This window comes from Ostrea edulis, chromosome 1 (genome assembly GCF_947568905.1).
Source record: "Ostrea edulis chromosome 1, xbOstEdul1.1, whole genome shotgun sequence".
NCBI classification, from domain to species: Eukaryota; Metazoa; Mollusca; class Bivalvia; order Ostreida; family Ostreidae; genus Ostrea; species Ostrea edulis.
This window is the reverse complement of record NC_079164.1, coordinates 101,183,411-101,327,589: the sequence shown is the minus strand read 5'-3', so window position 1 is coordinate 101,327,589 and position 144,179 is coordinate 101,183,411. Positions and strand designations below refer to the sequence as shown.

At 34.8% G+C, this 144,179-nt stretch overlaps 5 protein-coding genes, 1 long non-coding RNA gene and 3 other non-coding genes across 13 annotated transcripts; 2 read left to right on the top strand and 7 right to left on the bottom strand.

Annotated features, from left to right (window-relative positions):
• Positions 1-38: 38 nt before the first annotated feature.
• On the bottom strand, positions 39-111 carry Trnar-ucg (transfer RNA arginine (anticodon UCG)). Its single transcript has one exon. It is a non-coding gene; the product is annotated as a tRNA-Arg (tRNA).
• A 12,543-nt stretch (positions 112-12,654) lies between these two features.
• Trnar-ucg (transfer RNA arginine (anticodon UCG)) lies at positions 12,655-12,727 on the bottom strand. Its single transcript has one exon. It is a non-coding gene; the product is annotated as a tRNA-Arg (tRNA).
• An 11,556-nt stretch (positions 12,728-24,283) lies between these two features.
• On the top strand, positions 24,284-24,355 carry Trnaq-cug (transfer RNA glutamine (anticodon CUG)). The gene has a single exon. It is a non-coding gene; the product is annotated as a tRNA-Gln (tRNA).
• An 8,558-nt stretch (positions 24,356-32,913) lies between these two features.
• Positions 32,914-53,944, bottom strand: LOC125669695 (aromatic-L-amino-acid decarboxylase-like). Its single transcript, XM_048904415.2, has 14 exons — positions 53,744-53,944; positions 50,465-50,578; positions 50,330-50,381; positions 43,041-43,105; positions 41,676-41,810; positions 40,621-40,731; positions 39,608-39,640; positions 39,291-39,452; positions 39,083-39,150; positions 37,699-37,769; positions 36,328-36,347; positions 35,370-35,468; positions 33,853-33,954; positions 32,914-33,716 (listed from the first exon to the last, which is right to left on the bottom strand). The coding sequence occupies exons 1-14, from the start codon at positions 53,942-53,944 to the stop codon at positions 33,261-33,263; spliced, it is 1,689 nt and encodes a 562-aa protein (XP_048760372.1). The 3' UTR covers positions 32,914-33,260.
• Positions 53,945-89,690: 35,746 nt separating this feature from the next.
• On the bottom strand, positions 89,691-95,955 carry LOC125669727 (dopamine beta-hydroxylase-like). 4 transcript variants are annotated; one of them, XM_048904449.2, is made up of 8 exons: positions 95,879-95,955; positions 92,355-92,536; positions 91,590-91,700; positions 91,232-91,415; positions 90,911-91,108; positions 90,690-90,815; positions 90,406-90,494; positions 89,691-89,869 (listed from the first exon to the last, which is right to left on the bottom strand). In XM_048904449.2, the coding sequence occupies exons 2-8, from the start codon at positions 92,517-92,519 to the stop codon at positions 89,777-89,779; spliced, it is 966 nt and encodes a 321-aa protein (XP_048760406.2). In that variant the 5' UTR covers positions 92,520-92,536; positions 95,879-95,955; the 3' UTR covers positions 89,691-89,776. The 4 variants fall into 4 exon arrangements, with proteins under 4 accessions (XP_048760406.2, XP_055997213.1, XP_048760419.2 ...); XM_056141238.1 differs by lacking the exon at positions 95,879-95,955 and having other exon boundaries at positions 92,355-94,008; XM_048904462.2 differs by lacking the exon at positions 95,879-95,955 and having other exon boundaries at positions 91,590-91,802; positions 92,355-92,491.
• A 4,780-nt stretch (positions 95,956-100,735) lies between these two features.
• LOC125669719 (uncharacterized) lies at positions 100,736-105,610 on the bottom strand. The gene is made up of 3 exons (XM_048904443.2): positions 105,438-105,610; positions 104,001-104,219; positions 100,736-102,691 (listed from the first exon to the last, which is right to left on the bottom strand). The coding sequence occupies exons 1-3, from the start codon at positions 105,480-105,482 to the stop codon at positions 101,945-101,947; spliced, it is 1,011 nt and encodes a 336-aa protein (XP_048760400.2). The 5' UTR covers positions 105,483-105,610; the 3' UTR covers positions 100,736-101,944.
• Positions 105,611-117,943: 12,333 nt separating this feature from the next.
• LOC125669742 (60S ribosomal protein L22-like) lies at positions 117,944-122,296 on the bottom strand. The gene is made up of 4 exons (XM_048904474.2): positions 122,235-122,296; positions 119,282-119,404; positions 118,896-119,017; positions 117,944-118,134 (listed from the first exon to the last, which is right to left on the bottom strand). The coding sequence occupies exons 1-4, from the start codon at positions 122,241-122,243 to the stop codon at positions 117,990-117,992; spliced, it is 399 nt and encodes a 132-aa protein (XP_048760431.1). The 5' UTR covers positions 122,244-122,296; the 3' UTR covers positions 117,944-117,989.
• A 155-nt stretch (positions 122,297-122,451) lies between these two features.
• On the top strand, positions 122,452-134,274 carry LOC125669703 (AP-2 complex subunit mu). Of its 2 annotated transcripts, XM_048904433.2 has the most exons (12): positions 122,507-122,548; positions 124,557-124,624; positions 124,744-124,833; positions 125,953-126,218; positions 126,553-126,635; positions 126,761-126,896; positions 128,243-128,390; positions 128,495-128,623; positions 129,056-129,191; positions 131,348-131,445; positions 132,472-132,583; positions 133,459-134,274. In XM_048904433.2, the coding sequence occupies exons 3-12, from the start codon at positions 124,760-124,762 to the stop codon at positions 133,591-133,593; spliced, it is 1,317 nt and encodes a 438-aa protein (XP_048760390.1). In that variant the 5' UTR covers positions 122,507-122,548; positions 124,557-124,624; positions 124,744-124,759; the 3' UTR covers positions 133,594-134,274. The 2 variants fall into 2 exon arrangements, with proteins under 2 accessions (XP_048760384.1, XP_048760390.1); XM_048904427.2 differs by lacking the exon at positions 124,557-124,624 and having other exon boundaries at positions 122,452-122,548; positions 124,740-124,833.
• On the bottom strand, positions 122,502-129,187 carry LOC130047097 (uncharacterized). Its single transcript, XR_008796141.1, has 2 exons — positions 129,032-129,187; positions 122,502-123,715 (listed from the first exon to the last, which is right to left on the bottom strand). It is a non-coding gene; the product is annotated as an uncharacterized LOC130047097 (long non-coding RNA).
• Positions 134,275-144,179: the final 9,905 nt, after the last annotated feature.

The following is a 144,179-nucleotide window of genomic DNA, read 5'->3' as shown; positions in this document are numbered from 1 at the left end:
ATAAAGATCGTTATTTGAGTCTACATAAAAAGTTTGAGCGACCACGACGAGACTCGAACTCGCAATCTTCCGATCCGAAGTCGGACGCCTTATCCATTTGGCCACGCGGTCATCTACATGAGCAATTTCGCTGGTTTATTCAGTCATTCAATCTATACTTCTCGTGTGAGGATTATGGAATAATATTCACATGTTCATGAAGTGCATACAGTTATGAATAATAATATATTTAATTATCAAAGGGGTATTAGCTGTGAAAGTGATGGCAACCATCCCCCCCCCCCCTCAAAATCTCTCAATATCATAGGAATATATATTAATGACTTCTAAAAACATTTCTTTTGTACAAAAAATTAAAAAAAAAAAAAAAACAACGAGAGAAATCTAATAAAACTACTGAAGCAAAGTCGTAATCGAGATCAAAATATCCCTTCGTTCCCTGTAGTGACGTTGTGATAACTTCCGGTTTTACACTCGTCATTCCCTTAGGTTCTCGAGGTCACGTGATACCTTGGTACTATATAAGCTGAGACAATCGGGATGATGATCATTCTGTGTCTGACGGCCGGGGTGAAAGATAGCCAGGAAAGAATAAGGTTTTGTAAGTATAAACTGAATAAAGTCTTACGTGCCTGAAGTAGGCTTTCGAGACTTTGAGTATATAAATATATACTGTTTAGCTGGCTTGTATACTGATGTGAAGCTAGAGCGCTTTAGTCCCCGATAGGCGCGTGCGCTTTAGTCCTTGAAAAGCGCGTACGCTTAAGGCCCTGATAAGTGCGTGCGCTACAGAGAAACGAAGTGATTATTATGTAAATACTTGTAATTTAAATCTGTGATTGTGAAATATGCTTTGCTGATTTATTCAGGTAGAATAGCTGAATCCTAAAATGAACCCAGAAACGTTACACTACGTATTAACGTTATATACCATTTTTAGTATAGAAAACTATGTGAGGAAGAATTATTGTCGTGCAAGACAATGATTATTTAACCATCAAAATCACATATTCGTGTGCCTGTTTAGAGGTTTAAAAGTGTCTGAAATAATTAAACATCGGTGTTATTATTGAAATATATAATATAGTAAGAGCAATTTTCATTGAATTCAATTTTTAGTGACAAAATGACAGATAATGCCCCTTTAAAGTATACAAAACAGAGTACTATTGAATCATGGCATACCAATGACACAAAGTGAAGAAAAAGAAGGAAGGAATATGAGAAAAGGGATTTTTTTTACTTAATGAAGTTAGATGGAATTTACACTTTTTATGCCCCCGAGATCGAAGATCGGGGGGCATATTGTTTTTATCCTGTCTGTCATTCTGTAATTCCGTCATTCTGGCTGAAACTTTAACTTTGCTAATAACCTTTGAACAGTAAGTGCTAGAGCTTTGATATTTCACATGAGTATTCCTTGTGACAAGACCTTTCCATGGGTACCAACATGTTTGACCCTGCGACCTTGACCTTGAAGTTTGCCCTACTTTTTTGAAATTTTTAACCTTGCTAATAACTTTTGAACAGTAAATGATAGGTCTTTGATATTTCCCATGAGTATTCCTTGTGACAAGGCCTTTCCGTTGGTACTAAACCTTTTGACCTTGACATTTGACCTACTTTTAAAAAAAAATGACATTAGTCCTAACTTCTAAATGGTAAAAATTAGAGATTTCATATTGCACATGAGCATTTCTTGCGACAAGATCTTTCGATTGGTACCAAGGTATTTGTCCTTGTGACCTTGGCCATCTTCAGAATTGGCCATTATCGGGGGCATTTGTGTTTCACAAGCACAACTTGTTTTATATCATTGACACTCCCATGAGGATCTGGGTTTGAATAGGTCTTCAGTACCTCTTGCTTGTCGTAAGAGGCGACTATAAATGGGGCAGTCCTTTGGATGAGAACACAAAAAATCGAGGCCCCGTATCACAGCAGGTGTGACACGATTAAAGATCCCTCCTCGCTCAAAGGCCGTAAGCGCCGAGCTTAGGCCTAAATTTTGTAGCCTTTTACCGGTAATCGTGACGTTTCCGTAGGAGTGAAAAATTCTCAAGCCACATATACTTTTATATATTTATTAAGTATTGTTATCATTTTTTCTTCTACAATTATATTAAAAATGCAAGCACTTACCAACAAAAGTATGAGTGTGAGTGTGAAAGTGGTTAGAAAAAATGACAAATGTTCTTTGTCTTATGTCAATATTTGTGGAAAAAATAATAAATTATGAGAAAAAAATTTAAAACAAAATTCTCAAGTGGGACATTAATCAATATACATACGACCTTTTATAAGTCAGTCAATCTAATTAAAATCAGATCTTCTCTAACCGTTACTCTGGTTCTATAGTTACGTCAGTCATACTATACCCACAGCTCTCTATGGTTGTGAGTTGTGAACTTTCTAATTATTTCCCAACTAGGAATTCCTGTGCAGAAAGGAAAATACTCTCTAGAAAGTGTACGTTTCCATTTTGACTCAAGATCTCCGAAAAGTAATAATACGTTTATAATTGCATTGCACATCCTCTGTCGTCATAATGAGGCACTACAGCTCAAAGAACGAATGATGGATTGACGTGTTACTTGCGGCACTTTTCGAATTGTGTTCAGAATGCTTAGAAACAAGGAAGATTCCATTTCAAAGATTGATAGAACAAATGATGGATTAATCTATGCCTAAAAAAGTACTTATGAAAGAAAATTTACACACTGACAAATTGAAAGTTTCGAATACATTTCTATATTTACATTGAACATTTCTACATTTACATTGAACATTTCTACATTTATATTAAACATTTCTACATTTATATTAAACATTTCTACATTTACATTAACCATTTCTATATTTACACTAAACATTTCTACATTTACATTAAACATTTCTACATTTACACTAAACATTTCTATATTTACATTAAACATTTCTACATTTACATTAAACATTTCTATATTTACATTAAATATTTCCACATTTATATTGAACATCTCTACATTTACACTGAACATTTTTACATTTACAGTGAACATTTATACATTTACATTGAACATTTCTACATTTACATTGAACATGTTTACATTAAACATTTCTACATTTACACTAAACATTTCTACATTTGCACTAAACATGTCTACATTTACATTAAACATTTCTATATTTACATTAAACATTTCTACATTTACATTAAACATTTCTATATTTACATTAAAGATTTCCACATTTATATTGAACATCTCTACATTTACACTGAACATTTCTACATTTACATTAAACATTTCCACATTTACATTAAACAATTCTATATTTACATTAAACATTTCAGCATTTACATTAAACATTTCCACATTTACACTAAATATTTCTATATTTACATTGAACATTTCTACATTTACATTAAACATTTCTACATTTACATTAAACATTTCTACATTTACATTGAACATTTCTACATTCACATTAAACATTTCTACATTTGCATTGAAGATTTCTAAATTTACATTGAACATTTCTTTATTTACATAAAACATTTCTACATTTACATTGAAGATTTCTACATTTACATTGAAGATTTCTACATTGATATTAAACATTTCTACATTTACATTAAACATTTCTGCATTGACATTAAACATTTCTACATTGACATTAAAGATTTATACATTTACATTGAAAATTTTTACATTTATATTTAGCATTTCTACAATTACATTAAACATATCTACATTTACATTGAACATTTCTACATTGGTATTGAAAATTTCTACATTTACATTAAACATTTCTACATTTACACTAAACATTTCTGCATTTACATTAAAGATTTCCACATTTACATAAAATATTTCTACATTCACATTAAACATTTCTACATTTACACTAAATATTTCTACATTTATATTAAACATTTCTACATTTACATTGAACATTTCTAATATTCACATTGAACATTTTTACATTTACATTGAACATTTCTACAGTATCATTAGATATTTCTAGATTTACATTGAACATTTCTACATTTACATTAAATATTTCTATATTTACATTGAACATATCTATATTTACATTGAAGTTTCTATATTTACACTGAACATTTCTGTATTTACATTAAAGATTTCTACATTTACACTAAATATTTCTACATTCACAGTAAACATTTCTAGGTTTACATTGAATATTTCTATATTTACATTAAACATTTCTACATTTACATTGAATATTTCTATATTTACATTAAACATTTCTACATTTACATTAAACATTTCTACATTTACATTGAATATTTCTACATTTATATTAAACATTTCTACATTTACATTAAAGATTTCTACATTTATATTCAACATTTCTACATTTACATTGAATATTTCTACATTTGCATTAAACATTTTTACATTTACATTACACATTTCTAACATTCACATTGAACATTTTTACATTTACATTGAACATTTTTACAGTTACATTAGATATTTCTAGATTTACATTGAACATTTCTACATTTACATTAAATGTTTCTACATTTACATTAAATATTTCTACATTTTCATTGAACATATCTATATTTACACTGAAGTTTCTATATTTACATTGAACATTTCTGTATTTACATTAAACATTTCTACATTTACACTAAACATTTCTACATATACATTGAAGATTTCTACATTTACATTGAATATTTGTACATATATATTAAACATTTCTTCATTTACATTAAAGATTTCTACATTTATATTAAACATTTCTACATTTACATTGAATATTTCTACATTTGCATTAAACATTTCTACATATACATTAAACATTTCTAGATTTACATTGAACATTTCTAACATTCACATTGAAGATTTTTACATTTACATTGAACATTTCTACAGTTACATTAAATGTTTTTACATTTACATTAAATATTTCTACATTTACATTGAACATATCTATATTTACATTGAAGTTTCTATATTTACATTGAACATTTCTGTATTTACATTAAACATTTCTACATTGACACTAAATATTTCTACATTTACATTAAACATTTCTAGATTTACATTGAATATTTCTACATTTACATTGAACATTTCTACATTTACATTAAACATTTCTACATTTACATTGAAGATTTCTACATTTGCATTAAACATTTCTATATTTACATTAAACATTTCTTCATTTACCTTAAACACTTTTACGTTTAAATTGAACATTTCTATATTGGTATTAAAAAATTCTACATTTACATTAAACATTTCTATATTTACACTAAACATTTCTGCATTTACATTAAAGATTTCCACATTTGAATTGAACATTCCTACATTTACATTGGAAGTTTGTATATTTACATTAAACATTTCTGCATTTACATTAAAGATTTCCACATATGAATTGAACATTTTTACATTTACACTAAACATTTCTACATTTACATTCAAGATTTCCAATTTACACTGAACATTTTTACATTTATATTAAATATTTCTACATTTACATTGAACAGTTCTACATTTACATTAAACATTTCTACATTTACATTAAACATTTCCACATTTAAATTAAATATTTCTATATTTACATTAAGCATTTCTAGATTTACATTAAACATTTTTACATTTACATTAAACATTTCTAGATTTACATTGAATATTTCTACATTTACATTGAACATTTCTATATTTACATTAAACATTTCTACATTTACATTGAATATTTCTATATTTACATTAAACAATTCTACATTTACATTAAACATTTCTACATTTACATTGAAGATTTCTACATTTGCATTAAACATTTCTATATTTACATTAAACATTTCTTCATTTACCTTAAACACTTTTACATTTAAATTGAACATTTCTATATTGGTATTAAAAAATTCTACATTTACATTAAACATTTCTATATTTACACTAAACATTTCTGCATTTACATTAAAGATTTCCACATTTGAATTGAACATTCCTACATTTACATTGGAAGTTTGTATATTTACATTAAACATTTCTGCATTTACATTAAAGATTTCCACATATGAATTGAACATTTTTACATTTACACTAAACATTTCTACATTTACATTCAAGATTTCCAATTTACACTGAACATTTTTACATTTATATTAAATATTTCTACATTTACATTGAACAGTTCTACATTTACATTAAACATTTCTACATTTACATTAAACATTTCCACATTTAAATTAAATATTTCTATATTTACATTAAGCATTTCTATATTTACATTAAACATTTTTACATTTACATTAAACATTTCTATATTTACATTAAACATCTCTACATTTAAATTGAACATTTTCACATTTATATTGAATATTTCAGCATTTACATTGAACATTTCTCCATTCATATTAAACATTTCTACATTTACATTGAACATTTCCACATTTACATTAAACGTATTGACATTTATTTTGATGTACTAAATTTAATTTCGCTCCGATTCACTGGAGCAAACCAATTATGTATAATTAGGGCTTCTGATCCCTGGTCCCTGACATTGTTATCGGGGGATTTAAAAAGAACATTTCTACATCTTTATACATTTTCATTAAAGATTTCTACATTCACAATGAACATTTATATATTTACAAACTTTGCAGTGCTTAGATATAGACCATCTTATACGTAATCCACCAACATGTTCTTGTTCTTCGTCTTCTTTCAACTATAGTCCAGCTGAACATGTCATTACTGGTGATGTTGATATAGTTGAAAATGAGGACCTCAAATCACTTATTCTTAAAGGTCCTAAATACAGAGAACCTCGGTCTTTTAATTGGCGACAGAACTTCATCTCTATTATGAGTTCTGTCGAAGATTATGCCAGACGATGGGCTAAATATGAAAAAGAAGAACTTGATACATTGTCAGAATGGGTTAAAAGCATAAGAGGGATATTGAAATCCTGCATTTAGTAAACCAGAAGTGATAAAAGAATTAGATAGGTTACATGAGGAATATGTTTTGGTTCCAGCTGACAAAGCTAGTAAAAACATTGTCCTTGTCTGTAAGGCTCATTATTACAACTGTATTTTAAACGAACTTGGCATTAATTCCACTTTTGGTAATCATACTTATACTCCAACTGCCCTTTCAAAAGACGAAATTCTTCAAAACCATGCTTCAGTTTTAGACACATTTAATATTCCAGTCAATGGGTCGAATGAATATGAGTTACCGTACCTATACTGGATTCCTAAACTACATAAAAACCCTTACAAACAAAGATACATTGCTGGATCCAGTAAGTGCTCTACCAAGCCCCTATCTTTGCTCCTCACGAAAATGTTAACAGCTGTGAAGGAGAAACTTCAAACTTACTGTGCGACTACATATGCCAGAAGTGGTGTTAATCAAATGTGGATTCTTAAAAATTCTAAAGAACTTTTAGTAAACTTGAAATCCCAGAATTTTTCCCAAATCAATAGCATTAAAACCTATGACTTTTCAACACTATACACGACCATTCCTCACGATAAATTAAAGACTAGACTTTTTGACATCATAGACAGTTGCTTCAACAAAAACGGAAAACGGAAATATTCATATCTAGTGATCAGTCATTCAAAAACTTACTTTGTTAAACACCACTCTGATTCCACGAACAAGTACTCGGAAGTTGAAATTAAAAATATGCTAGAGTTCCTCATTGACAATATCTTCGTGGTCTTTGGTGATCAGATCTTCCAACAGTCTGTTGGAATTCCCATGGGCACGAATTGTGCTCCTTTGTTAGCTGACCTGTTTTTATATTCATATGAAGCAGAATTTATTCAAAAACTTCTACGTGAGAAGAAAAAATCTCTCGCTGTGACCTTCAATTCGACTTTTAGATATATCGATGACGTTTTGTCTATTAACAACGATAGCTTTCATTCATATGTCGATTTGATATATCCCTGTGAGCTCGAAATAAAGGACACCACAGAGTCGTCCACTTCTGCTTCATACTTAGATATTTTATTGAAAGTAGACATTAACGGCAAACTAACAACTCAACTGTATGACAAACGGGATGATTTCAGCTTCTCCATCGTCAACTTCCCACATTTATGTAGCAATATTCCATTATCACCTGCATATGGTGTTTATATATCTCAACTGATTCGATATGCAAGAGCTTGTTCTGGGTATAGTCAGTTTTTAAATCGAGGTAAGCTACTGACAAACAAGTTGATGGTACAAGGATTTCAACAGTCTCGATTGAAGTCAGCATTTCGCAAATTCTATGGTCGTTATAACGATCTAGTTCGTCAATACAACCTCGCATTGGGTCAAATGCTGTCTGACGTGTTTCATACCGATTGTTAAGCCGTTCTTGGCACACTGATTTTGACTGCGGATAACTCCGTTTACCTGATCAGGATATGGGGCTCACGGCGGGTGTGACCGGTCAACAGGGAATGCTTACTCCTCCTAGGCACCTGATCCCACCTCTGGTGTGTCCAGGGGTCCGTGTTTGCCAAACTATCTATTTTGTATTGCTTGTAGGAGTTATGAGATTGATCACTGTTCGTTATCTTCACCTTGCATTGAACATTTCTACATTCCCAATGAACATTTCTACATTTACATTGAACATTTCTACATTTACATTAAACATTTTGACATTTACATTGAACATTTACATTTAACATCTTTATACATTTAAATTAAACACATCTACATTCACAATGAACATTTCTACATTTACATTGAAGATTTCTACATTTACATTGAAGATTTCTACATTTATATTAAACATCTCTACATTTACATTAAACATCTCTACATTGACATTAAACATTTCTACATTGACATTAAAGATTTATACATTTACATTGAAAATTTTTACATTTATATTAAACATTTCCACAATTACATTAAACATCTCTACATTTACATTAAACATTTTTATGTTTACATTGAACATTTCTACATTGGTATTGAAAATTTCTACATTTACATTAAACATTTCTACATTTACACTAAACATTTCTGCATTTACATTAAAGATTTCCACATTTACATAAAATATTTCTACATTTACATTAAAAATTTCTACATTTACACTAAATATTTCTACCTTTACATTAAACATTTCTACATTTACATTGAACATTTCAAACATTCACATTGAACATTTTTACATTTACATTGAACATTTCTACAGTTACATTAGATATTTCTAGATTTGCAATGAACATTTCTACATTTACATTAAATGTTTCTACATTTACATTAAATATTTCTACATTTACATTGAACATATCTATATTTACACTGAAGTTTCTATATTTACATTGAACATTTCTGTATTTACATTAAACTTTTCTACATTTACATTGAAAATTTCTACATTTACATTGAATATTTCTACATTTATATTAAACATTTCTACATTTACATTAAAGATTTCTACATTTATATTAAACATTTCTACATTTACATTGAATATTTCTACATTTGCATTGAACATTTCTACATTTACATTAAACATTTCTACATTTACATTGAACATTTCTAACATTCACATTGAACATTATTACATTTACATTGAACATTTCTACAGTTACATTAAATATTTCTAGATTTACATTGAACATTTCTACATTTACATTAAATGTTTTTACATTTACATTAAATATTTCTACATTTACATTGAACATATCTATATTTACATTGAAGTTTCTATATTTACATTGAACATTTCTGTATTTACATTGAACATTTCTACATTGACACTAAATATTTCTACATTTACATTAAACATTTCTAGATTTACATTGAATATTTCTACATTTACATTGAACATTTCTATATTTACATTAAACATTTTTACATTTACATTGAATATTTCTATATTTACATTAAACATTTCTACATTTACATTGAATATTTCTATATTTACATTAAACAATTCTACATTTACATTAAACATTTCTACATTTACATTGATGATTTCTACATTTGCATTAAACATTTCTACATTTACATTAAATATTTCTTCATTTACATTAAACATTTTTACGTTTGAATTGAACATTTCTACATTGGTATTAAAAAAATCTACATTTACATTAAACATTTCTATATTTACACTAAACATTTCTGCATTTACATTGGAAGTTTGTATATTAACATTAAACATTTCTGCATTTACATTAACGATTTCCACATTTGAATTGAACATTTTTACATTTACACTAAAGATTTCTACATTTACATTCAACATTTCCACATTTACACTGAACATTTTTACATTTATATTAAATATTTCTACATTTACATTGAACAGTTCTACATTTACATTAAACATTTCTACATTTACATTAAACATTTCCACATTTAAATTAAATATTTCTATATTTACATTAAGCATTTCTATATTTACATTAAACATTTTTACATTTACATTAAACATTTCTATATTTACATTAAACATCTCTACATTTAAATTGAACATTTTCACATATATATTGAATATTTCAGCATTTACATTGAACACTTCTCCATTCATATTAAACATTTCTACATTTACATTGAACATTTCCACATTTACATTAAACGTACTGACATTTATTTTGATGTACTAAATTTAATTTCGCTCCGATTCACTGGAGCAAACCAATTATGTATAGTTAGGGCTTCTGATCCCTGGTCCCTGACATTGCTATCGGGGGATTTAAAAAGAACATCTCTACATCTTTATACATTTTCATTAAAGATTTCTACATTCACAATGAACATTTATATATTTACATTGAACATTTCTACATTCCCAATGAACATTTCTACATTTACATTGAACATTTCTACATTTACATTAAACATTTTGACATTTACATTGAACATTTACATTTAACATCTTTATACAACATTTAAATTAAACATTTCTACATTCACAATGAACATTTCTACATTTACATTGAACATTTCAACATTTACATTGAACATTTCTACATTTACACTGAACATTTCTATATTTACATTGCTACATTTAAATTGAACTTTTCTACATTTACATTGAACGAATGTCGCAATGCGTACTTACAGGGATATAATTTTGACCCGATTGGCTTTCTAAATGTTTTATTATACCGATAGAAAGCCAATCTCTAAAGCTTACAAAAACCGTGAAATAATTACATAAATCGAAAGAGGGATGACGTAGACAGGGAATTCACACATTTCAGAGAAATTATTGCCACAAAAATAATTATCATAAAAAGGGGGGGGGGGGTAGTAATATCCATACTTCAGGTGCCTGTGATAATTATGTAACTTTTAATTTCGTTATATAGTTTCTCCAGGCACGTGCAATAAGTATTCGTTCACACAATAGCGGCGTGTTTACGTTTGAAAACGAAAGCAAAATTAAAGTGACCTTGTATGGAAGCATATTAGGGCCGCAGCAGTATCACTAAATTGATATTTCAAATTACTAATTTGTTATAACAAATTATTAATTACTAACTTATTATAACAAATTATCAATCTGTTATAACAATTAAGAATGAATGATTTGTTAAAACAAATTAGTAAAATATTGATGCGTAGGAATGACATCTAACATTACATGAAGAACGACAGTAAATACAAATGGCATACAATTAACACAATAGTGTTTAGATCTCCTCATTAGGACGACTCACTCTGTGTAACAATCAGACGGAATTACAAAATGGAGCACAGTCACTCACGTATAATTCAACCAATTGCCAGGTATACATTATTGAAAAAAGAGCTTAAGAGTTAGGACAAAACAACATTATAGCTTCCTTCTTCAATTATCAATAAAACAGAAAATAATGAAATAATCACCAGATGTTCATCATGCAAATTCAAAATCACCTTTGGTAACTTCTCCGTAATGGAGGTTACGACATCAAACACACGGTCATGAAAAATGTAGCAACTATTTGTATAATATAATATTCATCCCCAAAGAAACTTTGCCTAACACATACTATCAAACAACGTTAATTGTTAATAATTCCAAATTTTGAATAGAAATGATATTGATGCAATATTGATTAAAAGAATTTTGTATGTTTTCGTTGCCTGATATATTCGCCAGTTCTGTATTCATTTTTAAAATCTTTCACACTAAATCGGCAAGGAAACATAATATCATAAATGAAATGTGAAAATAACTGTAGGTATAACGTTATGCAATATTTTGTCAACTTTGATAATTAAGGACTAAGTGTTGTTAATTCGTAACGGAGGTTACTAACAGCATAAATTTTTGTCTTGTGCCATCTCCTGAAACAAAAAAAGAAGGTTATTTTCGTGTTTGTCCTGCTTTAAAAGCTTATTATATATCTTACATATTCGTGAGTTGCTTTTTTGATTTATAACCTCCGCCACCAAGAGTCTTCATGGTTACACAGTATTAATTCAATCAAATGAAATCCTCTATCCAATTTCAGCTATTGAAATGTTAATGTAAAGATTTTTTGAGTGTAATTCAAATTTCATATTTGGATCAATTGTCTAACTTCAAATTATTAAGTGCCATACAATGTCATTTTTATGTATTTATGAAATTGATGTGATATATGTAAGCAATAAAAAAATATATAAATGAAGATAAAATTTGTTGTATTATTTGATTCTACGTAAAAATAAATTTCGACCACGACGAGACTCGAACTCGCAATCTTCCGATTCGAAGTCGGACGCCTTATCCATTAGGCCACGCGGTCTTATTAAAATATGGTGTTATATATATATTTAAATGAAAGATTAATATCGGTGTAATTTATTGGTCATTCACAGCCCATTGAAGCAGGTCGGTCATTTACATGGGGAAAAAATGAAAATATAACATATTTATTTCCAATCAAGGGCCCCCGCGGAGCGACATGAAAATACATACCGACTGTATATTAGCAATATATATTGTGCATGACACTGTAGGCCTAAGTGTATGTCTGTATACAGGCCTAATCTTAGTCTGTTTATAAGCCCTTAAAAGACACAGACGCCTGAAATGTGTATAGATATTTTATGTACACTCCCCCCCCCCCCCCTCCCGTCTAAAATGAAATTATTTTTATACAGAACCAAAAATTTATCCAAAATATGTTATTTCCCCACCGATCACCCCCGTAAGTCGTTTTGAATGGTCAGATTCCACCTTCTGTAAGCTTTTGAGATGGCCACTTGTGAGTTACTAATATTTGTATATTATCTCACAAGTGGTCGTCTCAAAAACTTCCAGAAGGTACAAACTGACTATTCAGTGGTGAGTTTGGGGGGTGGTATGTACATAAGATACAAACTATCCATACTTCAGGCGCCTGTGAGAGGAACATGACAGTTCAGGGAAGTCTGATATGGATGGAACGTGCAGGATATATACATAATGTATGAATATATTCACCAATCAAGGGCCCTCGGGGGTGGGGGTGGGGGACATGTACAAGTTAACAAGCAATTGATTATAACAGTGAAAATAAATAACAATCATTCAGAAGTACTAATACTGTCAGAGTTATTAACAAGCAATTAATTATAACAATGAAAATAAACAACAATCATTCAGAAGTACTGATACTGTCAGAGTCCACACTTCTGCACGGCACACATCTATAATTATATATGAAATACTGATTGCAGACAAGATTTAAATTATACAATAATAAATAACCCAACTGCCTCACACGTCTAAGGACAGTGCCAGTTTCAGAGATAGCGGATAATGTATGAATATATGCCTGCTGGCATGGTAAATATCAAATTCATAAAAAAGCCAGGAAAACGTCAGATATTTCACACAAGCACCTGAAGTATGGGTATTACACGTGTATTTTATTATAACGGTAGAAGGCCAATATCTAAAGCTTACAAAAAGCGTGAAACGATTACATGAATCAAAAGAGGGATGAGATGGGAATTCATACATTTCAAAGAAATTATTGCCACCAAAAAAAATTATGAAAAGGGAGGGGGGGGGGGGGTAGTAATATCCATACTTCAGGTGTCTGTGATATTTCGTACTACATGTACAAATAATGTTTTGAACTTGAAAAGTTTGAAAGGATCAATTCAAGGTATCAAAAGTCAAACGAAAAAAGGAGAGAGTATTTTAGTCTTTACATATTTAGCTACTCCATTAGATAATCGTTGTAGATTGTCCCATAAGGCCGAGTAAATGTAAAATGGTTGTTTTTCAACGCCTGTGGACATAGACGTAAACCTTTAATAGGCCTTTTACAACGATGTACTATCATAATGCATGTTTTGTTTACGCGCATTTTGATATGATAGCCTATTTCATATTTTTTTTAACAGGTATTTAAATCCGGTCTTGATTACAATCGGGCTAACTCATTTATTTTACAAGAGATTTATTTCTGACAACAATAAAACATGTCACTGATGCATGAATCATGCATTTGAATTATAAGAATGGAAATCCAAAGAAATACATGCAGGTATATAGTACTACATGTAGGTCTTTAAAACAGATACATGTACCACCTGTTCCAGCGCCTGGCGGTTTACGTAAGTATGGTAATAGCGTGTAAAAGTTTGATATTCGATAATCTTGTGATGTATGTTCAATATTTTGTGATGCATGTTCAATATCTAGTGATATATGTTCCATATCTTGTGATGTATGTTCAATATCTTCTGATGTATATTCAATATATATGTGATGTATGTTCAATATCTATAGTGATGTATGTTCAATATCTAGTAATGTATGTTCAATATTATAGGGTTATTGAACTTATATTGGTGAATATTGGCACGAGTTGGCTGTGAAAATGCACGAGCTTGCGAGTGCATTTTGACAGCCAACGAGTGCCAATATTTATAGGTTATAGACTTTGTATGGGAAAATATGACGACCGAGTTTTTTGGCGCGTAGACGGACCGAGCTTGCGAGGTCCGTTCGCGACAAAAAACGAGGTCGTCATATTTCCCATACAAAGTCTATAACCTTTTTATTATATACTTTCAATTTCATTTAGAAACTAACAATAATTTTATTTTTAACAATAACCTTATCGGTTTAACTGAGTAAAAGATGAAAAACACGAAAAATTTGAAAATTAACGGCGTAGAAATTTGATTGTGACGTAATGTTTGCGGGCCGGAATGTTTCCGGGCATATATCGTGTGATATATGCCCGCAAACTTTTAAAGAAAAAAGAAGAGATGAAATTGAAAGTATATAATAATCACCAATATAAGTTCAATAACCCTTTTATTATATAGCTAAAGTATTTAGTTGTTAAATTATATCCCTTTTCACTCAAACTACTCCAAAATAGACGAGAATTCATCAATATTGGCAATATGTACAGTAAATATCAAATACCGGCTCTGTAAGATTCGGAGGACCGTCGTCTGCCATTTTGGCTTGTTTACGTCGTTACGGTAACGTCAATATTGAACGCTCATACTCGGAATGTTTCGGTTATGATTTCGGGCGCATACAATTTACGCAATGCAAAGTTAGCGTTCAATAAATTCTCAGGATATTGAACGCTAACATTATCTAGATTTTACGCAGATTTTATATAGGACTATTTATTAGCTATATAATAAATTGTGATATATGTTCAATATCTAGTGATGTTCAATATCTAGTAATGTGTGTTCAAGATCTTGTGATGCATGTTCAATATATTGTGATGTATGTTCAAGATCTTGTGATGTATGTTCAATATATTGTGGTGTATATTCGATAATCTTGTGATGCATATTCTCAGGAATTTTTTTTAGGGTCTGATGGGGGCCGTAGTAATTAAGGCCCCATTCCCAATGCTGAAAAGCAGGCATTTCCCCCCAATGTTTGCTTTGAAATTCCCAAATGATATAAGCAAAGCAAAGCATGCTAGCTTTATTGTTCATAAATCATCAGAGACCCACAGATTACAATTTTTGCATCAAAATTGTTAAGTAAACCTATATTTTAGGCCTCTGTTTATTTATATGAGGTAATCTTTGACCAAAATGTAAGTCAGAAAGAGTCCAATTATTCCTTAATGCACTGGTTTGGTTTTCTCCCTACTTCTTTTATCCATGGAACATTTTTCCCAATTTCTTGCAAATTTCGTTATTTTTCCCAATTGGAAAGGCCCAGGCCCATGAAACCAAGACCTTAAAAAAAACCTGTATTCCATATCTTGTGATGTATGTTCGATAATCTTGTGATGTACATATATATGTGGAATATGAGTAACATGACACAACAGCGTTCTATAAAGTGAGGGCAATTTTCAGTCGTTAGAAATAACGAAAAGGACCCGGTGAAGCTAGAGAAACGTCTTTGATATAAATTAAATATCAATGGAGCAGGAGATCCAAACTCAAAATTGTAAATTTCATGATCGCAGGGTAGGGCTTTTGAACGACAAATTAAAACCCTTTGTCACATTTTCATGTTCGCTTTCTTTAATCTTACTGATGCTATATATAGGACAACAAAATGGAATGTGTCAAAATTGTGAATTTTGAACTTCAGAGTTCTGACTCTATGACGGGTCCTAAATAGTTATACGGTGTTATAGAGTAATAGAACATACTAGATCTAGTATATTATATTTTGCATCATCGGATACTTTACATTATTGAACATACATCACAAGATTATTGCACATACATCACAAGATTATCGAATATACATCACAAGATATAGAATATTATCTGTTGATAGATTGACTCGAGAAAATGGAGTCAATATTGGCATTAATCCGCGTTCCTATCAGAGAACATGTTAATATAATACATATCTGTAAATCAGTCGTAAATACTCGGACATTTCCGCAAGTGGCGATTAGTTACGGTTTATTTGTGAATGATTTGTTTATACCAACCCTCTCGAGAATTTTTCATTCATATGGAGACATCATCATTACCGGTGAAGGGCTGTAAAACTTACGCCTATGCTCAGCGCGTAAGGCCTTTGAGCAGGGAGGGATCTTTATCGTGTCACACCTGCTGTTACAAGGAGCCTTAGTACATGCATTTACGGTCTTATCCGAAGGACCGCCCCATTAGTCGCCTCTTACGACAAGTAAGGGGTAATGAGGACCTATTCTAACCCGGATCCCAGTGGGACGATTTGTGAATGAGATCAACAGTAGCTATAATCCAACTGGTTAACCCAATAATGACCGGAACTTTGCTTACATATCTTGTTAATTTCTTTCCTGATAGTTTTGTCTTTGACATTTTCAACTTGAAGTCAACTAAATTTCTAAGAAACATAATAACATAATCCTTTTTAAATTTTATGTACAGATTAAATTTTACAGGAGTTTCAACAATCTTGTTTAAATTCATAAATTTGGTAAATTCTATTGTTGTTAAAACGATCTCATTTACCAATGCAACCGGTTATTAGGTCGAATGTTGTCTGACGTGTTAAATACCGATTGTTAGACCGTTCTTCACACACTGATTTTGACTACGATTACTCCATTTACTTGATCAATATATATGTATAGGGCTCACGGGCGGGTGTCACCTGTCAACAGGGGGTATTTACGCCTCCCAGTCACCTGCTCCCACCTCTGGCGTGTCCAGGATCCGTGTTTGCCCTACTCTTAATTTTGTATTCTTTATATGATTTATGAGATTGATTACTGTTCGCAAAAACTGAGACAGAAGTGCATCTAAAACCGAAGCCCTTTGTCACAGCAGCTGTGACACGATAAAGATCCCTCCCCGCTCAAAGACTGTAAGCACCGAGCATGGGCCTAAATTTTGCAGGTCTTTACCGGCAATTGTGACATATCCCGGTAGCGGATTTAAAGAGGGCGCAGCCGGGGCCCCCCTTAATTTTTTTTTCAAATTTAAGATAAATCGTGATCTCTTGTTTAGAAAAATGTAAGCGATAAAAGAAGCCATAAATTCTTCCACTCTCGGAGAAATAAATGACAAAATCTTTAGATTTATTGAATTACTTTTAATGGGAGAACTCCCCCCCCCCAACCCTTATTTTATTAGTTTCACCTTAATTCGTTATTTTGTAGTAAACATCGGTTATAATGTTACCTTCTTATTTCGTTACCATAACGTCAAGGAATGATTATTTCTATCCGATTTCATTGAAAATTTTATTGTAGGGCTCAATCTTTTTAAAACATTGCTATTCAATTAAATTCTTTATTGTCCTTGAGTTATACAACTCATTGGAATAGATCTAGTATATGTACATGCACACATGTATATACACAATATATCTAATTGTATAAGATAAACAACAGCTGAGTGGACAGGAGAAGATAGGAGAAGAAATTACAAATATAAAATAATATACAAATTACGTACAATCACATTATGAGATGTACATGTTATTAGAGAAATACTATAATTACATTATTGACTTACAATGCCAAACTTCGTAATTTCACAGCTTGTACTAAGAAATTTTCCAAGTTATTGAGTACTTTGGTATTGTCTACACTAAGGAGCTTAACTAATTTAAAGACACTTGGTTTTGTGTAAGAAAAAACCTTAATATAATTATCTTTCAAATCGTTGTAAAATAGATATTTCAAGATAAAATGAAACTCATCTATATCATTATAATCATATAATTTACAAAGCCACGCAGTCCTTAAAACATTGTTATGCCTGCCTTTTTCAATATTCAAAGAATTGTGAAGACGTTCTGAATTTAATGATTTATTTTTTTTTGGTTTTTTCGTTCAGTTGAAGAAATTTTCCTTTAGTCGACCGATCTCATTACTGATATCCCTCACTATCAGACTCTCAGGTAAATCTACAAATAAAATTTCATGAGTAATGTTTTAGGTACTATTTATACCCTCACACAGTTCTGTGCGAAAAAATGTCAGACAGTACCAGAGGCGCATATATCCAAAAGAAAAGAAATATGAGAGCACGGCAAAGACTGGTGGTGGGATCAGACAAACACGGACCCATGGACACACCAGTGGTGGGATCAGGTGCCTAGGGTGATTAAAGTATTCCCTGTTGATCAGTGACACGTGAGTCCTTTATCATGACCAGGTAAATGGAGTAATAAGTATAGTCAAAATCAATTTGTAAAGAACAGCTTAACAATGGCCTACATTTTTCATAACGCTATGCGAGTTATTTCCCCCTGATTACAGAGGGCGCGCAGCATATTGTGGTCCTCAGTTGACGGTGTCATATAAGGAATAAATAGAGAATTTACAATCTTTGATTGCAATCAATTGTCAGTTAAGGATTTTTTCTAAGAATTAAGTGTAATGACTTAAGATTAGTATAACTGAACAAAATATTTTAGTCACTAATTACATTCACTAATATATGTGTCCCTTGTATGGTTTTTCCGCAGGCAATGTATGGTCATGATGTAATAAAACATATTAAGTAGATATTTTAAAACTTAATAAACTAGTCCTCGATTTCTTTAGATCAGAATCATGATGTCCTTAGTATCTCAGCAATTCTTCATTATTAATTTTTTATCAATATTTTCGACAACCAAAACACCAAAAAATCATGCAATACAATATGCCCAAAAACACATGTACAACCAACGCATACATGTACATGTATATTATCAATTTATCGTTTCACACTGAACAAAACTACTTAAAGCTAAATGTACACTAGGTGCCAATGAATAAAGCGTGTTAATTATCTCGAATTGGTATCTCTAATGTAATATTTTTGTTAAAATAATTTCTTCGCGTGTGATTCAATCTTTTGAAAGTTAGATTTTGTGTACATCAACTCACACCTCTTCTTGCATTTTAATTACTCAAATGAGCACAAAAACAATTATCAGGCTCGTAGGAACAATGGGTCTACCTCCTCTTATTATTACATACAAACTTGGTTATTTTTACGTGCAGAGATAGATCTATAGTCGGATATAAAGGCCCTTAAAAATACAGCATTGTCGTGAATGGTAGTGGAAATGTAAAATTGACAGATGAATGGAACTGAAAGATCAACCCTTGCCGCCTTCGTTCTCGAGCTTTGGGTTCTTCTTGTATATATATTTTTTAATTTACCTGTCAAGAAGTTTTAGGCAATAATATGAAGTCAACTCCCTCCCTACTTATAAACGATACTACGTGCCTGATTGTATCACATGCTTTCATTGTGCTTTTAATTCTAGATGTCAGTTGTTTTTAAAACATATTACTATTAAAATCCTCGGTATTAATGACATAATTTGGACAGGGATAAACCTCAAAAACACCTATAACACCCCCTCCCCTTCCCCAACTCTACAATTTGACGAAGTGCATACTTTAAAAAGTTTTCTCCTTAAAATAGAAGAAATTAAACCATGGTTTTTTTTGTTTGTTTTTTTGTCATCAACATCAAGATATATTACAACCTGTTAAAACTTAGTATACTAAAGAATTTGGTAACGTAAGCTTTACACTATTTGTTGATGCTATTTATGTGAAGCTTGGAACCGCACTCGTAAGTGCCCCCCCCAATTTCCGGTGTAAGGGGAGTAACTGCAAAAATGTGGGCTATTGGTATGAAACACGTCACACAGTATTCGATTGAATTGATGACAGGTTGTAGTTTCAAATTAGATCGTTCAAATAGCGACCATAGAATTTACGAAATGTTGACTTTAAATGAAATTTTTGAAACCCCTGCAACATCAACAATTTTGTCAGTACCTTGCCTCGATTTAAAAATTGATCCTACACAGAACATACTCTCGCGTATCAAATCAGTTGAGAGATATAAACACCATATACAGGTGATAATGGGGTATTGCTATAGATACGGGAAGCTGACGGTGGAGAAACTGAATTCATCCTGTCTGTCAGAAAGTGGAGTTGTTGGTTTAACATTAAGTGTCGTTAAGGAACGGTCTCGTATTGGGTGTCCACTGTCTCGGATATCGAAATGGACAGCTAGAGGCGTTTGTCCTTCTTAAATCAATGCCTGGTTGTTGATATAATGGACATTCTTAGGTAACCATCTACAAGGTCATTCGACGAAAGTCTCTGATATTGTGATCAATTGTTAAGGAGGAGTAACATGTAGCTGGGTAGCTCAGTAGGTTAAAGTGTCCACCGGTGATCTGTAGTCGAGCGTTCGGATCTAGCAGGGGTTTTAATTTTCTTTCAGATTATTTTCTTGTAAAACTACAATTCTTAACTAAAAATTGTTATTTTGAAAGTTTTTGATTTCAAAATATTATTGTACATACTGTATCTTCCACTTTCCATCCATATCAGATTTATCTGTAGTGTTATTTCTCCTTAAAAGACAGTTCTAGGTAACTGTATTCAATTCTCAAGTGGAGGTTAGAACGAATCCTTCATTTAGCGAACCTTCAGAAGCGGACGCATTTTGTAACCACTGTGGGGAAAATATAAGGTGAGAAATTAACCACAAAAATGGATTGATTGTGAAACGTTTAATGGTTTAAAAATATTTCATAACACCTCTTTCTTCTCGTATTATCGGGCTATGTACATGTAATATTCTTATATTCTTCATATCAGATTCTAATTTTATCATACTGATTCTTGCATAAAATCCGGAGAACTGTGTTCCATTAAGGACAGTTACATAGTTATGCTTTACCAGGCCATGTGGAGGTATCACTTCGGCCCCCACTGTCTCGGTACACGCCCCCTCCGTCTCCTTATAAACATATTCTGTCTCATTATACTACATTTCCAAAGAGGAAGTATTTAAAGACTTTCTGAAATATTAAAAGTACACCATTCCTTTATTTTGACCATTAATTCTGGTAAGAGAAATTTATGTGTTTATACAACCACGTTGGATGCTTTGAAATTGCTTCCAAAACTGGATTTTTGCTTCTGAGTAATGTTCTTTAATCATGGAATATGGATGTGAACAGCGTTGTTGACGGAAGTCTCATATACCAATGGTTTCGTCTGGGTCTTAATTTCATACTTCTAAATTGTATTCACTAATTGATTGATTGTTTGCGATTTAATGCCATTTGGCAATATTTCAACCATTTTACGGCGGTTACCTAAATGAGATATGATCGGTTTTAAATGTTTTTTTTAGTTTCCATGACGGCCACCAGTAAGCTACTTTTTTTTCGAAAACCTGGGAAACGATCTTTTGAATTCAGTTTATTCTCTCAAACCATTAATGGTACATGAGGAACAGTAACAATATATGTACATAATAAATAACACTGGTCAGAGGTACATTATATAAAGAAGAATAAAAATAAATACACATCTGGTAATCAAGGAGGACAGACGGTATCAAAATTTTTTCAAAAGAAACATACAGAAGGTTTTTAAAACATTTTTTCTTTTTGGGTTGACATAAGATCTTTGAATTTGGTAACATTGGGTCTATGTGAATAATATTTCCCAAGGTAAAATTTCCTAACATCAGACATTTTTTTACATTCTAAAATATAATGAAACTCATCTGCAATTTGGTTATTATTACATAGTGAACTTAGTCTATCACAGAGTGGTATTCCATGCCATCTCCCAACCTATGATTTGTTGTACAAAACTTTAGAAATATATTTCTGAATTTCGGAGATAGCTTATTAATTGAACTTTCAAAACCAAATGTTTGTTTACAGATTCTGTACAATTGCCTTTATCAAGAATTAATTAGTACAAGAGGGTTGTTATTCTTGATACGGGACTAAATTGAATTATTTATATGATTACCGAGTTTTACCCGTATCTGTCTATTTCGTTCAATGCCATTCCCTTTCTAACTTTTAATTAATCGTCAAATGTCTTCGAATATATTGGACAGTTTTACGCAACATTGGACAGATTTGAAACTTATTGGGCAGTCGCGTTTTTTTTTTTTCCCTATCCAACATGACAGAGAATGAATGGAGAGAAAATAAGGGCGTCACAACAATGGCTGGATTTCAAATAAACATCTACTACTAGTTCTGACGGGTTAACAAGAAGACACTCATAACTCTCGTGCTGGAACCAGTGCTGGCCTAGATCACTACTAATTAAAACCGGGAGAAATAATATTTTCAGTGTATGCTCGCTGTCGTGTCTGCTGCCAAAATTGTATATATTTCTTGTATGTCTAGTGCAATGATCATACACAGGCCGGGGGCGGATCCAGAGAATTGCAAGGGTGTGGTATTGTAATTCAGGATGGTATGTATCTTTCCTTCCATAAAAAAAGGGGGATTGTAGACCACTAAATGACCATTTTTAATGAATTTTATACTTTTGGTATTGTTACACTAATTTTGGGGTGGGTTTTTTTGGAGTGGGTGTGTGGTTTTCTTGTTGTTGTTTTTCTATTTTTTTCTTTTATAATTATTTTTTTTAGCCATAAAGGTATTCTCTTTAGAGAAGTGGGGAGGCATAGCCTTCATCGACGATGAAGGCTATGCCTCTCGACTTCTCTAAAGAGAATATAATCTAGTCATAAAGGGTGAACTAATATGAAAAAAGGTGAATGTCTAACTCCGCCGTTGATTTTAGAATTGATTCGTGACTTTCATTTAATTTTCTAATATTTTCCTAATCCGAAATTCCTCTGACTCTTATCCCCGCTTTTATATTGTGACACCCCCGCACATGTCACAATAGAAAAGCCGGGGGGGGGGGGTGTAAGAGTCAGAGGAATCTCGGATTAATATTTTCCCTGATATTGCAGATAGCAGGGAGATCGATTATAACTTTTATAAATGAATGTACAAACAGATGCGTATATGTATGTAAAAGTTTATTTACAGTTGTCAAACGAGAGACGCATGTATACATTTATTACTTTACATGTCCGTATACTTTGTACCTTAAGGAGGAGGTTCATGTGGACATTAATGTCTACTGTTTAGTGAATCCTATCATGTGCATTGTCAAAATCCGTTTAAAATTTTAAAAACGAAAAGAAAAAATGAGCGACAAATGTTTTTAATGCATGTATCCTATGCATGTATTTTAAAAGTACACATATTAGAATACGTCTACAAATTTTTTTTAAATCACAAGAGCGACAAATGTTTCCTATGCATGCATCAAGTTTAGAATAAAATAGATAAATAAAAAGAGCAACGAATGTTTACTATGCATAAATTGATAAGTACATCTTGAAATACATTTAGAATTAAAAAAAAAAAAAAAAAAAAACTTTAAAAAGAAAACGAATGTTTCCTCTTCATGGAACAATGAAAAGTAAGTAATCCTCTACGACACATTATATTCATATACTTAATATTAATGAATACATTAACACTAATCCTGTTAGATGCCCCGAGAGAGTGGATTAACAGTTTAAAAGGAAATCTCACAATATCCGATCGACATATATCTGAAGGTTCCATGGTGTAATGGTTAGCACTCTGGACTCTGAATCCAGCGATCCGAGTTCAAATCTCGGTGGAACCTACTCATTATTTTATTCATTATTCAAAAGACTTTTCTCGAAATATTTCAAAATATATCATAAATCACGTCGACGTTATTATCAATTTTTTTTTCTCATTTAAATAACTTTAACAACTCATAAACTAACTAAAAAACCCATATTAGACATACATCTGCGGGTTTATTTTTATACTATGTGCTACAGAGCACATATACCCCCAAATGCAAAAGCCAAATTTTAACACAAGGATGCATGGTCTCATGTTTTATTAAAAATATGCACCAAAGCAAAGCATATTGAGCTATAATATATAAAAACCAATAACTATTCATTTACTGAGAGAATTTTTAAAGATATTCAATTGAAAACATACACAATTGCTGTTTAATCTGCTCACATCCTTCAGAAAAAAATCACAGAATATCGCAATTTTGAAAAAATTTCAAACTCTAAATTGTTTACATGCCAGTTTTTCTTTAAAAATATTTAGAATTACATTGTATATCTAAGGTTAACAAAAAATTCATATTTTACCATAGTTGACCAGATCTAATTTGCAAAATGGTCTCTTGAATACGTAAACCCTCATTTTTAAATTTAAGTTTTACAATTATTCTTTGCACACTTTGAAAATAGTAAATTGTAACAGCAAATACAGTATTAAAATCAAGATTAACAGAATATAACAATATATATTTATGTAAAACATACTGAAAATTCTGTCCCACTAGACAATTAGAACACAAGGAGTGGAGGGGGGGGAACCCCACCCCCACCCCTTCCTTTTTCACACAATTTTTTTGGTGTGTGTTTGTCCTTCTTCTTTTTTTCGGTTGGCTATCAATCATATCATACATAAAAATACATGCATGCTATCTCATACTTATAGAAAAAATAAATATAGTGTAACATATATATGCAGATTCTAGCAACTACAGCTCATGTACAAATAATTTTGTTTCTTGAAGAAGAGTTCAAATATAACTTTGCTGAGGATTTTCTGAGGATTTATAATTCTGGGTTTCTTTGAACCAAACACAAACTCACTAAAAACAATTTAAATTCCACTGTGAGGGTCACGCCTATGTATGATTTTTAACTTGTTCAGGCTTAGATTGCAAGCTATATATTGAGCCTTTTAGAGATCAATGTAGATATTACATTGCTTTGTACCATTGGAGCTAGTGAGGACTTGACACTATAGTAATTCATGGTAAATATATCTGAAGATTCACATTTGAATGCTAAATTTGACTCGTACAGTTCTCGTAAACTACAAACATCAGACAAAGAAGTTATAACTGGAACTTTCTAGTCGGTGTTTAAGATTTAAAACCGGATATGTAAAAGCACGGACTTTCCTTAAATAAAAACAATGTAGCGAAATAATTATAATAAGTCTGAATCGGCATTGTTCATTTAAGGTCTACACTGTTTAAGGGTTTAATATTTAAGGAGGAATGCAAGAACAGAGAGATTTGATATGGATGAAAAGTGGAGGATATGTGCAACAAGGCTTTGAAACTGAAAACTTTATTTAGTCAAACAATGCAATTTTAGTAGAAAGCAGTCTGGGGGAAAAAATTATAATCCCTACTGAACTTGAACCCACAGTTCAGCAGTCGACATGCTAACCTACTGAGCATTCAGATAGGCAATACTTTTGAAATGAATAGAGAAACATTGCTGATATTTATATTTTCATCCATGATTAAAAAGGATTTTAAAAGCCATTATGACGATGTTGAGTGACTCCTTAAGAAACTGAAAGTTGATATCATCTGTAATAAGCTTTAAACTTTTGAAATACGCTAATGACTGTGTACATGAATACACATTTATCATTCTAATCATTATTAAGATGTAAATATAAGTATTCAGGTTTTGAAGATATGTGATATGATATACCACAGGCCTCTTTACACCGGCATATATTTAACACATATATATTTTCACTATACACATTTAGTTTATAGCATACACTTACACGTGAAAAAATATCGCAACATCATTTTGTTTTTCTTAGCCTAAATATGGTGATTAATTTCACACTATGAAATGAATATTGACGTTATTTTCTAATAGCATCACTTGATCTCTAAAAACATGAAAACACCATTAGTAAATGTAGTCGTGGTTATTTTTTTAAAGCTAAGAAGACGTGATATTTTTTTCAGGGAATTTACAGTAAATAACTTTGCCTTTGGCTATTGATTCAAATGACTATTATGAACGAAATAAAGTTAAATAAGGTTAACATGTTGCAAACTTCAGATTATGCAGGTTTTTTCCGGTATTTAGTTTAACTTCCGTTCACACGGATGAAGGTTTAAGCCTATGATCAAACATGTGGTAGAACTTGCCACTCCTGATGCAGTGCCTGTGTCAGTTCATCTAATTTCTGAATTGATGGTGTCCTTTGACGAACTCGGCGATCGATAATATCCCCAAAAGTGCACAATGGGGTTCGAATCTGAACTTCGAGCAGGCCACTGTAGTGTCGCATATGACTCTCTCCGCAAAAACTCCTGCATAGCACGAGCACGATGTGGTGTGATATTGACATCCATGAACACTGGCCTTGGTCGAAGAGAGTGATTGTCAAATTGAGGAACAACACCGGGATATCGTCTCAGTATATATGCAAGTTCTAGGTTGCTGTCATACACACAACGTCCATCTTTGATATGCAGCACAAATCAATTCTCGTCTCACCAATGGACTTTCCCCACAAAAGGTTATGTTCCAGCGCTGGCGAGCTTGACATCATATTGCACACGTGCTGCTTTGTGGTTGGGTGTAAACAAGGGTTGCTTTGTGGGTCTTCTTGCACGTCCAGTGGACTCCGGCACTCTTCTCGTTGGAAGAAAACGATGTGGCAACCAATCCCTTTTAAAACATAAGGTAGTGGTAAAGACGTTCTGTCTGAGTGCATTGATCCTCCCGAACAGATGTTCTTGTACATGGTCTATGACGTCATTTGTTAACTAATACGGATGGTTGAATAGTGATGACGTGGTTGATGACCAATTTGTTTCAGTGCCATACCTTCTTCCCTCATTCCAATAATCTGCCATTGGAATGTATTTGGGACTTGCAGGGGATCGATATAATTTCGATGTGCAAGAAATGCAAGTTTCACGCAACACAATTGGGTTTGGTTTTGCTGGGACACAACTGACGTATCCGGGTACTCTAATCACGTGACATGTTGTGGAGGGGTGGTTTCGGGTTTGATTGGGTTATTTTTTAGGGGGGGGGGGGGGTGATGGGGGTAAAATCGCTTTGCAGGTGGACATTGATATAGGAAGTATTCCCTTAAACAAATAAAAAAAAAAAAAAACATTGGTGCAGGGGTTTTCAGGGGGCGTGATCTTTCCACTGATGCTACTCAATGACAGAAATAACCCGTAAAATGGGAGATCAGCCATGGACAGTTGTGATGCTATCCCGCCAATGTTTTTATTTTCTCACTGAAACATCATTTTGTTGCTATTGAGGATTTGGCAGGTTCTGCAATTTTAAAGGAAAATTATATCTAGCCACTTAGAAGTGTTCACATGTACTTCATATAAGATTTATAAAAACTATCTTTCTATAAAACACAATGTGCACATGTACTCAATATGTACGACTGATAAGGTCATCTCTCCAAAGCGTGGAATCGGTTTCCAGTACGTCGGTATAGGTGTTCATCACTTTCGATTTAATTTAAATAACATTTTATTCAAAAATAAGTGAATGAGATCTGGCAGCAGGCATAGCCTATTTCAGCCCTCTCGCCGTCATGTTCTCTACAGTAATATACATGAGTATTATGTAAATTTAATACAGGTAGATGTTTTTGTTCAAATATATCTTATTGAGTAAGTACACAAACGGATAAGAAACGATGTGTTTAAAGCAACTTACCAAGTTCTATTTCTTCGTGTTCTCGTACTGTCATAAAATTACGCTCAGAATAAGATGACTGAATTAAATTATGAACAACAGTGATCAAATCGAAACAGCTTATCAAATTCTGTTAGAATTGTGGATTGTGTGAACAGTAGACAAATAGACACCATGTCCATCATTTGCATTGCCACAAAGAATCAAAAGTGTACCATTGTGTCATTAGCGTAAAGATCGTTTAATCAAATAATTCTTCCAGAAGTCTGTTTCTTGTAGGTGAATGTTTTCTGCAAACAAAGCAAAAACGTTATGAATCTTCGGGTTTCCTACCAAACAAAATCTAAAGGAACAATGATCTTACGTCTCCGTAAATCAATATTGAGCCCGGAGTCGTTACGTCTGGCATTACTGCATGTTTATTACAATACATATATGAAACGTGTTTTTGGAGGTTTAATGTAATTACGAAATTCGCCTAATAGGTCTAGAAATAGCTATACCCTAAGCACCTAACCCTAAGACAATGTCGAATATGTATCATAATTGAAATGTTAAATCTATGGGTAAATGGCAAAGGAATCATAAAAAGACATAAAAAATCTTGAAATCGGATTCATTTTGCTAAAAGACAAACCTATATAAAAGTTCGGCTCGTCAATATGTAACGAGATACCAGATCAGAGAACGACTTGCATGTACTACAATGAGAGCTAGGCCGATTTCTTTGGATAACACCGTAGGAATAAAAAAAGCATGTGTTTTATACGAAGCTAGATAAGCTATACATTTTCTGCAAATTATGCAATTTAACTCAATCGGATTAAAGATTAATCAAGCTAATTTCCTATAAAATTAATTATATATTCTTCGAGTCAGATATCCTGAACGCTCCATTTCGAAATATTTATGATCACGTGATGTTGCACGCGGAATTTCAAAAGTAAACAAGTACAGCGTGTACGGCCTTCGGGCTGTTGACCGGACACATTTAGCGATACAGTCAGTCAGATGGAAAACAGAGCAGAGAGAATTACTTTGAGCAATGGAATGGGAGGTAAATTTGAAATCACCATTCCATACGACTATATACCGTAACTCCCATGATGTTTCTAATAATATTTTTCTCCTGCGCTTGCGCACAACCACCGTAAAGTCACTACTTCATAAACATGCAATAGAAAATCTTCATTTTCTTCTTACATTGAGTAGACCAATACTCCTATGATATCCGTTTATAATTTGTTGAAACTGCCAAATCGTATCGTATTTTTTATAGTTTATAATACTGACAAAATTTTGGTCTGGTTTTTAACATCTAACAAAATGCTGTTTGATACGGTATATATACCTTTAATCTTCGAGAAGAAAATAAAGTGATCCAACTACATATTTATTAAATGATACATATTATATGTATAACTAGCGGATTTAAGGTGGTGTTAGCTCCACCTCCTTTATTTTGTTGTCAAAGAATAATAAAATATGCATTTACAATATATCATACCAACCTATATATATTATTTTGAAATTAACTATCAGACATAACAATTTTTAAAATACAACTTGAGAGTTTTAAGAATACAATTTAGTGAATATTGGTAGTATACTTGTATATACAAAATAACTTTGAAATTAAGTTTTGTTCCTGATTCATTCATACTTACATGTATATACGGTTATTTACAGATGGCAGTTTGCCGCCCCCCCCCCCCCCCTCCTTATTTTTCTTTGCTTGTCATTTCATTCAAATTTTACTATTTTTTAAAGCACCTTTCGAAAGCATTCTACAAAACCAAAACTGTATGTTCAAAGTGACCCACCACTAGAGACACACGCCTGGTTGCCATGGGAGCAATATTTTGACATACTTGGGCGACTTGGCTGCAGTTATTCGGCCACACAACAAGACGCAATAACCCGTCAAAGACAGTCCTTTATTGAAGTGTGGAAGACGGAGGCAGGGAGGGCAATATAAAGCCTGGATGTCCAAGGAGTGGACCGGCCTCAACGAACACACCCTCCTGAAGGCAGCCCAAGATAAAACCACTTCACGAACCATTTATAACGCCCATTCTGACATCCCGACCAAGGGACGAATGAGTGGGATGAATACGCCCACTTTTACGCTGCTTTAGGAGATGCAATTCAGGCTCGACTTTTGGTGAAGATTGGCTTGTCGGCCTAAGTTGTGTCTTAGATTTAGACCTTTTTATGAAACATACCTCTGATCTGACAGGAGTTGGCTATGTCATCTAATACAACACCAATCAATGTCTTTGTCTTTATTGACTTTAAAATATGACCAGTGATGCATCCTACTGTACAAAGTCATGACCAGCAGATCAACTAACAACAACCAAATTAGAATCATCAGAGCAAACAAAGAAAGTTTGAAAAATGAATTCTTGCTATAAACCATTAAGCACTGGAACTCTTTATAGGAAACTATTACATCCTTGCTTTGCAACTGAAGTATTCTCTAACAATGTATAAGTACAGAAATGCAGGGATGAAGCACTATCTCTCTCTCATATTGCATATTAAGGATATATATCTCCATCGTCAACTTCCCATATATATATGTAACAAAATTACACTATCACTTGTATATGGTGTTTATGTCTCTCAGCTGATTCGATATGCAGACGCATATTCTGCGTACGATCAATTTTTGAATCGAGGCAGGCTCCTGAGAGAAAAGTTGATGTTATATGCATTTCATCAGTCTCGTATAATGTCAGCAGTTCGTAAATTTTATGGTATCTATAATGATACAACCGATCATAAAGTCGAGTGCTGTCTGACGTGTTTCATACCAACTGTTAAGCCGTTCTTTACCTACTGATTTTGGTTACGGATTACGCTGTTTACCTGATCAAGACAAAGAGCTTACGTCGGATGTGATCGGTCAACAGGGTATGCGTATTCCTCGTAGATACATGACCACCCCTCTGGTGTGTCCCGGGGTCTGTGTTTCCCCCATTTCCTAATCTTGGGTGACAGATGAAAACGTTCATTGGGTATACATGTATCACGTTTCTATTCCGGTAAAATGCTCTTGATCGCGCATTAAATATCAATTTTGTACTCTTTGAAATTTAATCCTTGGTATACGAGTACGTTGTACAATATTAACTTAATGAATGGTACCTTGAATCGACAGGTAATGAGCTGTCAACTGATTTCCTTTCAGCTTCGATCCGTTGACTACCGCGGTCTGATCAGTCAATCAAAGCATCCGTTATTAACATGAACGTTGTGAGCTCTCGACATTCATCTATTTCTTTGCAATTTTATGAGCCCCATGGAAAAAGTAAAAACAAAATAGATTTTCCTATAATTGATTCCTGGTTTGGAATAGGACTTCATATAATTGGAGATTTTTTGCACGTTCCTTAAAATTGTCAACAAGAGCCACATGGGCAACAATGCCCACCTGAGTCAACCTTGCCTGCTGTTTTTCATCTATCGAAGGTTGTTTTTTGTTTTTTTAAAAGATTGTTTTACTTTCTTTATTCCTACAAAAACTTTTTAACCCATATTTGGATCCCACCTAAGCCTAATAGGGTTGTGATTTAAGTCAATTTGAATCCACACAACACAGGAGATGCTCCATATTTCTCTGTATTCATGTTAAATTTTTCCTCCATTTTAACCCCCATGGTCCACATGTTTTTTTTAAAAAAGATTTTCAATGTTACCCGATATATTCTCTTATCACGCCTCAGACAAAATTGTTGAAATCTGATTGGTCAGATCATGGTCACATGACCCCGTGAAAAAAAAAAAACCCTATCATGCGAGAAAAATCCGTATTGAGCGAGTAATTTATTGTCGGGTTCGACTTGCAGCCGTGAACGAATCTTTTATATAGAGACATTTGACTAAGTTGTATGATATAGACCCCCATAATACAGTTAGATGTCTTCGATGTGATAAATTCGTTACACAGTTAGTTAGTGACCTGATACGGAAAAATACATGACGTGAAAAGAAAACCCGTATCGGGTGAGGCGAAGCCTTTTCACACCTTGTATTTTTCCGTATCAGGTCACTAACTGTGTAACTAATAACGTAAAACGTTGAATCCATATTGAGGCCCAAACCTACCCCCAAAGCCACTTATTTGAACAAACTAATGAAAAGGTGAAGATAAATAGGGCTGAGTTTAGTTAAAAATGGTCAAGTGGTTCTGGAGACGATTCTTAACGATTTTTCTCTCTATATATACATGTATTCCAATACAGAATTTTGAACCCTCCTGTAGCCCCCGTTATTGGTTCGGAGGTCACACTGTATAATAAACTTTCTTGTAAATAGTGCAGTTGTTCCTGAGAAGAGTTTTAAGACACCAATTTAATGTTCCCATTATCACGAGATACCCTGAGCCAAGTTTTATTGAAATTGGTCCAGTAGTTTTAGAGAAGATGAAAATGAGAAAATTTTACAACAACGACAGACAAAATTAGATCAGAAAAATCTCACTTGAACCTTCGTCTCGAGTGAGCAAAAAATCAGAGGTCCCGTGTCATAGTACTTGTAGCTGTCGTCGCCATAAAGAACCCTTACTGCTATACCCTTCAAGAGCGCCGTGCATCAGTCAAAATTTGTGGCACTTCACCTAAATGTACGTCTCTCTATGAGTGACTATTTCTCGAATGGGACGTGAAATAACACACAAAACAAACTTATACAACACCTTTATTACGAGAAATCACCCGTATCGGTTGATTGATATAAATACATGGTACACATTGGTTTAACCAGCTGTCCTTTTTCCTTACTTGAATATGTGTTTATCGCTCTTTCTATCCGGAATATCAGAACCGTATCCAACATTCACCGAAAAAAAAACTCATCTTGAGATTACTGATTTATCAGTCATGTTTTCACGCGGAGATCACTCCAAGAATCAAGAACATTTATGGACCATTACATTTTCAAGTGGGATTCAATAACATCTAAAACATTCCAATGCTTAATTCACTAATATGACTATTTTCTGTCTGTTTTTCTAATTCTTGGTTTGTTTTAATCCACAACCTCGTCTGACGATGAACTTGTCGTTCTCTTCTTGTCTATACACAGAGCCTTCAGAACCTTGGGATTATAACATTTAGGATCGGAAACCATTCTCATGAACAAACTTCTACGTAGTCGAGCCCGATGTAAATTACTTTTCTGTTGATCGAAAATGAATTCGTCATCAAAATCGGGAAATACGTCATCAATATCGGTATTTTTCTGCTCTGCAACTTCTACTTTCTCAAAATTGATTCCATTTTCGATATATTCTCGTTCCATCAACAGAGAACTGGCTTCCGTTGAAACAACTTTCCAAGCGAATTCAATGTCATCCTCTTTTGCATTTTGTGCGCAGATAGCGAATCGTATGACGTAAACTTCGTTCAACAGAGCGGGTACCATGTGAAGTTTTCCAGATTCATTTATCATATGCAGTAATTTGGCGGTCAGCGAGTTCGGTCCCTGCAAGGAAGGGAAGTGTCCTTTTGAAAATTTACATATGAGCATTATTTTTGCAAAACAATGATGTATTCATGGTAGTAAACATATTTGAATGTTCAAATTCTGAAATTGTAAAATGTAAACCTGACTTAAATACCTTTAATCGAAAGCACACGAGACCCATTTTGACATCTCCCAGCAATTCAAATCGAGCGTCGTTCTTTACGTACGTTTCAAATAATTTTGCTAATTTCACATGCTGTAAAAGAAAAATGACACTGATTAATACATCTTTTGTCATTCATTTACAAGATAAAACAAGAATACGTGAATAAATCGATGTACATTGAGACAGTGGCACTTCTAATGTCACAGTGATACAAAGTAGTAGACATCTGTCTCAACTATTACAAATATTTCAGTTCAAATTATTCTTCAGGGTAAATAACATCTGACGTTCTTTTCATATATCATTGAAAACTATAGTGTAGGCAGGTCAATGTCTAATTTAAAAAATATATATAATAGATGAAGTTCTGTGATATATATATATATATATATATATATATATATATATATATATATATATATATTACACAAAATAATATACTTTCCTACGTGAAAAAGTCAATAACTGAATGAAATAAATAGTATGAAATCTAACAAAAAGATTAAAAAAAAAAAAAAAAAGTGAACAAATAGATTTACCCAACACTGCTTTTGTGACTACAAATAATAATGAACGGTATTCCAATGCGTTTACTTATGACCACATATCGACTACGAAGTCCGAGCACATGCGGTAAGACAAATCGGTGTCAAAAGATTTTAGATGTCTGTAAAACGATATCCAAACTTTTCAGCTGCTGAAATATCAGTATTGTTTGACAAGGTGGAGAAAAGAAAAGACATTTGTTTTCAAAACGAATCTACAATTCCTATGGTATGAAGTCACTTCTAAAGTCAATGCGGTAAATTCAACAGATTGTGTCCGGTCAGGGGAAGAATTGAAGAAAAAGTGGACCTGCCTAAGCAGCGAAAGTAGGAAAAGGTTGTCTGTGGGATATTATAAACGAATAATAAATTAATCACAAAGATCACATGTTACGGTATACGAAGCTTATCACTGATATTCACATCCTCCATATAGTCTAATAGGTTGTTTCTGTCCCCGAAACCACGTTCCCTCCGGATAAGCTACCTACCTCTTAGCAAAACATAGTTCAGTATAGTCTTAAGACAAGTACCTGGATGTCTTAAGATTTCTAACAATCTTAAGACTATCTTAAGATATGACAGTTTTGTGAAACAGCTATGATGGGTCTTATGACAAATTGGTCTTAAGACAAATCATAGTCGTAAGACAGTTTTGTGAAACTGGCCCCAGATGTATTAGTAGCTTCAATCACAAACGAATACAATACACATCCCTTATGATATTACAGAAATGAAATATCATTTATATTCACTTTTGATGTTGATGTGGATTTATATCCCATCACAGATTGAAAACGCTATTGCATCACGTCCCATGACAAGTTGTTATTTCAGCGAGTTTTGAAGTAACTTAATTTACAGAAAAAACGTTCCCAAATAATGATTACATTTTTATATTTATCATTTATCTGACTTTATTTCGTTCTTACCTGTCAATCATTTAGGGAACATACTCACCAGGTGAATCTGAGCTTGCAGTCCTTCAATGCCGTACGTCCGTAAAACAAACCACAACTTTAGAGCCCGGAAGCGTCTACTGAGGGGAATACCCCAGTGCTAGAAGAATAGATTTCAATAACTTTAATTTTGTCACTACAAGGCCTCCAATAGGATATTGTTAGTTTCCCTTCTTCTACCTATAATCATGGCCTAACGGGTAGATAAACATTATATGGACATTACTTTGAACCTTAAAGGAGAAGGCTTATAACGGTTCAGTCTGATACCAAATCCCATTATTTTATACATAATGAAATACTGTTTAAATATTAAATATCATAGATAGAAATGATAAATTCGTTTTTCGGACAAGACGTAAATCATAGCAATGTTTGAATCAAATAGTACCCTAGAAATACAATATTAAATAAAGAATTAAAAAAAAAAAAAAACATTTTACGTAGAAACAGCGATTCTGAATCTTGAGTAATACCATCTTTCCCGATAGGTCGAAAAGTGCAAACAATTAGACAGTTTAACCTGCCTAATCTTACATGCACTGGAATGCACTGGAATCCATTGTTTTGTTGGAATAAACAGTGTGTCGGAATAAACCGTGTAAAAACAATAAAAATTTTAGATTAAGAATGAAAATAAGGGTCAGAATGTCCAATGAAACGGATTACACAGGTGTCGGGTTAGGCAGGTTTCACTGTACTCGTTATTCTAATTCAAGCCTAAATGTTCTAAATACTTTGGAAGAAAAAAGTATCATAAAACTGATATATTACAATGTAAGTTTACCACATTATCTCTTTGAAAGACAAAATATGTAAAATCAAATTGTAAATGGTTAACTATCAGAATTTAACATGTATTTCAAATTTAGCATCCCATTATCCTATTCTTTTGTTTCTTCTCATGAAATCAGCACCAATTGCAATGTTTCATAACCAGTATATAAAAAAAGACTCACCCGAAGATCAACTGTTTTATCTATAATAGGAATAAACCGCAGCATCAACGATTGGTGTTTTGTATATCATAATGTGGTCATACAACGAATATAACACCGAAAAATTAAATCCCCATCACAACCTGAGATTACAACACCTTTTTCGCAACCTGAGATTACAACACTGTTGTCGCAATCTGATTTTACAATGCTGAAAAACCCACTATTTTTCGAAATTCAAGATTACACTGACGAAAAGAAGATTTTTCGCAAATTAAGTTACCAATAATTAAAATAAATATTCTGTCGTAATTCAATTACAATACTAGCAAAACCAATATTTTGACTCAACCATGGTCTATACATATGTTACTAAGGATAAATGCATATTTTGAAGATGTAATTACAAATTATTAATGACAGAAAACAATGGAGATATTTCAGAGATTGATATAACATTGCACATACTAGTATATGTGTTTCAACATTTCTGTCAATTCTTTTATATGATAGATATCAGAGAAAATTGAAGGATATGTACATTACCGAAGATGACCTTGTAACTACCCAAAACGGAGGTACTTTTGAGATTGGAATTATCTGATTGGTTATCTAAAACATCCGGTATTTCTGTAATTAGCTGGAAACTTCAATGAGGTTAATGAAGTGAACATGTTCATCAGTCTCATTACACGGGTTATTTGTTGGTTTTTTCTCCTGTTATTTCCATTTGTCTTTATACATCACGAATGAGACTCGGATTAGCATAAGGAAGTCACGTGAACACGTATGTAACGCGGGAAACAACTAAAACGATCTCATGCTATGCCGTGTTTTAATGTTGGAAACGAAAAACATGTTTAAGGTGATCAATGTATATGAACTCTGTATAGAAGAAGAGGCCCACAGTCCACATTTGTTCACCTGACCTATTATTGGTGCCCCACCTTGTCTGTGATCTTGTTGTAAACAAGCCTGAATATATAGTATATGAGGATGTTTGCATATTAATTATACAGTTATGCAATAAGTACCTTTGTGCTTCATTAGAAGGTTTTCTTTTATAAAAAGCTGTTTCCATATACTCCTATGCAAAATGTTAAACTCCTGTAGGAAAACTTGGGGCTTTATAATACAATTGATGCACTTAGTATTTATTCGATTAAAAAATGAAGTTCTCTCACAATTTCATTAACCACAACAAAGATAGTTGTTTTTTTTATGAATGATAACTAGTACATCACAACAAGATGAATATGCATGAGGTAACAAACATTAACAAAATAATGGCGGTCATTACAAAAAGAACAAAAATAATGCTAGTGTTTTTACAGGTTAACAAGGCATAAACATCGGTTTATAATGAAGATGTATTCTAGGCAATTCTCTCACCATCATGTTTGTGCTGTAGATACAGGGGATCCACCGTCATCGATGAAGTTAACAAGGTCCTGTCAATAATCCTAGTAAAGAAGAAAGGCATGTGGGTACACTGCGATCGATTGATTAGAATGAAACTACAAAGAAACCTTGCTACAAAGTGATTGATTAATTATCTTCAAAACCAACAAAGAATGTGCAGAAGAAAGAATATATTCATTCAATATTTCATACATACAGATTCATGTTTTAACTACAGTAAAACAATGTTTTCTATCATTGAAAGGTTTAGAATATTTTGAAGAAAAAAATTTCGTAGCGTGCAATGTGGAGAAATATCTCAAGTCATTAGAGTGTAAACCTAACGAAACCCTAACAACAATACACGCATGTTATTCCATATCTTACGTTTTGTGATTGATATTGTTGCTTTAGATTTGGCGAAAACGTAAAAATGCTATGAATTATCTAATTTAAATGCTATTAGCGAGAAAAAGTAAGATTAAGCTTTTGATTTCAGTAGGGAGACTTCTCGGTAATATGACGAGGAATGTTATTCGCTCCCAATAGACATTGAATAGCACTGCTCAATTATGACGTCACGATAAATTCAAATCACATGACATGAACATCAATGGTGGAGTAATGATCTAGTTTTATTTGTTACACGCAATCTCATTGGTCGTGGACACTGAAAAGAAAAATAGTTTATATTGTATAACATTACTTGGTATGGAGACACGCTCCATTGACATCTCTAGACGGCACTACCTTTTTAAACATTTCTTATCGTAGCACTGTTAAATTGTTTGCCTTCAATGAAATAGAAATTCAAGGAAATAAAAGGTGCACAACAGAATACGTCTGTCAGACTTTTTTTTTTCTCGATGTCAAACGAGATTAAATGTCAAACTAAAGGTAAAAGTTCAATACAAACTCGGTTACAAGGATATCATACGCGAAATAATTGTATATCAAGTACTGGCAAATTGTGGTTTCATCTATAAACACATGTGTCTATGTATTAGGGGGATTGCGCATGTTTTATCCGCCTATCAAAGTGTAAAAGGTGCTCACGCTGCAGCGTACCATCGAGCTCGATTTGTAACAGGGAGGTTCAACATTGGAAATGTTCCTGCGTTAAGCGCCTGTCTTCCGAAGTGAAAGTCACAGGTCTTTCGGGTTTGACCCAAAGTGTGCCACGGTAGGCGTTGGTGTGATAAAAAGTACCTCATCGCTTCATCGCCTTGCACAGGTTTAACATTGTCGCACTTCATCTTCAATCGATGATATCTCAAAATGAGTTAACAATTCTCGAATTTAGCAAAAAATAAAACCAACAACAAATAATCCGAAAATAAATTGAAGAAAAAACAAACATCATAACTTCACTCACCACAGCAGAGAGCAATCAAAGTTTACTAGAAGCCATTTATTGGGATTAAAGTTGATTGAGGTAACGTTCTACAATTGAAAGTAGTCCGATCTTAGTCCAGTTGAAATCAAACAAACGGTGCAGTGTGATTTTTATGTAGATTATTATACTGATAGATAAGTTAGTGAACACATCTTAAACATCATGGTATTTTCTCCATCGTGCTGACCTGGATTCCCTTCGTAAGAAACCTGAATTCCGGACAAATCAGGGCATTTCCGGCGTAAGCCGCATCAATGTGCAACCAGACGTGTTCACGTGCACATACTTCCCCCAGCTCCGAAACATTATCAAACGAACAACACGCTGTAGTGCCGAGGGTACCGCACACCTGTATAGTTAGTATTACAATGTTTATAATATGTTCAGTGAATATATTGCTTTCTTAATTTTAACGTTGCATGCAATCATTAGTGTGCCTGTTTCATAAGAAACGTGATTATCTCATTTTATTGTAATGGATTAGTTCAGAATTGTTTTACTCACAAAAAAGGGTATAAGTCCAAGACGCCTATCCTCCTAAGGAAAATATACAGTGACATGGAGGTTAAACCAGTGCAATATATATTGGAGGTTAACTAAATAAAAGATGGAGTTTAACACTATGGAATAGTGAGGCACATTTAATGAAATCAGAGGTGTAAATAGCACATTAAGAAAGTGAATATTGTACCCATCATGTATAGCTGAAACATCATATTGACCGAGACAATGTCCATAATTTTTAGTATTATTACAACATGATTGAACAATTTGAAATTTCGAGACCAACTACTAAAGCCCACAAAGCCATTTCTAGTCGGCCATCATTATTTGCGGTTACAGTGCAAGACTAAATAGGAAGTGACAAGAGACGCGATGTTTTCATTGGCCAACCAAAATATAAAAATCCAATCGTATCCATTTGGGAATTCCAAATCTATTTTTTGTCCATTGTAAAAAAATTAATTGTTATTTTCTCTTTGATGACACGTAGAGAGGAAAATATCCCCCCCCCCCCCCCCCCCCCCCCCAGTTTATTGGATCTGAGCCAATCAGAAAGCTCAGAATTGGTCAATCATAATGTTGCTAAAGTATGTAATTTGTAGTGATACATAATTTTATAAATCATGGTTCCATTCTATCCCAAGGGACTTCACCTGAACAATATACATCTATATAGTATTATAATCTACATTATGTCAGGAAGGTTTCATATCAGTTTCATCTTTTCCAGCACATTATTTCATGAGAGGAGTTTACATGAAAATGATCCACCCTATTTTTATCATGTTTCGATTATCTCCCCTTGGAAGGAAGCATGGTCCTTCATTCACACAAATTTTAAATCCCATTACCCAAGGATGTTCTGTGCTCAATTTGGTTGAAATTGACACAGTGGTTCTAGAGAAGTAAAAAAAAAAACGTGTACAGTTTGGAGAAGGACGGACTGACTACGAGTGATCAGAAAAGCTCAGGTTAGCTAGAAATAAGGATAAACAGAAACAAGGATGGTCTACCTCTATTGCTCTTTCTAGCACGTGTCCCCTTAGTGAGTAATGTTCATCAACGTCAAGTTGTCTCATTTTGACAAAGCCAAGCATCCCAGCTTTCTCCACACAAGAATGTGCCTTGGGAAAATACAAAACGGGTACGAAACTTTTCCGATAAAAGAATCTGGTAAATGATTTTGTAATCTGGTATATAACATCTCATACTATTCTGTGATCTGGTACATGTACATAACATCTCATAATATCATGTGACCTGGTATATAACATCTCATACTATTCTGTGATCTGTTTTATAATATATCATACTATTCTGTGACCTGGTATAACATCTCATACTATAATGTGACCTGGTATATAACATCTCGTACTATCATGTGACCTGGTATATAACATCTCATACTATTCTGTGATTTGTTTAATAACATCTCATCAAGCGACCTGGTATATAACATGTCATACTATTATGTGACCTGGTATAACATCTCATACTATTCTGTGATTTGTTATATAACATCTCATACTATTTTGTGACCTGGTATAACATCTCATATCATGTGACCTGGTATATAACATGTCATACTATTCTGTGACCTGGTATAACATCTCATACTATTCTGTGATTTGTTATATAACATCTCATACTATTATGTGATCTGGTATAACATCGCATACTATTCTGTGATTTGTTATATAACATTTCATACTATTCTGTGACCTGGTTAGCACATCATTCTGTTTGTTTTTGCCTTTCAGTGCGATTGCTGCATTTTGTAAATAATGTCATTTATGGTCTATTTTTACAATGTTGTGTGAGTGTTTTGTATTTTGCTTATGATCGTGTTGTTTTGACAGGCTATGCATGGTTATGATATTTTCTTGGTTTTTCTTCAATTCCAGTTCTTTATTCTCTCAAAATCAGATTACTGGCACTGGAGGTACGAACAAATAAATACACATAAACAAAGGTCACAGTAAAAAAGGTAGATAGACAAATCATTCAATGATAAACACGACATATTGTGATTGACAGTGACCAGACTCTGCAGCATTCAACAGCTTACCAGTTTGGATGAATAGGCTACCAGCTTAGAGAGGAGAATGCCGTCCTCGATGTAAGGGAGCTCCGCTTTCAGTTGTCTAATGGCCTTGTGTCGAGCAGCCAACAACATCACCAGGACGCATTCGCTGGCCGACCCCTGAACAGAAGTCGCTTTGTCATCAATATCGCCTGATTAGAGTTATGTGAGCGAGAGGCACGCATATTCTCTAATTAGGATAGTCTGATTAGAATGCGATAATGAAGGTATAGTTCATTTACACTGACGAAGTATATAATACGTATTGACAAGCTACACACAAGACAGCATGCCGTATATAGACTTTGTTTCAAGAATCGACACTTATTTACGAATAGCATGATTTTGTCATAGTTAGACAGCTATTGGATATAAATGATGACGATGATGATGATGCCTAAAAACTTATGATTTATTTAAACAAAAATACAAATTCTGCAAAGAACATATCCAATAAAGGGTAGCTTTGGCGTCTGGAAAATTTTAATGATTTTTTCCTCAAAAATAGGTAGTTGAAATCTTTTATTTATTTTTTTTTTTTAATTCCACATAACAAGTGTATCATGTATATGAAAAATAAATTCTGGTACTTTTATTTGTTTTCTATTTATTATCATTATCATTATTTTGTTGGGGTTTTTTTTGTTGACAAATTTCAAACTTCCTCATTCGCCAAAAAATAAAAAAAAAATAAAAAACACAACAACAAAAAACACCAAAAAAAAAAAAAAAACCCCACCAAAAAACCATTTACAGCTTTATTACATGGTATGTATAGAAATGCCTCATCTGATCGTATGAACTAGGTCACATGGAAAATTGATTTACATGCACTAATGTACGGCTTTCCAATCATTTGGCTCTGCTGTGTTGTTAAAAGCCATTCTTCTAATAGTGACTTCGTATCCGTGAAATTTAACCTAACGAGAATAGAGACCATTTTCTAAATCCGAATTACTGGAATCGTCGTGTTTACGCTACAATTACCCATCACTAACGCACACAATGTTTTTGTCTTCGATGTCTTTACGACATGTAATGATAGCCATTTCCCCATGAATGCGATGCAGTTGTTAACAATGTGCGTATGATGACTCTTAATAGATTTAGTGCGTCTATTTCTAAAGATCTGGAAATTCCGACAAAAATAAAAGTAGAATGGAAACATAAAAATAAATTTCATTTCTGAAAATACTTAGTATATGAGAGTATAAATTGTTACGCTTCAAACCAACATATCTCTTTTATGAAGCACTAACGCACTTTAAGGCGTTTGCAGGTGTGAAGCGTTGCAGTTCATACCCTCATGTATTTTCAAAACTGAAATTTATTCTTAAATGACACACAGACCTGTATGACCCCTCCTCCGGTTCCTTCTTCGTGCAGGAATTGTTTTGGCAGACCTATTGATTTTCCTATAAAATTCAAAACAATCCTGTATTTCAAATCCTCTACTTCAAACACTGTCCTTAAAGTATAAAATGCTGGGTTGTTGTCGCTTTTTTTTTTTCCTTTTTTTTTTTACCTTGTCGCTTTTCGTTATCCCTTTCTACTTTTTTTTTTAATTTATTTATTTCCTTTTTTATTTTTGGTTTTTATAAGTAAATAATTCATCATAGCGACATGTATTACACGAGTAACAAATTTTGTTTACATTTATTCACAAATCATCCGGCTCATCGGACCTACAGTCGATAATTATAAAAGGCAGAAAAATATTTAGCAGTTTGTCAGAGAAATATTTAGCAGTTTGTCAGAGAAATATTTAGCAGTTTGTCGTGGAAAGATTCTCGATACAAAAGTGAAATCGAAATCTGACAAAAACATTGAAGGATTACACCGTACACCAAGAAAGGGCTCTGATCTTAGCATATGCTGGATAGTGTCTCAAAAATTAATTTCACTTTCTCTACGGCAACCAAAACGATCAACCCCATTGGATAAGGTCCTCTCCTTTGTAACTTTTAGTTTCCACTCATCTAAATTGTGCAAACCTTGATCGCAGATATTTTGATAAATTGATAGAAATATATTAGAAAGATCCATTTCATTAGAAATATTTACTTTGAATTTTGAATTAAAAAAGAAAGTTTTGGAAGCTTTTCTATGCTCATAACCACTTATTTTGAAACCTTATCAATTGTCATTATTGGGGTGGGGTTTTTTTTTTTTTTTTTTTTGTTTTGTTTTGTTTTTTTCAATTTATCTTTGAATAAAAAGCAAACGACAACAGGCCAGCAGCATGTTATAATAAACAATTCATAGAAAATATTGACCGTGCTTCACATTATCCACATCTCAATTCATCTACATGTATTGAGTGACAGCTTGGATCTATTTGGTTTTTGAGTTACCTCCCTTATTCCACTAGATTTGTACATGAAACGATATCCTGAAGAAATTGAGTTATGTATGGAAATTCATTAATCAAGGTTTATTAAACAAGAATTCATTTTTAATTTTTTTTTTATTCAATGCATTATAATTCCAATGTTATTAATTACAATTGTTTTGATTGGACAAAAATAAAGCTTAACAAGAGATAAAAACGCCTGAAAACAAATAACATAGTGCGGGGAAACTATTCAAATTTTTGCAATTGTCAATAAAGTGAATGAATTGGAATTATAAGAATCAAACATTCTTTTTGAAGAATTTATCGATGTGTAAACTCCGGACATTTTACTCACAAACTTAAACATAAAAGTGCTTCGATAAATTCTTCAAATATAATGTTTAATCCTACAGTAATGTCATAACAGCTGATCGAATGTACTCGATCACGAAAATGATCTTTGATGATCGCGGCTTATCTCCCTTGCTGATGACGTCAAAAAGACCCACTGTGATGTAAACAACTATAAACTTCAGTACATCCGTCGGTAGCCAAATAATGTGGACACAAATTGATCAATTTAAAATCAGACGCTGTTTTTTATTTTCCAAAGACTGAGACAAATTTAAAATCAGACGCTATTTTTTATTTACCAAAGAATGAGACAAATCAAAATAGAAATTAAAATCAACCGCTTTTATAGTTAACAGTGGAAGTATGTATTACTAAATTACACAAAGATTGGTTATCCTTGTGATCACAAAAACACATTCCATCAATGAACGTGAACTTTGAATAAATCTACTCAAAATTATATTCTATTTCCATATTTTATCGACATTACAAACTCTATCAGTCAATGATATTTGTATAGTTTAATGTTTATTATGCGTATACATGTAATAACACTATTATTCCAAAAATATGTAACTTTTATTTTCTTATTATCAAGTATAAGATATAGTTGAATTAGAATTGTAGATAAACCCTTCATTCTGAAATTCAAAAAGAAAATCATGAAGTATTATTCAGAAATTATAACTTATATTCCTCCACATACTATATCAGTACTGATAACTGAACATGCTTATTTAAAAATTTAATGAATACTTTTTTTTAAAGAATTAAAATAATATTTGAACAGCGGGGATGTAAAGAGAGAAAGTAAATACCTACTATAGAATTAAATGCAAGCAATTCTTATATATAACTTACGATTGTAAAATATAGAAGCACCATTAAAAACAACGATTTGTGAATTTTATACTTAAATTGGGTCACACAAGGAGAAGGCCAATCTCTAAAGCTTACAAAAAGTGTGAATGGATTACATAAATTGAAATTTGCATGGGATAGGCAAGGGATCCAAACATTTTGGAGGAGAAATTATCCCCGAAAGAAAGTCAGAAAAGGAGAGGGGGGGGGGGGGTAGTGGCGATACTTCAGTTGCCTGTGCAATGTTTACTTCTTCAATATCATCCTCTGTTGAAGAACGTTATTCGCTTACCGTGCATCATTCCTGACTGGTTTAAACTGATAATTGTTGAACCACAAAATCGGGCAGTTCGTCAGTTAACAGAAATTAGTCCATATCCATTAAATGTAGTGAAATATTTCGTTAGGCCTACACTATTTCCATTGCATTGTTTACATCGATGGGTCGTTGTGACGGCACGAACACTCAGAATCAAGAACGATAAGCGGGTAACAAATTCATTCTATGTACAAGTTTACAGTTTTATTTTTTATCAATCCAAAGATAATATTTTTTATTAAACGCTATTTGACTTTCATTCATACCTATCTTTATGTTTATAAAATAAAATACCACTGTTAGAAATCGTTTCATATGACCTTTAAATCTGATGAATTTCCTAATGTCGAGAACCGTTTGATTCTCTTAAGTTTGAAGTAAAGAATATGGCTTGTGCCGATATCACATATATGTTAGACTTGGACTTGAACAGGAACAGTAAGTCGGGGGGGGGGGGTTAAATTTTGTGCATGAACAATGAGTCGTAGGGCAATATAAAACATTGAATTTGGACAGTTAGTTGTGCATGGGACGATATGAAATTTTGGATATGGACAGCGAGTCCAGGGGTGATGTTGGACTCGGACAGTGAGTGATTCATGCAAGGTTATATATAAAATTTAAAGCAGAAAACAGTGCCTTACTTGATGTCGATGATAGTGAATAAAACTGATCCAGAAGACAGGGAGATACCTTTATCCAAGCAGGCAATATTTGGAATGAAATGAACACTACAGACAATATTTGGAATTGTAATGTATATTTGTTCTATTCAATCAAACGTTTTAATGACTATATTTGTCATGATAACATGTAATGACCTGACATCCCTTATAATTAGAACAACCTGTGTGTATATATAAATCCGGGATGCTGTGTTTCTGTGTCTTTCTTGTGAACTGATCAAACCGAGAGGAAGGCTAATAAGAAGTAAGGATAGATAAAGGTTTTAATATTAGGACAGGTAAGTAGGCAATCAATTTAGTGGCCCGAATAGAGCTGAAGCTGTTTTGGTTGTTTGATCGCCTTGCCGTATTGTTTTCCGGAGTGGTTGTCCATTGTGACTAACCATAGCACTGACAGTAAGTCAGGGAAAATAGCTAGTGTCCCGAATAGAGCCAACATGTTTCTGGTACTAGTCTACTTAGTCTTGATTTTAACCCAAGGTACGGACATTGAAATGGATAAATATATAGCTAATCAGTGATTGAGGAAAATCATACTTTAGTTAAGTAAAGAGGTTCTTTTCGAACTCGTAATACATTGACGGCAACAGAGTGCCGTTATACAATTTTGGTGGCAGCGGAGTACGTCTTTGCCTTTCATATGTGGTTATTCAACCAGTGGGTAGCAATGTTGAAAAGAGATAACATAACTTGAGGGGGAAATGATGAGGTTAGAAATGGAAATGGCTAAGCATCAACATTCAACACCAATTGTTACACAGAATGCCAGTAATTTTACCATGGCAGGCCATACGTATGGTCATCCTAGAATGTACAGACAACTGGCAGACCATACTATGACAGGACAATTGGCAGACCATAGTATGACGAGGTAGAGAGTCGATCATACAATGACTGGCCAGATGGCAGATCAAAGTTTGAAGCGCCAGATGGCAGACAATACGACAAGCCAAAGTGGAAGGGCTAGTCATTTGGCAGACCATGGAAGATTGGCAAGTCAAATGGCAGACCAAAGGGGTATGGTAAGTCAAAGAAGCAATAATTAGGGAATAGCAAGCAATACTAGATCAACAAGAACTTATCGGTGTGCCTCAAACATGAGAAATACATCAATATCGGGGTGTCAAACCACTTTTGGTCTAAAAAAAAAAAATATAGGATTATAAGATTTTTATTTTTTTTTTTGCAATTTATAGGGCAAATATAGGGATTTTTACAGCAGATTTATAGGAATACATATGGTTTTTATTGAAGAATTTGTATAAAAGTTTTTTGTTTCTGCAGAAAAATCTAGCAAGCATAGTTTATTACTGGAGAAGAAATAATATCAAATATAAACAAAGACAAAATCCTTTCAGATGTGGACAGTTTTCCATCCAATAGACAGTTTTTACAAAATCATCATAGTTATTCTCTTCATAAAAATCTAATTAAAGATCAATCTAACATCAGTTCCTGGATTTGGGGGGTTTTCTCCCTTTTTTACAATTTTTAAAAATAGGACTGTCATTTTTTGGACATATAGGGCTTTATAGGGATTTTAATGACTTAGGGAAAATATAGGAACCATCAAGTTTGTAGGAATATATAGGAATAAATAGGGACTTGACACCCTGCAATGTTAGGTCTAACAGTGGCAGACAACAATACTGGTATAGTTAGGAATAAGTCACCGTTCATACAGCAAGACAGACTAAGCAGTACCACAGGTCCAGATATGGAAGACAGACTAAGCAGTACCACAGGTCCAGATATGGAAGACCAGAAGCGTCATCTTATTAAACCTGCGACATTTGATGATAATACATCCTGAAGTGATTATAAATCACACTACTTCGAAGTCTGTGCAGAATTAAACTGCTGGTCATTTAGACAAAAAGAATGTATTTGACAGTATCTTGAAGGGGTAATGCACAAGGAGTATTAGGTGATATGCCTGCATCTGACCAACGTGATTACGCTGCTTTATGTACAGCGCTTGACCAGTGTTTCGCACCAAGAAACCAGGCAGAATTGTACAGGGCTCAATTACAGGAAAAGAAAACAAAACGCTGTAGAGTTAGGCCAGGGCATCAAGAGACTTACAAATTTGGCTTACCCAACACCAACAGTGGACTTTAAATAGATACTTGCTAAAGAACAATTCATAGATGCTATTAGAGATTCGGACATGAGACTTAGAATTAAACAGGCACGCCATGTGGACCTGAATGATGCAATACGCCATGCCGTAGAATTACAGGCATTTCAAAGTGCAGAAAGGAAAATGCAGGAGAATATAGGGTATATCAGAACGGTAGAAAAAGATTCTAATGTAAGGAAAATTGACAAAATATTGAAAGAAATAACTGACACCCTAATTTAACGTAGGGAAGCTGTTGCACACTATTAGTAGTATACGTTATTGAGAAACTTTAGGTAGGGAAACCCTTGGATATTATTAGTAGTATTACGTTATTGAGACACGTTAGATAGGGAAATCCTTAGATACTATTAGTAGTGTTACGTTATTGAGACATGTTAGATAGGGAAACCCTTGGACACTATTAGCAGTTTTACGTTATTGAGACACGTTAGATTGGGAATCTAATTGATACTATTAGTAGTATTACGTTATTGAGACACGTTAGATAGGAAAACCCTTGGACACTATTAGCAGTTTTACGTTATTGAGACATGTTAGATAGGGAAACCCAAGGATACTATTGTTTGTGTTACGTCATTGAGACACGTTAAATAGGGAAACCCAAGGATACTATTAGTAATATTACGTTATTGAGACACGTTAGATGGGAAAACCTAATTATACTGTAGCACCTGATGACGACCTCAAAATTCTTGCCTAATGACGATCTCAAAATTGTTGTATGGCAAAATTTATAATTAATAACTAATAACTAGTAGCACTCTATTATCAAAATTTTCTTTGGCGACCCTACCCTAATTCTTTTCTGTATATATTTTAGTTATTTCACATGTATATACATACCTACATCCCTATTACTATTACCTGTTACTAATATTACTAATTATGTAATAATTCTGGTATATTTATTTCGGTGTATCTTGATTTATTTGGGCGAAGGACGGAGACTCGTGCGATTACTAATTATTACCTTCTATTAGAATCCAAATAAATTAAAAAATATATTTTCAATATTTAATTTTATATTTACTTATACAAAAATTTTAAATTTTAATTTACTTATTGAATAAATTAAATATATAAATAAAAAATATAATTTATTATGAATAAAAAATATTTTAATTATTTAATTTTAATTTACTTAAATTTTTTTTTTAAATTCTAATTTATTGAATAAATTAAATAAAAGTTATTATTAAATTTATCATATAAATAAAAAATATAATTAATTTCTTACTTTTTATTTAGTTTTGTAAAATATAAGTTACTTCTTTATTTCATTATGATTTATGACATACGACCACATGTATGTGTCCGGCCATCAAAAGACAGTACCGCAGTCATCAGACGTGTTGGTACACGATGGTCCTTATTTATTTATATTTATTTATTTTTAAAACCATGGGACAACCCATACGTCCCATACGGAGCATATGTATGTTACTACAACACACTTCAACTTCACTATGTTGGTGCATTTGGGAGGTGTTGGAGGGTGAGGCTGGATCGCAATGAGATGGATAGTATTATGGCAGATAATACAGTCACCAATCGGTTAACGATATATAGTTAACCAATCCTACGAATATCAAACAAACCAAGGATACTATTAGTAGTGTTACGTCATTGAGACATGATAGATAGGGAAACCATTGAATACTAATAGTAGTATTACCTTATTAAGAAACGTCAGAAGCTGTACACGCATGGGAGATCCCTATAGCCATCAACATCAATAACGTATGATAAAAAAAATTAGAACACTACTTTCCTTTCATAAAAAAAGTACAATTGTATATGATAAGAATAAAAAAATGAATAGTCATTGTACACCGATTGAGCACATATAGCTGATGATTGATATCAATATTTTGGTATTTCCTTTAGTTATCCCAGCTTTGAAAAACAACAGACAAAAAATTATCAAAGTTCCATTACCTATCCAGTCCAACACAAGAGTCTCCAATTCAGTGCAGGCGGGACTTGCAGCCTGAAGCAAGAAAAGTTACTGTGAAAAGCATTAGGAAAACACCACAAGGTAGCTATTCACAAATGAACAATATTTTGTCTTACCCATGAAAAGCCAACGCAGCCAATCGCATTAGACAACATGTCTCCCAAAATGGAGGGGAAGGAATTTCCAGCTGGGAAGTAGGCATGGAAGTGTGGATGCTGCCAGTGGGTTATCTAAAAGATACATGTCACGTAAAACAGAGTGGTTATACAGACACGTGTTGGTGGTTATCTAAAAGATACACGTAACGTAAAACAGAAGTATTATAAAGACACATGTGTTGGTGGTTATCTAAATATATACGTAAAACAGAGTGAATATACAGACACTTGTCAGTGGTTATCGAAAAGATACACGTAACGTAAAACAGAGTGAATATACAGACACGTGTTAGAGGTTATCTAAAAGATACACGTAAAACAGAGTGAATATACCGACATACGAGGACTGTTCGATATGCAATGTATATTATTGTACGATATCTCAAAAGCATTCGACTCAAATAGTGAAATGAGCATTGCATCCCTTCAAAGTATTATCTGCGGTTTGAAATACAAATGTACATAATTTCAATTTCTGAATCCATTTCTGAAATGTGTCATGGTACGCTGATTTAGGTAGACCTCTGAGGCACTGACTGATGGCTGAGCCAAGGGTTTGTCGGGATTTGTAACGACGACCAGATAAGAACTTTTTAAGTTTTGGAAAAAGGAAAATGTCGAATGGGGCTAGATCTGGAGAGTATGGTAGGTGTGGCAAGACGGTAACCTTCTCCGACTTCAAAAATTGCTTCACAAGCTCAGAGGTATGTGATGGAGCATTATCATAAAGTAGACGAACATGCCTAAATCCAAACACAGGGCGTCGTATATGATAATATTTCTTGAGCTTTTTTAGTATAACATCTCGGTAATACTGACCTATAACACCTTTGCCCTTCGACTCCGGAATGTGTACGGCTATACTATCACATGAGAAGAACCTTCTTTGTGCTTATGGTTCTTTTGGCAACTACGGGCCTTCTACGTGTTTAGTTAGACATATTTTGTTTCCAATTTTTCTTACTGGTTCTAAATAGTCAACCCATGTTTCGTCACCAGTAACGATGTTTGCAAATTGTCTTTGATTGAATTTGGGAATCATTTTGAGCTATTGCTTGGCGGTTTGTACTCTTACTCGTTTTTTGTCATCTGTCAATATATGCGGTATCCATGTGGCAGAAATCTTTCGTACTTTTAAAATACGATTCAAAATGAAATGCACCCGCGATAGCGATATGAAAATAGCTTTAGCAATATCACGAATCGTGTATCTACCATTACTTTCAATTATTTCCCTGACATTTGAGACATTTGCCTTGCCTGTTACAGTCAAAGGTCGGCCAGATTTTGCTGCATCTTTGACGGACTCTGTGCCAGTCAGAAATTTCTTTCTCCACCTACGAACTGTCTCATAAGATACCTTATCAGACCCATAACAACCCCCCCCCCCCCCCATTTCAGTAAAAATCTACATTACCCAATGACCGAGTTTTATGCGAACTTTTATATAAGCTCTAATTTCTTCAATATTTTCAACCCGTTTCCCAACCATTTTTACAACAGTGGTCAACGACTGGCTCTATTGAAATTACTATAAGTTTAAAACTATGTGGATCTAAAGGCTCGTGTTTATACCGTTGGAAAGGAATTGAATAGAGCTATTCAGGAGTATCATCATCCACGAAATCATGCAAAGCGTTATTGCGCTGTGGTACAATACACATTACATTTCGAAAAGCCTCGTATGATAGGTATTCTGACGGACTTTAAAAACGCAAAACATCGTTTTTCCAGATATTTTTAAATACTACATGTATTTTATAATGTCTATTGCAAACTTCATTCATTACACTTCGTGCTTATTTTTAGAATGTATCACCTTTCGTACTCGCGTTCATATCTATACAATGTGAGTAGCACTGCAAGAAATTTTGCGGTCGCTATTAAAAAGAGAAAAAACAAGTTTTGTCACGATAAAACTATTCTGCTGGTGATTGCAAATACAAAATCAACAGTAGATAAGAAAAAACAATCATACCAGGTTTTAATAATGAAATACGTAATCAAGCCGTCGGTATGCTGCAAATAGGCGTTAGTCAGTAGGAGATAGCACGACGCTTTAATGTTCATCTCTGTAAAATAAGCCGTTTGTGGCGACGGTTTCATTGAACAGGATCAATATATGATTGACCTAGACCTAGTCGACCGTTTGTGACCACAACACGTCAACAAGCGTACGCATATGTAAGGCAACGTCACTGGCGGGATACGTTTACGACTGCTGTGACTATGACGAGGCAGGCGATAGGAAGTCACGATATATCCTAGAACAGAATCAAAAAAATTCGTCATGAGATCCGCTGTAGAAGACCTTACAAAGCGTTATTAATCATCGATGTTACAGAGTACTATGGACCAGATAGAGGCTAAATCAATGCCAAAACTAAAGACAGGTCTTGTACTCTCACGAGTCCAGAATGTTGACGACAGAGCTTGAACAGTTGAATATGTACGATATGTAGACAACTGTGCCCTCGAACGTGAAATGTAAAGCGGACGTAGCATCCTAGTCTGGGCTGCGATTAATACACATGTTTACTCACATTGGTCAATTTGAACGGAACCTTTTAACTGCCAGACGATAATTATGTAGACGAAATTATTCAGCCTGTATTAACAACATAAATGCAGAGCATAAACAAAGCCACCGTCACTTAGCCACGGTTACTGAGTTCGGTAGTACCTAACCTACATCGTATAAACGGAGACAACAGGCGTGGCTTGCGACGATGAAACTAGGCAGTTAATTAATTTTTCAGTACGATAATGCGCGCACACGGCAAGATTGACCTACAAACGGCATCAATATTCTTGACTGGACCGCTAAATGTATGTCCCCGAACTTAAATGTAAAGTAAGATGAAAATAAACACACAATAATTAACAGCTGATGGTGATAGAAACCGTAGTTATTATCGTGCCAATAACACGTGTCACTTTGTTTGATCGCGCATGCCAATTTCACTAACGGATTGGAAAAAATGAATTTGGATGACCGCACTATGCCATTCTTTCAATTTGATTGGTCACTATTTTGCTCACTTAGAACAAAAATAGAATCTATTTCATTGCAATCTATGAGAAACTTTGCACCCGCGACCAAGCGAAGTAACACGCTGTTATTGGACTATAGTAGTTATCAATACGAGGAATTTTATTTTATCTTCTTTTGATTAAATCAGTGAAATCACTACGCAATATTCTTTATGTATAATTATAAAACTGCTATTAACTCACGCCGGGCATGATTGCTTTTTCAACATCATTCATTATATCTTCAAATTTGTCCCCTTTTCGAGGCGGTTTCCCTGGAAGTTTATTTCTTAGGTATCCAGGATCTACTTCCGGTGTGACCCTCCGCCCCGCGAGTGTGTCCATATAGTTGGCTATGTAGTCCACCATTTCCTTGCCTCGTCTTCTGAATTCTACCGAGTCCATCCCTACAATAAATCAACACGTATCAATTTGCATACGAAAAAATAAGAAACCCAAAGAGTAATAGCACACCAGAAAAATCTGATATGGATGGAAAGTAGAGGATATGTACAATGATATTTTGAAATTGAAAAGTTCCAAAGAAGATGGGTGACTTTATTGAGCCGAGAACCCACAGAAGGACATATATCAAAGTTAAAATTGAAACTCTCCAGAAAAAGAAAAAATTGCATTCTAGTTAAAACATTCAATCCATCGTTTCCAAAAATGCTTTTTCGATGTGCTCATTTCAAAGGATTGAAAAGAACATTAAACAAATCCTATTTAACGAAAAACGCACAAAATAACAGTTTGACTTTTCCAAGCATGTATCAAACGAAACATTGGATGGAAAACTTCATCAATGATGAAAAGGTTTTCCGTCCAATGTTTCGTTTGATACGTGCATCAAACAAAGAATTATAAGTTTTATTTCTTATCATTTAATTATGTTTTTAAGATAGAAAAACAAATAGGTTCTCCCATCAAAAAGCTTGAATTTTTTAAATGGCGCGTGGGAATACATCAGGTCAGGTACAGTTACTGTGCAGATTTAAATGGATTATACGTCAAATTAAAGGTGCAATAGTTAAAAGCTGAATTAAATATAAAGGAAGATAACAAGTGGTGACTGGATGTATGCTGCATTGTGTTGGTGGAGACGTGGAACACTGAATGGTTATGTCGTTGGAACGGTGGAATGCAACTCGGCTCCATTTCAATATCGAGTAAAAAGTTCAAAACCTCTTCACCTAAAACACACTCGTTGATTGAGCCCCATATAACGCAGTTCAATTTCATTGATATTTACCAGATCAGAAGTCGCCACTTGCTCCGTCATGTTATCGATCTCGTAAAGCAGACGATTCATACCGGGAACTCGTGTAATCTATTACCAGTAAGTGGTCTACGTCATCAAGTTGACTATTCTGCCACGTCATCGCCTATGTATGTTGTTTCTTTAAATCAATTTGTATTTTATTCATATCTTTAGTTGTGCTTATTTTTGATAGCAATGAAAAACAAAAATCAAACGAATGCATTTCGTTAAATATATAATGCTTGTGTGGAAAATCCCGTTCTATAAATAGCGCTAAAATTAGAACGGGGAAGAAAAGTAGTCCTGCGTTCTAAGCATGAACTCCGAACGAAATTTTGACAGAGAAATCAAACGAATTTTTCAACCAATCAGCATTGTTGTTAAGTCATCACTTTAAAAGTTGTTAAATGATGTATGTTTCATGTACCTCATGTACCATTCCATGGTTTGAGCGAAGTAAACTGAACTGAACTGAATCCAGCAAGGGTTTTAAATTTTGTTTCAGATTGGTTTCTACTAAAACTGCATTTTTGACTAAACAAAGTAAATTTGAAAGTTTTTACTTACAAAATATTGTTGTACATATCTCCCGCCTTTCATCCATATCAAATTTCTCTGGTGTAGCATATCTCCTTAATGTCCCACTTGAGATTGTTTCACTCATATGGAGATGTCACCATTGCCGGTGAAGGGCTATGGCGCTTTCGGCTTTTGCTTTGTCGTGTCGCACTTGTTGTGACACGGGGTCTCGGTTTTTGCGGTCTCACCTGAAAGACCGCCCCATATAGTCACCTCTTACGACAAGCAAGGGGTACTGAGGACATATTCTAACGCGGATCTCCACGGAACCCTATGCTCAGATTGAGTCTACTTTAGATAGCTTTTTGATAACTCCAACATTTTATCAGTTGAAAATTCGTGATTAAAAATTCCAAGATTTCAGACAATTATTGAATAACGCGTCATATGAAAATACTTTAAACACATGAAAAAATTTCCAGATATTATTTGAGAACTTGGTAATTTCATTTTAAGATCACATAACTGTGAACTATTTAAAGATAAGAATAACTAACTATTTAAAATTTAAGAATATAGGCCCCTGTATGAGAGAAAATAGAATAAACATTTACAGAAAGTCAGGAACATGGCCCAGTGAAAAACAGTATGCTTTGACTGAATCAAAATATTTTGAGAACTTGAACACTATATACTTTAGAAAATATATTTTATGAACATCATGTATTTGCATGTATATCTATGAACATGAGAAATATTTAATGATTAAATTAGAAGGAGAGCTTGATAAATCTTTATTGAGATTACATGACGGAAATGTCATATGATTGAGAAATTGACATTACATGCATATTTAAATTTAACACAAGTTGAAAAAATATATACAGGAACAAACACGACTAAGACACTCTAGCTGAATCAAGATATCTTCAGAAAACTAGAAAATTCCATGAATGATTTTTCAAGGCGTAAGATTTTAGGATTGAGAATTCTAATACTTCAGCAATTAGAATATACGAAAAAAAATTTACTGTATGACATTAATCAAAATTTGAGAACTATTTCAACTATATGAGGTATATTTGAGATATCGTTTGATAACTTCACGAATTTATTAATATATTCGATCAGTGCATACTATCTATTCAAGATATATTACTGGATTCAGGTACTCTTCACACAATTGCTCTGAAAAAATATAGTTCCATTCATGATCAGCAGATACAGGATTACAACAAATGTATAGAATATCGATGTATATGTAATACGTGGGAGAAAACAAAATTAAAGTCAAATGTTTTTAAGAAAAATCACTTTTCCCCCAGAAATGTATATAAGAAGTATTCATATTCCTACGCTAGCTGCCTCCTCAGTCTTTTCACGAAATATAGGTCATTCTTTGATTGAAATTTTTTTTAACGATTGATTATACTATTGCAAAAATTATATTACTTTGATGAATATTGTTCGTTAATTATCATACAATTTCTTCTGAGAGAGAATGTTAATCATTAATTTTTGTGGGGTTTTCCCGTTGTTTAATGACGGAATGCGTATACAACACTCAACACCTGGATTCGGACCACAATTAAAAGGTGAAGGTCACCAGTCTGAAGATATTTGCAATGTATTCAGTGTGACATATGCATGTCTATTTATTTTTTAAGGGTTTCTTTGCTGTTAAGGTTATACCATACACAAAATTTGGAGAAAGTGTACATTACATCATCCCTTCTTGTTTTTGCCATTCTAAAGTTCACATTAATTTGTTACATGGTAAAAATTAGAGTACAATTGTATTTATTCCGAGAGATTTCAATTTTTTCATGTCTTTGCTTTGATTTTCCATACAGATATAAAAGGAAAAATTTGGGAAGAATGATGAAATAAGACTGGTTTGATAGGGAAATTTTGTGATAAAAATAATAATTTTTAGCAAAAATTAAGCCTGCACAAAGTATGTGCCCCAATAAGTTGTATTAATAGGTATACATATTCTCATATAGTATTTTTAAAGCTATACTTTTCTGCTGTATTTTAATAAATTTGCTAATCCCCAACTTCCTTGATTTCCTTCTTTATCATTCGACAAAAAAGCATAAATATCTCTGTACCGTATGTGTGCCATCTATCCATTTTTTCATATGTCTTGCAAGTACCGGTGTGTGCACTGTTTGCTAGTGACAAAAGACTGGTGACGGTATTTGCTACGGACATGAAGGACTATACACCAGTTTCATAACAAGTGAAGTCTTTTCTTAAAGATCAGCTGAGCATAGTGAAAATTCAAGTAAATTAAAAGTCGAATATCTTGGATATGGGGTAACCCATATCTGTTCTTGTTATGATTCATTTTGGAATAACATGACAGAGCGTGAGAACAATCTGAAGCGCGAGAACAAGCTGGAGTTTAAAAATTCATGTAAGAATATTTTGAACACATGGTACATGTAAATGACTCATTAGAAACATATTTTGAAAAAGAGTATATAAAGATGATATTCGTTTGTCCATTCCATAAATACCGGTATACAATAGAATAATACTTATCAGGTAATTAGATCATGAAACAAAAAAGTGTATTACCTTGATCTGTAATAAGAAAAATAACATGTTTCTTCTGAGTTTAATATCTAAGTTTTGAGTGCACTGCATGCTAGAAAAATATGGATATTTCGAAATGGAAAGACTCCAGACTCTAATGCCATTCTCCATTTTCCGAGGGGATCATTCTGAAATATTCCGTATAAGCCCAAGAGGAAAACAGTGCATGGATATGAGTTTCATGTTCCTCTATTCTTTTGAGAAAACAAATTTGCTCATTTTTAAAGGCGTGATCTCAATTCAATTTTGGAAACTGCGTTTTTAAACCACATGTACATGCTTCTCTTGATTTAATAAACTATCTATGGATTCTTATACCCTGTTTTACCATTATTGAATCATTACCACTAAATGAATTACCATTAATGATTCATCATTCAGGCAATTACTATCTCTGTACTGTTTTAAGTTCACCTAAGTTAAGCTTTTTGCAACCCACGCGACCGTCTTTCAGTACTGTCAGTACTTTGATTCTAAGACATCACTATCGGTTGACCTACATCCATCAGAAACAACATCTAGGCATATTCTAAAGATGTATGGTGTTATAAAAAAGTGTGCCTTTTTGAAAGAGTTTCTTCCTAAAGTATTTTTTAAAGAAATTTGTCCTAGTTGTCCTCGACATCGAGTGAACGAACTAAAAGATTGTCATCTTTCGTTTGATGGATCCGTTGTGCATGATGTTTCGTTTGTTAAAAACCTGGGTGTATTTTTTGACAGAACACTAAGCATGCGAAAACAGGCAACTGCTATATCAAAGGCATGCTTTTTCAGATCCGAAACATTGGACGCATAAGACCATTCATTACTGAAGACGCCTGCAAGACTTTGGTCAGTTCGCTAGTGGCTTCGCGTTTAGACTATGGAAACGCCCTTTTCTATGGTGTTAATTCTGACATAGTGTCAAAGTTACAGCGTGTGCAGAATTCAGCAGCACGGCTAATTACCAGAACTAAGAAAAATGAGCACATAACACCAGTTTTAGTGAAACTCCATTGGCTTCCAGTATATTTCAGGGTTCAGTACAAACTGTTAATGTACACATTTAAAGCTCCCCACGGTCTTGCACCTGTCTACCTTGAAGAACTGGTCAGTCCATACAATCCATCAAGGTCTTTACGATCCGAAAACGTCATGCTTATTCAAACACCAAGAGTTAAGACCAAAACGTATGGCGACAGAAGGTTTGACAAAGCAACCGCCACACTCTGGAATAACCTTCCAAGTTGCATCCCAATCTGATTAAAACCAGATCCTGAGAGCGATCTAAGTGAGCGGATCTCAGGATCTGGTTTTAATCAGATTGAGTTACATCCACAACGAAAATTCTTTCGAACTTTTCAAGAAAAATTTAAAAACTTACTTCTTCAGACTTGCTCATCACGATTTTATGTAAGCCATTTCCAGTGACAGTATTAATATTCTTTTTTATGAAACCTTTTTGCATGTATTTTCTGTAGTTTAATCATGATTTTGTGTAAGCCAGTGCTAGAATTCATATTATTTTCATGAAACGAATATATTTTTTTACACTGTTTTAGATATGTTCAATTTTTAATTGTAGTTTATTGTTGTTTTAATGTAAAGCGCTTAGAGTAATTTTTTAAATTATATAATGCGCTATAATAATAATAATAGTTTCTGGTAAACCGTACTTGTAATCTTAGGGACTTACTGGAACCAGCCCAAATCGCATGAAACAAACAATCCTAAATGTCTGTGCACTGACATTAGGGTCATTCTCAGATATTCAGCAATTAACTATATGTACGGTAACAGAACAAAGGGTTTTACAAATAGACAAAGAAGTAAAATACAATTGTTGTTGTCTTCATTTATATTTCAGGAGATAGAGGAAATAGTTTCATCAGGATTAGACACAGTGTAGAGGAAAAAATAAATAAAATTGTCAGAAATCTGGTAGTTTTGAGGGCGCCATTTTTTTTAGATTTCAGAGTAGGGCACTGTTTAATTTGTTTTCTCAGATTTAGTTAATATACTGAGCGATTGACCAGTTAAAATGTATTCAGGATTGGTTGATAAAGAAACTGGTGTCAATATTAAAGCGAAAAAACCACAGTGAACTTGATTTTTGAAGCTTTAAAGTTTGGCATGTGGACGTTATGCAATCGGTCAACCGTACATCACAATATACTCCAACTGAAAATCTTGAAAAAATAATTTTGGAGAATTAATGTTCTTATTCAATGAAAAAAGTACAGCTTTAGTTTTAGAGGGATTAAATTTTAACAACCAATTCTTTTACCATTCATCTAGGACGCTACTTTAGATTATGATTCAAAGGAAATTCAATTTCATTTCAATTCTTAGATGCATGCTGTTTTGACTGTTGACCGAAATCATCAGCAAATATTTTACAGAAAGACATCACATTTTCAGCAACATCATCAGCATACATGTGGATCCTATTTAAAAATACCCAGGCGTCACCAGTTTTTGACGGTGTAAGGATAAATTCGCTTCGTGCGGACGAAAGGTTGAATAGATCTTTATCTCACCTATGTGCTTTTAAATACATGTACATCATATACAGTTTTAATTTCGCAATTCCTCGTTGTTCACTATCGTATCCTTTCTACAACAAAGCAATCTGATTAAAACCAGATCCTGAGATCCGCTCACTTAGATCGCTACACTAGGATCTGACGTAACCCCATATAGGGTCACGTCCGCATGACCTTTCGTTAAGCCAATCAAATTGACCCTGTCGATTTATACCAACGATAATTTTTCTCCCATGAACCTTTGCGTCATTATTTACGTTAGAGATGCAATAAAAATGGCTGCGCGTTTGACAGACGACTGCACACCTGTCAAAACATGCGATTTAAACAACGTCTGTTATTCTCTGCAGGTTTTCTTTCATTCAATTAACGCTAAAAAATCCCGATGGAGTTCACAATTCAAGGAAAATGGCTGCGATTGTTTGGTTTGAAAGAAAACATATCGCAGCTAGATGCGACGTCACAATGCACCGTTTACGTCGATGGCGTTATATTCCTCGCGTTATTTAAGTAGACCATCTTGAAAACTATTCAAATCGTACCCATCCCTATTCATACATAAATCGAAATTCACAATTAATTTAATTTGAGTATATTTCATATCGTACGTTTTGTTGTTTGTATGAACGGAATAGATTAGGCATTATTGCGAAAGTTTAAAATTCGTTATGCGAGAATATACAATTTTACAGTGTGGAATAAACTTCGTGGGAGAGAGATTATAGCAATTTGTTTACGAATTACCAGGAACCGCCTAAATAGCCATCATTGTCTGTATGGCGTAATCTGACTGGCTGATAGTTCTCATGAATATTCCAAGCAAAAGTTCATGCGGACGTGACCCTATATAGGGTTACGTCAGATCCTAGTGTAGCGATCTAAGTGAGCGGATCTCAGGATGTGGTTTTAATCAGATTGACAACAAAGTAAACAAATATGACTGACACTTACCTTGAGTAGCGTGCATAGTACGTCACCAGTATTCGACGTTAGGCATTTGGTATGTACGGTAGCCTATACATGACAATTAAAGTTCTTCTTTTTTTTCTTTTGGTCGCTCAAAGTTTTAAATTGATTCGAGGAAATATTCATGTTTACCTACTTGCCTATGTCTTATCTAAACGCATGGACGTTGCTAATCCTATAGCCAAGTTGGTCTGTTTTCATAATCCGACATTACTTTGTTTTACACAGCAGAACAAACATCATAACACTATGCACGACGTCACAGTATAAAGGTACGTCACGACGTAGTTGTATCGCGGGGAAAATGTCATGATATTTTCTCGCTATTTACTACGGTTATCTAATGTTCAAGCTAGATGATTTTCTTTAGTTTTCTTTCATAATATATAAATTTCATATTTTTATACATATAGTGTGCACTAAAGTATAATCTTTAAAATACCTAGCGAAGCAAGGCTCTAAAGGTAACACGTATGTAATAGAAAAAATGTAAACGATCGATAGAAGAAGCAATAATTTCTTCTACTTTCAGAGAAATAAATGACAAAATCTATTTACTTATTGAATTACTTTTATTGGAAGAACTTACATTTTTTTTTTTCAAAAATCCTTATAATTTGCGTCATTTTATTAATTTCACCATATAAAAAATTACAGAAAATAGTAAAAATGACTGCATAGGAGACATGTTTCTAGCCCTATAAAATCCAGGAGCTTCCGGGGGCCCTACCAGTGCTTTGCCATGGACCCACTAGGGACCTCAAGGCGGCCTCCAGATCCTCTGCCTCCAAACGTTGCGCCCCCCTAATCGCAATTCCTGGATCCACCCTTGTATTTTCACTGAAAATTTTGTGATCCATATTAGTCTCGTGCAACCAGACGCTCTGATTTCTCCGTAAATATCTGACGAGCAGCTAGAGAGAATCAAACCGAAACTAAATTAGTGCTCCCTAGCGGTAACAGTTATTATCGCGTGTCTTTACCAAACTCTGCTCGTCGGATACTTACGGAGAAAGAAGAGAGTCTGGTTGCACGAGACTAGATCCATATGGGCGTCGCCATTTTCATTTGTTCATTACTTACTTCTTCAGTTATTCATGTTTTAATTTTGGAGACCAAAAATACAAGACTGACGTGCAGTTTGTAATCAAACACTCAATTTGTTAAAAATGAATTGTATAATCATCAATGTTACAGTTTTTAGTCAATCATCAAATAGAAAAACACTAATGCGACTAAATAGATGAATGAGTTCATGAGCTTCTTTAAATAAAAAAAATACGATATATCTGCCCTTACTGTTTTAGCACTTTGAAGTTTTTGGTTGAATTTGTTTAGTTCTAATTGTCTTTTAAATTGCAAACGGGATGTGTTGATTTGAAAGATAGAGAAAAAAAAAGTCGAAGCTATATGTGACGTCACAATGCACGGTTTACGTTAGCTAGCGTTATATTTCCCGCGATAAATAAACAGGCGGATCCTGTAGTTACCCTCGCATATTCCCCTTTAATATTTAGATGTCACTGGGCGTTTAGCGCAAGGGGAATTTCATGTATGAAATAAACAATCATATATTTCAAAGTGAATTCAAATTTACCGTACTTAATCGAATTTATGAACGCCAATGATCATTTCATGCTTCACTCTGTCCAAAGCTCACATCGTATATATTATTACATTGTGACCTTGAAATCGTCCCCGATGTGAATAGTCATTTAGAATAAAGAAAACCACCGTGTGTACATATCGACTCGGCACGGGTAAAAGATGACGTTATTTTATTTCGATCAAGGTACATGTATATTTTATTTATTTATTATTTTTTTTACATAATTTATTAATTTGTTTATCTCACAAATGTTGACATAAGATAAAAGAACATTTGTCATTTTTTCTAACCACTTTCACACACTTCCATACTTACACTCATACTTTGGTTGGTAAGTGCTTGCATTTTTAATATAATTGTAGAAGAAAAAAATATAACAATACAGAGTAAATAAATAAAAGTACATGTGGCTTCAAAAGTAGAAAAAGAATATTGCTTGAAATAGCAAAATCATGATTTTTTTATGTTGTCAAAAAGTGTCTTCCATACATGCCAGGTATTTTCAAATTTTCGTAATTTCTAAATTCTGATACGCAATACAAAGGAGGAACAAATAAGGTGCAACAGGGTTGCTAAAATTTGCATTAAGAATTTTCACCCATTCAATAATGTATTCACCAAAACCGAAATATCTTAATACGTACTTTATATATAAATGACCATGAAATGGATTCAAAAGCTTTTTCAAAATCAGTTAAAGTCAGTAGTCCTCGTATATTCTTACTTTCTGTATGGTGCATAAGATCATAGATAAAATCTAGTATTTTCTCCAATGTATCTTTCCTTTATGAATCCAGACTGGGTGTCTGAAATAAGATGATCTAAAGTAGACTTGATTCTGTTGCTAAGACAACCTGAAGTAAGTTTATATAAGACATTTAACAATGTAATACGTCGCCAGTTTTTTAAAAAAAAATTGTCTAGGTTTATCACCTTTAGGCAAACATGAAATAATCCCCAATTGCTGAGAGATGGGAAGCTCTTTTTTTGGAGAAAATACAGTTAACAGATTTTAATATGAGTTCTTTCAGATCTGTTAAAAAAAAAAAATGAAAAATTCGACACTATATCCATCACTACCTGGAGATTTTTTTTTTTGGATTTTTTATATTTTATTCTTTTTTCATATTCACATAATCATCAGTAATAGTAATGAAGATACATATTAATCATTTTATACATTCTCACACTCTTTCACACTACTAGTTCAGCATTATTGGTTGAATACTTCTTATTCTAGGTTACAGATCAAAAATAATTTTCCAGTTTTCCCAAAGTCTGTCAAATTTCAAAACTTCACATGATTTAATTGCTACAAATTTTTCAACTTTGTATTTGAAAGAAAGATAATGTATCAGCCCAGTAATATGAGGAATTTTGTTTTGTTTTGAACAATTGAAAACATATTGTTTGGTATACAGAATTATGAAATTAACAACTTTATTACACAAACTGAAAGGTGTTTCACCAAAAATAACATTACTAACATTAAAACCAATTCTTTTTGATGTTTTTCTGAAAATATGCATGCTAAGATTATTCCAAAGTGCTAAAGTATAAGAACAAGACGTAAACATATGTTGCATTGTTTCTTCATTATCTTTACAAAACGAACAACAGTCATCTGAAATTATACAGATTTTCTTGAGGTAATATTTCGTAGGAAGAAGCTTGTAAAGAATTCGGTACTGCAACCACTGAACTTGGGTATCAATACTTGTTTTAAAACAAACTTTAAACAGCTCTTTGACAGAAACATTGCCTTCTAAATGTACAGATAATTCAGTGTTCCATTTTTGAATTGATTTGGGTATGAGATCATTACTATTTATCATATCATATAACACTCTGGAACATTTATCATTCAACAGTATAAATTCAAAGTAAAAAGGAATAAATGGTGTACAATATTTTTTAACATCTGATCTCTTAACAGACAAAGTCTTTAAAAACTTAGATATAGTACTGGTAATACTGTTGTATTGCATTGTACATACATTTGCTAGTCTAAATTTTGGTGAAAAATCTTGTAGTAATAAAAAATTTCCATCTTCATCTAAAAAGTCTCCAATTATTTTCACACCATGTTGATACCATGTTTTAACATATATGTCTTTATTACCAACACACATATTTGTGTTATGCCATACTGGAATAGAACTGAGTTTTTGCATGGAATACTTTTCATCCATTACTCGAATCATTGTTAACCATGATTGAAAAACATCACGCCAAAAATCATTGCTATGGTTTATAATAGTATAAATATATTCATCAAAATCTATCATTTTTTTTACCACCTCATTGCCATGTACTGCCAAAAAAATATCCACCCATGGTTTGTGACTGTTTGTTAATCTTTTAATCCAAGAACATTTTAAAGACATTATAAAATTTTTCACCTCAACCATTTTCATGCCACCTTTTAAGTAATCTTGGGTGACAATTTGTCTCTTGACCTTGTCAATCTTTGAATTCCATACAAATTCAAAAAAACAGTTATTCAGAAAAGACAAGATATCTTTATCAGGATTTGGTAGTGTAATAAACAGATGGTTTAGCTTAGGTAAAAGCAGTGTTTTGGTGACTGTGACTCGACCAATGGGGGTGAGTATTCTTCTATTCCACTGGTGTATCAACGCTTTAATTTTTGGTATCTGAATATTATAATTTAAATCGACTATTTTTTTCATATCCACAGAAAATTCTATTCCTAGTAAGTTGAAAGTAGTGCATCCCCACTCTAGTTTCCATCTTGTATGGTGATAAACTTGACTAGAGTATTCAGTGCGTTCATTAAAATGGCAGATCTTGTCAATAGTAGATGCTGCTGAGGAAAAATAAGTCGTGTAACGTCTACACGAAGAACATTATTAAAATATGAGGAAGTAAGTAGCGTATAATTGATGTGAAATTTTAATTGACAGGTCTGAAATCTTCCATACTAGTCTGAATTTCGCTGCTGTCATAGGCGAGAAACGACTTCGTGACCTGGACCGGTAAATGTCCTAGTAAAAATAAACAAGTGAAATCGAGAGAACGATGACGTATATCTTTGTTATTTTAAGAACCAGTGACTTGAAATTTGGCATGTAAGGAGTTAAAACATTAATCTATGCAAGGAAAACGACAAATTACGCATAGCTTACCTAGTTTAAGATTTTTTAGACATTTGAAGCGAGTGGTTAGTTTTTAGCTCACCTGAACCGAAGGTTCAAGTGAGCTATTCTGATCACGTTTTGTCAAGCGTTCGTCTGTCTGTCCGTAAACTTTTCACATTTTCGACTTCTTCTCCAGAACCACTGGGCCAATTTCAACCTAACTTGGCCAAAAGCATCATTGGGTGAAGGGCTTTCAAGTTTGCTCAAATGAAGGGCCATGTCCATTTCAAAGGGGAGATAATCACAAAAATGCAAAAATAGGGTGGGGTCATTTAAAAATCTTCTTCTCAAGAACCACTGGGCCAGAAGAGCTGAAATTTACCTGAAAGCTTCCTGACATATTGCAGATTCAGGTTTGTTCAAATCATGGCCCCCGGTGGTAGGATGGGGCCACAAGGGGGGGATCAACGTTTTACATACAAATATATAGGGAAAAACTTTAAAAATCTTCTTCTCAAGAACCACTAAGCCAGAAAAGCTGATTTTTACATGAAAACTTTCTGACATAGTGCAGATTCAAGTTTGTTCAAATCATGGCTCCCAGGGATAAGATGGGGCCCCAAGGGGTGGATCAAAGTTTTACACACAAATATATAGGGGAAAACTTTAAAAATCTTCTTCTCAAGAACCACTAAGCCAGAAAAGCTGAGATTTACAGGAAAGCTTCCTGACATAATGAAGATTCAAGTTGGTTCAAATCATGGCCCCCGGGGGTTGGATGGGGCCACAATAGTGGATCAAAGTTTTACATACAAATATATAGGAAAAATCTTTTAAAATCTTCTTCTCAAGAACCACTGAGTCAGAAAAGCTGAGATTTATATGAAAGCTTTCTTATATAATACAAATTCTAAATTGTTAAAATCATGGCCCCCGGGGGTCGGATGGGGCCACAATAGTGGATCAAAGTTTTACATACAAATATATAGGGAAAATCTTTAAAAATCTTTTTCTCAAGAACCACTGAGCCAGAAAAGCTGAGATTTATATGAAATCTTCCTGATATAGTGTAGATTATAAATTGTTAAAACCATGGCCCCCGGGGGTCGGATGGGGCCACAATAGGGGGTCAAAGTTTTATATACAAATATATAGGAAAAATCTTTAAAAATCTTCTTCTCAAGAACCACTGAGCCAGAAAAGCTGAGATTTAACTGAAAGCTTCCTGATATAGTGTAGATTATAAATTGTTAAAACCATGGCCCCCGGGGGTCAGATGGGGCCACAATAGGGGGTCAAAGTTTTATATACAAATATATAGGGAAAAACTTTAAAAATCTTCTTCTCAAGAACCACTAAGCCAGAAAAGCTGATTTTTACATGAAAACTTTCTGACATAGTGCAAATTCAAGTTTGTTCAAATCATGGCCCCCGGGGACAAGATGGGGCCCCAAGGGGTGGATCAAAGTTTTACACACAAATATATAGGGAAAAACTTTAAAAATCTTCTTCTCAAGAACCACTAAGCCAGAAAAGCTGAGATTTACACGAAAGCTTTCTGACATAATGCAGATTCAAGTTGGTTCAAATCATGGGCCCCGGGGGTCGGATGGGGCCACAATAGGGGATCAAAGTTTTACATACAAATATATAGGAAAAATCTTTAAAAATCTTCTTCTCAAGAACCACTGAGTCAGAAAAGCTGAGTTTTACATGAAAACTTCCTGACATAGTGTAGATTCAAGTTTATTCAAATCATGGCTCCCGGGGATAGGATGGAGCCCCAAGGTGGGATCAAAGTTTTGCACACAAATATATAGGGAAAAACTTTAAAAATCTTCTTCTCAAGAACCACTAAGCCAGAAAAGCTGAGATTTACATGAAAGCTTCCTGACATAATGAAGATTCAAGTTGGTTCAAATCATGGCCCCCGGGGGTTGGATGGGGCCACAATAGGGGATCAAAGTTTTACATACAAATATATAGGAAAAATCTTTTAAAATCTTCTTCTCAAGAACCACTGAGTCAGAAAAGCTGAGATTTATATGAAAGCTTCCTTATATAATGCAAATTCTAAATTGTTAAAATCATGGCCCCCGCGGGTCGGATGGGGCCACAATGGTGGATCAAAGTTTTACATACAAACATATAGGGAAAATCTTCTTCTCAAGAACCACTGAGCCAGAAAAGCTGAGATTTATATGAAAGCTTCCTTATATAATGCAGATTCTAAATTGTTAAAATCATTGCCCCTTGGGGTAGGATGGGGCCACAATAGGGGATCAAAGTTTTACATACAAATATATAGGAAAAATCTTTAAAAATCTTCTTCTCAAGAACCACTGAGCCAGAAAAGCTGAGATTTATATGAAAGCTTCCTGATATAGTGCAGATTATAAATTGCTAAGATCATGGCCCCCCGGGGGTCGGATGGGGCCACAATAGGGGGTCAAAGTTTTACATACAAATATATAGGAAAAATCTTTAAAAATCTTCTTCTCAAGAACCATTGGGCCAAAGAAGTTCACATTTACATGAAAGCTTTCTGATATAGTGTAGATTCAAGTTTGCAAAAACCATGGCCTCCAGGGGTAAGTTTGGGGCCATAATAGGGACTACGGTTTTACATGCAAATAGATATGGAAAATCTTCTGATATGGACCAAGGTGACTCAGGTGATCGATGTGGCCTATGGGCCTCTTGTTTATCTGTGTCGGAGTTAGACCCCTATCTATATTTATGGTATCACAGAGTTCGGGCCCAAAACGGGCTTAGCCCCTGTGATTTTATTGAAATAAAACCGGATCCGCGCCATCATCGGAATCGGGCTACGTACATCAATCGATTTTGCCCCCAAAATTTCAAATAGATTATATGCTCAATTTATGAACTTGAATATATATGTAACCATGTTAGGGATAGCTACAAAAACCTTGCACTAGTTAACAGTTTTAGTTATTTGATCAAACAATTACGAAGATCTAAATCCTCCAATCCACTCCAGATACAATCGAGATTCATCCATCATCTGCACCGCGCCTTTACTTCCACGCATTTTCTTTATACGTTATCACACTATATATATTTTAATTATCTGAAGGCCGTTGAATTTAAAAAATATCTAGCTTCACATGTTTCATCTCCGTGCATTCAGTTTTCTTGGCACTGATGAGCATGTTGAAATCGCTGTCACAGTACATAAAAAGACTTGGAGGGCCGAGGGGTACCTAACTCGATAGGCTACTTAGATACAAAGATATATTGGCCTATCCCGTATTGTTTAATGATTTCTAAAGTTATAGTACAATATACGGGTACCAGACAAAAATTAGGCGTCCACATAACAATACAAAGGATAGACTATAGGCTACAAGTCTCTGAGCTATAGATCTACAACATTTGTTCGGTTGTTTACGTGTCAACCGATTTGGACATTGCATATTTCATCCGTCAGAAATCAATATATAGAAATGCATACAAATATGAATACGAAAAATATATCTAGCAATATGGATCTTGTTTTGCTTTTAAATGAAATTCATTGACAAACAGAATTACATTTGATCTAATTAGCAAAAATACAAGGCAGTTAATAAAAAGGAATAATAATAATGAATAATTCGAAAATGAAAAAAAAAAATGTAAAAAGAATGTTAACGAAAATAGTGTATATTTCATTGTTTCAATCATATTTATAATTGAAAATTCAGTCTCAACAGCAAATATTCAAAACCACAAATCTTATACATTTGTAACAAAATAAGAAAGACATGCAAAAAAGAAGAAGATATCATTACAAGTAATACTGATTAAAATAGAGGTGAACATATGAATGACACTCGTTCCTGAAGTAAAAGTTGATGCATTTATTTTTTAAATATATTATCCTACATAATTATGTAAAATATTACTAAGCATTATAGAAGGAAGAACTGAACACATTATTAAACCACTGTCCTGCTTAATTTAGTTTGTAACATGGAGGAAGTGTCTGGTAGCGGAAAAAGGTTTCCTTCATGCATTTTATGTAAGATAAGAACTAAACCTAATGAGTAATGACAGGAAGAAATGTAAAAGTGTTAAATTAAGCAAATTTTAGGGTGGATGCCAAACTACAGATGTGTTAATTCACCATGGAGTTAACCCCTTGATTGATAAAATTCTTGTTTCTATTTATGTGAAAATAACATCTGCTTAATTTTGTTTGCACACTAACCAAATATATGCGAGGAGGGAGTTTGGTTATATTATATGTAGCAGTAGCAGAATAAGATTTTTTAATTAATGAATTCGTTTCATAGATGTTATGGAGTTAATGATAATAATTAAGGCATTTTGAAATACACACAGGTCTAGATATTACTGTAATAAATGATCTGGATAGGAAACTAATGAAATTAGATAAATGGAACATATTTTACCTGATGATTAGTTCACGTGAACATTTTCTCAGCCTAATGTAAAATAAATTATCTCTATATGGCTAAACTAAATGTTCATGTGTTATTCTGTCCATGTACGGCTACTTTTGTAACAGTTTCTCTAACACCCCCCCCCCCCCCCCCCCCCATACACACACACATCATAAACGTAACTCCCTATATAGCAAAACACAAAATAAAAGTTTGAAACATAGGATTAAAATGTTTACTCGCTGTCTAAAGTTGTACATGTAGCAACGTGCGTCTGAAATAACGCCGCTGTCCAAAGCCTGGTTATTACTGTTTTCGGCGTGTTTACATGTACATACTGGATAATAATAACACCCCCAAACAAATAATAAAAATAAGAATCCGCAAACTTATAAAAGATTGTTAAAAGAAGTGATCAATATGCAACATAAACTACATGTAATATTGAAACGCACATACACAGGTCAATAGATCTTATTCGTAAGTCAACGGTTGAATCCACAGTGTTTTCGTGTACATTTTAAGATGCTCCCCCCCCCCCCCCCCCCCCCCCCAAATATCGGTATGTGCAATAAATGGTTATACATAGGCGTAGCTTGGGTTCGAATATTACCGAGGCAGGGGGTCTGCGGGGCGCAGCCCCCCAGAAGCTATCGACATTTTAACAACGTAAAAGGTGGGGTTTTTTTTTTTTACCGAGGCAGCTGCCTCGGTTGCCTCAATGGAAGCTACGCCACTGTTATACGGTTAAAATATTGGGATTGGGTTTATCTTCATGTCATACTTAAATAACAAAGCTAAGTAAAGAGGTACGGAATTAATATCACTTTAAAATTGTTGAATGGTTGCATATAAATAAAAATTTAAAAAATATATAAAGAGAGGGAAGGAGACAAACAGAGAGAGGAGAAAGATATGTACGAGTATATTATATAGGTGTGTGTTTTAATATATAATTTTAAACATAGACAGATTTAAATATTTACAATATTATAATTAAATTGCACTGAATAGTGTTATTGTTTCACTGGAGAACTTTCACGTAAAAGTACATGAAACGTTGTAAAATTGTGACGTTACGTTGCAAAATTGCGACGGCAATAACAATCTGGCCAAAACAATGGGTACTTTGAACGTCAAAAACTAAAAAAAATTGAAAAGATATCGGGAAAAGGATAGCATATTTGAAAAATAGATATTCTTGGCTTCTGTCTCCGAGAATAATATCATGTTCTGACTAAGGGCCATGTTTTGACTATTCGTGGTTCTGGTTCTTTTAATTCTACAACAACTATGGAGTGATCTGATCTGTAACAAGGTTTAAGTAAGTATGTTTCCACAGAATTGGACAAACTTTCAGAAATTCAGTTCAGTTCAATTCAGTTTATTTCTTTGTGCCATCTGGCACATCAGATATACAATTTTATACATAATGAAATATAAGGTGAACAACATACACATAATCAGAGCTATAGATCGGCATACACATACATATAAGTATAAAAGATAATATTTGTAATATAGATGATTAAAATGTAGTCTAGACGACCCTGTTTAAGGGTGTCTTTTTTATGCCATGTATAAACCCGTCTATCAGGATTCAAAATGAAAGTCTAGCGGGAAAAAAAATAGCTCTACGTCACTTGTATGACGACGTAATAGTCAAGAGAAGGATTTCCCCCACGTGATACGATGTTTGTCTATGTATTGACAAACGATTTTTATTAAAAATATGCGACGCTTGGAAGAATTTTACTTTAATTTGAACATGTTGTTATTACTTGTTATTTTACTCGGGACACCTTAACCCTGAAGTGTAGTTTTTTTTTAACGCCAATCCCAGAAGTCCCTTGTCAAAAATGGCCGTAAGATCTCGTAAAGTCACACCTTGGACTATGATTGTGAACTTACGTGGATCATTATCCTAATATTGTGGTCTCCTAGCTCGAAAATTCAGTGCACCATTACGTGTAATGTTTGATGAAGTGCAATGTTGATGAAAGGCAGGCTAAAATTATGTGTGGTGTCATTTCTACGTTTTGGCGTACGTCATAATAAGACTGACAGTGCATGGCGGATCTACACTCAAGGGTAAAAAGTATTTCTGCACTGCTAATTTTCACTATACATGTATATTCATTACATCTTTCAAATTTTAAAAACTTGTTATTATGAAATTTTCAAAATATATATAGAATAGCCGTGTTTCAAGTTCCTCCGGAACACAGTGTTTATTCTGTGTTTAGTCACGCCGCTTCAAAAATGTTCCACGGGAATACTTCCGGTTTATCGTTGTTTGTTTATCAACAGTCGACACTTCGTGTATTAAGCCTAGTTGAATGCAGATAGCCTTAATTTTGTTAATCATCATGAAATTGAAATACACATGTATTAGTTTGGTGTGTATGTCGTGCATATTTGTTCATGAACGTTTGATAAGCTACTCTGAACACATACACATACTGAAGTTATCTAATTTAACAAATACTGAACACATACTGAAATTCAAACACTGAACATATCCCCTGTCGACCAGTCACATCCGCCGTGTGCCCTATATATTACTCAGGTAAACGGAGTTATCCGTAGTCAATATTAGTGTGCCAAGAACGGCCAAAAAATCGCTATGAAACAAGTCCGATAGCATTTGACCCAATGATAGGTTGTATTTGCAAACTACAATGTAGATTGTTATAACAACCATTGAATGACCTACATTTTTCACAATGCAATATGTGATTTATTTCCCCATGATTACAGAGGGCGCGCAGCACATTGCGGTCCTCAGATGACATTGTCGTAAAATATACAATTTTTTATTGCAATCAATTGCCAGTTAAGGAATTTTTCTAAGAATTAAGTGTAATGACTTAAAAATAGTATAACTAAACAATGATATTTTAGTTACTGATTACATTCACTAGTATATGTGTCCCTTGTGTGGTTTTCTCGCAAACAGTGTATGGTTATGCTGTAACAAAGTATGTAAAATGTATTGTATCTTGTTTTACGTACCTCTAGAGAATATTTCACTCATATGGTGACGTCACCAAGACAGGTAAAGAGCTTTAAATTTAGGCCTATGCTCGACGCTTACGGGCATTGAGCCGCGAGGGTTCTTTAGCGTGCCACACCTACTATGACTCGAGACATCGCTTTTTAAGGTTATCCCCGAGGACCCGTGACATTCACACTTGATGCCCAACGTTTGGTGATGGAACTGTCACTACCTCTTTTAATAACTTAGGTCTGTCGCGGTCGTGTAATAATTCTGTTGAAATTTTGTGTACATCAACTAACAGCTCTTCTTGCACTTCAATTACTCAAATGAGCACAAAAACAATTATAAGGCACGTAGCAACACCATGTCCACACCCACTTATTATTACATGCAAAGTTGAATATTTTTACGTGCAGAGATCGATCTATATATATAGGCTGTCACCCCCACCCCCTCTTTTTTTTTTAAACCAGCAGTGTGAATGGTAGTGGAAATGTAAAATTTAACCAAGGAACTGAAAGATCAACCCTTGCAATCTTTCCTCTCGAGCTTTGGATTTTTCCTCTCTTTTTTTTTTTAAACTTGTCAAGAATTTTCGGGCAATATTATAAAGTAAACCTAAAAATATTTATTGGGATATTAGGTCACATAGACATTACTGTTTTAGAAAGAGTACGAGTATGGAAATCTTCTAAGGATTAAGTGTTGCTAATTGTACACCAGGTACCAATACACAAAGCATGTTAGCTATCTCGATTCGGTATCTTTACAGTAATATTTTTTGTTAAAATATTTTTTGCGCATGATTCAATCTTTTGAAAATTAGATTTTGTATACATCAACTTACACCTCTTCTTGCACTTTAATTACTCAAATGAGCACAAAACAATCATCAGACTCGTAGCAACAATGGGTATACAACCTCGTATTATTACATACAACGTTGGTTATTTTGACGTGCAGAGATATATCTATATAGATAGGACCCCCCCCCCTCCCTGTTTCAAAAAAAAAAGCATTGTCGTGAATAGTAGTGGTAGTGTAAAATTTAACCGTGGAATGCATGGAACTGAATGGTCAACCCTTGCCGCCTTTCTTCTCGAGCTTTGGATTTTTGCTTTTTATACAATTTACTTGTCAAAATTTTCAGGCAATATCATGATGTTAACTTCTCTCCCACCCTTTTATAAACGATGCTACGTGTCTGATTATATCACATGCTTTCATTGTGCTTTTAATTCTAGGTGTCTGTTGATTTTAAAACAAATTACTTCTGGAATCCTCGATATCAATTGCATAATTTGGACAGAAATAAACGCCAAATACACGTAGAACATCCGCTCCCCCGTCAATTTGACGAAGTGCATATTTTAAAACGTTTTCACCAGAAAATCTATGAAATTAAACCTTGTTTTTGTCATAGATATATTCGAAACTGTTAAATCTCAGCATAATAAAGAATTTGGTAACGTCAACTTTACTATATACTATTTGTTAGTACTCTTTACGTGAAACTTAGGGCCGCAATCGTAAGCACGCCCCCCAACTTCCTGTGTAAGGGGAGTAACTGCAAAAAATGTAGACCATTGGCGAAATGCTGACTTTGAGCGATACTATTGAAGCCCCTGCACCATCAACTTGTTTACCAGTAGCCTGCCTCGATTTAAAAACTAATCATACGCAGAACAAGCTCTTGCGTATCGAATGAGTTGAGAGATAAACACCATATGGAGGTGATGATGGAATATTGCTACATAAATATGGGAACTTGACGATGGAGAAGCTGAAATCATCTCGTTTATCATAAAGTTGAGTTGTCAGTTTGCCATTGATATCTATTTTCAATAAAATATCTTATTATGAAGCAGAAGTGGACGACTCTGTGGTGTCTTTTATTTCACGTTCACAGGGATATATCGAATCGACATATGAATGAAAATTAGCTTTGTTAATAGATAAAACGTCGTCGATATAATTTTCTAAATGTCACATTGAAGGCCACTGCAAGAGATTTCGTTTTCTTCTAACGTAATACTGAGCACATAGAAATACTGAACGCATACGAATGCTGAACACATACGAATACTGAACACATACACACATTGAATACATTAAAATATTGAATACTTACATAATTATATTGAACATGTACGTATATGCCTATACTTAGCGGATGCTTAAATTGAACACATACATATATTGACCACATGTCTATATTGAGCGCGTGCCTACATTTAATACATGCCTATATTTGCTTGTTAACACAAATAATTTCGAGTATTTGTTATATAATAAATCCAAAGATACTTCGATACACTGCCATTTAACGAAAAAAGATACACAAAGGAAGTTATTTATGATAATCAAAAAGTTGTAATTTGAAGAAATATATCTCTCCAATTAAAGAACTATTCGTGAACTTATGTATTTAGCAACTAATGTTCGTAGCAAGCTCCATCGCGACGTTGACATTTCCTACACGTGGTTAACATATATAATGTGTGGCATCCAAATGCCGCCTCCTGTCAATTTTAACCACGAAAAAAACGGCAAGCATTACGGCAATCTTTTTAAATTTTTTGTGTGTGCAAATTTTGATCTTGTTATAAAAGTTTATACAAATACTTGCTGACTACGGGGGAAAAAACATTCTATGCGAATGTGTTTCTTTTAAGAAAAATAAAACCTTACAAATAATTTTCGGTCCAGTAACGCATCACTCATGTCAAAAAGTTAAGAAAATCTAATGGCTTTCACACTTTGACGTCTATCATACCTTCTTTTTTTATTTACATTTTACTTACATTGCTACCAGAATTTCCAGCCGTTCGAACAGTCGTACTATCAAGATTCATACGCACATCGTTCACATTCATGAGGGAATGGTTATCATTTCAATTGATAAAGATATCGAAGGTGTTCATGTAAATTTATATAAAGGTATTCATACGTAAAACTCTGGACAAAGCTATAAATCGCGGACATGCATATACTATCTTACACGTACATGTACTATCTTACATGTGCATATACTAATTTTACACGTGCATATAAAATCTTACACGTATATATACTATCTTACGCGTGCATATACTACATGTATCTTACACTTGCACAATCTTACTCGTGTACATACAATCTTACTCGTGTATATACAATCTTTCCCGTGTATATACTACATTTTGTACCTTACTCGTGTACATACAATCTTACTCGTGTACATACAATCTTACTCGTGTACATACAATCTTACTCGTGTATATACAATCTTACTCGTGTACATACAATCTTACTCGTGTATATACAATCTTACTCGTGTACATACAATCTTACTCGTGTACATACAATCTTACTCGTGTACATACAATCTTACTCGTGTACATACAATCTTACTCGTGTACATACAATCTTACTCGTGTACATACAATCTTACTCGTGTACATACAATCTTACTCGTGTATATACAATCTTACTCGCAATCTTACTCGTGTACATACAATCTTACTCGTGTATATACCATCTTTCTCGTGTATATACTACATTTTGTATCTTACTCATTCATATACTATCTTATTCGTGTATATACTACATTTTGTATCTTACTCGTGTATATACAATCTTACTCGTGTATATACAATTTTCCTCGTGTATATACAGTCTTACACGTGCATATACTATCTTACTCGAATATTTTACTCACTAAACACAATGGTATGATAATCTGTTCTAATCCTCTTCTTTTTTAATTCATTTTATCTTATGTTTTGAAAATCTGTTTAAATTGATGCAACATGACTACCGTGAAGTGACCTGTCTTCCAGTAGGACTGTTCTTAGCTAGGGGTGCGACTGGACTGTATTTGCCGTAGTGCTGCATCCCTCTTAAGACTTTCTGCATACATTGTTTTATTTTCACTACATAATATATTTTCTCTTAAGACCCTCTACATTATATACATCACCCTTAAATATTTATTATTATAACTATACGGTTAACAATTACGACTACATTGTTTATACATTATGCCTTAAGCAATTTCTATGTTACTCTATGGTTTAAATTGTATACAGTACGCTTCTTAAACTGATGCTATATTTGCATCAACGTTGCACATGATATTTCTGAGTTCGAAATATACTTTTAACAAATATTTGATAGATATTATTATACATAGAGTAATATTATGCATGAATTATATGTGTGCCTTACATAAAAATAATACTAACAAAATACATTCACTCCAATGGGCCACTGGCGCTATAGGTGAGAATTATGCGGAAATATCCTAGAATATTTTTTTTTTCAAACTAACATTGTATTCTCTCAAATAAATGATGAAAAAAAAAATTATCATTATATTCTTTGGTGAGATGTTACTTTCGCTGGAAATATTGCAGTTGCTGACTGTTAATAACAGCGGATTAGGATCCCATGACATCTGGAATGTTGCTGTGAATCTCGGGGATATTTGTGGGGTTGTTTCTTACTTGTGACCCTCCCCCCCCCCCCCCCCCCCCCCTATTTAAGGATGGAATGGAGAGAGGGATATAATTGTCCCCTTTTCCGTTCCTATAGCGACGCTTTTCAAAATTATACTTGATATATGATTTAAAATTTGCCTACAAAACCAAAGGTACATCATACTACAGCTAGATCAAAAAGATAACATAGAAAGTCATTCTTAAAACAATTTATCTATAACAGTAATAATGAGAGGTGACGTCTTACCTTTTCTTGCTTTCTGCTGCCAGATAACTGATTTTTCAGGATGAGTTTCGCGATTTAATTCATGTCCCCATCCCCCTATTTCAGGCCCGTTTGACAGTAATGACACGATGGGTCTGCATTACACGCATGACTAAGTTTTGCTGAACGATGATTCTATTTTAATTCCGGAATACACAGATTTACTAGAACCTGGGCCTGACATCAATGTCAATATGTTCAATGGTCTATAAAAGTTTTATTTGGAGTTATTAATCAATGGGTTTGTCTTTAATTGCTGTCTCCATACACAATAAATGATCAGTGGAGAGTCGTTTAAATCTTAATACAGGTCTGTCTTATCAATGAATCCCCATCTGGTCTTGACACAGGGGCTTAAATAATCATCTGAGACGATTTCTTCCAGAGAATGTCCTCCTATTACGATAAACACGCGTTAATCATCTAAATGATCTTCAGTCATTTTACTTTACCGAAAACACACCAACTTCCGCCATGACGTCATAATGTTAGTACTTTATTCTTCATAAAGAATTATAAACATTTTTCCGAGTTTCGCTTTAAGGTGGGTCCTTAGTCCTGGATTTTTGGGGTTTAGGTAGCATTTTTTTGTTTGGAATCAATAGATTAACATTCAGAGTAATGAGAAAAGGCAAATTAGTTAAGGATTTCCATATTAATTTTCATTACAGACACTACTGAAGTTATGTACCCCTATGTAGATTTTTATGAAATTCATTGGAAACAGTTATCTGTTGTTATTTTAAAATAAAAACAACAACAAAAATTTTAAATTGCATTTATTTATCAGGAAACAAGTCAAGAACTAAAACACATGTCATTTTCACTATGTCCATCAAGTTTTAGTATAATAAGTGCAAAATTATTGAATTAGCCTTACTCTCCAAAATGTTAAAAAACAAACATATATGGACACAATTTCTTTATAGCATGGTTTACATATCATTTTTTCTGGTTATATTAGTAGATGTACATCTGTTATAATTATTTATGAAAAAAAATCCATACCTTTCCTTAATAATTTCAAATCTATAGCTTCCAGAGTATGTATACCCCCATAAAAACCTAAGTCTGGCACCATACAACTGAGCTATTCAAAACCACTCATGGATTAAAATTTTATGTAATTTCATGAAAAGACATAAATAATAATTCCTTATCACCTTGGTAAAGTGTTTGTGAAAAATATAGGAAATCTATTGCATAATGGACTTGATAAATAATTTAATGAAAACAGAGTTATTGTCCTTGGATTCAATATTTTGAAACGCATAATTGACTATTCAAATATAACTAAGACTTTTGAAATATTTTATGGCTAACAAGATTTTCTATAATAACTATTGAAAAAGACTCCAACAAAATTTATGTTCCAGTCATTAAATTATTGACTTTGCACAATCTTATGACGTCACAGGAGTGTGGAACTACTTAAAGCCTTAAATTTACAACATGCGTGCCAATTCGTCGATTGTAAAATCACACCACGTTACTCTAGATTTCCATCGACCTTGGAAGACGGTATATACAGAGTTAAAGTTATTTACACTACACTTACCCTCCGTTGTAATTGGTAAAAAAAAATGTATGATGTAATTTTTTTTTTCTCAATTCCCATTTGTTATAATGCCGTTCTATTCCAGGGAGATAATTTAACAAGATTTCTCAATCTTTAGAAAAAATGACAAAACGAACAATAGAAAAATTGACACAAAACAACTACAATGCATTTATATGATATCACTATATTGAGAGAAAGTATCTAATTTTTTGCTTAAAACCAGAAATACTCGTTGTTCTTTGTTTTGTTTGTTTGTGTTTTGGGAATTTTCTGTTTGGTGAGGCTAATCACTAAAAAGAGTTTTGAAGTCACATAAATTGATTGATTGATTTGATGTTTTCCACCACACTCAATATTTGTTCAGTTATCTGGTGGCGCCCAGTTTTTATTGGTGGAAGAGAGAACCCAGATAATGTAACTGGGAAGAGACCACCGAACTTCCGAAAGTAAACTGGGAAACTGTCTCACTTACCGGCGCGAGCGGGATTCGAACCCACGCCAAGCAGAGGTGAGCGGCCGTGTGATTTTGAGCGCGATGCTCTAACCATTCGGTCACGGAAGTCACATAAAGCTAGAAATTACATGAAAATAATAAGACCTATCCATCAAATGAACACAGGCACCTGATTGGCTCTTCAATCTTCCGACCACCTCGGCCATTTTCCTAGCAATAAACGAAAATATTCGAAAGAGCTATTTAAAATTTGTCAAAAGGCGCATGGTTTTAAAAACGAAAATGACTAATAGGTATATATCAACTCAGATTATTTCATGGTAAAAAGCTAGTTTTGATACATAACTTAACGATAATTAATTATTTGAAGATGATAATCAATCGAAATTAAAAATGCTGAAATGCTTATCTAGAGTATATTTTAGAAAGATGACACAAGTGCAAGCCAATGAGATAACGCAACACGCAAAGTGATGTCACAACCTCCTTTAACAGTGGCAGATTTAAAAGGGGCGCAGCCGGCGCCCCCCCCCCCCTTAAAATTTTCAAATTTAATGTAAATTGTGGTCTCTTGTTTAGAAAAATGTAAACGATAAAAGAAGCAATAATTTCTTCCACTCTCGGAGAAATAAATGTCAAAATCTTTTGATATATTTTATTTTTATTGGGAGAACTTTTTTTCAAAAACCCTTAAATTTTGCGTCATTTCATTAATTTCACCTCATTAAAAATGAGAAAAAATAGTATTAAAAATTACTGCATAGGAGACATATTTCAAGCCCTATAAAATCTGTAAATTCCAGGCCCCCAGCCTCATAAAGTTGCGATCCGCCCCTGTTTAAGGCTGTCAATGGACATAGAAGCTCGGGTACGATGAAATAAATGGTAAAACGGATGACATGGGATTTAGATGAAAGACATAAGTGGAACTACATTAGCCTGATGAGATATTCGCAGAAATTCCTTCGATAAAGTTGGTTTATACCCCGTGAATCGGTCTCGAAGCAAGTACCCCCCCCCCCCCCCCCCCCTGTTTGTTTACATGATTTGTTGCACACCTTTACATCTCAAAAGCTTACAGAAGGTACAAACTGACTAATCAGAACGACTTAAGAGGGTGATCGGTGGGGAAATAACATATTTTGCATCAAACTTTATATGACACAATATGTGGCCAAAATATTATAGTACTTTTAGGATTTTATCCATGTTTATTTCTAACACAGTTGTACGACTTGTGCAAGAATATTTTTTATGAAAATTTGAGCAACCTGTTTGAATTGTTTTATTGCTTACTCCTCCTAGGCACCTGATCCCACCTCTGGTGTGTCCAGGGGTCCGTGTTTATGGAGGGTAATCGTGTTCAAAAATCCAAGCATGTAAACTTGTTAATTGAAACATGCAACCGTGTTAATTTCTTTTTCAACTATGTATGTTTGCAACTCAGGGGGTGTAAGTTATATTTCTCAGAAATGTATACCTCAGTGTTGTACTCTTCATTTGTGTCATCGTTTGATTTCTGATTTTACATTTCTCTTTATAAAAATGCATCATTGTTTCTTAAATTATACGCGGTCATCCCTACAGTATTTCCGTTGGTAGACTTTGTATTTACATAGCTGTACCTTACAACATCGCATCTTACACGTTACAAGTCAACAAATGTCAAGTTTACATGTTTGTCGAAATTCGATATGACCATATATGGAAAGACAACGGAAATCCACGATTTCTACCGAGAACCGAAAGAAAATCAATGTGCTACACGGGCAGAACACAAGCGGTATTCTCGCTAAATTGTACGTACTTGGGTGAAACGTCACCAATGAACAATTTATTTCCGGAATATATTTAAAAATTCGAAAAATTAATCATAATAAAGTCATATCTATTAGATCTAAAATACATATCTAATTAACGAATTTTACGAGGTACAACCGGACTGAAATTACATGTTAGCTTGGTAGGCTATTTTTTTCTTCAATCATATCTAGGGCTAAAATAAATCAAAATACGTATATATTTTTTCATTATAATATGTAGCAATATGTAAGGAAATAGTAGTCAGAAATTTAACTCAACTTAAGTTTTGTTGCACAAAGAATGACAACGAGTATCGGCCACATGACGTGGCTTTTCTGAAAAGGGGGTGGGATTGGGGGCAGAGGAGAAGTCGTCTAAAATTCTTGACAATCTAGCAAAAAAGGGGGACCCCCCCCCCCCCCAAGAACTCCATAAAATATGTTGTCTATTCCAAACTAACAGCCTAAGGGAGGGGGAGGGGCTTAGTCCTTCAATTCATTACAATGCACATGTAGTTGGGGGGGGGGGGGGGGGGGGGGGGTCATCCAATATACCTTACTTTCTATGTGAAAATAACTTTGCACGTAAAAATAATGGAAAATCAATTTTAACGTGCCTGAGTATAAGATGGACGAAATCAGGGATACCAAATGTGATTATCCACTCAAACAACTTCTTTGAGACTTTATCTCCCACAAAATTTATAAAGAGGAACACTTTAACAGAGACGGGATGCCCTTCATTGATTGTGGAAAAAACTCCTTCTACCACATCATTCTTTCAGCCTTTTGACTGGCCCTGTGACGTGCAGTACCACATGACCTCTGCACTTTTGATATTACATACACATACGCACAGGCACCCTCGGGTGATACCCCTACTAAGATGGGATAATTTCCGATGTCTTCCTGCTATAAACAGCCCATAATTGTATATTAACAAATAAGGTTTTAAATTTTCATAAATATTCTATTCTAAAAAAGAACGTTTATATCTGAATCTTTTAGGCATGTTTGATTAGATATCCATATCATGAACCGAATCACAGCGAAATTTGGACTCTAGAATGCTTTATTTGCAAGGAAAATATTTTTGTTTAATATCATTCAGGGACGAATCACTAAAAATCATATAAAATAATTGAGAGCTTGTTTCACTCTTTCGATGGTGAGATCACACTTCATAAGAGGTGTTTTAACAAGCCATTAAATAAAATTTTAGTGTAATGAGCTATCTTAACCGGTGCAAAATATGTGTACTAGCATGTTGGATAGTTTTATCCATACATAAACGTTACATGTCTGTGCACATGCACATCAAGAAAGTATATGTTTATTATTAGGCGTTGGTGTAAATCCATTCTTCGTAACCTTATAAATCATTTTCTGTGTGTAATGCGTAACGTCGAGAACTTGAGACTGTGACACATGTCGATTTGTCTTTTGATATAAAAACTTAGCAAATTCGAGATGCAAATCCGTTGTTAATTTTGGCGCATGCGCAATAGGTTAGTCCTACAAATGGGGAATTCTTTCGTTTCTTGGTAATAATCGTGGATTTCCGTTGTCTTTCCATATATGGTCATATCGAATTTCGACAAACATGTAAACTTGACATTTGTTGACTTGTAACGTGTAAGATGCGATGTTGTAAGGTACAGCTATGTAAATACTAAGTCTACCAACGGAAATACTGTAGGGATGACCGCGTGTAATTTAAGAAACAATGATGCATTTTTATAAAGAGAAATGTAAAATCAGAAATCAAACGATGACACAAATGAAGAGTACAACACTGAGGTATACATTTCTGAGAAACATAACGTACACCCCCTGAGTTACAAACATACATAGTTGAAACTGAGAAATTAACACGGTTGCATGTATCGATTAACAAGGTTACATGCTTGGATTTTTGAACACGATTACCCTCCATACGTGTTTGCCCAACTATCTATTTTGTATTGCTTATAGGAGTTCTGAGATTGATCGCTGTTCGTTATCTTCACCTTTGATTACTATAGTCTTAAGAAAATAATATTTAATAGTGTTAATATGGGGAACAACGGTTTTTGATTAGTACAAATACCATTCGTATTCAAGGTCATATCCGTGAAGAAAATCTTATACAATAGGAATCAGAATACTGCGTTTGTAGGGATATCCATGTCAGCACGTTTCAATAATAAAAAGAAAAAGATTATTCAAGTTCACTATTTAAAGTTGTTGTTAAAGATTACAACTAAATTCTATTTATAGTGATAGGTACTTTCCGTTGTATTTGAAGGCTGTATTGACATTGCCTTGTTACATGTTCGACAGTATTCCTGATTCATAAGGTCGGGTATCCCTAATGAAATAATTCAAAGGGTGAATTTCATTTTACACACTCATTTTGTAAACATAATGCCTATTTTACTAAATATGTACCAAATCGTTGTTTAACTGTAACTTTCGTTTCACTTTTTATGTATGCATGTTATACAGTTCCGTCAATCCAAGGTTTAAAAAAAAGTTTTATCTTAACTCTCACTAAATAGAGAAAAATCTCCCAAGCCAGAATTTTTAAAGATAAACAATTTGTCAACCAAATTCATAACAATGGACAAATCTGCTCTAGATCATACTGTAGGAAGTATGAAAAATTTAAAACAGTGAATACAAGTATGTGTTTCATCTGACGCTACATAAACATCACAGTATTGTCACACAGTTAGAGGAATCTTTCCGCAGGAATTTTGTGATGGCGCCTGAGTACACTGATTGGGGAGTTTCACCTGCCAGGGCCATTCATCCCCCATGACAACCGGAATCATGGAGGGTGATTTGTCCCGTCAGTTGCTATTCACCATCAGTGCTCTCAACGTTCATCCCAAACGATGGCCGTCTGCACGAAAGAGGTCCCGTTGTTTTGATATCCAATCGCAATTGCTAAGTAGCGCAGTAAATTCATGGAATTTAAAAAAAAAACTAAGTCAGGTAATTGAAACTTTTCAATTTTAAAATATTGTATATATCCTCCACTTTCCATTCATATCAGATTTCTCTTGGGTGTTACATGTATTCCTCTTTAACAATTATTTAAATTACATCCTTTTTACATGCGCAAATTCTGGCATAATTCATATCTGATGTGCCTACTTTTAAAACTGGTTTTTATCTTGGAATGGAAGAGATAAATTTATCAACATAAGATTTTTGAAAGATAAGTAAGTTATAGAGATACATTATTTTTGTCGGACTTTAAACAGACAACTACACGTTTTCACTTCCTACACCGGTAGCAGACATATCTAAATCAAGAACAAAGTGTTGTTCCTATATCGCGGTAAAAAAAACAACAAAAAACTCGTGTTCCTGCTGTGATATCACTGCAAATAATTCTCACACTTGTTTTTGAGTAAATCTGTGAAGTTGTCGTCAGTGGCGGATTTAAGGGGGGGGGGGTACACCCCCCCCCCCCCACTAAATTTTTCAAATTTAAGGTCAATCGTGGTATCTTGTTAGAAAAATGTTCTAAGCAATAAAAGAAGCAACCCTTCACATTTGCGTCATTTTATTAATTTCACCTGATTAAAATTTATAGAAAATAGTACAAATGACTAAATAGGAGACATATTTCAAGCCCTATAAAATCTGTAAAATCCAGGAGCTCAAGGCGGCCCCAAGACCCCCTGCCTCATAAAGTCCCCCACCCCAACCGCAATTCCTGGATCCGCCCCTGGTCGTATTCTCTCTATCAATACCGGGGTGTAAAATTTAACAAAATATTACTCATTATCATAAATTTTACTAATATTACCCTTGTTGCTCCATTGTTTCTTTTATACATCAATTACCATGTCCAATCGTTTAAAACTTTTGTTAATACCCTGTGATTGATGGTGGTTAGTCAGCAATTCCACAACGGTAAGACGTTTAGTTTGTTTTACGTCTCAAGTGTCATTGTCGTGATGTCACAAGTTGTGGGTAAAGTCTCTGAAAGACTCGTGATTCTCACTTAAATGCCTAGCGTTTGGCCAAGGAGCAATCACTAGAAATGTTAATGCCTTAGATATGACGTAGCCACAACACAATAGGGGCTGGAACTCACGCCCTCCTGGTTACGAAAAGGAGACTCTGTCGATGAGCTACAGCTTCGGGTACAAGACGTATTAGAGAAGCATTCTTTGATTGTCAATGGTTGATCATAGACTAGCACCATCGTCAAGAAGTTTTTGAGGTCCTCCTTAATGGTTGTTGGTTATCAATATCAATATGCGGAATAGCTTTGAGTTCCGTGTAAAGAATGGCCTAACAATTGGTATGAAAGACGTCATTCGGGTTCTATCTTCATACTTGATCATTATCACGACCACATAATTTGCGAAATGCTGACATTAACGAGACTGTTAAAATCCCTGTAACATCAACTTAGTTGTCAATAGCCTACCTCGATTTAGAAATTGATCATAAGCAGAAAATGTTCTCGGGTATCGAATTAGTTGGGAGACGTTACCACATGCAGGTGATATTGGAAGATTGCTACATAAAAATAGGAAGTTGACAATAGAAAAGCTGAAATCACCCTGCTCGTCATAAGATTGAGTTGTTAGTTTACCGTCCACGCTTATGTTCAGCAAAACATCTAAATATAAAGCTGATGTGGGAGACTCTATAGTGTCATATTTACGAGTTCCACTGGATGTATCAAATTGACAAATGAATGAAATTTAATTAATGGAATAAAGTTCACTGGAATATATCACATCGATATATGTACGAAAATAGATAAAATTGTTTTAAAATATATGGAAGTTCAATATCTAAATATTGAGTTGAAAATAAAAAGATATTTCTTCCCGTGTACTTGAATAAAGCTCCTAATACCCCAAACGTTGTTACAATTTAAGAAATTTATCATGCCAATTTGACATTTGGTCTCGAAATAATTCTATTTGCAGCAGAATTTGAATGTGACGTCATACAACTGAAATACACAATAAATAATCAGAAGAGAAATGTTTTTGAAAGGTTATGGGATGCAATTTGTATTTCAGGGAATATCTCCATTCACATGACCAAACAAGAGGTCCATTGGCAACATCGCTCACCTGAATCTCCATGCTGTTGTTCAACTGTCGAGATTTAAAAAAAAAATATACTGCAATGCAATATTTTGACCCCATATTGTGGGCTCAACATAGCCCCCAAAGGGTCACCATATAACCATGATACAAGATCACAAGTTAAAGTCAACTCGTGTTATGCAATGTAAGGTCTTGCCAGAAGGAATCTATACACAAAATCTAAAATCCCTACCTTAAATAGTAAATGGTATATTGTCTAGGTTAACTTTTCTTACACCTTGCTCAAAATCCAACTGAAGGTTAACATTACAGGTTAAAAACTTTCGTACCAAAAGAAAAGTTTCGTCTCAACGATTGCATACATGAAAAATGAAAGATGCATCACTCACAATTCAAATGTTATGAGAAATGTTATCTACGTTTCAGTTGAAGTTTTGAAATATGGGTAAAATTACAAAGTCAAGGTCACAAGGTTAAACATCATGGCATCAAATTAAGGAATTTATATACAAAGTATGAAAGACCCACCTACATATATCATTAATATTTCAGGAGATATTGCTTAGGCTGGGTTTTCTTGAAAGTAGAAAAATCCAAGGTAAAAAACCTCGGCAATAAAAGAAAGGTCATGTCATAAGAAATGTTCGAACCCTATCGCTCACCTTTCAAATGTTATAAGCAAGATTAAAGTTTCAGACCGATAGATAGACAGGACTAAAACAATACCCCCTATCTCAATCTAATTAAAACTATATCTTCTCTAACTGTTACACCTTCTCCAGCGAAACGGTTAGAGAAAATTATATTTTAATTAGGTTGCCCCCTACTACGACGAATAGTCATGGGGCCATAAAAAATTTAATCCATCAACTTATGAATGTTTGCATTTTTATATGAGTTATTGTAGTCCTGCTAAACTTGAATGGAATTTCTTTTCATTAATTTCCTGCATATTTTCATATCAAACATTCACCCCCTGCTGTGGCCACACCCTACCCTTGGGGAGTACAATTAAAACAAACTTAAATCGGCGTTACCTGCGGATTCTTACATAGTGATAGGAGTAATAATGGTTCTGTTGTTCTTGAGAAGAATGTTTTAAAGAATTATTTTCTATATATCCCAATGTAAAATTTTGATACCCAATTTTGGCCCCATCCTACCCCCAGTGGTCATGATTTGAACAAACTTCAATCTGTACGATCTGATCACAATTAGCTGTTTTGAATCCACTACCGCGTGAAGTGGGAGCGGATTCAATAGAGCTAATTTTAATTAGATTGTATCTGGGGATGCTTGCATATCAATATAAGTATTCATATCCCTGTCGTTATTGAGAAGAGTTTCCCTATGTATTCCCAGGTAAAACTTTGATCCCCTACTGTGGCCCAATCCTACCCCCGGGGACCACATAATTCTGGGATGTGACTGAATTCCTCAGAAATCAGAGGAAAACTGGTCAAAAATGGAGGAAAACACCTCACCCTACCTGGAAAAATATCATTTTCTGCCACTTTAGATTAAATCCAGAGTGTTTCATTTCTTCGAAAATTGAGCAAATCAGAGGATTTCCTCTGAAAAGAGGAAAAATCACACCCCTGACATATCTAAACAAGCTTCCATCTGCACTACCTGGGATATTAGCATAGATGTAAATAATTATGCTCATGTTCTTGAGAAGATGTTCAAAGATTTTTCCTATAATCCACATGTAAAACTTACTGTGACCCCACCCTACTTCTGAGGGCCAAAATTTGAAGAACCCTGAATCTACACTTTCAATGTAATTTTCATTTTATCTGGTCCAGTGGTTCTTGAGAAGATTTTTAAATGACCCCATCCTGTTTTTGCCTTTTATTGCTTATCTCTTTTATCGAGAAAGCATTCCCCTCATTTGAACAAACCTGAACCCCTTTACCCAAAGATAGGTTGAGCCAAGTTTGATTGAAATTGGTCCAGTGAGTTTTGAGAAGATTCTAAATGATACCACAAATTACCTACTAATTCTTAATTATCTACACATTAAAAAGGGGGTGGCACTTCATTTAAACAAACTTGAATCAGGCTTTGTGGCATGTTGGACGGAAATTAGCCCTGCGTTTTTCGAGAAGTCGAAATGTTAAAACTTTATATTACGGACAGAAAAATGTTACGGACGGACTGTGGGCAAAAAGTGAATAGAAAAGTTCACTTGAGTTTTCAGCCTAAGTGAGCTAAAAAGGAAATCAAATTTGATCTGATGAAATTGATACTAGTATATAAGGTATGGTAGTTTTTATTTCAGCAAATCAAATTCGATCTTTGATGAAATTGATACTAGTATATATAAGGTATTGCAATTTTTATTTCAGCAAATCAAATTAGTTCTTTGATAAAATTGATACTAGTATATAAGGTAAGGTAGTTTTTATTTCAGCAAATTAAATTAGTTCTTTGATGAAATTGATACTAGTATATAAGGTAAGGTAGTTTTTATTTCAGCAAATCAAATTAGTTCTTTGATGAAATTGATACTAGTATATAAGGTATTGCAGTTTTTATTTCAGCAAATCAAATTAGTTCTTTGATGAAATTGATGCTAGTATATAAAGTATGGTAGTTTTTATTTCAGCAGTTTATATCCCTACTACCCATCTGAATACACTGATCAAATCCACGGACCCTGGGAAAGTAGGAAACGAAGGCGTAACACATCTCCGCCTGCAATGAATACATTTATCGGTCATAATCCCTCTGTGAGCAGTATTCGAAATAACATGTACACTGTTTATAATCAGAATAAACAAAGTGTGAAAATAATTACCATTATGTTTTTGTTGTTGTTACTGAAAATACAATGCCAACAAAGACAGTCGCGCCTTGTGTTTTACAGAAAGACTCATGCGTCCAGGGCCGTAAATTACATGGAGGTGGAGGAGGCAGCTGCCTCCTCCAACTTTTGAGCCAAAAAAATTTAAAATTTAAAGTTCATTAGAATTTTTGTTGTTTCCAATAACTAAGAACATGATACCTCCCTTAAAAAGCATTCCAAATCTTTCTTTTAGAATGAGTTAGTCAAGTAACATCTTAGAAGGCCCTAGAATCAAGGATTTTGCACGAAACGTGTTCAGTGTGCACAAAATGTGCTCAGCGTCTGGGGCCTGAGCGGCCCCCAGACCCCCGCCTAATTTCCTGCCTCCTCCAAATTGAAGGTTAATTTACGGCCCTGTGCGTCTGATGTTCACATAAAAACATACCTCGGATCCTTCGCCAAAATGAGTTATGCGATCTTTTTTCCTATGTCCATCACGCGAGTTAAACGTGCAGGAAAGCATAATTTCATCACCTTAAAAATAAATCGTGTAACGTTTGGAGGTCAAAGTAATCGATTTTATCAAAGTTCACTCAAAGTCTATCTTCTTACTAAACCAGTACTAGTATCTCACTTCAAAACCAACAGGTGTTCAAAGAACTGTAAGCCCTCTGAACATTTGCCATTCCACAGTTATCCTTCCTGTTCTTTTCTTTGTGATGCACATACCTGGTAATATTTCTATCGGGTTTTGATGCTCATGGATCGGAGATTTGTCGTATATATAATCTTCATCTTTTGCTATAAGAGTCTCCAGACTTCCGTTTCTATACAACTCTAATTTCCCAGAAGTACCTTGAAGACAAACCTTTGAACATTCACGAGAGGTGAAATATTAAAATCACGAAATACACTGTAAAAATATCTTCGATGAGAATAGTAGGAAATACCTAGATAATGCATGTGAATGTATGTCCTTGTGAGGTAAATGGGATGATGAAACATCCGGGTACACCGAGTACTACAGCTCCCTCTGACGGTGACCTCCGATTGTGGAGGTATCGAAATCTCGTTTTGGCCGATTTGAACATTGCCAAGATCGTAAGCTCTTGGAGTAGTCGTGTAATATATTCGGAATCCACTGTCATCTTGAACATGTATATGGATTCAAATTAATTGTTAATAGGACACGCTTACTTTTGGAGAAAAGTTGCATTTGTATTCATTAACAGGAGCTAATCGTTATGAGAAGTTAGAGACCATTTTCTCACCCGTTGCGTTAGCAGAAGCGTTGTTATTGTTCCAGTGGACTTGCAGTAACATTTTTGTGAATGAGTCTTTCCCAAATTGGACACCAACATCTCTTGGAAGACAGATGGGTCCTCTTACACCCAGGGAATATTGTGCGAACCACGTGCTACAAGTGCCGTCCTGAGCACCGCATTGGTGAATGGTCTGGATTTGAAATGAGAGTGTGAGGTATGTAATGTCGTTTTAGTAAAGATATTACATAAGAATGTAAACAAGAGATAAAAAACAAATCTGCACAGTATAAGAATTTTAACAAGAAGATTAAAAAAAAAATATGTATGAGAGTTTAAACGAGAAAATAAAAACAAATCCTTATACAGAAGTGCCCATGTCGTTTTCACATCCAAACAGCAGCATATGATGGACGACATCTCGGTTTCCTATGATAGGTTCAAACGCCACGGCCTCGTACCTTTCTGTATGTGGAACCTGTTCAATAGTGATACATATTGAACACAATACTGGCAGTGTGGTGTCCATATTTAAGTGGGTTTGAATGACCACGTGTCACTCTTTCACTGCGATTGGTCACTGAGAACAAAACTAGAATATATTTCATTGAAATCTACGAGAAGCCTCACCCTAACATTCGCACGTTCGATCAGGGGAAGTGACACATTGTTTATTGGAACGATAGTATTTCCAAACTTAAACTACACAACTTCCGATGTTGTATCTAATTTTAAAATGGAAATTCTGCGTACATTATAGAAATTCAATGTCTCACAGGCACCTGAAGTGTGGATAGCCTGTGTAAATCTTAGGTACATAAACCCCTTCTAGAATGAAATTAGTGTTATACAGAAACGATTATTTATCCAAAATATGTTATTTCTCCACCGATCACCCTCGAATATAAGTCATTCTGAATAGTCAGCTTCTATCTTCTGTAAGCTTTTGAGATGACCAATTGTAAGATGTACTAACAGATATTAGTATCTCACATGAGGTCATCTCAAAAGCTTAATAATTGTTTCTGTATTAAAATAATTTCATTCTAGAAGGGGGGTGTATGTAAATAAGATCTATACAGGCTGTCCACACTTCAGGTGCCTGTGGTAATCTGAAAACGAGATGGATCACCTGGAATTGTTGACATGCATACGTGGTCAGTTCTTTCGGGATGGCCTGTGGCTTTAGTCTGATGTCCAAGACCCGGATATCTGGTTGATGAATGGCTGGACATGAGGTGTATGTAGCATCAGCACTCACTAAGACCGAGATTGCTATAGACAGTAGCTTCGCCATGACGTAATCTTAAAACTCTGTAAATTCAGTCACGTGATAAATGTTAGCTGTCGCTACATACGTGTATTTCATGCAAAACCTTTTTTTCTCTCTCAAACTTGCAATTTTGATGTAGTAGACATTATTAATGTCAACATTTAAAAATAACCACGGACGTGACCTGCCGTACTATGGCAGAAGTATAACTATCTTATAGCAATGTTTACATCTTTAAAAAATTTACATCCGTTAAATGTTAATAAATAAATTTACTGTTACACGGTAAGAAATGTATTCTCATCTGCGTGCACGGGGTGTGCATATAGATGTACGTTGGCATGCATTCTCGTCGTGTTCATTTTCTTTTGGGACTGGTCGCGGTAGCTCAGTGGTAAATTGTTTGCTTCGTAACTTGGAGATCATGAGTTCGAGCCCCGCTCGCGTCATGGCCGCGTCAGATTGCTCCTTTGCCAGACACTCCGCATTTAGAGGTGAGAATCACAGGTCTTTCGGATATTATCTTAACAAGAGTACCGCAAACGGTACATAATACGCCCGTGAAATGCTTACATAGGGTGTTTTTCTTGTGCTATAATTTGTATAACTTTGCTTCAGCCATCCTGAGGCTGTGACAAACTTTCATATGAACAAAGGGTCTTAGCTTAAAAATCGAGATTTCCTCAAAATGGACAACAAGTTCAACAACCTGTAATTTTGTTCAAAATGGAAGAAAATCAAAATCCTTCCCCGGATGCACATCTTCAATACCCATACAAACACTCCACAAAAAAGATGGTCCTCACTTGAAAACTGTGGGAGGAGTTGGGCGGACAAATTATGTACCCTCCCTAGAATATTAATTTCCAAATAGACTAAGGTCAACAACCTGTAATTTCCTCAACAAGAGGCCCATGGGCCACATCACTCACCTGAGTCACCTTGGTCCATATCAGAAGATTTTCCATATCTATTTGCATGTAAAACCGTAGTCCCTATTATGGCCCCAAACCTACCCCTGGAGGCCATGGTTTTTGCAAACTTGAATCTACACTATGTCAGAAAGCTTTCATGTAAATGTGAACTTCTTTAGCCCAACGGTTCTTGAGAAGAAGATTTTTAAAGATTTTCCCTATATATTTGTATGTAAGACTTTGATCCCCTATTGTGGCCCCATCCTACCCCCAGGGGGCCATGATTTTAACAAACCTGAATCTACACTATATCAGAAAGCTTTCATATAAATCTCAGCTTTTCTGGCTTAGTGGTTCTGGGAAGAAGATTTTTAAAGATTTTTCCTATATATTTGTATGTAAAACTTTGACCCCCTATTGTGGCCCCATCCGACCCCCGGGTGCCATGATCTTAAAGAAGAAGATTTTAAAAGATTTTTCCTATAAATTTGTATGTAAAACTTTGATGCCCCCCTTGAGGCCCCATCCAATCCCCGGGGTCCATGATTTTAACAAACTTCAATCTGCACTATATTTAAAAAAAAGAACAAAAAAAAAAAAAAAAACGGGGAAAAAAAAACAACCCAAACTTTGACCCCCTATTGTGGCCCCATCCGATCCCCGGGGGCCATGATTTTAACAATTTAGAATCTGTACTATATCAGGAAGCTTTCATATAAATCTCAGCTTTTCTGGCTCAGTGGTTCTTGGGAAGAAGATTTTTCCTATATATTTGTATGTAAAACTTTGACCCCCTATTGCGGCCCTATCCAACCCCCCGGGGACATGATTTTAACAATTTAGAATCTGTACTATATCAGGAAGCTTTCATATAAATCTCAGCTTTTCTGGCTCAGTGGTTCTTGAGAAGAAGATTTTTAAAGATTTTTCCTATATATTTATATGTAAAACTTTGATCCCCTATTGTGGCCCCATCCTACCCCAGGGGGCCATGATTTTAACAATTTAGAATCTGCATTATATAAGGAAGCTTTCATATAAATCTCAGCTTTTCTGGCTCAGTGGTTCTTGAGAAGAAGATTTTTAAAGATTTCCCCTATATATTTGTATGTAAAACTTTGATCCCCTATTGTGGCCCCATCCTACCCCAGGGGGGCATGATTTTAACAAACCTGAATCTGCACTATATCAGAAAGCTTTCGTATAAATCTCAGCTTTTCTGGCTCAGTGGTTCTAGGAAGAAGATTTTTAAAGATTTTTCCTATATATTTGTATGTAAAACTTTGACCCTCTATTGTGGCCCCATCCGACCCCCGGGGGCCATGATCTTAACAATTTAGAATCTGCACTATATCAGGAAGCTTTCATATAAATCTCAGCTTTTCTGGTTCAGTGGTTCTTGGGAAGAAGATTTTTCCTATATATTTGTATGTAAAACTTTGATACCCTATTGTGCCCCATCCGACCCCCGGGGGCCATGATTTTATCAATTTAGAATTTGCACTACCCAATAAAGCTTATCTATAAATTTCATCTTTTCTGGCCCTGTGGTTCTTGAGAAGAAGATTTTTTAATGACCCTACCCTATTTTTACCTTTTCTTGATTATCTCCCCTTGGAAGGTGGTCTGGCACCTTTATTTTAACAATTTAGAATTCTCTTTACCTAAGGATGTTTTGTGCCAACTTTGGTTGAAATTGGCCCAGTGGTTGTTGAGAAGAAGTTGAAAATGTGAAAAGTTTACAGACGGACGGACGCCGGAATACGGGTGATCAGAAAAGCTCACTTGAGCTTTCAGCTCAGGTGAGCTAAAAATTGTAGAAAATCAAAATCCATCCCACATGCACATCTTCAATACCCACAAAATAAGAAGGTCCTCACTTGAAAACTGTGGGAGGAGTAGGGTGGACAAATTATGTACCCTCCATATAATAATTATTTCCAAATAAAGGGGCAAAACTCCTGGAAAAAATGTCGAAATGGATCAAAATTGCAGTATGATCTAGAGTGACCCACAAAGAAGCTACACAGCAAGTTTCAGCATGATATGTGAAAGGGAAATGAAATTATAAAGAGAAAACCCCGAACGAACGGATGATGTATGGCGTCACCATGGTTACTGGCATATTAGTACGCGAAAATACAGTGTGGGGTATTTGTTATCTTTCAGCTTTTCAAACCATTTGTCGATTTTAAATGAATTCATCATTTTGGTTTCTACGTCAAAAAGAAAGCAGTATAACGAAGCAGGATTCAATACGACGAATTCGAATGGGTATTATTTTACTAGGAGTGGGAAAAGAGGCCGATTTCTTCAACACATGAACTCGGTGGTCCCTACATCCTGGGAATCTGGACAGATCAGAAAATGACAAGCTAGAGAGAATCCTACGATTTTTAGCACCTACCTAGGTATTGGTTAGTTCAATAAAATAATATAAAACAAGATTAGAAAGATATCGCCACTTACCAGGGAACCTGCACTATTAATCAACGTTTCCAAGATAAGCAATGATTGTACTATCAACATGACAGCGAAGCAAAGATGACGAATTTAACGGAACCGGACACACGCACACACACACACCCACACACACATGTATGTGTGTGTATGTGTGTATAAACATCATTTGTTTCATTAATAAGTGAATTTTTGTCAAATTTTATCTTTTATTTCAAATGTTTAACAAATGATCACTATCATTGTGTATCGTGGAATAACAGGCGTATCATATTTACACTAAAGTCTACACATAGGAAGTGTAATGAAATATACACGACATGATATTGCAAAGACTCAAACTTTATATGTACAAAGATCACTACAGAATATATCTGATCATATCACGTGACAATCATGCTAGATAATATGGATATGTACAAATCTTACACCATTTCATAAAAAACATTGCAAAGCGGCATACTGTTTATAGACTACATGTATATTTCAATGTACTTTTGCGCTATGTCAACATTTGAAAACTATTGTGCGCATATGCAGTAAAACACACTTATGAAAATACCAAATATATATTACAAATAACATGGATCACGCCCTATGACCTCGTCGATCCATGCATAAGACAATGCTTATTTAAGAAACCGATCATTCAAGTCCCAATTATTGCAGAGAAACGAACTTTTAGTCACAACTGCTTCGCCCTTTGACCCCAGAAGCAACTCAAGCCATGCTTTCGTGAAGCCGTTATCACTCACGATTCAACAGTTCTACATATATACAACATTAAAGCTGTGGAAAATCAGAAGGACATAGAGAAAAGGTATTAAAAACCATTTGATAGTACCAGGCCCAACTCAAACCACATCGCAATTACATGTACACTACATAACCCGAGCTTTGTTGATCCGCTTCTTGCACCAAGCGGGTTAACCTACTCTGAAAGTGGGTTAAATTGACCTAGCGTGAATTACTAGTAACCCACTACACTGTACAATCTGAGTTAAAATGTCTTAGCAGTGTGATTTTTATTGCTTATTCAATATCACAAAAATATAATACTCGCAGCACTACAGGATGATCATCCGTGATACAATTAGTGTTGGACAAATGTCACCCCATGTCATATCTAATAAGAAATCTTATATATAGCTGTACATCAATGTGGTAATTCGGCTTTTCTCTTAAATAACCAGTAAAGGAACTTCTAATCCAATAATCAATTTCATATTCAGTCAATGCCCTAACACAAAATCTCGTGGGTTCTAATTTACTTGTGACGTGTTAATGCTTTTCACTATTTACACTGTGACGTCAGATATTCAATGGCCGAAACGATAATGAACAACTTTGGGCATGTAAAAATCTTCTTTTTTTCCCACTTGATATGGTGTTGCGGGATTAAAAAACAACATATATTGTACCTGTTTTGAAATGTACGCGACAAATCGTTTTAGATGGAAACCTGAATTTTAATTAAGAGAACTCCGCAATTCGCGCCCGCTATCATTTCTGATCTTCGTCCAAACATCACTTGTATTTTCAAAAAAGATATCTTGCATTTCTATATACAAACTTATAATGCTAAATAGTCACCACAAACGATGATTTCATATCACAGAATAAACATGAATAATCACAAAATGGTGCCGTGATTTTTACATATAACTAGCTAAAACAAACATTGGCAATCAACATTTCATTGTTCAAACAACGATAAAATTATAATATTGGACGAACTCGCAGTGTTACTATGATCTCGTGTTGATGATCTTGAAGGGGAACTTCACGTACAATGAAAGATCAATACTCAAGAATCAGCCTTGGCGATCACTAGTATTTGGCATTAAACAACGTATAAGTTGTTGATTACGTTTGTAAGCACACAAGCGATCAGTCCGACACACACTCATCTTTGATGACGTAGTCGGGACTGCTCGCGTGATCACTGCTGACGTCATTGTCCATGTTTCTCCTACGTTTGTCACCCGATTCCCACGTCAATAATTTCTCCCGAATATCTTCTGTTATAAGACCGCCATCTACCTCCGTACAATGATGTTTATACTGAAAAATAAAAATAATTTATAATTTAAATTTTGTTTGTAACACGCGATTTGATTGGCTGAGCAGTAAGTTTATTTCTAATGAAAAATGAAGATAAGGTCTCATAAATCCTGTAAAGAATACCAAATTAAGAGAAGGGCAAACACGGATCCCTGGACACACCAGGTGAGATCGGGTGCCTAGGGGTGTAAGCATCCCCCGTTGACCCAGTCGGATTAAAATCAGATCGTTGATCCGCTCCGTTATTGTTATGTCGCTACACAAAGATTTAATTAGATTGCTGTTGATCGCTCATACCCACAGGTGCTTTTGGAAAGGACTTCCGGTAACCCCTCCCCCTTCTTGTATTTTTAAATGTTCCAATTCCTTGGGTATTTCGGGCGTATTTTTGATAGAATATGTATGTTCAAAGTTTATCTATTTCAATGGAATACACAAATCCCACATAGAAACCGTTTTTAGAAATGTCATATCACTGATCATAATATATAAACATGATCGGTGATATGACATGTCTAAAAACGGTTTCTATGTGGGATTTGTGTATTCCATTGAAATAGATAAACTTTGAAGTTACATATTCTATCAAAAATACTCCCGAAATACCCAAGGAATTGAACATTCAAAAATACAAGAAGGGGGGTACCGAAAGTCCTGTCCACAAGCACCTGTGCTCATACCCGCCGTTTCATGTTTATATATCTTCGCATAGGAACCTCATGTCTAATTCACAAAAAGATTGCATGGTTTGGAACGTTATTCAGAAAATTATAAATGTCTAAATTCTTTTTTAATTTTAAAAAAAATCTGAAACTAGGAACATAAACGTTTTGAGTTGGGAATATATTAACACCGGATGTATGGTCAATTTCTGTATATATGGATTATGAAAATTACATGCTTTCCACATTACATATATCCAATACTACATACAAATAGGCATTTATTCCTCAAATAACATAATTTGTTTGCAGAACACTGTGACGTCATTGGTTATTAAAAGCATGTTATCCAGTGATAAATCAGATCATAAGGACGATATTCAATGTTCATTGTCTGGTATTGGGTAATAACCATAGTATAATATAGATTGGTGTCAATTACAATTTTCAACAAGATGTGTTTGTGAAACACAAATGCCCCCGATAATGGACAATTCCAAATATGGCTAATGTCGCAGAGACAAATATCTTGGTACCAGTAGAAAGATCTTGTCACAAGAAATGCTTAGGTGCAATATGAAAGCTCTAATACTTACCATTTCGAATTTATGACCAATGTCAAATTTATTTAAAGTAGGTCAAACTCCAAGGTCAAGGGTCAAACATTTTGGTACCCACGGAAAGGTCTTGTCACAAGGAACACTCATGTGAAATATCAAAGCTCTAGCACTTACTGTTCAAAAGGTATTAGCAAGGTTAAAGTTTTCAAAAAGTAGGTCAAACTCCCAAGGTCAAGGTCACAGGGTAAAAATTTTTGTTACCCACGGAAAGGACTTGTCACTAGGAACATGCATGTGAAATATCAAAGCTCTAGCACTTACTGTTCAAAGTTATTAGCAAGGTTAAAGTTTCAGACAATGACAGACATGACAAAAACAATATGTCCCCGATCTTCGATCTCAGGGGCATAAAAATCTGTTCCAAGCTTTGTTATATGTCACACTGCATACTTTACTACCAAATTTATTACCTAAATGAATAGAAATTGTGTGCGGGACTTTTGCTATAGATAAAGCCTTTGAAATATGTCACTGGTGTACAAAAATTCATATGAAAGTAACTTTTCTCCAATCCTGTGTTGGTATCTGACCAATATATCATTGTTCCTATAACAGTGTATCACTTTCCTTGATCAAACAAGCAAATTACTCACGGATTGACCGACGGATATGGTTTCAATAAAAGTGAGTTTGGATGACCACATATGTAATTTTTTTTATTGTGAATGGTCAATGAAAACAAAAGAAATAAGGGTGTTTTTTTTTTTATTGATATCTTGCCCAAAAATTTGCACACTCGAGCAAGCGAAGTGACAACTATAGTATATTGTCAGATACAATCGTTCCAATAACGGCGTGTCACTTCCTTTGATCTAGTTTGCAAATTTTACTCACCGATTAACCGTTTGGTTTTAATATAGTGAGTTTGAATGACCGCACTACGTCATTCTTTCAGATTGATTGGTCAATAACATTTTTTACTGAAATCTATGAAAAATCTCGCCAAAAGGTTTGTACACTCGATCAAGCGAAATGGCACACTGTGACTGGAACGATAGTATATTGGTCTGATAATACCGTTCCAATAACAACGCGTCACTTCGCGTGATCGAGCATGCAAATTTCACTCACTGATTGACCGTTTGGTTTCATTAGTGCGAGTTAGAATGGCCGCAATATGCCATTCTTTCAATGTGAATGGTGAATGATAACAAAATTAAAACCTTTTTAAAGTGAAATCTTGCCCAAAAAAGTGCATACTTGAGCAAGCGAAGTGACACGCTCTTACCGGAACGGTAGTACAGATTGGTGAATATCGTTTCAATTACAGCGTGTCACATGGCTTAATCGAGCATGCCAATTTTACTCACAGATTGGCCGTTTGGTCCATTAAGTGTGAGTTTATAAAACCACACTGTGCTATTCTTTCAATTTGAATGATCAATGAGAAGAATTCATTGCAACCTATGAGAAGTCTCGATCAAGCAAAGTAACACACTGTTATCGGAACGATAGTATAAGTAACCATGTCGCCAAAAAAAGATTCACGTGCATGCAAAATAATGAAAATAACGAGAGACAAAACTTCATATTTTGAATTTATTAATACAATAACTGAAACAGAACAGCAAGAAATATAAAATAAATTTTTACATTGTATATGTGTTAATCTGCCCTATAATACAATTGATTTCAAGTTTTGGATCAACTTTGGGATATATAAAAGCATTTGCAACAGCAAACTGTGTAAAACTCTCCCATTTATAAAAATACAAAACCACACCCGCATGGTGAATATATAGAGGTATCTAAGCAATATAACAATTAGCATGGACATATGTGGCTCTGCATGTAAAGAACAATAAAGAAACAACATGTTCAATACAAAATAACATTGTAATTTCAATACATTTTCCAAATGGTGTTCAAACAATCACCCACAATGTGTGCGTAAATAAGCGCAAATTTGATATATTTTTTTCTCTGTAAGAAAGCACTGGTTCCATCCCGACTTATCCTTTGACGTCATGTCATATCAATGACAAAACACCGGTATTTAGAGTCAAATGCGTTTGCTGCCTGTTCTGAAGATTAAAAATGGTACACCATTTCCATCATGAATATTGGAAAAGTAAAAACATTTGCAATTGACTACATGCCAGTGTTAAAATAGAATAGTATTAAATGCAACACAATCAATTCTGAGTAGATAATACCTCATGATTGTAACACAGTGGTATACCAGTACACATGTTAGGTACTTATAACGCGCTGAGATACGTAATTAGCTACTGACGTTTTCACAATTGTTATAAACTTAGGATTTTCTGCAAGTAAAATTAATTTACACTATAACAAGTGACTAAAATATACAATCAACAACCTGTTGTAATTTGTTTTAAATGGAATGTTTGCTTACAGTAACATGTTGATATTTGTCCATTCAATGAAGCCACGTTACTAGCACCCAGCTAAATAAATAACAATCTACACGTGTGGTGATCTATATAAATATAAATATATATATATATAACATTATGCGTATCTTTAGTGTCTTTGACTAACATCATTACTAACTTTACACACATTATAAAAAAATACTGGCCTTTAGTATGAAATGACAACGATGGCGAGGGCATACTTTGTATGCGTAACAAGTTTATACAATCACACTTCTGGAGTCCAGAATGAAAACAAATCAGGTCTCGGATTTCTCTCACTATATTCACTGTTTAGTTTTTTGGTAGCACTGTTGAGAATGTAGATCACGGGTTAATTGCAGGAGTTCTTCACAAAGTATCAATATTCATTTCCTCTAGAATCGTCGGAAGTACTGGCGTGTGTGGCACTAAAGCGACCGACGGACTTCCGTCCGCTGACGTCACTATGGGTATGGAAAATCCAGCGTCCACGAACACGTCACTTTCACCGTCCTGGGTCGCACCCGAATCCTGAAGCAGCGACATAAACGACATGTTTCCTCCCAATTTGCTCATGCTCTGTGACGTAGTTGGAGGAACCAGATTTCCTCCAGCCACTTGAAATCTTTCTAAAGCTGTTGAATTAGTGAATGAATCCTTGTTCTCTGCAGCAAGTCTCTGCGCCTCACAATCTGAGCTAACAAGGGAAGATAACCGATTGTCCGATGCGAGCTGCCTGTCCAAAAGAGTTCGTCCTTGGACGTGGATTTCAGAAGGATAGTGAAGGTTGCTTGATAATGAATTGGCATAGTTTGAATACGTCACGTGACAATCTCCTGATGAATGTTCGAATGATGAAAACAGGTCTATGGAAGGATTTCTAGTTGTCGGAACTCCGCTGAAACATCCAATGTCAGAGATAGGATGCCGGTACACATCCTCATTTGTTTCCTGGAGTTCCTCGCCATTTGTGGTTGCGATTGCACTGTCGTTTGCTGTTGTCATGGGAACAAATTGCGGATCCGAATTTTCCCCTTTACTCTTCGCATTTGCTAAGCCTTTCAATAATTTCTCAGGGATTTTTCCTTGGTCAAGATCTATGCAGTACTGTTTGTACTAAAGACAGTAAATAACAAAAAATATAACCTTGGTTGAGTTTCGGAATCTTAATACGGAGGATTTGGGTTATACTGGAAAATGAAGAAATGATTATTCAAATTTCACAGTAAAGGATTCCACGTTTTGTATTATGTTATAATTAGCTCGACAAAATGATCGTTTTTGAAGAGGAAAAGGATAGGTTTGGTGTGTCTTGGAGTCTACAACCTATGTCATATATGACATTAACTTGTACCAGGAAGGTCATGACTTGGAAGAAATTTTATAATTTTAAATAATATCCTCCCGATAACACTTTGCTTGATCGAGCGTGCAATTTTGTGTGTGAAGCTTTTCTTCTCAAACAACGTCGCAAACCACGCCTATCTTCTCCGTTCACACTATGTCACAGCTAATACCGGACTCAGTAAGCGTGGCTAGCTACGATTTTTAAAAGATTTCAACGATTTTTTTTTTTCTAAATGATTTATAAAAATTTCTACGAATTATTTTCTAAATGACCAATCATATTGAAAGAATGGCATGGCATGGCCATCCAAACTCACTTATATTGAAATCATACGGCCATTCATTGATACAATTCATGCACTCCACGCGTTACGACAGGTTGTTTCTGGAAGGATTGATACAATTAAGGAAGTCATATAACCAGTTTCATATCATTTTCACCTCAAGAAACAAGCGTAGACGTGACTGGGAGCAGTCTCAAGAATCGAGAATGTACCAGCGGGGAACCTCCCACAGATCAATAACTCTGGCGTTACGTTTAATGAGGGCGTCTGCATTGTAAACAAGTTGTATTAGCCCGGCGAGAATTTAATGCATTTTTTCGCTTGTAAACATGGAGAAACGTAGACTGTAAACAATGCAGCCGACGCGATTTCTTGGACAATAAGGAAATGATCACAAGTTAATGAAGTCAATAGAAATCCGCCTTCATAAACAAGAACATTATTTGTAATTATCCGTTATAACCCCGAGAAAGCTCCCAACACTGTGCGGTACAAATGCACTCTACCTAGTATTGTTGTTCAAGAATTTGACCTCAAGAGGTCAGTGACACGAGCGTCACACGAAGTGATCATACCGCCGAGATATTCTGTCAAATTGACTTTACATAAACATAATTACCATAGAATGATTTAAAGAAACCGAAAACTGGTGGCTAAGCGACTGAGGGGGGGGGGGTGAAATTAAATAAATAAGCGTTTCTTGTTATTTTTATATGGAGCCCCTCCCATTTGTATAAACCTGTCTGTCTGTACTTGTATCTGATATCTAGAGAAGACTGAAAATGAAAACTCACCAATTCAAGTTCTTCTCTCAGTTTGAAGATAGCTTGCTCTCTGTTGCTGACCAAATCCTCAAGATACTGGTACCTCAGCTTTTTCCGCGCACGGCATTCACGTGCGCTCTGGCGGCTTCTTTCTAGTTTCACTTTCACGTCCACTTTATTGCCCCGCCTTCCGGGTCGACCCCTGCCGCCCCGCCTCTGAGGTCTGTCTGTCGGCATCTTTTTCATATCCTTATCAGATAAAATAGCAAATTGATGAAATCTACAGCTAGTCGAAATCTCTCTTACTCTCCAAGCCTCTCCCCCTTACTCTCCAAGCCCCCCCCCCCCCCACCTCTCTCTCTAAGGTTTTCTTTCTCCCAAAGCACCTCTCGCTCTCTCTCTCTCTCTCTCTCTTTCTCGTAGAGATGGCAAGTTACAACGCCTTAGTAACAACATTAAAATCTCATTCTTTACACTTGCTTAGCCTCTCTGTTTTGGGGTTAATTTTTATTTTTTAACGTTTGCTGAATGCTTTCTGTAACAGTTTTTGAATTGTTTTAAATCATAAAAGGCGTGAAAAGAGAACAGATGTACGAATTGTGGGTTGTTGTTTTTTTTCTCCATCAACAGAGAGAGGAGTGAACGAGTCTACACAGTCTACCCCTTTGTAAATGTATAAACAGCAGGTAGACCAAGAGCATATATAATATGTTCATAAAATTTAGTGCAATGTAGATATGCATTATTTATCTTTCTTTTCTTTTCTTTTTCTTCTGTACGTGAATGATAATAAAATCGATGTCCCATACGTGGCTAAAATCGATGTCATTTACTAGATAAAACTCATTTACTAGATAAAACTTTCTCATATCTGAAGTCGCCTGTATAATTCTGTGCAGGGTTAGCATTCCATCTAGAACTGGACCTTACTTCCTTACTTAGAATCTCGACTCTTAAAAATAAACAATTTCACAAGAGTTCATTTCAAGAACGGTTACCCATGGGTTGCCCACTTTCACTTTCAAAATTGATTTGCATACATGTATTACACAAACAGCATATTACATACCCCCTCCTTTAAATCATTTCTTGTATAACTCACATCATTACATTATTTATAAATGTCTATACATTGCAACATTCTCGAGACTGCCGTTTCACACACTTACGCAATCGCATCACGTACAACTTACTACTTTCACTATAATTATAACAATCACCATTAATCCATTGCATTAAACACCGTTACAAACTGTTCACAGTAGGAATTTTTTTTCTTCACAACGTTAACCTTAGTTATGAAATATCGACACATACGATTGACATACTTAAAAACGTTTTATAATGAGAGGAAACGGGGTTTCGTAGCTTCAATGTTTGTAAACAAAACCCAGCTGTAATGGCGTACTAGCAATGCCAGTCTAGAGTAGTTACATTTACCGTGACAGTACAACACTTAGTACTCACTGTTTCTTCCGCAGCCTGGACTATAGTTAAGTTTTCCTCACTCATTCAGTTGAGCCGTCTAATCACTATGAAAACTCACAACAAACTGACTCACTTTCTAGGTCGACATTATTTACATCTTGTTTGCGCTCGACACTAAATTCGTACCGAAAGCATTGATTGGCTAGTCATATGAGTTCGCTATTTTTAGAACATCGCTGTGACGTCACATCGTTGTTTACTCGATTCGGGAACGTACTAGCTTAATCTGGAAAACGACCTTGATGACGCACGAGCCGAAGTTATTCCCATTGACCAGTTCTCACATACACTGATTTCTTGATATATTTTTTTTACAATAACATTTCATATTACTGTGGGTGAGGCAGTCTTCAATGAAATAAATAAATTTATTCAGGCACTGGTGTATAAAGTGTAGGCTTTGTTTTTCATAGCGGGGGGGGGGGGGGGGGGGGGGTAGGGGTGTCAGAGGGAAAAATCAAATAAGGAAAAGAAAGAAAGAAAAAAAGAACACAAACACATGTTACCATTGTTAGCGTGTCACACAACTTGGTTTTTATGACCATGCACTATTTAACCTGGAAAATCATGTCAAGGAGGAGCAGCACACACACACACACACACACACACACACACACACCCCACATCCCGTTCTATAGTACCTGCAATATGAAATCAATGTGCGATATATTTAATTATCAGCATGAGTCAATGTGTTACAGATATGAATTTTAGACAACGGGTTGGCACTTTTTAACAGCGCACTGGAATCTGAGAGCGGTAAAGTAAAACGCACTTAAAATAGGCGCAAAACGCAAACTATAGTGAGGGGGGAGGGGGTTGAAATAAATTTTATCTTCAAAAGTTCCACTCTGCCGAGAAACTGAGCGTTTTCCTGCGATTATCTGCGAATGTGCGAGAATGACAAAGTACAAATTATTTTCCTGTCCAGAAAATGAAAGCGCATACATGTATCATTTCTAGATATTTTAGAATATGGTATGGTAAAGGAGGTTTATTAAATGAAAGCATTGAATGTATATAAGGAATTTTAAATGTGTGGACTCTCCATTATTTGAAACGAACAAGGGTATCTGAATGTTAAATGGACAATTGCTGCAGTAAATCAGAGATTGAAAGGATAGTTAATTAATTTACATTAAATGTGGTTGTTCTTCGAAAGGTCAATTTTACACCTCCCAATAAAATAAATACGTTTATGATTTACCTACTGAATATAAAAATAAAAGTGGTTTGTTTTTTTCCGTACATCAAATCATCATCTATGGTATATACCCGTCCGTGAACGATTATGTAAAGAGGAGATGAGGATGGATCCTTTATGTATTTAGAATGGACTGCTTTAACAGAAAATAGAAATTCTATAGATACTATCACACACCAAACGGTTTTTTGTTTTTGTCTTTTTGTTTGTTTGTTTAATTTTCGATGCTATTCAGTTCAAATCCAAAAATATTTGTATGGAGAATTTCTGTGTTCCGTGCATTTATTTCACTTGTCCTGTTTTCTCCAAGTTTCTACATAATGTACACACATGTGTCATTATACATGTACATGATTTTGAGCCAATAAAGAATCTGCTATCTCGAAAGCGTATACATACAAAAATGTCAATCACCTATGCGTGCATAAAAATTAGAAAAAATACCCTTGTACGGTAATGTAATGAAAAATGTAATTTAACAATACAATATGCTACAAATATCATTTAGGTGATGGGTAATTTTTCTACAATTATTGCTACCTCATCACCCGATAAAACACACAACAAAGACAGACATTTTATTGTTTATTTTAGTGCTAGAATATCATATCGATGATCCATTAGTTACTGTAAACGGAGCGGAGCACCCAATGCAACCTTTGACCTTGACGTCGCTCCATATTTGGTATTGACTACGCAAACAGCTAGGTGGTAATAAAACCCAGATCGAACTACTTGTAGCTTGCAACAAAATTGTATTAATATTCTTTTTCGAGGATGAAAGCAATGTCAATTTCAAAAGAAATATAAGAAAAGGGATTCAGTGAATGTAAATATATGACATCGATGGTTGATCTCCGATTTTTCAAGTCGTAGTCCACAGATCTAGAGAGGCGGAAGGTTAAAGTTGTGGAGTGCAGGGGCGAATTAAGATTTTATGGGGAGCGTAATTTATATAGTATTTCCCCTCGTTACCCGCTAAATCAGGGAGAATAATTGAAGCGTTTTAAAGCTAGAATTTGGGGGTTGTAACCTCCACCCTTCCCGCCCCCACCCCCTACCTTCTACATGTAGATGTGTTACTTTGGGTTATTTATACATGTATATACATGTAAACGTATAATCTTACGACTGTGTATATAAATGTACAATCTTACGACTGTGTATATAAATGTGCAATCTTACGACTGTGTATATAAATGTACAATCTTACGACTGTGTATATAAATGTACAATCTTACGATAGTTTATGTATATAAATGTACAATCTTACGATAGTTTATGTATATAAATGTACAATCTTACGATAGTTTATGTATATAAATGTACAATCTTATGACTGTGTATATAAATGTACAATCTTACAATAGTTTATGTATATAAATGTACAATCTTACAACTGTGTATATAAATGTACAATCTTACGACTGTGTATATAAATGTACAATCTTACGATAGTTTATGTATATAAATGTACAATCTTACGATAGTTTATGTATATAAATGTACAATCTTATGACTGTGTATATAAATGTACAATCTTACGATAGTTTATGTATATAAATGTACAATCTTACAATAGTTTATGTATATAAATGTACAATCTTACGACTGTGTATATAAATGTACAATCTTACGACTGTGTATATAAATGTACAATCTTACGATAGTTTATGTATATAAATGTACAATCTTACGATAGTTTATGTATATAAATGTACAATCTTATGACTGTGTATATAAATGTACAATCTTACGATAGTTTATGTATATAAATGTACAATCTTACAATAGTTTATGTATATAAATGTACAATCTTACGACTGTGTATATAAATGTACAATCTTACGATAGTTTATGTATATAAATGTACAATCTTACGACTGTGTATATAAATGTACAATCTTACGACTGTGTATATAAATGTACAATCTTACGATAGTTTATGTATATAAATGTACAATCTTATGATAGTTTATGTATATAAATGTACAATCTTACGACTGTGTATATAAATGTACAATCTTACGATAGTTTATATAGATGTACAATCTTACCATAGTTTACGTATATAAATGTACAATCTTACGATAGTTTATATAGATGTACAATCTTACGATAGTTTACATATATAAATGTACAATCTTATGACTGTGTATATAAATGTACAATCTTACAATAGTTTATGTATATAAATGTACAATCTTATGACTGTGTATATAAATGTACAATCTTACAATAGTTTATGTATATAAATGTACAATCTTACGATAGTTTATGTATATAAATGTACAATCTTACGACTGTGTATATAAATGTACAATCTTACGATAGTTTATGTATATAAATGTACAATCTTACGATAGTTTATGTATATAAATGTACAATCTTATGACTGTGTATATAAATGTACAATCTTACGATAGTTTATGTATATAAATGTACAATCTTACGATAGTTTATGTATATAAATGTACAATCTTACGATAGTTTATGTATATAAATGTACAATCTTACGATAGTTTATGTATATAAATGTACAATCTTACGATAGTTTATGTATATAAATGTACAATCTTACAATAGTTTATGTATATAAATGTACAATCTTACGATAGTTTATGTATATAAATGTACAATCTTACAATAGTTTCTGTATATAAATGTACAATCTTACAATATTTTATGTATATAAATGTACAATCTTACGATAGTTTATGTATATAAATGTACAACCTTACGACTGTGTATATAAATGTACAATCTTACGATAGTTTATATATATAAATGTACAATCTTACGATAGTTTATGTATATAAATGTACAATCTTATGATAGTTTATGTATATAAATGTACAATCTTACGACTGTGTATATAAATGTACAATTTTACGATAGTTTGTGTATATAAATGTACAATCTTACGATAGTTTATATAGATGTACAATCTTACGATAGTTTATATATATAAATGTACAATCTTACGACTGTGTATATAAATGTACAATCTTACAATAGTTTATGTATATAAATGTATAATCTTACGACTGTGTATATAAATGTACAATCTTACGATAGTTTATATAGATGTACAATCTTACAATAGTTTATGTTTTTTAATGTGCAATCTTACGACTGTGTATATAAATGTACAATCTTACGATAGTTTATGTATATAAATGTACAATCCCCATCGACGGTATACTAGTATTTCCATGGATGACCTTTGAAAAGGACTATAGTGTTTTGATTACAAGCCCGTCCAATACGTGACTTTAAATCTGTGTCATGGTAAAACATCTATTGATATCGAGATTGTCGGCATGGCCTTCGTCACGTATATAACACATGGGATGTAGTAAATACCTTGTCGTGCTGCACCAGTCACGCTTCATTGACTCCTGCCTGCTCCCATGCATACGTGCAGTCAGCTCATTCATAAACATGTTGACACTCTCAAGAATTTCAGCAGAAAGCAAAAATACACGCTGAAGAAAATTAAATGTTTTGAGCTCAAGGTGAATATGAATTATATCGTGCGGTGACCTAAATAATTTTCTGATTCGTGAGTGTCTACAAATACAAGAATTTATCTGGCTTTATATTTGTAAACATAAAATTCATAACATGATATCAAGATGAACAATTAAACAACAGCTGTGCTACTTTAAAACAAATTTCATTCGAGAATTTACTATTTAACACCAATAGTCACATGGTTGCAAACTGCACACCTTTCTTTCCCCCCAAAAAACATGGATGCAGAGAAGAAGAAAAAGGTTGTGTCTACGAACACAAATGCAGCAACATTTGTGTTTGCTATTCAATCATTTCAGTGAAGATACACTAATCAGTCCAACCCTATTTCATCAGAGAAAAACGGTAAATTGAGTAGAGAATTATTTTTGAAATAACAATACCACAGTATACCTGATGATAATAAAAGTCATTTTCAACTCATAAGGGAGTCATTTGATGATTTCGCCGAAAAGATTCTAAATGTAGTGTGTACTGTACAACAAAGAGCGGCCCTCCTGTCAATCCAGTAATTAAAGGATACCCTGAGGTATGTTTCTGTGGTATATAGGTATGAACACTACACCGTAACTATATATACTTGTATCAAATTAATGTACACTTTCTTTTACCAACAATTATTTCATTAAATGCTTTAAGTAAAATCCTGTTGAATACAGGGTACACCACAGGGGCTAAGCCCGTTTTGACCCGAAATTCATTGTAACCATGAATATTTGGCTTCGGGTTAATGGCAGATAGATTCTATGTCGACAAAAGTTCCTACCATCGATTGATTGATTGATTGATTGATGTTTTCCACCACACTCAACAATTTTTCAGTTATATGGTGGCGCCCAGTTTTTTATTGGTGGAAGAGAGAACCCAGATACAATGTACCTGGGAAGAGACAAACGACCTTCCGAAAGTAAACTGGGAAACTTTCTCACTTACCGGCGCGAGCGGGATTCGAACCCGCGCCGACAGAGGTGAGAGGCCGTGTGATTTTGAGCGCAATGCTCTAACCACTCGGCCACAGAGGCCATCTGCTACCATGGAAGCATCAAAAGAGTAGCGGGCGCATTAGTAGTTGATATTATTCCAATAACCTTACAGGCATACCATCTATACCCGCCATACTGAACTTGCTTCATGACGTCACTCACGAATCCTACCTACACCGGGTAGAATTGATGACCTACATTCAATGTGGAAGTAAACCATAGGTTAACATTGGGGTGAGATTGTCACCAATTGTTATTAAGTTTTGTCATTGGTGTAACATATACTACCAATGGTAAAACCTGGAACGCACCTAGTACCTGTGACGCCCTGTTAGTGCCCCAGGCTGATGTCAGGTACCCCAGACTGACATCAGGTACCTCAGGCTGACATCAGGTATCCCAGGCTGACATCAGGTATCCCAGGCTGACATCAGGTCCCCCAGGCTGACATCAGGTATCCCAGGCTTATGTCAGGTACACTACACTGATATATCTTTTTACTCAACCACAGTAAAGGTAGAAATAGCCCTAATAACACAACAGTAAAGGTAGAAATAACCCTAATGACACCACAGTTAAGGTAGAAATAACCCTAATGACACCATAGTAAAGGTAGAAATAGCCCTAATGACACCATAGTAAAGGTAGAAATAACCCTAATAACACAACAGTAAAGGTAGAAATAGCCCTAATGACACCACAGTTAAGGTAGAAATAGCCCTAATGACACCATAGTAAAGGTAGAAATAACCCTAATGACACCACAGTAAAGGTAGAAATAACCCTAAAAACACCACAGTAAAGAAGGACCGCCCCATTTAGTCGCTTCTTACAAGCAAGGGGTATATGAAGAACTATTCTGACCCGGATCCCCATGGGACGATTTTGAAAAACAAACACAGGTAAAACAATTGATATGATACACAATAATCTGAATAAAATCTTCTTGATGCTTAAAGATTCTAAACAAAAGTTTATTTCTGTGTAATTTCAATCTTATGCGAATGGGCGTTTACGCCTCATTCAAATTGCTTTTTAAAAAATAGGTCCGCTAAATTTAGTCCACAAATATATGGTGCGAATATATAACCTTATTTTCGTTTCATTTGCCCTTGACATTTGTTAATAAACATCGAAATGTTATATATATATAGATTCATGATAGCATTATCCACGCACCTGTCGAACGCTGTATTTTAATTAGTTGATAAACAGGTGAGCGACCAGTGTGGAATTTGTAAAACTAATTATTACATTGTTACATGTAGTAGTAAATGTATGGTGCGTTCATAATCTCCAAATACATGTATTTCAGTCCTTTTTTCATGTCTAATCCACAGGCACTCGACGTTTTAAATATCTATAATAATGATTTTTTTTAAAAATGTTTTCCTATAAACAATAATCACAGTCAATTGTTACGTCACGAGATTCAGGTGTTCCATCTTAATTTAGAATTATTGATATACACGTAAATACAACGAGTGCATACCGCAAGACGACCAGGTTTTATTAAGTCGAAGTAATAAACGCGGAATCGAAATTATAAGTATGCATTTTGTCAGATGTATACATAGGAATGACTATTATATTTCTTTTTCGGATGTTTGAGATATCAAAATTACCAGCACGGGGCGAAGCGCGGTATTGATCTATGGCGCGCCAAATTAACATAAACTGAAATAATTAAAGGTATCTTCAATTATTTGAAGATATCATCAATTCATTTGATGTGAGCAACTATTTAATTAAAAATCTCTTCATATAATTAATGATTTCTTCAATTCTGAATTATTGCGCGCATTAATTGAATGGATGATAGTATCAATTGTTCAGCTGAATGAATACGCGCTTTAATTGAATTAATGATCTCTTCAAATAAATTAATGATATCAACATTTGAATTGATGCGCGCTACAATGCAATTGCAAGAAGCAATAATTGATATAATGCGCGCATTAAGTTAATTAATGAGAGCAATAATTGAATATTGATGGGCGTATTAATTAATTAGATGAGAGCTATAATTGATTAGATACGCGCATCAATTCAATTATTGCTCTCTTCATTTCAATTAATGATATCTTTAGCTTTAATCTATTTGAAGAGAGCAATAATTCTTTTAGAGAGAGCAACTACATAATTAAAGATATCTTCCATTCAACATATCCACAACTGAATTAATGATCTCTTTAATTGAATTGTTGCTCTCTTTAAAATAATTGGTGAACGCATTGATTCCTTATACAAAAGCATTGTAAATATAATTAAAGATATCTTCAATTGAATTAAGGAGATCATGAAATTATTTATACCGAGCTCTAAATTAATTAATGCAAGCAATATTTCTACGAAATTGATGCCCTCCTCAATTGAATTGAAGAGAGCAAAAATTGAATTAATGCGCGCATTAAATCAATTATTGCTCTCATTAATTCAATCGATGCGTGCATTAATTCAATTGATGAGAGCAATAATTATTTGTTCAAAGCGCGTATTAAATCATTTCATGAGAGCAATAATTGATTTCACGTGCGCATTAATTCAATTAAAGAGAGCAGTAATTGAATTGATGATATCTTTAAATAATTGAAGATATCTTCAATTATTAGAGTTTATTATTTGGCGCTCCATATTGATCAGTACGCGTAAAGCGGTATTGCATGCGAACTATCCCAATCAATCTCTTAAAAATTTAAGTCCTTTATTATAATATTGTACAGCGTTACTGAACTAATGAGAATGTGAAGACCAGAAGTGAAGATTTTGCGTTGCTAAACTAATGAAAATATAGAGGAAAGGAGAAGATTGTAGCATTATTAGGATATATGATAACCGGAAGTGAAGATTGTAGCGTTACAGACCAATTGAAAATATGATGAAAGGATTGACATTCGAATCCCAAACTTCCGGGTGCTGACCGATCGCTTTATCCACAGGGTAAACGCGACCGATCACCTCTAGCAGAACAGACATTCAAACATGTTTTAGAATAGGACGGGTTGCAACCCACGTCTTTACCTTAAATCTGCACAAAAGTGTGTGTGCGCGCCTGTCTGTGTGTTGGGGTGGTCTTATAAAAGAGGCTAAAATGGTAAAAAAAAAAAAAACCAAAAAAAAAAAAAACACCCATCAATATCGGTTGACCTAGATGTTAACACAGGCACCTGAAATGAGGATAGCTTGTATAGATCTTATGTACCCCCCCCCCCCTCTCCCTCTAAAATTATGAAGCTATTTTTATACAGAACCAATAATTTATCCAAAATATGTTATTTCCCCACCGATCACCCTCATTATAAGTCGTTCTGAATAGTCAGTTTCTACCTTCTGTAAGCTTTTGAAATGACCACTTGTGAGATTATTGGTTCTGTATAAAACTAATTAATTTCATTCTACAAGGGAGGGGTGTATGTACATAAGATATATATACAAGCTATCCACACTTTGGGTGCCTGTGGATGTTAAATATGCATGTATATATGTAGTCGTTCTAAAAAAGGACTTCAACCAAAACATTTTGACCGAAACCGGGAATTGTTCTAAATATTTACGTGTCCTGTAAGTGTTCAGCTAGACAGCTACCTATTCAGTATTTTGTGACCTCTAGGCAGAAACATGCCATTTTAGAGTCATGTTGACATTGTTTAGAAGTCAGATGACATATGAACAGCAGACGATGTATAAACATGTTGGTACCTAAACTCATTATCATTACATGTAAGTATCGTGGTCATTAGATAAACAGCTCTAGTGGAGGTAAACACTCGACAAAACAACAAGTAACTGGTTCAAAGGTCAAACTTCTTCCACAATAAACACATATTGTTTTTGGATTGAAAGTGATGCTAGACGTTGTTTTTTTTTTTTGCGGGGGGGGGGGGGGGGGGGGGGGGGCTTTACAAAAGTAGAGGATGCTCTGCGCCATTTTTAGAGTTCCGGGATATATGATTCATCTTATTTAGAGACTGTCTTCATGTTTTTGATCATACCATCAAATCTTATTTTATGTATGGTACTGTAGAACAGAATTAGGGAGGTTTTTCTACCCATTTAATCAAAAATAATCAGGTGTCAGAAAAGAATGGACATTAGAATAGTTAACTCGTACTTAAGAGTTGGCAAAAGGGCAGCTTTACCGTATCAGAAACTTCACCGCATTTTGCCAAGTTAAATCTATGATCAGTTCATGGTACAGCTTAGAAAATTTAGCATTCATTTTCCCCTTTGTTTTGTGAATCGAATCTAATTTCATATTTTGGTATGGTTCACGTAAACAATATAGACGGTATTGCTGTAAGGGCAATTAGCTTTCAATAATTAAGGAATTAACAAGGTTAAAACCTAATTCTCCAAGGGTATGTTGTATCATCACTATTGAAAGTAATGGAAAATATATTCAGGCAGTAGAAAGAATGGAAAATTGTGTAGTTGTAGTAGCTTCAAGATATTTTTTCTCTGGAGAAGAATCTCGTTTTATTTTGGTTTTCAGAATTTCAAGGTTACGTATTTCATGAATTGAACAGGGTGTATTTGCTCAACAAAGCAGAACTGGTTTGAGGTGGTTTTTTCCATGATGAATAACGTTAACATTTTTAACATGAAAATCAGGAAATATTTTTTTTAATATTACACTTGCCCTTGGAAACGTTCAACCAACTTGATTTAGATGACAAATTGTTCTGGATATTGAACGTGGTTTAGCTTATTCCTGTGTTTAATTTAGTTACATATATCAAATGTGATAATATATTATAATTTATGACCAAATCTCATCTATTCTGCATATATATTTCAATTTCTTGAATTTTGACATTCTATACATTCAAGAATGGTATTTCAGCCAAGACGTACATCAGCTCCCCTTCCTTTGTTTTGGTTGGTGGGTCAATATTAGACAAGCCAGCTAACCCCCCCCCCCCCCCCCCCCCCCCCCAGTTCTTTAAAAAAAAACATGCTACATCTCTGACGACGAATAACAGGGTTCATTGGGGATATTTATGCAAAACATAACCATAGAGAATCAGTGGCGGATTTAAGGGGGTGGGGCGCAGCTGGCGCGACCACCCCCCCCTCCCTAAAATTTCCAAAAAGGTGAATCGCGTGGTCTCTTGTTTAGAAAAAACGTAAACGATAAAAGAAGCAATTCCTTCCACTCTCGGAGAAATGACAAAATCTTTTGATTTACAGAATTACTTGTATCAGAACTTACAAGTACCCCTCAAACCCACAGACAATTGCATCGCTTGGGGTCGAATTTACTATATAAAGAGTACTCTTTATATAGTAAATTGGACCCCAAGCGATGCAATTGCCTGTGCTAAAACCCTTAAAATCTTCGTCATTTTATCAACTTCACCTTATCAAAAATGACAGAAATTAGTAAAAATGACTACGTAGGAGACATATTTCAAGCCCTATAAAATCCAACTCTCGGGGCTTTGCCCCCAATTCCTAGATACGCCCCTGTATATAGTAGAAAACTTCAGTTATCAAATACGTTATTTCAGACTCCAAATGAGAGCCTCATCTCTTACGCTAAAGGCCTCGTGACCCCAGTTACACAGAGCCCACTCGTGTATTGCTTCCGTCAAGGCCACGAACATGTTGACGAAAGAAAATGTGAAGTTGTTTATTTCAATCATACAACTTCCTTATTGATGAGTGAGGTTACGCTCGTGGGTAAACCCCTCCGTCCATCAACGAATGAATTTTTATTTTCACTGAATGCACGTCTCCTACACAGGGGCTTCTTTGTACATTTTGTTGTCAATCTATATAAAAATATCTAACATACTTATATATAGATTGGGAACAAAATGGATAAGAAGCCCTTGTATTAAGTGAAAATGAATTCAGAGATTTTTTTTATTGCCGATACTCCAATGAAAGTGTAGTAAAAAAAAAAGTTCACAACCATCTCATCTTGTTCATTCAAAAGTGAATTTTACTCCTTCATCCAAGTGGGAAAAAACAGAACTTTTTTGAATATTGAATTATGAAGATGCTATATTTCTGAATTGCTTATGCAAATTCATTAGTGTTTAATATAATTAGGATACACGGTGGTACTTACATTATCATGTTATGAACATTGTTTGAGCTCATACTAATAGTTTATATTCTGCTTTTTTATTCTTTTCTTTTTATGAACATTGCACATCATAACTTGTATTTTATTCCAATATCGACGTTTGAGATGCAAAATCATTGACTTGGCCTAGTAGCTCTGTATACACAACTCGTTACTCTCGTGACCAAGTATACTCATCTCCCATCATCGTGCGTTTCGCACAAAAACGTCCACCCACGATTGTCTCAATCACAACTTGTCAAGTGGTTGAACAAGTTCTTCATCTGACTAAGCAGACAGGAAAAACTATATTCACTTTAGCTTACGTGCGTATTATTTTCCATATCATTCATAATGGACTATTTCAGAGTCACCGAGCGGAAGAGAAATAGCATGCAAAATGTAATAGAAATAGACGACTTCCGATATTCAAATCTCCATTTTTAAATTATCCGTGCACAGCATTTTCGTCTTAATCACTCAGTTGACATTTCTTGTGACAATGGAATCGCTATAAATTTTTTTTATTACTATCCCCATGTCTAAATATCTGACATACTTTTACATACATGTATCCTGCAATCAAAGCTACTTCAATTCTTATGTAGTGCTCTGATTTCCATACAGAAAATCCTTTGTAATTCCACATTGCCACACATGCACCTATTGAAATAAAACAAATCCGTAATAAAGCTGACAGATTTTATTGTACACTGTACATGACTCTTTCCAGCTTATTCATCCTCGTCTTCCTCTTCATCCTCGTTGTTGATCTGGAAGTACCTCAGTTCATAAGACTCCTTGTTGTTGGCGACCACCCGCAGCCAATCTCTCAGGTTGTTCTTCTTCAGGTACTTCTTGGTCATGTACTTCAGGTACCTATTTCATTCAGAAAACAATTAGCAATGTCTTTTTTGAAATTGCATCATTTACAGACAAACAATCCAAGCACTAGACAATCTTCATTCACTATATTTTCTCTCTCTCTGACACCGGGCAGTACTGGTAGTCTTGATTAACAGCGAAAGGTCCATCGATCCTCATGTGATGTCATAGGTTTTTGCAAAAATCTTAATAAATTAAACTTTGCACATGATAGAAATATATCTTTCTGAGGAATGTTATTCACTGGATATAATAAAATATCTGGTAAACTAATAATACTGAAAAAGTTTATATTTTCCATAGATAATTATTTATGATTTTAAAATGTTGTCAAGGGCAATAACTCCTATGATGGAATTTCCTCTAATGGATGTGTATTATACATTGGTTTCCCTAATATCCACAATTAATCTATACATATTTATGAATTAGGAGTTTTTTTTAAAACTGTTAATATTTAAATTTTGTCATTTCAACAAGTTTTTATCTATTTTTATTATTCTGTTTAATGAAAATGTGTGATTTTCTGATGTTGATGTATACTTCTGTTTTTGTATGACTGACATCTTTAAAAAGGTGGTAACATATTCATTTTCCTTGGTTATTAATTAAATAAAACTATATACAGTGGAAATTGATGAAGTTTTTCCACTTTTAACCTTTTATATTGATAAGTCACATGAAGATGGAGCTACCTTAAAACTGGGGAAAGAAACTATAAATAGGAAACTGAAATGTGCTTGATCAACAGTTACCTCTTGGAGAATGGAATATCGGAGGTGAGATTAATCTTGTTTTTGTTCCTCTCGAGCGCCACGTTGTTACCGAAGTTTCCAGTTTTTCCATTCACCTTCACTCTTTCCTGAAGGAACTTCTCCTGAGGAGCAAGAAAAGCAGCCACATGGGATTAGGGAAGATAACCCTAACCCTGACTAGGGAAGAAAGCCCTAGTCCTACTTGTATAAGTACATTTCAGATCAACAATTGCAAATCAATAAAAAAAAAAAAAGAAGCTTTGTCTTTTAACACCTTTACTTTTATCATTAAAATTTCCCATTTAACATGCTTTGCCCAACAAATTTCTGATTGTTAAAGGTTACGGATCCCATTTAACACACATTGATGATTCCTGTTCACTTACAAAGTTTGAAACATCCATGATTCCATCTTCTACTGGATGAGTGCAGTCAATAGTGTAACGTAAACTCGTCTTCTTCTTCTTGCCCTTCCCTGTGGGCTTTTGCTTGCCAGCTCTCTTGACGTTCTACAATTATATACATTTTGATCAGCCATAAGCACACCATTTCCTGTCCCAATAAAGATGCAAATAAAGAGTATTTCCAGAGCTCATACAAATTACTACAAAACCCAGAAATGCTGACCAAAATAGCTCGAGTAAAGAAAATGCTCTCTATACATTAACCTGCAAAATTATAGGATTTAATCTCAAATTAAACTGTCCTGAAACTAAAGTGCAATGGTCTTTAATCCATACAAGCTTTACTAGAAATTACATGTACTTTCACAGATACACTGGTATTAAACTGATGATAGTAACATTACTATCATCCCAAGATGGCGGAAGGAAATTCCGGAAAGACCACGTTTACTTATATCTATTTGTATTGTTTATTTGCGAATGACATGTAGGCAAGAAATATCATACACTAGCAACAATTACGATCAGGTGTTATTTTATCTTTTATACGGCTCATATAAACAGAAAATTCATCGTTGAAAAAACAGCGAGGATGATAGTAACGGAAATGAATGATGATAGTAACGTAAAACTTTCGTTACTATCATCCTCGCTGTTTTTTCCTTCCGCCATCTTGAGATGATAGTAACGATCGTTACTATCATCAGTTTAATACCAGTGAGATAGGAGAAATTGACAGATTTGACAACCCCATATTGCATCGACACTTCCTACTATCTTTTTTCAAAATGGAAAACTGATATAAACTAAATCTATCTTTATAGTTTTAACAAGTAAAATGAATATAACTACAGATTGTTTTTATGAAATTCAAAAACAAATGTCTCCCCAGTTCCCCAAATTGGAAGCGCCCAAATGAAACCTCCTGCCCTTAATGCACTGCATGGCATGAATGAAAAAGCATGAGCAGGAATATAAATAATATGGGCTCCGATAAGCCACATAAGAAAAGTGTTTAAAAACTATTTTAACACCCTGCATCCCTCTTAGATCCACTACAACTTTTAGGAAAATAATTGGATCCTCCTGTCCTGTGCAAATCTACAAATGGCAATGAAGCATTGTACAAAGATTCAAATCTATCCGATAAGCCATAGAGGAAGAGAAGCATTAACAAGATTTTGTGACGGACAGAAAGTACAAATACAACGTGTACCATATTGAATGTAATTTATTCTCACGAATTCTCAATCGCTTCCAAATGGAGAACATTGTCATTAATCTCAGAGATTCGTCGAGGCTTGATATTTGGACGGAAACTTCATCGAATCCGTATCTCAAACCAGTATCACACAAACAAAGTCAACTTTGGCCGCTTGATTAAAATGGGTTAAACTGAATTTCCTCTCCGCTTCAACTTTTCGCCTTGGACATCCTAATAACTCCCTATTACAATGAAACCACAGGAGTTGACAATTTTATCAATAAAGTAGAAATATATGAGAAATGGGCATAAATACTACCACTTGAGCGAGCGAAGCAACAGGAATGCAACGAGATTTCGGCAAAATCTACTCCAATGCTATACTGTGTGAAAAAGACAGCAGTACCCGGTATAAATAACATCAGTCGATGTGCCCCACCTGATTTCTGGATCGGTCACTCTTTTAATTGCCGTCAATTACACCAAAATCCAAAAATAAACACGCTTTCGAAAATATTCACTCTCCATAAGTTTTTGTGCGACAGAATTTCCCCATATCACTGCGAGACACTGGTCCGAGATTTGGGAAGAGGTCAGTCCAACTATCCAGCCTAGACGAATCTCGCTAACATTACTGTGTCATTAGGGTAGAGTAATGCGTAAAGATAAATAGGGAGGGGATACTCTATTTTGAATATCATAGAAAATTCGCCCCCCCCCCCCCCCCCCCCCAAAGTAATCATACATTTGTACTTGTAACAACGAAACTCAGCCAAAAGTAAAGATTGTATCAAGTCTGAATTTATACTTAAAATCTTTTAAGATTATATACAAGTTGCTGTATTAGCACGAGTATGAAGTTACAGAAAAGTAACAATGGAAGCATTTCAAAACAATTACTTTTACTTGGAGGGGGCATACATAATATTCATAGAGGGCGAAGCCCTCTCACGGCCCGAAGGGTCGTGAGAGCGGAGTTCTCCCTATAGGTAACACATATATACATGTTTAACAGGAAAATATAGGAAAACAATGAAAAATTAAACCATACCTATGGAACTTGAAAATTTTGGTACTAATGGCGTCGATTCGAATACTATCGCGTGGACATGTATTTCTCCATTTTGAATCTCGTCTACCCTAGTTCACGTCGTTCTGAGATGTTACATAAAATTCGTAAAAGCATGTAAATCTTATTTTCTTAATCATATATAATCACTCCACCATTAACGCCATGTTTGTTGTTGTGGTTCAAACGCTATGTTTGTAAATTTGCTAAAAAGCGACACGCTGAATATGACGTCACAATGTACTGTTTACATCAATTGCGTTATATTTCCCGCGTTCAATATATAGGCGGATCAAATATCCAAAATTAGGATGATTTGATACAGCTCCGTGCTCGTGCTAACTTCGGGTTGTTTTCGTTCTGTTTTGGATATAGATACTAATGCCAAAATTTGTTTGCTTCGCCCTCAAACACGGTCACGCCGTAAAACATATTATCCCTATGTAATGTTTCAAGCAAAAAAAAAAAGAGTTTATTTCAAGCAAGAAAATTATACTTGGAGCATGTTTTCGGATGATATGGATTTTAGCTTCTAATTTGTTTGACCTTTTAGAAGAATATCTAATTTCAATCTAATCTAATACACAATCCATAGTTCGGCAGCATGAAAATAGGAAAATATCAAAATATGGCCAGTATTTGGGCAAGCTAGATTTAGTCACCTGCGGCATGATTGGAACCTCGTGTTAGAAAGACCGAAACCGAGGCTTAACGGATATACGAGACTGAAGACTACAAATTAAAAACATATCCGGAATTTTAAGGCATTCTTCTCTTTCTTTTTTTCAAACATTCTAAAAGTACTTTTGGTGAAAATCATCATATGTTAATTATATTTTAATTTTCATTTATCAATATTAATGAATATTTACATTCTGTATTTAGCCGGGATTTTCTTACATTTCATTTGTCTTTTAGAATAACTAATTATTCTAACCGGAAGTACATTCGACCGGGCTGACTTCATGATAGAAAGGTGAGATCATAAGCAATTACAGTTTACTTTCCGCAAATAATTAAGTGTACATGTGATAATCAATACCCATAATTATTTTGGATTTATTTTTCTTGTTCTATGCAGTGAAAATGGTGTACTATGAATGTAAACGAACGCTTGGTTAATATGGGGGCGTTGCATTGATTGAACACTGCACTGTCAGATAGCACATGAAAATATCAGTTACAATATATGTCATTTTATGTCAAAATATTGCATTTCAAGTATATATTAAGAGTAAGTTATTAAGAGTTTAATGATATATGAAGGATCATGCCTGATTTCAATGTTACTATGATTAACATATATTTATATGTTCCAACACAATTCGCCCCACCCACATAGTCAGGTTGGGAACACTTCCCCTATAGCAAGATATTCTCGCAAAAACGCGATTATCCCTCTCTAGCGAGAATAAGTATATCCTGCACAACCGAGAAAAACACCCGTGGAGTACATCTCTGTGTTTCCCGTGAAAAGAAGAAAAAGTGTGAAAATATGTGATGCTTCTGTAAATATTTTAATGAAAACAAAAACACTTACAATGTGCATTGGATTTCAGCCTCCTTCCCTCTTATGCATCAACATTAATATGAAATTTCTTGACTGTGTTGTATGTTTTACATACATGCCAACTTTTAAAAATCCCCATGGGGGATTTTGCGCTCGACAACCTTTTTTCAAAGCTCAAAATTCACGATATTTTACAATGAAAATAAATATTTGTCTTTTCAAATAAAATATCAATCTAATCATTGTACAAGTATCATATATTAACACAACATCAAGTGTGTTTGACCATTAACTTTAACAAAACTATATAAAAAAAAAAACACTTTGAAAGATATACATAAATATTTTATTAAAATCATCTATTCAGCAAAAAATTCTCTCCAACAACAAGTCACATACATATTATCAAATAATACTTAAACTTGCATCCTTTTACACCATATAAACATTGGCTGGTCTATATATCAAAATTTAAATTAAAGCACATGCATTTATGTACTACTACAAAGGCGATCTTGCTTGTCTGTAAACATGGGCTTGCAGAGTCTGGTGGAACAATCTGCATTGCAACCAGAAAAGGAGTGATCTGCCCTGCTATGAAGTTTGCGAACAAAACCTTTGCACCCATGACATCTGAAATAATTACCAGGAAAAACACATCAAAATATACGTTTTTATTTGTAAATTAAGGCTACTTGCTAATATAAAATTCAGTACAGACTTGTGCGAATTACGCATCACAAAGTCTATTGAATACTACACTATATAGACTATATAATACATTGCTATAGACAGATAGATTCGGATAGCCTATATTATTATAGTTGGAAAAAATATATATATTTGACTTATATTATTGCATATTTTGGATCGATGCTGTCAGCGAGAGGCAAAAATCGGGAATGTCCGATTGTTTGGTGGTGACACTATCATCGTTGTCATTCACGTTTGTGTAAAGGATATGTCAATTTGAAATCCGTCTTCCCGATTAATTACTATCAAAACATACTTCGCACTGTCCAATAAGCACCCCGACACAGGCAGACCAGGTAAATTATACCACCCTGATACTATGCGACACAGGTAAACAGCGATGGCTGACTATTGTCCCGATTTCTGATTGGCCAGTTCAGAAATGACGCGGGATTTCAAATTCCGGTTGGAAATGGGGGTTTGTTGTCGTAAAATGGGAGATATTTTTTAGAAAATCGGGATTTCAGGGTATTTTTGCAATCCCGATCGGGATATCCGGATTTGCCTTTTCAACCTCCTCAAATCGGGAAAATCCCGCACAAATCGGGAAAGTTGGCATGTATGATTTTATAGAGACAATGGCACAATTAGCATCATGCTGAGTTTGTGTCACACTTATTCAGCATTGCACAGAATTTGCCATTGTGTTCAATAAAGACACCAAAACACTTGTTTATGTTAATGTTTACTTTCTTGCTAAAGAGGGATAATTGCGTTTTAGAGAGAAGAACTTGCTATGGGGACGCACTCATGACTGTGTTCCCAACCTGATAGCCTGACCGCAGGAACGTACTAAGTCGACACTGTCGCCGGAAGAATTACATAAACCAAGTTAATCTATAGATGTAAGTCCACAGTGTGTAGTGGAGACAATTTTTACAGTTGATACTGTTTCATTTTCTAGGAAGGACAGACAATGAAGAAATGATAGGAGGACTGTTTATCTACAATCACAAGGGAGAAGTCCTTATCTCCCGCGTGTACAGGGATGACATCGGGTAAGCCATCTTATCTCTTATCTCCAGCGTGTACAAGGATGACATCGGGTAAGCCATCTTATCTCCCGCGTGTACAGGGATGACATCGGGTAAGCCATCCTAATATCTCTTATCTCCCGCGTGTACAGGGATGACATCGGGTAAGCCATCTTATTTCTTATCTCGCGCGTGTACAGGGATGACATCGGGTAAGCCATCTTATTTCTTATCTCGCGCGTGTACAGGGATGACATCGGGTAAGCCATCTTATCTCCCGCGTGTACGGGGATGACATCGGGTAAGCCATCCTAATATCTCTTATCTCCCGCGTGTACAGGGATGACATCGGGTAAGCCATCTTATTTCTTATCTCCCGCGTGTACAGGGATGACATCGGGTAAGCCATCTTATCTCCCGCGTGTACAGGGATGACATCGGGTAAGCCATCTTAATATCTCTTATCTCCCGTGTGTACAGGGATGACATCGGGTAAGCCATCCTAATATCTCTTATCTCCCGTGTGTACAGGGATGACATCGGGTAAGCCATCTTATTTCTTATCTCGCGCGTGTACAGGGATGACATCGGGTAAGCCTTCTTATCTCTTCCGATTTTCACTTTTACAAAATTTATGCTGCAAAGATACTATACATGTATGCAATTCAATGCTTTCTGTGTCAAAATTATGCTAGAATGATATTACACCTAAAAGTTTTTAATCACTGGAAAAATAGATTGCAAAATGTCTAAATCATTCTGAACGACATCTTCTTTCAGAATGAATGACCATAAGATTTTTGAGAAATCATGATATTTGTTAAAATCTGAATAGAAAAAGATAGGATGTATGGCAAATTTCTTTGCATTTTTTTTTTAAGGAAGGGGAGACAATTCTTAAAATTTACTTGCATAAAACAGATATTAATTTTCCTTTCATTAAGAAATTTTCCATTTTACAAATAAATTCATCAATATTATATATCATTTAAAATGAAAAATTATAATCTTATAATACACATTAAATGTAGCATAAAGCCCTCTCTGGGTTATATTCTGTGTTACTTATTATGTTCACTTGTATTTTGGAGTGACACAACATCACTCATTCCTTGGAATTTATTGTAATCTTGGCTATTTTAGGAGGAATGCAGTTGATGCATTTCGGGTCAATGTCATCCATGCGCGCCAACAGGTGCGCTCTCCCGTGACCAACATCGCTCGTACCAGCTTTTTCCACATCAAACGCTCCAACATCTGGCTGGCTGCTGTCACCAAACAAAATGTCAATGCTGCCATGGTCTTTGAATTCCTACTCAAAATGGTGGAGGTCATGCAGTCATATTTTGGAAAAATCACTGAGGAGAATGTCAAGAATAACTTCGTGTTGATATATGAAATACTAGATGGTAATCTTTTCACTATGTACCAAAAATAAGGAATCAGGAAAAGCAGAAAGCCAGTGTACCAGGGTCTCCTGTTAAATTTCATTCAGTCCTGTATATTTTCTGATTTTATTGACCTGGTACACAGATCATCAATACATTTCCCCATACTTTTTAAAACAATATTTTAGAAATCAATACGTTTTGTATATTGCCAAATATTGCAGTTATGAATGTAAATTATTTTTTTTTTTGAAGTCTATAAAAAAGTATTCTGGTAAAACTGATAGCATATAAAGACAAATGACAGATTTATAGCAGTACTTTATAATGACAGTCTGTTTTCACACGTTTTCAGAGATTCTAGATTTTGGATACCCACAAAATACCGACACGGGCATTTTAAAGACATTCATCACACAACAAGGAGTCAAATCTCAGGTCAATATAACCAGTTATCACCGTATTCATATCAATATTCTGATACTCATTTATATTGCCCTTTAATTACGAATCCACATTCTTTGTTGTGAATCCGCATATCATTACTTATCTATTTATTACAGAGTAAAGAAGAGACGAGTCAGATTACGTCGCAGGTCACAGGTCAAATTGGCTGGAGAAGAGAAGGGATCAAGTATCGCCGTAACGAGCTGTTCCTGGACGTACTGGAGTCCGTCAATCTGCTGATGTCACCTCAAGGCACGTTTTATTTTCCGGTAGAGAAGATATAACACCATTATACAGCTTGACCTGTTGGATTGGACATCTCAGTCCTGTATTATACGTCGTTTAATTCTGACTCAGTTTCAATACTAATTATCTTTTAACCATGGTCTCTGCACAATCTGAAATCTTGTCTAATCCAGGGGTCAAAATTAACTTTTTCTACCACAGGCTAATTATAACCTGTGGGTAAAAAATCTACAGACTAAAACGAAAACCTACAAGCTAAAATAAAGAAGCAGTGCTCTTTTTCATGTTTTTAAAAAAAAAAAAATCAATGATTTTTCCCCATCATTACTGAGCGTAGTGGGTCAACAGGCATCGTTTGGACAAGACACTTAAGTTACATAAGTCATATGGTGCAATGTTTAGGTCTCTTGATTATCGTACCTCTAATCCACAACCTGTTTACCGCAGGTCTAGATTCTGTCTTCCAATTTCATGCCACATCAGGATTGTCACTAGTGATTTTTCAAAGCGATTCCTGGACTCATGGTTTTGTAAGCAACATGATCACGAGTCCCATGAACTTTTTTGATAATCGTTTATGCGGTGTCATCACTACAACCCGACCTCAATATGACAATAAATTAATTTAGATAGGGTATTCTCATGATTCTAATAAAAATGACTACCGGAAGACTTGGTAAAACATAGACTCCAATTTTATTTTTTTTAAATGAATAACAAAAACCACATACTTGGAATTCAATTTAATCACCCCTATAGGTGAACAGGACTCGTGGCACATGTGTATATTTTTCATCATTATGCGATGTCCGACCTCTAAAGCATTTGTTTGACTCAAGTTTCTTAAAAAATTATAAAAGAAAAATCCGGATAGAAACGGTTGTTGAAATCGGTCATTCATGTAAGCGTTTGTATGATTCAGAGTGAAAGTTGAAGAAAAGCGAATAGCGCATCACTGTATAAAACGGATACAATACGATCATAGTTTGTAAATCACCACTTGCTAAGATTTTCGAGTGTCCACTATTTTTTAAATATACTCGCATTTTGCGAGTATTTCTCGCTAATTTTGAGCCCTGTAATCCGACATAAAATTTATTTTACAGTTCCAGAGAATGTCAGATTAGGCATATTTCACTGTATCAAGTAGAAATTTTGGATACGTGTCATAATTTTCTGAATTCAGAATATCATTTAGAATTTCTGTAAACTAAGAGGAAGTGTAAGCTTTTGCTATAAAAGCATTATATATATATTGGTGCTAAACAGTTTTGTTTCTGCTCTGATAGGTCAGGTATTGAGTGCACGTGTGGTAACATTAGTGTTAAACAGTTTTGTTTCTGCTCTGATAGGTCAGGTATTGAGTGCACATGTGGCTGGACGAATCGTAATGAAGAGTTACCTAAGTGGCATGCCAGAGTGTAAGTTTGGAATCAATGATAAAGTACTCATGGACAGCAGAGGGCGGGGCAATATGGAGGACTCCTCCTCGAGACCTGGGTACGTCAGAGTCACAACATATGTTCCCCACTATAGTATGCACTTTTTCATAATTTCACTCCTTCCTCGCACTGAACATCAATAACGTAATTTTGTTGCTACAGAACCAGCAGTGGTAAAAGTGCAATAGCCATTGATGACTGCCAGTTCCACCAGTGCGTTAAACTCAGCAAGTTCGAAACGGAACACAGCATCAGCTTTATTCCACCCGACGGGGAGTTTGAACTCATGAAGTATGGCCATTTTAGTTTTCAGATAATTTGATTGTTGGTGAAAGTAAAATACTATGGTTTACAGAATGTGATCAGGATAGAAAGTCTTAAATATGTTGAAAATAATTAACCCTTTCTCTACTGTATCTATCAATATGACTGATAGCGCTAGAACGGAGACACACTAACTTTCAGATGTTGGAGTTTGATTTTCAGATATTTCAGTGTTGTACCTCAATGTGTAGGGATTTTCTTGCACTTTTTGTCTATCATTTTAATAATCCATGTTTAGTTTCACAAAATCATTTGTGATCGTGAGGAAAGTCTTGTAATTGATGAACTTGGTAGCTTATGTTTTAAATTGAATATGCTTTATGTTGTAAATATTTTAGAACAAATACACTAAATGTAAAAGATATCCCTACTTACTTCAGAAAATCTTTTTGTCTACAGATACAGAACCACTAAAGACATTAGTCTACCATTCCGTGTCATTCCGCTTGTGAGAGAGGTTGGGCGTTCAAAGATGGAAGTCAAGGTCGTTGTGAAATCGAACTTCAAGCCTTCCCTGCTGGCTCAGAAAGTAGAGGTGAGAGTTTCTGTGAACCTGCTGCAAAAGTACACTGTATGTTATTTCATAGAGCAAATTATTTACAAGCTCTAAATCACTCAAAGCCCCAGAGGCAGAGAGCACCGATCACAGGTCTAAATCACTCAAAGCCTTGGAGGCTGAGAACACAGGTCTAAATCACTCAAAGCCCCAGAGGCTGAGATCACAGGTCTAAATCATTCAAAGCCCCAGAGGCTGAGATCATAGGTCTAAATCACTCAAAGGCCCAGAGACAGAGAGCACAGGTCTAAATCACTCAAAGCCCCAGAGGCTGAGAGCACAGGTCTAAATCACTCAAAGCCCCAGAGGCTGAGAGCACAGGTCTAAATCACTCAAAGCCTTGGAGGCTGAGAACACAGGTCTAAATCACTCAAAGGCCCAGAGGCTGAGAGCACAGGTCTAAATCACTCAAAGCCCCAGAAGCAGAGAGCACAGGTCTAAATCACTCAAAGGCCCAGAGGCTGAGAGCACCAATCACAGGTCTAAACCACTCAAAGCCCCAGAGGCTGAGAGCTCCAACCACAGGTCTAAATCACTCAAAGCCCCAGAGGCTGAGAGCACCAATCACAGGTCTAAATCACTCAAAGGCCCAGAGGCTGAGAGCACCGATCACATTTTGGACACTTCACTTACAGCTGCTTACATTTCTAACGGTCAGTTGCGTATCTCTGGATCAGGTAAGAATGGCTCAGGTTTAAATACTGGCTGAGTCGGGTTTACTTGAGAAGGAATTCTTTTGCACGCTATGAAACTGAGTAAGGCTTACCTAATCTGGACTTGCTCAAAGTACATGTAAGATATCGAGAGTTAGGAAGTCGCTAAATTTCATAGCACTTGAAAAGTAAGTTTTGATAGAACTTAATCTCAAAAGGATATTACATTGTATCTAAAAGAAACAGAATGATTGAAAATGGCAATTTAGAAGAGAGCAAAGCGAGAAAACATTGCAGCAAAATTAAATTCAACCCACGAGGTCTGTTGTCTACTGAAATAACTGTCCAACTATCATAATATTGCATGAGATACTTTTTGTCAATTCTTTAAAGTTATCTACCTGTGCATTTGCGTACCTCAAACAAACCCACTGTTTACAGTCAACAAAATTCAAATAGCTTAGTAATTACTCAGTGGTATACCATATTAAAAGTTTATTCAAAGGAGACACTCTAGCATTCTGCAAAATACCAACACCAATCCCACAATTAATCTGCTGAATAATAGTTAAAACAACTTTTTTTTGGATAAGCTAAAATATGTATTTTTAAAAATAGTATGAAAAGTTGATTTAATAAATCTCGCAGTTTGTTCTTTTGTTATCAGTCTATCCACATCAAAATGATCCAAATATTCTGCCATTATTTGAGATGGATAATGTAAATTTGGATTTAAACCACCTCTACCCTAAGTTCAGAATTTACAGTAGATATGAGCCGTACTCACGTAAGCCTTACCTGTGTTCAACAAGTGAATCTGGACTTAAACCTCGGATCAATGACCTGAGGTAGAAATCCAAAATGTAAAACTAGTCATAAGAGTCTTTTCAAATGAAACATTATTGAAGGGTCGATGGATGTCAAACACTCATTCTATATAAACCTTGTTTCAAAATTGAGTTTTAAAATTACTTTAAATTTCTAGTTGTCCTTTTGAAATATATTTACATTGTATAATATCTTAAGTGTTTACTTCTTGTGAAGAAAAGTATAACATTGTCATAACTTTCTGAAATTTTATTTCATTTTGTGAACAAAAATACTAATACTATAAACCTCTATATTTATGACAGAAATTTCTTACTATCAACTTTATGGTTAAAGTCCAGTCTAAATGAAAACAGAACAAACAATAATTCCCTCCCGTACTATTCTAATAATAGTCATATTGTGTTTATTCTGTTTTCATTTAGGCTGGACCTTGATTATGTTATGTGTAGAGTTGATTGTCAGAAATTTCTCTGTCACAAAAATAGGCGTTAATATTTTTGTTCACAAAATAGAATTTATGGACCATCTTCCAACCATTTTTCTTGAAAGATGGAAAGCTTTCCCTTCCTTGATCAATTAGAAATATTAGTCGTTAGCCACAAACTGTAGATTCGAAGTGAAGACTGTCGAGATTTTTTACTGTGATTGTAGGTACGCATTCCAACGCCATTGAACACTAGCGGTGTACAAGTGATCTGCATGAAGGGGCGGGCCAAATACAAGGCCAGTGAGAACGCCATCGTATGGAAGTAAGTGTGCTTACTAAAAACAATAAAATCTAGATCAAGTGTTCACTAACAACAACACAATCTAGTTCAAGCTCTCTATAAGACTGTAACTATGACATAATCCTAGTTCAAGATTACTCACTAACAACAACACAATCTAGTTCAAGCTCTCTATAAGACTGTAACTATGACATAATCCTAGTTCAAGATTACTCACTAACAACAACACAATCTATATCAAGATTACTCGCTAAGAACAACACAATCTAGATTACTCCCTAACAACAACACAATCTAGATTACTCGCTAACAACAACACAATCTAGATTACTCGCTAACAACCACACAATCTAGATTACTCACTAACAACAATACAATCAAGATTACTCACTAACAACAATACAATATATATCAAGATTACTCGCTAACAACAGCACAGTCTAGATTACTCACTAACAACAACACAATCTATATCAAGATTACTCGCTAACAACAATACAATCTAGATTACTCGCTAAGAACAACACAATCTAGATTACTCGTTAACAAAACACAATCTAGATTACTCACTAACAACAACACAATCAAGATTACTTGCTAACAACAATACAATCTAGACAACATGATCTAGGTCAAACTAATAATTTAGTTCAAGTGTGTTCTCAAACATTGACTTAATATAGATCAAGGGAGCTCACTAAAACACGACTTAGATAAAGAATCACTACACAATTAAGATCAAACATGATCATGGACACAGTCTGGATTAAAAGTACAAGTTAAATCAAGTGTGATCTTATAATGACAAGATCTTGATCAAACATCCTCATAACAACATCATTTAGCTAGATAAAAATTGTCACCAATAGCATGTTCTAGATTAAGCACTAGTTTTACTCTGAATGAAAGATGATATAGATTAATTGATTTAATGTTTTCCACCACACTCAACAATTTTTCAGTTAAGATAACTCTACATGTTGGAAATTTGTTTTTTGAACAATGTTTCGTTTTACTGTAAATTGAACTCTTTTTATTTGAATCAAGGATTAAAAGAATGGGCGGGATGAAAGAATGTCAGCTGAGTGCGGAAATTGAACTCCTGAACACCAGCGACAAAAAAAAGTGGACCAGGCCCCCTATCTCGATGAGCTTTGAGGTAAATGAGATCTGCTAATTGCATGGAACTTTTTTTCTGTAATCAGTCTTTCTCAATAAGTAGGTCCATTTGATGCCCAGGTCTATATCATTTGTTGTAACATCTCAACGTAGATAAATTTGATACTCTACTTGGGACTTAGAATTATTATTTTTTGATTCAAGAAGTTCTACAGTATCGAAATAAACATTCAAAATGATATGCTCATATGTCGTCATATACTTTTTACCAAACTCTTCATCATATTGTGTATTCCAAACATTAAATTTAACGAAAAGTATTTGTATAACCAAGAAATAAGAAAAACATGGTATAAATCAGTTTTGACAAATTGATTTTAACGAGCATATTGATATCATTTAAAGGTAATGGATACTTTGAAGCTAAAACTCGTCTTTGATGTACCTTAACTCAGCACGGTACTACACAAAGACGGATTAAGTGTTGTATAAAATCTTTTACTTCCAGATTCTGTGAAACCTGACAGATAAAATGGCATATGATTTCATGAATAAGATCAAAGTTGATTTTTCAATTTTTTATAATGCCCTTTAGACCTACTTATTGAGAAAGACTGATTGATTCATGAGGCATACAGACATGTAATTAATATACTCGTTAAAATCAATTACTGATTTATATCATGTTTATCTTATTTCTTGGTTATACAAATACTTTTCATTAATTTAATGTTTTGAGGGCCAGTACCAGTTCATGTCTTCTTTCCCTCTTAAAAAGGGGAAAAATAAACTGTTCACGAATTATAAATCTTCACTCCAGAAAAATGCAATGCGTACAACTGTCAGTGGAATAAAAAATCGAAAAACTTGAATTGTTTCGAAATTCGATTGCAATTGAGTTGCTTTTTATTTAAGGTACCATTTGCTCCTTCCGGATTCAAAGTGCGCTACCTAAAAGTATTCGAACCAAAACTTAACTACAGTGACCATGATGTTATTAAGTGGGTGCGATACATTGGCCGAAGTGGACACTACGAAACCAGATGCTGACCACGGTCTGACGATAAATGAGAACCATCAGAACATGTTAAAGCAGACAAAAGGAATGACAATTCATGTATTGCTACTACAGGTGTTTTTATGGGATTCGAGATTTTGTGGACACTAAATACTGGTAGAAATTATAGGATATTTGTTTGGTTGTAGAGTCTTGACAACTCGATTATCTCCCTTTTAATGTGGAACTTGCAGTATTTGTGTTTGTGTACAAGATGTGTTTTGGCTTATTGTGAAATGAAATTCTATCATTAGTGTATATACTACAGTAAGTATACTCCCGTGTCTTTGTGTTTCTCTGGCTTGTTCTGTTACCACTAATAACCAGCTTCTATATACAAAATATTCATTAACTTCTATAAGACTGGCCAAATTATTATAAATCATAGGTACATACTAGGGATTTATATATTGATTAGAAGCAATTCTACTTCAGAATCAAATAGGCAGAATATGACAGTTACAGAGACTATGTTCAGTTTAGATTACGGAGATGCAGTTGCTGTGTTAGAAACATTTTAATTCTACAATTTCCTGTGTCTTGTGCTAAAATTATTCAGGTTTAATATGACAAATGTACTGGGGAAGTAAATATAGTGGATTTAAAACTAGTTGTAGACTCCTGATTAAATCACACATTGTAAGATGAAGATCAAATAAAAGCAAATCCCTGCCTTCAGTTGTTTATCAGTTAAATACAAAATCTGTCGTTTCTAGAGTACAGGAGATCTGAAAAATTGACTGTTTTGCTGCTGTGTTACATGTGTAACTCAGTACATGTATTAATAAACTGGTGACAGATTTAGCAAACAGTGCAATGTTTTCTCCCCAAGTGTGTGGCAGTATGGCCTTCATGATTGATTTGAACATAATTTATTGAATTGGTGCATATTATACAAAAGGTTTGAACACTAATTCTTTCACCTTCGCAAGCCAAGTGTCCGATTCGCTTACTCTCATTTTAAGCGAATTGGACACTTGGCTTGCGGCGATGAAATTCTTTCAAATTATGGGGTTCTCGCCTTCATCATACCCACCATCAAAACCATATTACTTCTCGGCATACATAAAAGTGTCGGAGTTTTTGCATGGAGAAGCCCTATGTTTTTCAGTCTTCACAATACCAATCCATAAAACTGGTCACAGTAGCTCAATGGTAGAGCGTCACTGGGAGGTCATGAGGTCAAGTCCCAAGTGACTCATGCCATTCGCCAAACCCTCTGCATTTAGAAGTGAGAATAACAGGTCTTTCAAATATGACCTTAAAAACGGACGTCCCCGTGTTGCTGCAGGTGTTGGTACATTAAAGAACCCTTACTGTTACAGCCCTCAGCACTACACATAGGTACTTCACCTACCACTGGTGGCATTCGATATAAGTGAAAAATTATCGAGGAGACCTGCAACACTAACAATCTATAAAGAACAACAAGCGTAGAACTTGTGGATTATCCGACTCTGAACTTCAGTAATTGCTGTGTACTAGTTTTTACGGAGATCTCCCAGACTTACTGTAGGAAGTTATCCGACTCTGGACTTCAGTAATTGCTGTGTACTAGTTTTTACAGAGATCTATTACTGTAGGAAGTTATCCGACTCTGGACTTCAGTAATTGCTGTGTACTAGTTTTTACAGAGATCTCCAAGACTTACTGTAGGAAGTTATCCGACTCTGGACTTCAGTAATTGCTGTGTACTAGTTCTTACAGAGATCTATTACTGTAGGAAGTTATCCGACTCTGGACTTCAGTAATTGCTGTGTACTAGTTCTTACAGAGATCTATTACTGTAGGAAGTTATCCGACTCTGGACTTCAGTAATTGCTGTGTACTAGTTTTTACGAAGATCTCCCAGACTAACTGTAGGAAGTTATCCGACTCTGGACTTCAGTAATTGCTGTGTACTAGTTCTTACAGAGATCTATTACTGTAGGAAGTTATCTGACTGGACTTCAGTAATTGCTGCGTACTAGTTTTTACGGAGATCTCCAAGACTTACTGTAGGAAGTTATCCGACTCTGGACTTCAGTAATTGCTGTGTACTAGTTTTTACAGAGATCTATTACTGTAGGAAGTTATCCGACTCTGGACTTCAGTAATTGCTGTGTACTAGTTTTTACAGAGATCTATTACTGTAGGAAGTTATCCGACTCTGGACTTCAGTAATTGCTGTGTACTAGTTCTTACAGAGATCTATTACTGTAGGAAGTTATCCGACTCTGGACTTCAGTAATTGCTGTGTACTAGTATTTAAGGTGATCTGTAACTGTAGGAAATCTGTGGTGATCAGGCCAAAGATAGTCATACCCTTTTGTGTTTATCATTGCTTTTCCAGTAACTGTACATAGATGTTAAAAACCTTTAACAATCTGAAAGGTGATGATTGATGGACAATCAATTAGTGATTAGTAGTTGATTAATGTGTTATGAGTGAGGGGTTAATAAGCCACGAGTATATGCAGGGGTATAGTGTGCTATGAGTGGTTGATGGAGTGGTCGATTAGTGTGCTATGAGTGGGTGATTAGTGTGCTATGAATGGATGATTCATGTGTTATGAGTGGGTGATTAATGTACTATGAATGGGTGATTAATGTGCTATGAGTGGGTGATTAGTGTGCTATGAATGGGTGATTAATGTGCTATGAGTGGGTGATTAATGTGCTATGAATGGATGATTAATGTGCTATGAGTGGGTGGTTAGTGTGCTATGAGTGGGTGATTAGTATGCTATGAGTGGGTGATTAATGTGCTATGAGTGGGTGATTAGTGTGTAATGAATGGGTGATTAATGTGCTATGAATGGGTGATTAATGAGTTATGAGTAGGTGATTAGTGTGTAATGAATGGGTGATTAATGTGCTATGAGTAGGTGATTAGTGTGTAATGAATGGGTGATTAATGTGCTATGAATGGGTGATTAATGTGTTATGAGTGGGTGATTAATGTGCTATGAGTGGGTGATTAATGTGCTATGAGTGGGTGATTAGTGTGCTATGAGTGGGTAATTAATGAGCTATGAGTGGATGGTTCATGTGTTATGAGTGGGTGATTAATGTGCTATGAGTGGGTGATTAATGTGCTATGAATGGGTGACTAATGTGCTATGAGTGGGTGATTAGTGTGCTATGAATGGGTGATTAATGTGCTATGAGTGCTTGATTAATGTGCTATGAATGGGTGATTAGTGTGTAATGAATGGGTGATTAATGTGCTATGAATGGGTGATTAATGAGTTATGAGTAGGTGATTAGTGTGTAATGAATGGGTGATTAATGTGCTATGAGTAGGTGATTAGTGTGTAATGAATGGGTGATTAATGTGTTATGAGTGGGTGATTAATGTGCTATGAGTGGGTGATTAATGTGCTATGAGTGGGTGATTAGTGTGCTATGAGTGGGTAATTAATGAGCTATGAGTGGATGGTTCATGTGTTATGAGTGGGTGATTAATGTGCTATGAGTGGGTGATTAATGTGCTATGAATGGGTGACTAATGTGCTATGAGTGGGTGATTAGTGTGCTATGAATGGGTGATTAATGTGCTATGAGTGCTTGATTAATGTGCTATGAATGGGTGATTAGTGTGTAATGAATGGGTGATTAATGTGCTATGAATGGGTGATTAATGAGTTATGAGTAGGTGATTAGTGTGTAATGAATGGGTGATTAATGTGCTATGAGTAGGTGATTAGTGTGTAATGAATGGGTGATTAATGTGCTATGAATGGGTGATTAATGTGTTATGAGTGGGTGATTAATGTGCTATGAGTGGGTGATTAATGTGCTATGAGTGGGTGATTAATGTGCTATGAGTGGGTGATTAATGTACTATGAGCGGGTGATTAGTGTGCTATGCTATGAGCGGGTGATTAATGTGCTATGAGTGGGTGATTAATGTGCTATGAGTGGGTGATTAATGTGCTATGAGTGGGTGATTAATGTGTTATGAGTGGGTGATTAATGTGCTATGAGTGGGTGATTAATGTGCTATGAGTAGGTGATTAGTGTGTAATGAATGGGTGATTAATGTGCTATGAATGGGTGATTAATGTGTTATGAGTGGGTGATTAATGTGCTATGAGTGGGTGATTAATGTGCTATGAGTGGGTGATTAATGTGTTATGAGTGGGTGATTAATGTGCTATGAGTGGGTGATTAATGTGCTATGAGTAGGTGATTAGTGTGTAATGAATGGGTGATTAATGTGCTATGAATGGGTGATTAATGTGTTATGAGTGGGTGATTAATATGCTATGAGCGGGTGATTAATGTGCTATGAGTGGGTGATTAATGTGCTATGAATGGGTGATTAGTGTGCTATGAGTGGGTGATTAATGTGCTATGAGTGGGTGATTAATGTGCTATGAGTAGGTGATTAGTGTGTAATGAATGGGTGATTAATGTGCTATGAATGGGTGATTAATGTGTTATGAGTGGGTGATTAATGTGCTATGAATGGGTGATTAATGTGTTATGAGTGGGTGATTAATGTGCTATGAGTGGGTGATTAATGTACTATGAGCGGGTGATTAGTGTGCTATGCTATGAGCGGGTGATTAATGTGCTATGAGTGGGTGATTAATGTGCTATGAGTGGGTGATTAATGTGCTATGAGTGGGTGATTAATGTGTTATGAGTGGGTGATTAATGTGCTATGAGTGGGTGATTAGTGTGCTATGAGTGGGTGATTAATGTGCTATGAGTAGGTGATTAGTGTGTAATGAATTGGTGATTAATGTGCTATGAGTGGGTAATTAATGTGCTATGAGTGGGTGATTAATGTGCTATGAGTGGGTGATTAATGTGTTATGAGTGGGTGATTAATGTGCTATGAGTGGGTGATTAATGTGCTATGAGCGGGTGATTAATGTGCTATGAGTGGGTGATTAATGTGCTATGAGTGGGTGATTAATGTGCTATGAGTGGGTGATTAATGTGCTATGAGTGGGTGATTAATGTGCTATGAGTGGGTGATTAATGTGTTATGAGTGGGTGATTAGTGTGCTATGCTATGAGCGGGTGATTAATGTGCTATGAATGGGTGATTAATGAGTTATGAGTAGGTGATTAATGTGCTATGAGTAGGTGATTAGTGTGTAATGAATGGGTGATTAATGTGCTATGAGTAGGTGATTAGTGTGTAATGAATGGGTGATTAATGTGTTATGAGTGGGTGATTAATGTGCTATGAATGGGTGATTAATGTACTATGAGCGGGTGATTAGTGTGCTATGCTATGAGCGGGTGATTAATGTGCTATGAGTGGGTGATTAATGTGCTATGAGTGGGTGATTAATGTGCTATGAGTGGGTGATTAATGTGTTATGAGTGGGTGATTAATGTGCTATGAGTGGTTGATTAATGTGCTATGAGTGGTTGATTAATGTGCTATGAGTGGGTGATTAATGTGCTATGAGTGGGTGATTAATGTGTTATGAGTGGGTGATTAATGTGCTATGAGTGGGTGATTAATGTGCTATGAGTGGGTGATTAATGTGCTATGAGTGGGTGATTAATGTGCTATGAGTGGGTGATTAATGTGCTATGAGTGGGTGATTAATGTACTATGAGCGGGTGATTAGTGTGCTATGCTATGAGCGGGTGATTAATGTGCTATGAGTGGGTGATTAATGTGCTATGAGTGGGTCATTAATGTGCTATGAGTGGGTGATTAATGTGCTATGAGTGGGTGATTAATGTGTTATGAGTGGGTGATTAATGTGTTATGAGTGGGTAATTAATGTGCTATGAGTGGGTGATTAATGTGCTATGAGTGGTTGATTAATGTGCTATGAATGGGTGAATAATGTGCTATGAGTGGGTGATTAATGTGCTATGAGTAGGTGATTAGTGTGCTATGAATGGGTGATTAATGTGCTATGAGTGGGTGATTAGTGTGCTATGAGTGGGTGATTAATGTGCTATGAGTGGGTGATTAATGTGCTATGAATGGGTGATTAATGTGCTATGAGCGGGCGACTAATGCGCTATGAGCGGGCGACTAATGTGCTATGAGCGGGCGACTAATGTGCTATGAGCGGGCGACTAATGTGCTATGAGTGGGTGGTTAGTGTGCTATGAATCGGTGATTAATGTGCTATGAGTGGGTGATTAGTGTGCTATGAGTAGGTGATTAGTGTGTAATGAATGGGTGATTAATGTGCTATGAATGGGTGATTAATGAGTTATGAGTAGGTGATTAATGTGCTATGAGTAGGTGATTAGTGTGTAATGAATGGGTGATTAATATGCTATGAGCGGGTGATTAATGTGCTATGAGTGGGTGATTAATGTGCTATGAATGGGTGATTAGTGTGCTATGAGTGGGTGATTAATGTGCTATGAGTGGGTGATTAATGTGCTATGAGTAGGTGATTAGTGTGTAATGAATGGGTGATTAATGTGCTATGAATGGGTGATTAATGTGTTATGAGTGGGTGATTAATGTGCTATGAATGGGTGATTAATGTGTTATGAGTGGGTGATTAATGTGCTATGAGTGGGTGATTAATGTACTATGAGCGGGTGATTAGTGTGCTATGCTATGAGCGGGTGATTAATGTGCTATGAGTGGGTGATTAATGTGCTATGAGTGGGTGATTAATGTGCTATGAGTGGGTGATTAATGTGTTATGAGTGGGTGATTAATGTGCTATGAGTGGGTGATTAGTGTGCTATGAGTGGGTGATTAATGTGCTATGAGTAGGTGATTAGTGTGTAATGAATTGGTGATTAATGTGCTATGAGTGGGTAATTAATGTGCTATGAGTGGGTGATTAATGTGCTATGAGTGGGTGATTAATGTGTTATGAGTGGGTGATTAATGTGCTATGAGTGGGTGATTAATGTGCTATGAGTGGGTGATTAATGTGCTATGAGTGGGTGATTAATGTGCTATGAGTGGGTGATTAATGTGCTATGAGTGGGTGATTAATGTGCTATGAGTGGGTGATTAATGTGTTATGAGTGGGTGATTAGTGTGCTATGCTATGAGCGGGTGATTAATGTGCTATGAATGGGTGATTAATGAGTTATGAGTAGGTGATTAATGTGCTATGAGTAGGTGATTAGTGTGTAATGAATGGGTGATTAATGTGCTATGAGTAGGTGATTAGTGTGTAATGAATGGGTGATTAATGTGTTATGAGTGGGTGATTAATGTGCTATGAATGGGTGATTAATGTACTATGAGCGGGTGATTAGTGTGCTATGCTATGAGCGGGTGATTAATGTGCTATGAGTGGGTGATTAATGTGCTATGAGTGGGTGATTAATGTGCTATGAGTGGGTGATTAATGTGCTATGAGTGGGTGATTAATGTGTTATGAGTGGGTGATTAATGTGCTATGAGTGGTTGATTAATGTGCTATGAGTGGTTGATTAATGTGCTATGAGTGGGTGATTAATGTGCTATGAGTGGGTGATTAATGTGTTATGAGTGGGTGATTAATGTGCTATGAGTGGGTGATTAATGTGCTATGAGTGGGTGATTAATGTGCTATGAGTGGGTGATTAATGTGCTATGAGTGGGTGATTAATGTGCTATGAGTGGGTGATTAATGTACTATGAGCGGGTGATTAGTGTGCTATGCTATGAGCGGGTGATTAATGTGCTATGAGTGGGTGATTAATGTGCTATGAGTGGGTGATTAATGTGCTATGAGTGGGTGATTAATGTGCTATGAGTGGGTGATTAATGTGTTATGAGTGGGTGATTAATGTGTTATGAGTGGGTAATTAATGTGCTATGAGTGGGTGATTAATGTGCTATGAGTGGTTGATTAATGTGCTATGAATGGGTGAATAATGTGCTATGAGTGGGTGATTAATGTGCTATGAGTGGGTGATTAGTGTGCTATGAGTGGGTGATTAATGTGCTATGAGTGGGTGATTAATGTGCTATGAGTGGGTGATTAGTGTGCTATGAATGGGTGATTAATGTGCTATGAGCGGGCGACTAATGCGCTATGAGCGGGCGACTAATGTGCTATGAGCGGGCGACTAATGTGCTATGAGCGGGCGACTAATGTGCTATGAGTGGGTGGTTAGTGTGCTATGAATCGGTGATTAATGTGCTATGAGTGGGTGATTAGTGTGCTATGAGTAGGTGATTAGTGTGTAATGAATGGGTGATTAATGTGCTATGAATGGGTGATTAATGACTTATGAGTAGGTGATTAATGTGCTATGAGTAGGTGATTAGTGTGTAATGAATGGGTGATTAATGTGTTATGAGTGGGTGATTAATGTGTTATGAGTGGGTGATTAATGTGCTATGAATGGGTGATTAATGTGTTATGAATGGGTGATTAATGTGTTATGAGTGGGTGATTAGTGTGCTATGCTATGAGCGGGTGATTAATGTGCTATGAATGGGTGATTAATGAGTTATGAGTAGGTGATTAGTGTGTAATGAATGGGTGATTAATGTGCTATGAGTAGGTGATTAGTGTGTAATGAATGGGTGATTAATGTGCTATGAATGGGTGATTAATGTGTTATGAGTGGGTGATTAATGTGCTATGAGTGGGTGATTAATGTACTATGAGCGGGTGATTAGTGTGCTATGCTATGAGCGGGTGATTAATGTGCTATGAGTGGGTGATTAATGTGCTATGAGTGGGTGATTAATGTGCTATGAGTGGGTGATTAATGTGTTATGAGTGGGTGATTAATGTGCTATGAGTGGGTGATTAATGTGCTATGAGTAGGTGATTAGTGTGTAATGAATGGGTGATTAATGTGCTATGAATGGGTGATTAATGTGTTATGAGTGGGTGATTAATGTGCTATGAGTGGGTGATTAATGTACTATGAGCGGGTGATTAGTGTGCTATGCTATGAGCGGGTGATTAATGTGCTATGAGTGGGTGATTAATGTGCTATGAGTGGGTGATTAATGTGCTATGAGTGGGTGATTAATGTGTTATGAGTGGGTGATTAATGTGCTATGAGTGGGTGATTAATGTGCTATGAGTAGGTGATTAGTGTGTAATGAATGGGTGATTAATGTGCTATGAATGGGTGATTAATGTGTTATGAGTGGGTGATTAATGTGCTATGAGTGGGTGATTAATGTGCTATGAGTGGGTGATTAATGTGTTATGAGTGGGTGATTAATGTGCTATGAGTGGGTGATTAATGTGCTATGAGTAGGTGATTAGTGTGTAATGAATGGGTGATTAATGTGCTATGAATGGGTGATTAATGTGTTATGAGTGGGTGATTAATATGCTATGAGCGGGTGATTAATGTGCTATGAGTGGGTGATTAATGTGCTATGAATGGGTGATTAGTGTGCTATGAGTGGGTGATTAATGTGCTATGAGTGGGTGATTAATGTGCTATGAGTAGGTGATTAGTGTGTAATGAATGGGTGATTAATGTGCTATGAATGGGTGATTAATGTGTTATGAGTGGGTGATTAATGTGCTATGAATGGGTGATTAATGTGTTATGAGTGGGTGATTAATGTGCTATGAGTGGGTGATTAATGTACTATGAGCGGGTGATTAGTGTGCTATGCTATGAGCGGGTGATTAATGTGCTATGAGTGGGTGATTAATGTGCTATGAGTGGGTGATTAATGTGCTATGAGTGGGTGATTAATGTGCTATGAGTGGGTGATTAGTGTGCTATGAGTGGGTGATTAATGTGCTATGAGTAGGTGATTAGTGTGTAATGAATTGGTGATTAATGTGCTATGAGTGGGTAATTAATGTGCTATGAGTGGGTGATTAATGTGCTATGAGTGGGTGATTAATGTGTTATGAGTGGGTGATTAATGTGCTATGAGCGGGCGACTAATGTGCTATGAGCGGGCGACTAATGTGCTATGAGCGGGCGACTAATGTGCTATGAGTGGGTGGTTAGTGTGCTATGAATGGGTGATTAGTGTGCTATGAGTGGGTGATTAATGTGCTATGAGTGGGTGATTAGTGTGCTTTGAGTGGGTGATTAATGAGCTATGAGCGGGTGATTAATGTGCTATGAGCGGGTGATTAATGTGCTATGAGTGGGTGATTAGTATGCTATGAGCTGGTGACTAATGTGCTATGAATGGGTGAGTAGTAAGCTATGAGTGGGGGATTTGTGTGCTACGAGTGGTCAGTTAGTGTACTATGAGAGCATGGCTGATTAATATGCAATAAGTTGGTGATAATGTTCTAGAAGTGGGGGGTTAATGTAATGAAAGTGGGTTATTAGTGTGCTATGAGTGTGCTAAGAGTGGGTAGTAGTGTGCTATGAGTAGGGAATTTATTGTTTTAAAAATGGATGAATGAATTATGTCAATAAATTACATGGATAAGAAAAGATGGTGACTTAAACCAGAAATAGATGAATTTTTAGGGGGCGTTGCCATGCAGTGGGAGTCGAGTTGGCAGCTATTGGTAATAATGCACTAATGATCATGCTACTTGAACTGTCATGAACCTTTCATTGAAGGAAAATCAGTAGATATTCAGATTATTTCTACTATAATGAAACAGCGTTTACAAATAGATCATTGTTGCAATAGTACACTTTCGACAGAGGCGACACCAAGAACTATGCACGCTAACTCTGGATTCCCACCAACATT

Coding starts and splice junctions, on each gene's coding strand:
- LOC125669719 (XM_048904443.2), bottom strand. CDS start 105,482: ATGAGTGAGGAAAACTTAACTATAGTCCAGGCTGCGGAAGAAACA. Junction 104,220..105,437: donor TCCAGGCTGCGGAAGAAACA/GTGAGTACTAAG, acceptor TTATCTGATAAG/GATATGAAAAAGATGCCGAC. Junction 102,692..104,000: donor TGAGAGAAGAACTTGAATTG/GTGAGTTTTCAT, acceptor TACTGTCTTTAG/TACAAACAGTACTGCATAGA.
- LOC125669703 (XM_048904427.2), top strand. CDS start 124,760: ATGATAGGAGGACTGTTTATCTACAATCACAAGGGAGAAGTCCTTATC. Junction 126,219..126,552: donor GATATATGAAATACTAGATG/GTAATCTTTTCA, acceptor ACACGTTTTCAG/AGATTCTAGATTTTGGATAC. Junction 128,391..128,494: donor GACTCCTCCTCGAGACCTGG/GTACGTCAGAGT, acceptor TTGTTGCTACAG/AACCAGCAGTGGTAAAAGTG.
- LOC125669742 (XM_048904474.2), bottom strand. Junction 119,018..119,281: donor TCATGGATGTTTCAAACTTT/GTAAGTGAACAG, acceptor CTTGCTCCTCAG/GAGAAGTTCCTTCAGGAAAG. Junction 118,135..118,895: donor GATATTCCATTCTCCAAGAG/GTAACTGTTGAT, acceptor TGAATGAAATAG/GTACCTGAAGTACATGACCA.
- LOC125669695 (XM_048904415.2), bottom strand. CDS start 53,944: ATGGACTCGGTAGAATTCAGAAGACGAGGCAAGGAAATGGTGGACTAC. Junction 43,106..50,329: donor TCTTGTGTTGGACTGGATAG/GTAATGGAACTT, acceptor TGAATTTTATAG/GAAAATCAATAGGTCTGCCA. Junction 33,955..35,369: donor TGCAAGCTCAGATTCACCTG/GTGAGTATGTTC, acceptor TTTCTTTTACAG/CATGTGAAATTAGCAAAATT.
- LOC125669727 (XM_048904449.2), bottom strand. CDS start 92,519: ATGGCGAAGCTACTGTCTATAGCAATCTCGGTCTTAGTGAGTGCTGAT. Junction 90,495..90,689: donor CCCGATAGAAATATTACCAG/GTATGTGCATCA, acceptor TTTATTTTTAAG/GTGATGAAATTATGCTTTCC. Junction 89,870..90,405: donor ATTTTGGCGAAGGATCCGAG/GTATGTTTTTAT, acceptor TATTCATTGCAG/GCGGAGATGTGTTACGCCTT.